General features: G+C 42.1%; 1 protein-coding gene and 2 long non-coding RNA genes across 4 annotated transcripts; 1 reads left to right on the top strand and 2 right to left on the bottom strand.

Moving 5' to 3' along the window:
• Positions 1-42,686: 42,686 nt before the first annotated feature.
• LOC139310933 (uncharacterized) lies at positions 42,687-68,137 on the bottom strand. The gene is made up of 4 exons (XR_011599906.1): positions 68,006-68,137; positions 67,305-67,467; positions 47,848-47,990; positions 42,687-43,249 (listed from the first exon to the last, which is right to left on the bottom strand). It is a non-coding gene; the product is annotated as an uncharacterized lncRNA (long non-coding RNA).
• On the bottom strand, positions 68,135-77,452 carry LOC139310934 (uncharacterized). The gene is made up of 3 exons (XR_011599907.1): positions 77,345-77,452; positions 68,908-68,961; positions 68,135-68,200 (listed from the first exon to the last, which is right to left on the bottom strand). It is a non-coding gene; the product is annotated as an uncharacterized lncRNA (long non-coding RNA).
• A 453-nt stretch (positions 77,453-77,905) lies between these two features.
• On the top strand, positions 77,906-142,177 carry S1PR2 (sphingosine-1-phosphate receptor 2). Of its 2 annotated transcripts, XM_070935214.1 has the most exons (4): positions 77,906-77,969; positions 118,554-118,674; positions 135,263-135,379; positions 140,819-142,177. In XM_070935214.1, the coding sequence occupies exon 4, from the start codon at positions 140,934-140,936 to the stop codon at positions 141,981-141,983; it is 1,050 nt and encodes a 349-aa protein (XP_070791315.1). In that variant the 5' UTR covers positions 77,906-77,969; positions 118,554-118,674; positions 135,263-135,379; positions 140,819-140,933; the 3' UTR covers positions 141,984-142,177. The 2 variants fall into 2 exon arrangements, with proteins under 2 accessions (XP_070791315.1, XP_070791317.1); XM_070935216.1 differs by lacking the exon at positions 77,906-77,969 and having other exon boundaries at positions 118,643-118,670.
• The last annotated feature ends 2,002 nt before the right edge of the window (positions 142,178-144,179 follow it).

Genomic DNA, 144,179 nt, shown 5'->3' with positions numbered 1-144,179 from the left:
TAAAAATAAAAACACAAACATACATCCTTTACATTCCATATAATTGAACTTTCTTAAGGCACAGGGAGCTATAAAGCTCTTCCAAAGAGGGGAGAGGGCAACCAATGATCCTCTGGGCAATGACGTTGACCCTCTGGAGTGCTGTCCTATCTGCCACTGTGCAATTGGTAAACCATACACAGATGCAGTAAGTTAAAATACTCTCACCATATTCTCACCATATTCATGTTCACCATATTCTTAATGTAACTTTAAAACAATTTTGTCATGTCCATCTTTTTATTTATGACTGTGTTCCTATATATTTCTAATATGCTGCTTCAATGCATTATGTAGGGACACAGTGGCTCAGCAGCTAAGACACTGAGCTTGTTGATCGAAAGGTCGACAGTTCAGCGGTTCGAATCCCTAGTGCCGCAAAATGGAATGAGCTCCTGTTACTTGTCCCAGCTTCTGCCAACCTAGCAGTTCGAAAGCATGTAAAAAATGCAAGTAGAAAAATAGGGACTACCTTTGGTGGGAAGCATTCCGTGTGCCTTTTTTTTTTTTTTTTGCTTTAATTTATATGCCGCCCTTCTCCGGAGACTCAGGGCGGCTTACAATGCATTAAGCAATAGCCTTCATACTTTTTATATTTATACAAAGTCAGTTTATTGCCCCCACAATCTGGGTCCTCATTTTACCTACCTTAGAAAGGATGGAAGGCTGAGTCAACCCTGAGCCTGGTGAGATTTGAACTTGCAGTAATTGCAAGCAGCAGATGTTAATAACAGTGCTTTAGCCCTCTGTACTACAGGCTCTTGTCTGGTGTTTAGTCATGCTGGCCACATGACCACGGAGACGTCTTTGGACAGCACCGGCTCTTCAGTTTTGAAACAGAGATAAGCACCACCCCTAGAGTCGGGAACGACTAGCACATGGGTGTGAGGGGAACCTTTACCTTTATGCTTTATGTACATTGTAGTATGTATGGGGATACTGCAGCCTTTTCAGAAGAAAAACTGAAGGAGGGAATGTTTCTTTTCATTAATCTATTTTACATAGACACATTATTCTTTAGTGGATAAAAAAAGTCAACCTGCATAGGAAGGGCAGCAATTGACATAGGATTAGTTAGCCAAAAGCAGTCCTTGTTATAGCTGCCACCTGTGAATCAAGTGACAGCTGAGGATCAAGCAGCAACTCTCTGACTGCAACTATATTAAGCATATTTCAGTTACTGTTTCCATTTCAGAATGGCAGGATATTATGCCATCAATTTTAGGAACCTGGCTTGAGATAGCTCTAGGGATTGGAGACTATGGAGGGCTCAGGTTGCCCATTTCTATTGTAGAAAATTACTATAAAGGTCTGGGAACAGCGTAGTGATTAATGCATCAGACTAGAAACTGGGACATGGTGAGTCTTGCCAGCAAGGTGACCTTGGCTCAGACCTTTTCTCACAGTCTTAGGAAGCAAGCAATGGCAAACCATTTCCAAAATTTTGCCAAGAAAACTGCATGGATTTGTCCAAGCAGTTGTCAGGAGTCAAAAACTGACTGAAAGGCACAATAAAAAAAGGGGGGGGGAGTTTTAGGAAGTCCAGCCATATCCCATTACCAATCAATCTTCTGATGTAAGCATCTCCTATCTAGATACCCCATTGTTCAAATGCTGAAATTGGAAATACAGCTTTGCTGAGATTAATTCTAGTTTGTCTTGAGAAGAAGATATTGGATCTCTTGAGATCCCAACCACGGTGTTTCTGGATGAGGTATGTACTGATCTTTAGAGCAGTGGCAGTGACCTAAGCCAGGACATTGGTACCTTCAATAAAGCACAAGTTGACTTTAGAATCAAGAGCAATTGATGACACAGAAGCATAAGTGGGAGTAGGGAATCAAGATGTGGCTGTGACTGAAGCTCTGTCCTTTTTCAACATGTGTTATGAAGCACGTTTTAAAAAGGATGGGGCTTTTTTTTTAATAATAATTTTTATTAAAGTTTTTTTTTTAAAAAAAAGAATTTTTTTTCTTTTCAACAATTTTGCATCAGTAAACATTTTTATTAGGAATACTTCCAGGGACCTATGATAAAAAAATGCAATATTTAATTATACATATTACAACAGCGGCAAGAATAATATACACACAAAATTGGAAAAATAATAGTATACCAACAGAAGAAAATTTGATTAGAAAAGTTTTGGAGTGTGCAGAGATGGACAAACTTACAAAAGAAATACAAGAAAAGGAAGAAACTGAATATTATATGGTAAGGGAGAAATGGTATGAATGGTTAGAGGAGCGGGATAAAAGGCAAGGAAAGAGTAAATGAGGAAGATATAAGAGTTGAAATGCAGTAACATACGAATGGAACAGACACAGAATGTATGATCGCTATTGAGTACACTGTTATCTTTATGTATCAATATATGAACTATATGTATAAATGGCAAATTGAAGTAAGGGAGAAAAATGGATATGTAAGAAATGTTTACTGATGCGAAATTGTTGAAAAGAAAAGGATGGGGCTTTAATTGTGCAGCAATAACTGCCATCTTGACTTTTTTACCCATTCACAGACTCCCCGAAGGGCATTTAAGTGTCAGCTCTGGTGAATTGTACAAACTTAAGGAAACCTCTCATTTTTCAATTACATTAATCTTTTGGGGAGCACTAGCTACTTTTTCTATTATATGCTTATTATAAGATTTGTTAATAATCCCAATCAATTAAGATTATGGAAAGTGAAGAACGAAACAAAAATAAACTATTTCCTGTGACAATATCAATTATTTGAAAATATAATTTTCAGCCTGCTTACTGTCCACCTAAAGTCAATGCCCAGAATCATCTAGAGCAGGGGTGTCAAACTCACGTCATAATGGCGATGTATTGGGACTTTTCTGCGGGCTGGGAGTTTGACAGCCTTGATCTAGAGGTAAAGTTATGCTGGAAAAGTACAGTCTTTTTAACAGCCTTGTGAAATGCATTGCCTGTAATATCCACTTTGTTCTAAGCCAGGGGTGTCAAACTCAAGGCCCGTGGGCTGGATTCGGCCCATGATGCTGTCGGATCTGGCCCGGGGGACTGTCCTGGTCTACACAATGCAAAGAGGAAAGATTAGGCCAGTGTGGCTTCAGCCCAGTCTACCCAATGTGAAGAGGAAAGATTGGGTCAGCCTCTCTTCGGTCTGGTCTACCCATTGTGAAGAGGAAAGTTTGGGCCAGCATGGCTTTGGCCCAGTCTACCCAATGAGAAGAGGAAACATGCAGCAGTTTGGGGGGTGAAGTCAAGCTGGCCACGCCCAACCAGTTGGCCACTCCCACCCAGCCCCTGGAGGTCAACCACAACCCTGATTTGGCAACTCTGCTCTAAGCCAACTGAGAATTTAAGTGTCAAATACCTCTTCCATTTTCCACCCATTTTTATAAATAACTGTAGCTCTGTTATTTGTCACTGCTGTTGCCAGAGCAACAAAAGGAACATGAGGTCAAAAGCTGGTTGTATCTCAATATGATGCCTCATGGATCTGACCATGTAGACCCGTGGCTCTGGCTATGAAAACACAGTATCAGAACAGTATTAATAGCCATAATATCCTCCTCAAATCAGGAGGCTGTCTTCCTTCCTGCCGCTGGTGCTGAATACCTCCCCTTGCATATTCAAATTACGAGAATTCTCAAATCCAAACCTGAGTGGTGGGAAGAAGCTTGGAGTAATGTAGGCACTATGAGCCAACATAGTTCTTGTTTTCAAACTATTAAAAAGTTTATTAACACACATGTAAATAAAACATAGTTCAAGTTTCATTTATTGAAAACGTTCTTCTTTTTCTGCAGGAAAAAGGAGTTCTTGTTATGGGCTTTAATTGCAGGAAAAGGGAGTTCTTATTTGTTCTCCAGTTCCTTGGCAGACATCATTGGAAATCATGACCTTCCGCTTTCCAGGAAAATGGTTTTATTAAAATCAAGTGACTCAAAGGGATCATAAATATTCGCTCACAACTGGATTCTGCCTGAATTCAGATGGATGAAAAACATCATGTAGATGCAGCTCACGGTTCACCAAGAAGCTTCCCTGTGAAAGATTTGGAGCAGCTTTCAGGTTTTTTTAAAAAATGGGAAATTATTTACAAATACAGTAAAAAAAGAAATAACTTACAAAAAAGCCACACAATGAAGGCCTGTAAAAGAAAGCATACCAGATGATTTTCCAGCAGTTTGTGTGTGAGAGAGAAGAAACATTTTCTTTTCTTATACATTAGTATCCTAGGCGCAGCCTTCATGGGAATGCTTAACTTGCCTAGGCAGCTGAGTCAATGTGCAGAGGCGTAGAAAAGGGCTTGCTGACAAATCAGATTGTGTTTGTTCTTCTCTTCCCCGTGATGCTAAATAGAGCTCTGACCTTATGATCCTGATACTTTATAATCTAAACAGGAGACAACTTTTGTTTAATAGAACTTTGAAAGCATCATAAAACATAAAGCTTCCTTGCACATTTCTTTTGTCTCAGTGTCACCCAAAAAAAAATATACAGAACCTGCCAGCAAATTTTTTAGTAGTGATAAGTACACAGAATAATTTTTCCATACAGCCTCTTAAATTTCAAATGGCCAGTATAGTCATAATCTGAAGTTGCTGTCCTCTGGTTCCAGATGGACCCTCAGGAAGTGCTGGATTTGTTGGAGTCGCCCCCTCCGAGATTATAGAAAGTATTAGTCTTCTCACCAGAAGCCTCTGGAGGTACTTCACTTTGGTGTAAGTAGAAGGCCAAACAAAGCACTTCAGGAGAGAGGATGGGAATTTGCTAGATTCAAAATCCCTCCATCTTAAACCATTTTCTCACCAGAAGGAGGGTTTTATGCTAAGCGCTGGATTTGTTATAAAGAATTCCCTTTGACCGACAAGGAAGAGAAGAGAGGAGTAAAAAAATGTATCATCCAGAATTAGCATCGACAAGCCTTTGGATTTCTCAACAGCATTGACATTTGGCTCCCAAACAGTATACTTAGGGTTATTCAGACTAGCAACGATCTCAGTTTGTTTATTTTTAAGTAGTTTTTGTCTAATAATAACTAATTTTTAAAGAGGTTTTCATAAATTGTGCTCACTTTATTATCAAATTCCTGTGAGACAGATTTTATAAACACAATTATAGAAGAAAACTCTCATGATTATGCATTCTTTTAGGCCACAGAAGTATGCCTCAATGCTAGAAAGTATTTCCATTGTGCAGTAATTCTGTCCCAACCTTCATAACACCCCTGCCTATTTTCTTACCCATGGATTTCACCCATCCCATGAGGTGGATGGACTGCAAAAAGATTAATGCCACTAGCATTTTATGAATACATGCCCTTAAATTCAAAGGACTTTGCCTTTGAGCAGACCTACATTTATTTAAATAATTTCTGTCCTGCCCTTCCAATTTTCCAAACAGTTCTCAAGGCAGCATATAGCATTCAAAATACCATAAATTATTTAGAGCAGTTTTCACACACTTGGCAATTTTAAGCTGTGTGGACTTCAACTTCCAGAATTCCAGAGCCAGCCAAAACTGATAGGAAACCACAAAAGCAAAAAACAGCATAAGTTATCTATTTTTGCAAAGACTTCATGTGTGCAAATTTTGTTGACCGGCAGACAAAAGTACCTCTTACACAAGTATATCATCCAACCACAGTTTGTAGATGGTAAGCAATTATGCAGCAGATAAGTGTCTTATACACAAGCAGAAGTTCAGTGACCCACCTTAAAAAAACCAGCAGAGGGCAGTACAGATATAATAAAGTATTGAGTAAGCCATTTCCTAGAAGGCAATAGTAAAATAGGAAAGAAAATGAGCAGTGCTGTACAAATAGATGAGTTTCCTGTTGCCTAATACTCTATGTAGTTACTCATAACCTCATAACAGGAGAACAAGACTTGATCCAATTTCACCCCATACAATAATCCTGAACCATCTAAAATGTGAGAGGGAACACTATACCCTCAGTAATTGATATCTTTACATCTTTGCAAAATAAGGCTTTAAAATAGAAATAATGATTGAGACACACTCAAATTAGAAGTTCCTGAAGAATTACAAATTGAAGCTAATCATCTAAATGCATCTTGGCTGGAAAGAAATCAGCTACACACCCCTGACTGATTGCTTCAAAGGCCAAATACACAGAGGAGGTTTCCATCAACCAGCTGACTGGAAGGCAAGTTTCACCTTTGCAGCAAGCTTCTTAGTTAAAAATTCCAAATAACATCCACGTGATTTCCTCTTCCTCAGTCATCTATCTTGTCTTTTGACCTTAACTGGATGTCTCTTTATCATACAATGGTTTGTGCAAGAAAATATAAGTCAGGAGAAGACAAAAAAAAAAGGGGGGGGGGAGGGAATCCCAGTTCTATTATCATCATTATTAAATGACAGAACTGTTGCAATGCAATCCTATGTGCCCTATTTGAGGGTAAACATCACTATTAAGTATTCAGGATTAAAAACCTTTGACATGCTGAAAAGATTATATATGGAGCAAATCAGAAAAGCTATTAGAGAATCTGAGAAATGCAGGCCAGCTGAAACCTCTTGCGTCTTCTGCCACCCCACAACAATGAAGTAAGGTGGGGGAATTGGTCAAGAAAGTCAAGGACAAGAAAGAAACAAAAATCAAAAGAAAACAATTGGCACATTCGGGAAGAATTCAGCAGAGTCACACATCACTGATTATTACATCTATCTCATTCCAAAACTTGGGCCAAAAAGGCTTGTCATGATTTGAGGAGTTCCTTGTCCCACACATACCTTCTCTGCTCTCATTAGAAACCTTTGCCAAAGGTCTTTTGTATTTATTTATTTATTTATTTATTTATTTATTTATTTATTTATTTATTTATTTATTTATTTAATTTGTATACCGCCCTTCTCCCAGAGGGGACTCAGGGTGGTGAACAGCCAAAATTAAAAAACATACAAATACAAAAGTTAAGATAATTAAAAAAGAATTAAATCATTAGTTTCCCAATTTAAAACCCCCAAATCCATAAAATTTAAAATCCCAATTAAAAACCATTTAGGCTAGGCCGGCTTGGTGGAATAAAAACGTCTTCAGGGCTTTACGGAAGGTACGGAGGTCTGGGATCAATTGTATTCCAGGAGGCAGCTCATTCCACAGGGCGGGTGCCCCCACAGAGAAGGCTCTCCCCCTGGGGGCCGCCAGCCGACATTGCCTGACCGACGGCACCCTGAGGAGGCCCTCTCTGTGCGAGCGAATTGGCCGGTGGGAGGTTATCAGTAGCAGCAGGTGGTCTCGCAAATATCCTGGCCCTAAGCCATGGAGCACTTTAAAGATGAGAACCAACACCTTAAAGCACACCCGGAAGACCACCGGGAGCCAATGCAGCTCGCGCAGGAGAGGTGTTACGTGGGAGCGCCACGTCGCTCCCATAATCACCCGCGCGGCCGCATTCTGCACCAGCTGGAGCCTCCGGGTGCTCCTCAAGGGGAGCCCCATGTAGAGAGCATTGCAGTAGTCCAGGCGTGACGTGACCAGGGCATGAGTGACCGTGCACAAGGAGTCCCGCGCAACTGGCGTATCAGGCGATAAAAAGCCCCCCTGGCCACGGCCGTCATATGCTCTTCTAAAGACAGCCGTGTGTCCAGGAGGACACCCAAGTTGTGAGCCCCCTCTGTAGGAGTCAGTGACTCGCCCCCAGTAGTCAGCGATGGCACCAGCTGGCTATATCGGGACGCCGGTATCCACAGCCACTCAGTCTTGGAAGGGTTGAGTCGAAGCCTGTTCCTCCTCATCCAGACCCGCACGGCCTCCAGACACTGGGACATCACTTCGAGGGCATCATTGGGGTGGTCTGGGGTGGAGATGTACAGCTGAGTGTCATCAGCGTACAGATGGCATCGCACCCCAAAACCACGGATGATGTCACCCAGCGGCTTCACATAAATGTTGAACAGGAGTGGCGAGAGGACCGACCCTTGCGGCACCCCGCAAGCAAGGCACCTCGAGGTTGACCTCTGCCCCCCTGCCAACACAGACTGCGACCGGTCAGAGAGATAGGAGGAGAACCACCGCAACACGGTGCCTCCCACCCCCAATCCCTCCAGCCGGCGCAGCATGATACCATGGTCGATGGTATCAAAAGCCGCTGAGAGGTCTAACAGGACCAGAACAGAGGAACAACCCCTGTCCTGAGCCCTCCAGAGATCATCCACCAATGCGACCAATGCCGTCTCCGTGCTGTACCCAGGCCTGAAGCCGGACTGGCATGGATCTAAATAGACGGTTTCATCCAGGTACTGTGGGAGCTGTTGCGCAACCACACTCTCCACAACCTTCGCAACAAAGCAAAGGTTGGAGACCGGACGGTAGTTTGCCAAAACAGCCAGGTCCAGAGAAGGCTTCTTGAGGAGGGGCCTCACCACCGCCTCTTTCAAGGCAGGAGGCAAGAAACCCTCTCTCAAAGAAGCATTTATAATCCTCTGGAGCCAGCCTCGTGTTACCTCCCAGGTGGCCAGTACCAGCCAGGAGGGGCACGGGTCCAATAAACATGTAGTTGCGTTTAACCTCCCCAGGATCCTGTCCACGTCCTCAGGAGTCACAGGGTCGAACTCGTCCCAGATAACATTCTCAAGACCAGCCTCAGTCACCCCGCCAGGATCTACCCAGTCAGAGTCCAAGCCTTCCCGAATCTGAGCGATTTTATCGTGCAGATACTGTGCAAAATCCTCAGCCTGCCCTTGCAAGGGGTCTTCCCGCGCTCCCTGATGTAGGAGGGAGCGAGTCACCCTAACAAGGCGGCTGGGCGGTTATCTGCCGATGCAATAAGAGCGGAAAAGTGGTTACACTTTGCCGCTTTTATCGCCACTAGATAGGTCTTAATATGAGACCTAACTAGTGTTCGGTCGGAGTCGGAGCAACTAGCCTTCCAACCACTCTCTAGGCGTCTTTTCCAGTGCTTCATCTCCCTCAGCTCCTCGGAGAACCAAGGGGTCGGGCAGGTTCAGCGTCGGGTCAGAGGCCGCAAAGGCACGACTCGGTCCAGAGCACTGGCGGCCATCCTATCCCAGGCAGCCACCAGGTCTTCAGCCGAGTCGTGAGCCAGAGTTTCAGGAACTGGCCCAAGCTCCCTCTGGAACCTATCAGGATCCATCAGGCGCCTGGGGCGGAACCACCTGGTCGGTTCCGCCTCCCTGCAGTGGGGTGCAGCGGTCAAAAAGTCCAGCCTCAGGAGAGAATGGTCCGACCATGACAGGGATTCAGTAACTATATCCCCTATATCCAGACCACTTTTGTAAGCCCTGCACTCAGGAAGGGAGGACCTACCAGCAAGGGAGGCAAAGAAGCTTTTACAAAACAGTTTTGAATTCTTAAAAAAAAGTAAAGTACAGGTTATCCTCAATTTATAGAGCCAAAATTTATGTTGCTAAGTGAGACATTTGTTAAGTGAGTTTTGTCCCACTTTACGACCTTTCTTGCCTTAGTTGTTAAGTGAATCACTGCAGTTGATAAGTTAGTAACCCAGTTGTTAAGTGAATCTGGCTTCCCCATTGACTTTGCATGTTAGAAGGTCACAAAAGGTGATCCCGTGAACCCTGGACACTGCAGCCTTCATAAATATGAGTCCGTTGCCAAGCTTCTGAATTTTGATCATGACCGTGGAGATGCTTCAACTACCATGAAAAATGGTTATAAATCACTTCTTTCAGTGTCATTTGTCACTAAATGAACTGTTGTTAAGTCGAGGACTATCTGTACTATTTCTGTTAATTATGTCAATATGACATAATATAGATTTATAATATAATAATATAATATAATATAATATAATAATATAATATAATATAATATAATAATAATATAATATAATATAATATAATATAATATAATATAATATAATATAATATAATATAATATAATATAATATAATATAATATAATATAATATAATATAATATAATATAATATAATATAATATAATATAATATAATATAATATAATATAATATAATATAGATTTTAGCTCAGGGATATCCTGGTCAGCGGGAGGGAGGTGTTTCAGAAAAAAACCCAAAACCATATGATTGAAGCCCTGCCTCCTTTTAGAACCATCTTAGCCAGCATCTTGGCTTTTTTGAAACCTCTGCCCCATAGATACCTGTCTTTTATTTATTTATACTTTCAGTTAAATTCCCTCCAGGGTGGGTTATAAAACAAAACCTATTTGGGAACATATCTGAAAGCAATATAAATAAGAAGAATGGAATAAATAGAATAAGGAACGGCATTAATTCTAACATTTCTTCCCGCTCCATATTTCTACCAGTTTTATATGCCAAAGGCAAAACTCCTAGACTGGCCCTGAATATATCTGTTTTATTCCAGCATGGATATTCTTGCTTCCCTGTTTATTTACTTATTTACATAAGAGTTATAAAATGCTTGAGCCACAACCATTTGGCATTTTAAACTATAAAGAGTTAGTACAACAGGTGAATGGGTTGTTGCAAAATATAATGTAGGAAACCAACATACAGAATTTCTTGCAAAATTAGACATTTAATCTGAATTATCTGCTGACGAGGTTTTAAAAATATTAGCACTGGCAAATGATTAAAGGTTTTCAAGTGGATTAATCAGGCCATTTATCTGCTGACTTGAAGTAAATTTCCTCTCCAGGGTAGTAAGGCCAGCTCAAAAGAGGAGTCAGAACCTGAGTTTTACTTTGAAGTGCTTACAATGTTAGCCAAGAAGGAACAAAAGATTCTGATCTTTTCCAAGCGTCTGTATATGATAAGGCGGAGAAGCTGCTCCCTACTTCCCAGTTGCTGCTAACAGGCCTCTTTCCTCTTTTCATTTTCAGCTTAATGGAGACATGGAGAGTCTGAGAAAAGGTTAATTGGGTGTCTCTTACAGGTTTTTTTTTTCTGCTGCTGTTGAGAAGCTGACAAGACATGAGAAAGCACAAGATGCTAATTTTAGTCCTGTTTGTTTTGGAGGATAGTTTCTTCCGGTGTGCCAGACCTCTTTGGAAACTGCACATTTAGCTTTTCAAACCCCTGCGTGCTGCTTAAAGGAACAACTGTAAGTACCTTTGCAAAGCCATTCTGTAGCCATCTGCAACCCGTGGCATCATCTCACCACGTGCTTCTTCTCAGCTGAACTGCTCAACTGACTTAGCTTTACACAGCTTCAGATCACAGCTCCATTCAAACCGCATAATGCCATTATGTGGTTGGTTGTGGCTCAGTGTGTTGTGTGAACCTAGCCATTTGTGGCTTTGTCTACAACTGTAATAAACTCTGGATTAGTGCCATGCATGGACCAAGTTAAAAAAGCCAAAGCAAACAAGCAAACCACAGTATGACAGTATAGGATGTGAATTTAGCCACTGTCATTTCTTCAATCAATGACAAAGCAAACCATGATTTTAATGTAATGTGTGAATAGGGTCCATCAAACCCATCACTGGACTCTGCCTTTCTTTAGACTTTCGACAGGCAAAGGGTTTTCTTGTCATTTTTCCACCAGATCCTTTTTGAACCAGAAATCCAGGAATTGAACTTAGAATTTTCCACATCAGCCTTTCTCAACTGGGTGCCCTCTCAGTATGGGTGGATGGATCTTCAACTTCCTGAATGATACATAGGTGAGCTTTAAAAAGCAAAGCAGAGAGTCATCCCAATTAATACTTGGGAGACCACCAAAACCCCAGGATTGAAGGTAGGCTAAGAAGTTGAAAATATCCTGGAAAAAAATAACAAACAACTTTTCCATTAATGGCAAAAAAAATAAATAAATAACATGGCCATGTTTACAAAGATCCCAGAAGTTGAGCTCAACTTAAAACAAACAAAAATAAAAAATAAACTCACAATCTGCAGTGCCTCTTGCATCTTTTGATTGTTGCTTAAATGAAATCCCACTGCTGAAAAATTAGCGCTCTGGGACTGCAAAAATGGGCCTGGCATTTATGCACAGTCTACATCTTATTGGCTGGCTATTCCTGGATCATGTAGCATAGTGTTTGACCCAGCCAGTTTGGTTAGCAGCAAGCCATGCTTAAATTGCATCTTAATACAAGGCATAACCACCAGTGTTTTCTAAGTGTTTTCAGTTGCCTTAAGTATGACTTCCTGCCAAAGCACTAACGTTGCTTGTGGTGAACAAGCTGGCTTTTCAGAAAACTTTCAACCAGGAATCAAAGAAACCAGAACCCATTTTGAGACAAGCAGAGCAGACCCGTATGTGAAATCTGTAACTTTTTTTTTTACTCATACATATTAGAGCAGAGGCTATTTTGCTAATTATTTTGTGACAGTGGTCTCATTTTATATTTTTTGAGAACATGTTGTGGACGCCTTTGTGAAATGGTTGCAGTGATGGCCTCTCCTAAAATATCCTAAAATGGCAGCCAAAAGAACATTAGCAGTGCCCTGTTGAATCGGGCCATCTAGTTCAGCAGTGTGTTCTCACAGTGACCAACCAACTGCACAGGGAATCCCACTAATCTCCCAGCAGATGGCCTTCAAGCTGCCAGCAAGTTTAATAGCTACTGATCCCTGTGATTTCCGTGAATTAATCCAATCCAGTTTTGAAGCCAGCTAGTCTAGTATCCAGTACACATCTCCTAGTAGTGAATTCCAAAGTGAAAGAGTGAGCAGGTTTGGTGTGCCAGTGAAGGTGCTGGCCTACAAAGCAGGAGATTGGGAGTTCTAGTCCCCACTTAGGCATGAAAACCAGCTAGGTGGCTTTGGGCCAGTCATTCTTTTTCAGCCCAATTCACCTCACAGGGTTATTGTTATGGGGGACATAGGAAGCAGGATTATTTGGTATGTTTGTCAACTTGAAGTCCCATAATACATAAAAGGCAGGACAAAATTTTAATAATAATAAAAATAACTCCAATGAGCCATTACCTTGACATGGTTGTATGCCTTGCATGGTCTGAGGAGGATGAGAGCCATGTCAGATGTTCAACCATATTGAATAGGTCAGGTGTCATTAGAAGAGCCAGACAAGTGTCTCCCATAAAAAATTACAGAAACTCATACTGAATTGGCCATTGTTCGGGTCAAAAAGGGCTATGCTAGGTTTTGGTGTTCCTGGACATCTGGTGACAAATGAGCTACAGAACTCGGGACTGTTAACTGAGCAACCAGGGCCAGCAGCTGCAGGATTATTGGAAGAAAAGTAGTTTGCCCATCACAAAAATATAAAGACTGAAAAAAAAAGAAATAATGATCTGTTATTACAAATCTGAGAATACCTGAAAAGAATGCACCAGTTCTGCAAAGAACAACATCCAGAATTGGAAATAACAGAACAGAGGTTAGCAGATTAATATCAATTTATAATATGTCAATTTATAATATGAAATAAAGTATTCACAGAAGCAGAATTGAAAAAATGCAAAGGTCTAGCCAGGGCAAAGAAATCAAAACCTTGTGAAAAGTAACTCTGCCTGTAGAGGCAAACCAAAGGGAATCAGCATTAGAGGAAATGAGCATGGTTGTTTTTATTCCCATACCAAGTACCCTCTCCTCTGCCTTCTCCTCAGAAAGAATAAAGCTCTTTAACTAAAAAACAAAAGGAGTCAAAACAAAGAATAACTGACCATCCAGAAAAGCACAAAAACAACAGAACAAATTGAATTGAAGTTTGTTCCAAAGAAACAACTAGTAGAAGTACTAAAAGATGCCAATAGTGTAATATCAAATATAAGCAGTCACTTGCAGCAAGAAACAAACCAATTAATGTACAGCACAGCTGCAATTAAAACTGAATACCTGGGATGCAAAATCAAGAAAAAAAGGCAAACAGTGCACCACCAAAATAGCCCACTACCACTGGAGGGATCCATACCAAGCTGCCCTGCAATATACATGGTCTGATCTGCGAACATTGCTTGGCTGTAGGGACCGATAGCAGCGGGTCCCTTGTAGTACTGATGATTCTCTTCACTAACGCAGCCATAGCAGCAGAAGCAGCGGAACAAGCCCTCCTTCGGCAGCTGCCAAGCCAACAAAGCCAATGCTTCACTGATCCTGAACTTTTACCCATATCCCAAACTCAGCCCTGCCCCGCCTCCCTTGGCGATGCCGCCCCCTCAGCCAACAGAACCAAAAAGCGCTGCACCAAAATAGCAGATACGGTTGGAAAATAAGATCAGCAAACTAAGATCAGATGTAAGCAATCCAGAACAGATTGAAAAAAAAGTTGGAGAATGAGAATATTGATCTAGATTCTAGAAATATTAAGGAAACATTGGAAATAATAGAGCAGCAAGCAACAACTACTGTATAGTCAAAAATACTAGCATATATGAAACTCAAATTGCACATAATAGGCAGAATCTCCATTAGCAGTCAAATCAGATATTTCTACTGATCCATCAATGGACAGACTGCAATGAACTAGTCAACAACTGACAAAGGAGAAACAGTGCAGTTCTAGGCAAAGCTATGGGATGACCAAAAGAAAGAAGAGAGAGAGAGGGAGGGAGAGGGAGAGAAGAGGAGAGGAGAGGAGAGGAGAGAAAAGGAAAAGAAAAGAAAAAAGAAAAGAAAAAAAGAAAAGAAAAGAAAAGAGAAAAAAGAAAAGAAAAGAAGAAAAAAAGAAAAGAAAAAGAAAAGAAAAGAAAAAAGAAAAGAGAAAAGAGAAGAAAAGAAGAGAAAAAAAGAAGAGGAGAGGAGAGGAGAGGAGAGAGAGAGAGAGAGAAAGCTGAAATGAAATAAGTTGAAATAATATCTGAAATGGTGAAGAAAAGGGTAAGAATGATCAATGGTCAGCACCAGTTGAAGATGAACTGCATGCTTTTGGGTTGAACATTTGATTGCTCTACACCCACTTGTCACCAAGCAGTTTAACAACACACTGCAAGGGGGTAAAATTGAAGATTGGGTAATCTGGTAAAACCTACCTTATAATGAAAGATCCAACAAAAGGGATAGCCGCAGAAAACTACAAGTCGATTACCTGGTTACCAACAGTTTTCAAATTGCTAGCTGGTGTAACTAATGCAGTTGAACAGCATCTAGTTGAAAACAAGGTCTTGCCACTTCAGCAGAAAGGAAACTGACCAAACAGCAGAGGAACAAAAGATCACCTCCTAATTGACAAGATGATTTGGAAAACTGCAAGAGAAGGAAGACCCAACTTGAATGTAGCCTGGACTGATTACAACAAGCCATTTGTCTCCCTGCCACATGACTGGATAATTAAGTGCCTAGAAATAACAGGAGTCAGTAGAAACATCAGAAGCTTTGTGCAAAGATCAATGGCACTATGAAAGACAGAGTTGCTGGTCAATGGTGATAGACTGGGAGAAGTTAATATCAAGAGATGAATCTTTCAAGGAGATTCGCCATCACTATGGTTTATCACTGCATTGATTCCTCTGTCATCTACACTGAATAAGTCAGATCAATGTCATCAAATATTAATAAAAATCTGCCAAACTATCTCATCTTCTTTATCTGGTCAATCTGAAGCTATATGGAAAAACTCCATCTGAAATAGAATTGCTGCTATTGCAGTGGAGTTTGGACTGGACAAATGTGCCACCCTTACCATCAATAGGGGGAAAATAGTGAAAAATAAATGACTCAAATTGTCCTAGAGAAGTAACACCAAGATTCAGGTTGAAGAAAATCACTACAAATATCAGTTCAAGCTGACAACATCAAGCACGCTGAAGTCAAGAAGAAGATTAGAAGTGACTGCATCATGAGAGTGAAGAAGATTTTAAAGTCCAAACTTAGTGAATGAAATACCATCAAGGCAATTAGTACCTTGGTAATTCCAGTCATTGGATATACAGCTAGAATAGTGGACTGCACTCGAGCAAAATTAAAAACCCTGGAGAGGAAGACCAGAAAAATAATGACAATGAATTATGACCTTCATCCATTCAGGGATGTTGATAGATTCTACTTACCAACAAAAATAGATGGGTGTGGAATGTTGGAAGTACTGTACACCGGATAGTTGAAGAAGGAAAACGAGCATTGGAAGAATATCTGAAAGACAGTGAAGAAGATACACTGAAGCTACTATGCCTATGGACACCACAGAGACCAAGCTGGTCTGCAAGAAAGACCAAATAGAGAACAGAAAAGAGACATGGCAAGGCAAAGTGTTACATGGCCATTGCATTAAAAAAAATAGCAGGCAAAGCAGATAACAAGATCAGGAAAGTTGATGAAAGAGACAGAGGGCTAATTCTGGATGCACAAGACCAAGCCTTAAAAATAAATTCATACAAAACTAGAATTGAGGAGGAGATTCTGAAACAGCAACAGACAGCAGATGCCATCTCTGCAAAGAAGCTGAAGAAACAATTAGCTGCTGCAGGAAGATCATATAGACTGACTACAAACAGTGACATGACAAAGTAGTAATAATGTTGCATTGGACTATCTTAAATGAATATTACTGTTTTTCCTATGGCCAACACCATTATTTTTATGTTTTTACAGACACAGTCAAAATATCTGCTGACATGTCAAACTATCCAGTAATATCCAGTTAAAAGAGCCTCGGTGGTGCAGCGGACTAGAGTCCTGTTAAGTGCTAGCACTTAGCTGCCAGCTGCCTGCAATTAGTGCAAGTTCGAATCTCACCAGGCTCAAGGTTGACTCAGCCTTCCATCCTTTCGAGGTAGGTAAATTGAGGATCCGGATTGTGGGGGCAATAAGCCAACTTTGTATAGAACAACACTGCTTGGGGGGGGTCGAAAGCCCTAATAAGCAGGTATATACAAAAAAGTATGCAGGCTATTGCTATAATGCATTGTAAGCCGCCCTGAGTCTACAGAGAAGGGCGGCATATAAATTGGACTAATAAATAATAAATAAATAATAAAATGCTTGAAAACTGCAAACATTATTGTGGAAATCACTCTGCATATGTTTGCTGTTTTCTTTTAGATGTTGGGGGATGGAGACAGGGGGCTTGGTGTGGAAAACAGATTCCAAGATTCAAGACTCAGGCTATAGACCTGAAAAAAGGGAGTTGTAAAATAATTTATATTTGTTATACTTTTTAAAGGAGGAAACCATTCCCAATAAGATGAAGTTAACTGAGATGTTCTCAAAGTTTGTAAATAAATTTAGTCGTTAATGTCTGTACTCAAATTAGATATTTTAATTTGAAATTCCTTGATGTTTTGGTCCCTGCTGTAAATTTACCGTATATTAAAAACCAGCACCAAGAAAATGTCCATTTATGACATCAGATATTTCATTACCTGTACTATGTGTCCGTGTTGCATTTTGTCCTCTGACCTCTTGCATAATTATTAGATTGTCCACCCAACTAAACCAAGATGGCATTGAATTGGCTACACCACAAAAGCCAGTCACACATGAATGGCACAAGAATGTCTCTTCAGAGTATACTACAGTGACCATGTGTCCTTTAGTTACTATATAGTAAAGGATAGTCCTTTATTTCAGAAGCTGCCCTTTAGATTTGCTAAATGGAGCCACTCAATGGACAGTCTTTCTCATATTCATATAAAAAATGTGGAAATGTAATTGTCTTTATAAACAAAATTTACATATGCTGTTTGATTTTGAATATTTTATTATTATATACATTTACAAAAAGGTAACATTTTTCTTGGTTTTGCTCCTGAATTTTGCATTGTAAAGCAAAATAATGAACGCAAAGAACTCTTTATCCTATAAACCTCTTTCAAATTTGCCCCTTTTTCAGGTTCGTCTTGTATTTTTTCCAAGAAAATATGAAGACTGTATTTCAGAAGGACAAGTTACTATCTAAAACCTCTTTACTGTAAAACCCTATTATGTGGTTATACAAGATAAATTCCCCGGAGTTCAGCTATGCTTATTTCTATACATTTGGACTCTTGATTTCAAGACTATCGCAATGAAGTTAAAGAAGCCGTATTCTGAAATGCTGAATAAACCAACATGGCTGCAGTTTCTCCTTAAATCAAGTTCAGATGGGATCCTTTGTTGCTGTGTGGACTATGTCACATCAGCAAGCCTCAGCATGATTGTGGATCCTTACTGAGGAAAGGACATTGCTCAGGATATGTACAGAAGCATGCAGGTAATCCTTGACTTACAGCCATTCACTTAGTGACCATTCGAAGTCACAACAGCACTAAAAAAGTGACTTACAACCATTCTTCACACGACCGTCGCAGCATCCCTACAATCACATGATTAAAATGCAGGCGGTTAGAAACTGACATGTATTTATGATGATTGCAGCATCCTGGGGTCACATGATCGCCATTTGCAATCTTCCCAACCAGCTTCCAACAAGCAAAGTCAAAGGGTCAAGCTAGATTCACTTAACAACTGCAGTGATTCATTTAACAAGCATGGCAAAAAAGATTGTAAAATTGGACACAACTCACTTACCAACCACCTTGCTTAGCAGTGGAAATCCCGCAACCAATTGTGGTCGTAAGTTGAGGATTAGTGTACATTCTTTAATTTAGTGCTTTCTGGTCAAGAGCACTCTCCGTATTTGTGATACATGTACAATCTTCTCCCCAAGATCATTGAGCTTGGGAAAGCCAAGTGTAACTTCCCCCACCCCCAGCTCTTGTCTTGCTCATTACTTGACTGATGGCTCTTAAAATAGTCTTACCTCAAGCAGCCATTTAGCTGCTTGTGTGGCAGTGCCAGTTTTGGTTCATGCTGCGGATGTTTCAATCCCACAAATGTCCCACAAATGTTGCTAGTTGTGAGCTGAGCAAAGCTCAGCCGAAATGCAGCCCGGAAATGCAAGCTCCACCACAGCATCTAGGGGTTCAAGAGGTTATGACAATAAAATGAAATCATGCGTCTCTAGTGCTTTCGTTGGCTCAGTAGAGGAGTCTGCGACCTCCCTGCCCGGCCTCCAGTTCAGATAAACATCTCAAACCTTCCCATTCCTTCCAAAGGCAGTTTGTTTACAGTCACTTCCAGGCCCTTCCAATACGCTTCTACAGGTTTTTTTTTCTAGACTGAAACTGACATTCCTAAGTGCTTTTCTAGATGACTTCCGGAAGTCTCAGTTACATTTTCCAGTAGTTCTGCCTCCCCACCCTTTGGGATCCATTGCAGTGGCTGAAAAGAAGGAAGGTACAGTGAGCAAACACAAAGAGCAGATACAGCAATGAATTCTGGAACCTTTGAAATAGGATGTCAAATTATTACAGAGGGGAGGAAAAGAGACTGATTTGGAAATGTTTCTACTCTTGACAATGATGAAAAGCATACAATGTAGGCAAAGTTACAAGCTAAATGATTATTTATAATTCATCTTGAGTATGTAAATTATCTTGCTAATATCTGGAACAGACCTTATTGAATAGTTTATTATTTCCCAATCGCAGTAGGGAGAGGAGAGAATCGCAGCTGAGAGAAGAGGGAAGCCTTCGTATCAGAAGCTTCCCAGTTATTATGTAAATTCTTTTGTTTGTTTCTTTTCAACCACTTCTATAAAAATGTGTTTCCTAAATATCATGTCACTGTTTTACAAATAATTTTCTAAAATCCAAAGACTAAAATACAGTTTCCCTCCTGTTTTCTCTACATTTCCAGCACCATAACAACATTTATTTTCCCAGAGGAAAACTGATGTGGCTACTGTATTCAGTACCTCTCCAGCTCCTTAAAATATTGCATATTTATTTATACAAAATATTGCATAGATTGCTACTGGAAAATGAAAGACAATGCCAGAGACAGCCTTTCAGTCCTCTTTAGGAGCAATAACTCTGTAGCTGCTATTTCCCATTTCTTAGCTATTAATAGAGAAATCTTCCATCCTTTTGTTGCAAAAAATAATGACTTTTTACCTGCTAACAGCAATAGGACTTTTAACAGCAAACTGCAATATGCTGCTGAGAGTATTATTTAATAGTTAGTAGGTTTCTGATCTCCTTTCTATTCTGCCATGAATAAATATCATATCGGATTCCTGCATGGCATAGGAAGTTGAAGATCTCAAAGATCCCTTGTCTATGGAGATTCTCAGTCATTCAGGTCATGGTTGTCCCAAAGCTACTTTTTCAAGAGGCAACTGGACTTTCTGGTTTGTCTTTGAAGATGTTTTGCTTCCCATCCTAAAAGCTTTTTCAGTTCTGCTTTCGCTTCTTAGATGAAAAACCAGAAAGTCCAGTTGCCTCTTGAAGGAAACTTTGGGTCAAAGATTCCTTCCATCCTTTAGATTCGATTCTATGAATCTAGGAATTATGACATAACATAAAGTCGTAAGAGTTATTACTTTCCCCGTGCCATTTTATGAGCAACAACTATTCAATGTAACCATTTCTGTTGTGCAGTTGCAGCACCACAACAGATATTGAGTGATACTATTACAGAGATAAGGGGGAGGTAAAATCAAGAGGGTAAACATGATTGCATGATCAAATCCTTGCCCTCTTTTTATAGGGATTATATGCACAATGCACTTCTAAAATAGATGGGCCTCAATTGCACAATAATAGCTGCCATTTTTGCTTTTTGGCATACATCACAGCTGGTGCCAATATACATTTGGAAAGTTTATTTTTTTAAAACATGTTTTAAGGGTCAGAACTGCCATAAATGTTTCAGGGAGACAGGTGATATTTTGTGCAAATAGAAGTTTAGGGGGAAATGTTGCTTGAAATATCTGTTTGCAATCCTGACAGGCTACAGTTTGGGAATCATTTGTTGAGGAATTGATTTTGTTCTGCCAAGTTACTGTGACATTAACACATTAGCCAAAACTGTTGTACGATGGCATTGTTACTAGGCAAACAGAAAGGAAAGGTCAAGTTGGAGCAAAAAAAAAAATGCTGAAGTTTTAGGACTTTTACAAGGCTATGCCCCTTTCTGAAGGACTGGAGGGAAGGAAAAGGCAGGATAATCACCAGTACTGATGATGCTACCACGTTTGGACATCTGCAAGAAACATCTGCAAGAAAACAAGCAACCTCATAGAGCACCAAAGACCCCACATTTCAACCCTGAGCTACAAATATTCTCCTTTACAGCTGTTTCTAGTGTGGAGCTGTGAAGTGCAGAAATCAGGAAACCCAGGCAGTTCAAATTAATATAAGGGTTTATTTCAAGTTTAAGATTCTCTACAAGAATCTGAACTACTACCAGTCAAAGCAAATTGGCAGTAGATAAGAATTCAAGGTGGGCTGGACTTAGAGCTCTTGTGGGCACGAAGGGACTTGAGACTGATGACACATTTGATCCCTTCCTCGGGCTCAGCCTGGTCATCTCCTACTTTAATATGGCATTTCAAATGTGAGATAATGTATATTTCACTCCTCTAAATTTTTACTCTTTCGCATTTTATATTTGAAAATAGCAGACTTTTTGTGTTCTTCATCCAAGACCAATCACCAGCCAAAGGGGACATGGCATCATTTAAGAAACATTCCTCAAGGTGATTTTTTCCTATGTTCATTTATGCTGCCCTACCTAGCCTGTCCATTGTTGTTTTGTGAAGCAAAGTGAAACTGTGAGTATAATATAACTACAGCAATTTCCTTGAAAATCAAAAAACTAATCAAGGAAAAAAATCAGATTTTGCTTGGAATAAAATAGCTGCAACAGAACGATATAGTAGTATGCTGAGGTCTTAAGGTAGAAAGGAAGTTAGAGTATCATTGTACATTATATATATATAGAATGTACATTATATATATAGAAGCTAGAATGAAACATAGGAACAATTAACAATGAGACAGGCAGCATATAAATAAAATAATAAAATATAAGAAATAAAATAAAATGATTTACCTGGGAAGATTCTAGAAAACAGGGGAAATTCCTTGTAAATAACAGTTGATTGCAGAATTCCCCAAGTTTAGAAGTCCACTGAAGATACCTTCCAAATCCAAGTAGATTAAGAAGAATTAAGAGCAAGGCATTAGTCCTAAAGCATTAGTTGACATCTCAAATCATAGTAATTTGTTTCAATCACAATTTATTGACTAAGGCACAATTGTCTGGTTCACATATAGCATGAAAAACAAACCTCAACAACTGAATTCAAAGTGAAGATCCAGATATTTTTTAGGCTTTTGCTGATTTTATTTATTTTCTGTTTCACTCTTTCCTGGATTGAAGTTTGAAATGTTCCTACTGAATTTTCAACCTTGATTTTAAATTAAGATATCAGTTGTATGTATATATGTTCATTTGTTCATTTAAAACATTTATTCAGTACAGTGTGCTGATAGTGGGTCACAATAGAATTGAAAAGGATTGGTAAGAAATATACTAAACTGTACATGTCGTATAAAATATCACAGATAAGCTAAGAAATAAAATAAACAATGGAACAGTGTATTTAAAAAAATATAAAGGGAAAAGCAATAAAATAGAAATTAAAAGCAGCAATAGAATACCATAGAGTTCCTTTTAATTCTTTTTGTGAGGGTTTTGATTGAGAAAAGGTTGTAAAATGTATTTTAAAGGAACCATAAATTTGGGTCAAGGAAAGTCAGAGCTCTCTTTCAAAGGGGCATTCGAACTAGAATCATAAAGTATGTGGGCAAACGCTCACATGTTTTAACCTGAATCTAGTGAATTCCTATTTCAAATGCTACAGACGCTTACTCTTTTTCCACCCCTTCCCTAAGAACAACTCATTGTGGTCTGTTCTAAGTTTGTTAACCTGGGACTAAGCCAGTTCCACTCTATTTAACACAGTAGCCTTCCCATAAACCATTCTGGGCCTTTCTGCCAGCATGAGATCATTGTCTTAGAGAAGAGAGGGCGGCTGAGGAGGGAGGCGGGATAGGACCTTTGCAAACAGCTGGGACCACTTCACGTCTGAGTTTGTTGACTTCACCGCTCGGCAAACACAAGATAAATCCCTCAAGTGCAAATGTGCCTGAACTATGCCAGAGACAAATGGATTCCATGTGAGCTGAGTAATGCTGGGGAGAGGAGGGGGGGACAGTCAGAGGAGAGGGAAGGAGAACAAGACTGGGAATGCAGACAGAGCAAGTGCTAAGGAATCTGTGTTCCCTCCACCTCAAACAATTGTTGCTCAAAAACACCAAATGTCACCACTAGTCCTGTCTAAGGAAAAACTTTTGAGGGGGGGATACAAACTCCTCTGGGCATTGTTCTGGCCCTTTCAGAACTCCTGCTTCAATTTACTGGAGCCTCCCACCCACGCATGAGGCCCTCTTGTTGAATGCCAGAAGATTTCTGGCTTCTAAGAGGCAGGGGCAGAAGTCAGAGGAAGAAGGGTTTTGGAAGCAGAGAACCAATCCAGAGCTTCACCCTGCTCCTGACACTTTTTTCTCGTATTGGGGCTACAATTTCCGGCCACTAATCGGTTCCTTGTGCCTCTTCCATCATCCACTGTTGCCCGGGGGCCTCAGTGGATCCAGTTCTGGTGCTTAAAACTGACAAAAGGGAGGAGTTTTGCACTCAGCAGGGTATGGACTGGTGGCCACCGACTTCCAATGGAATACTGCAGAGAACTTGTTTTCTTGTATTTATTTATTTATTTATTTATTAAATTTGATTTATATGCTGCCCTTCTCCGGAGACTCAGGGTGGCTTACAATGCGTTAAGCAATAGCCTTCATACTTTTTGTATATTTATACAAAGTCATCTTATTGCCCCCACAAACTGGGTCCTCATTTAACCTACCTTAGAAAGGATGGAAGGCTGAGTCAACCTTGAGCCTGGTAAGATTCGAACCTGCAGTAATTGCAGGCAGCTGTGTTAATAACAGGGTGCTTTAGACCACTGTACTACCAAGGCTCATTTATTACGTATAATTTATATGCCATCCAGTTCCCAACTCTTTGGGTCGTTTATAGCAATAGGGTTAAAAATATAAGCAATTAAATCGGGATGAAATGTAAAATTTGTTACTACCACTTCTGTGGGCGTGGCTTGGGGGGGCAATGTGACTGGGTGGGCATGGCCAACTTTTTTTAAAAAAACTTTTAAAAGCATTTTTTCTAATGCTTTGAAAAGCCTCTGACGATCAGGTAACTCAGCTGGGATCGTCAGATAGGGTTTTTTAAAAATGCTTTGAAAAGCCTCTCTGATGATCAGGCAACACAGCTGGGATCGTCAGAGACTTTTCAAAGCATTTTTTTAACCAACTCTTTGGCCAAGAGGTTGCAGAAAAAAATGCTTTGAAAAGCCTCTGACGATCCCAGCTGAGCCACGCAATCATCAGAGGCTTTTTTTTTTAACTTTTAAAAGCATTTTTTCGTCGGAAGAGGTTGTAGAAAAAATGCTTTTAAAAGTTAAAAAAAAAGCCTCTAATGATCGTGCGGCTCAGCTGGGCGTGGTGGGGGTGGGGGGGGCGCAGGGATTTTTGCTACCAGTTCTCCGAACCACCTGCCGCCATCGCTACTGGATCGGGCGATCCGGTCTGAACCTGGAGCATTTCACCCCTGAATTAAATGGTCAAAATATATTAAAGCAATTAATGCAGGATAGATCTCTCACTAATTATTAACAACAGCTATGAACTGGAAGTTGAGATTCTTCTTGTTATTTCTGTAGTGGTTATAATTTTTACAGGGACTGGTTGCTAGCCTGATGCCCAACCCTCCTTTTTTCTCATCTGGGCTTGGGACCAACAATGGCGGAGTGATGGCAATTAGAAGGTTTAAAACAATAAGGCAACTGGCTTAGAAGAGATAACCGCAGAGATTTTAAAACCTGACAGCCAGGCTGTGGTGAAAGAGCTGACAACATTGTTTAATAAATGTTGGCAAAATGGTGTAGTTCCAGAGGACTGGCAAAGTGGGGCTATTGTTAAAATCCCCATGAAAGGCAACGTCTCGGAATGCACCAATTGGCAGGGCATTACCTTCCTCTCAGTGCCTGAAAAATCCTTTTGCATAATTCTCCTTAGGCAACTGCAAAGTGCGATACACCAATATCTGAGAGAAGAACAAGCCGGATTTTGCTGTGGAAGTTCCTGCTGCGAACAAATCTTTACCTTATGAAATGTCATAGAACAGTGCACTGAGTATCAACATCTGCTGGTGACTGATTTTATTGATTTTAAGAAAGCATTTGACAGTGTCCCCAAGAATCTTCTCTGGCAGATCCTGCATTTATATGGTGTACAGACAGTCTTTATTATTATCTTTATGGACTTATATCTATAATCAAGCAGCTGCGCTAAGACCGAAAATGGTCATACGGACATCCTCAAAATTATTAATGGAGTTAGACAAGGCTGTATTCTATCGCCACTCATGTTCCTCGTGGCCCTCAACTATGTTATGTGATGAACATCACACACTGCGAAACACATTCATTTTTTTGACCAAGGCCATCTTGGTGACCTGGATTTTGCAGATGATATTGCCTTACTTGAGGAAGATGAGATGAAACTACACAAGTGACAACTGCCCTAGATGAAGAAGCAACCAAAATGGGCTTCAGAATAAGTGCCAAAAAAATTAAAGATCAGGTATATGAGCTCCAGGGCATAGATACAAGGAATCATAATTGGATCACAGTGACTTGAGGAAGTAAAAAGGTTCGGTATAGTACCCTATTTGGGTACTGTAATCACCCAAAATGGAGATTCAGAGATGGATGTCAAGTGTCACATTGGAAAAGCAACAGCTGTTTTCCAGAGGATGAATAAAATCATCTTTGTTGTCTATATCACTGAAACTTAAATTCCATTTTCCCAAAGTTGCTTTTCAAAAGGCAACTGGACTTTTTTCCAGTTTTTGTTTTTTCCTTGAAGCCATTTCATTTCTCATCCAAGAATCTTCTTCAGTTCCTGTTGCCTTTTGAAAAACACCTTGGGACAACCATGACCTGGATGACTGAGAATCTCCACAGACATCTAAAGTCCATTTGCTCATCTTTATAGTGATCCCAACAGCCATTTATGACAAGTGAAACTGGAAGGGTCAATGAGAATTAACAAGAGACTTGATGTCTTCTAACTGAAATGCCTTCGCTGAATCCTAGATTCGCTGTTTTGACCATATTACTAACAAAAAAGTGCTCTAAAAGAGTTTCTCCTGCAAATTACATAACATTTCACATGCAGATTGTTAGATCAGGCGCAGGAACAGAAGACGTGACCAGCTCGATACATGTAACAACTTTATTTACAATGTAACAAGTAAAAGAAGACTGCTGGCGCGCTGCCGGAGCTCTCCTTATATTCGCTCCCGGCAGACGCACCGCCCCTAGACAGGGATTCAAATCTCCCGCCCGATGGCTGGCAGCCAATCAGGGCGGATGTCCTTATAAGGACATAACACTCCTCCCCCCTTAGTCTGAACTGTCAATCTCGTTCACAAAAGTCACGTAGTCCCGCAGGTACGTAGGACGCCTCGGCACCCTAGCTGACCTGCGCAGTCTCACTTGTTCTCCGTCTCCGACCTGGATGGACGGGGCTCTGTCGTCTCCCGGCTCCCTCTCCGGAACCGGGCTTGGTTCGGCTGTCGAGTGAGCGGGGTCACCCCCAGCGCCTCCGGCCGGACCGCAGACCTTGGATGGCTGGTTCTGGTGGTCTTCTTCCTGGCCTGTGGATCTGTCGCCTCGCCTCGGTGGCTCGGTTCCGACCCGGGAAGAGCGTCTGAGTCTCGGTAAGTCCATCGGTTGCTCCTCCCTGGTCTCCCGGGCGCTGCGGTTCGGTTGCGGTTCGGCCTGGTGCTGGGTGGGTGGTGGTTCTGTTTGGTGCCCTCTGGACCGGCCCGCCGGCTGCGGGTGGTGCTGGCCTGTGTTGCGTTGTCCGACCTCGCAGGGGTGGCGTTGGTCTGCTAGGTCGGGCTGGCGTTGGTCTACCCCGTCTGGTCGGTGGTGGTCGACCTGGTCGGGCTGTTGTTGCAGCACTACCTCTGCGGGGCGGCGGAGGTCTCCCCTGCCGGGGTGGTGCAGGTCTACCTGGCCGGGTTGTTGTCGGCTTTCCCTTCCCCCTAGTCCCTGGTCTACCGTCGGGTGGTGCCTGGGGTCATCCGGGTCAGGGTGTCGTTTGTTGGCTGTCTTCCGTGATGGGCGGGGGTCCCCCACGTCGGTGAGCCGTGTGCCACCCTCGCCTGTGGGTCGTGGGGTGCCCATCTTGGCTGGGTCCCGGTCTACTCGCCTGGAACTGCAGTCTCCCTGGCTGGGCTGGCATAGGCTGCTGTAACTGGTGGGGTGCGCTGCTCCTCCTCTGGGCAGGTCCCGGTCTACCTGCGGGCTGGGTTGGTGGTCCCTGGCCTTGCCGTGCCCGGTGCCCACCTGGCTGGGTTGGTGTTGCCATCCCCCGTGGGGCTGGCCCCGGTCTACCTCGCTGGGCTGCCGATGTGACAGCATCTGGTAGTGGGCTGGGCCAACCTTGTCGGGGTGGTGCTGCTCTGCCTCGCAGGGGTGTGGTAGGCCTACCTCGTCAGGGTGTTGTAGGCCTACCTCGTCGGGGTGTTGTAGGCCTACCTGGTCTGGGTGTGGCAGGCCTACCTCGCCGGGGTGTTGGAGGCCTACCTCATCGGGGTGTTGTAGGCCTCCCTCGTCAGGCTGGTTTTCATGTGCCCCCCCCACCTTTTTCGGAGTTGGTCGATGTGGCGTCTCGTGAACTGTCCATCTTCCAACTCGACGATGTAGGATTTGGGGCCGGTTGTGCTGGCAATTTTCCCTTTCAGCCATTTAGGAGAGCCGCTAAAGTTTAGCGCGAAGATTGAATCTCCGTTGCTGAAGGCGCGAAGCGGGCGGCTGGCGGTTGCGGTCACTTCCGGGCTGTATTGGGGGTGCAGCCGGTCCAAGGGTGACCTCAATCTTCTGCCCATCAACAGTTCGGCCGGGCTCTTGTGGGTGGTGGCGTGTGGCGTGATGTGCTGTGTGAGGAGGAAATTGTCTATGCGCTCTTGCCAGTCCCCCGGGCCCATCTTGGTGAGGGCCTCTTTGGTCAGTCGGACCATGCGTTCGGCTTGTCCGTTTCCGGCCGGCCTGTAAGGGGCGGACAGGGCGTGGCGGATGCCCAGTCCTGCCAGGAAGGACTCCATGGCCAGGGATGTGAGCTGGGGGCCGTTGTCTGAGACCAGCACATCCGGTAGACCATGTGTGGCAAACAGGCGGCGCAGGGCTCGGATCGTAGCGTCTGTTGTGGTAGATGCCATGGGCACCACCTCGAGCCATTTGGAGAAGGCATCTACCACGATGAGGAGGTGTCGCCCTTGCATCGGACCCGCGAAGTCAATGTGTATCCTCGACCAGGGGTTGCTGGGGGTCTCCCACTTCGCGACTTCGGATTGCGGTGGCGCTGGGCGGACTTCTTGGCACGGGTCACATCTGGAGACCCATTGTTCAATGTCTCTGTCCATGGAGGGCCACCAGACATAACTCCGTGCCAGGGCCTTCATGCGGACGATGCCCGGATGCCCCTTGTGTAAGGTTTCTAGTGTCCGCCGTTGCAGAGTGCTTGGAATCAGCACCCTGTCTCCCCATAGCAGACAGCCTTTGATGGTGGACAGCTCCTCCTGTTTCCTGGCGAACGGGCTGAACCTTTCCTCTGGCTTTTCCGCTGGCCACCCTCTGAGGATCCATGACTTCACTTGGCGGAGTGTGGGGTCCTTTTGGGTGTGGACGGCCACATCTGCGGATGACACCGGGCAGCTGGCGTCGTCATCAATGTGAAGTAGGTGGAGCGTGGGGGCTGGGTCCTCGACCGGCTTCTTCGACGGGCATCTGCTGAGGGCGTCAGCGTTCCCTATGGCTGTGCCTGGCTGGTGCACGAGCCTATAGGAGTAGCCAGCTAGGAAGATGGCCCATCTCGTCATTCTTGGGGACATGAAGGTCGGGGTTGGTTGGTCGCCTGCGAGGAGTCCCAGGAGAGGCTTGTGGTCTGTGACTATGGTGAAGCGTCTTCCGTAGAGGTATTCGTGGAAGCGCTTCACTCCGGCCACGATGGCCAGGGCTTCTTTGTCCAGCTGGCTATAGTTCCGTTCTGCGCCGGACATAGTCTTTGAGAAGTACGCGATTGGGGCTTCCGAGCCATTGGGCAGTTCGTGGCTGAGGACTGCCCCCACCCCGTAGGGCGACGCGTCGCAGGTCAGTCTGATGGGGAGCGTCTCGCTGTATTGGATGAGGACGCTTTTGGACGTCAATAGTCCCTTGATGGCCCGGAATGCTGCTTCCTCTTCCTGGCCCCACTTCCAGGAAGCCGATTTCCCCAGCAGGCGGTGGAGTGGCTCAGCAACTGTGGCTTTCTGTTTTAAGAAAATGGCGTAGAAGTTGAGCAACCCAAGGAAAGCCTGAAGCTCCGTTTTGTTTTTTGGGCTTGGAGCTTCATGGATTGCTTCCACTTTTGATTTGGTGGGGTGTATGCCTGTGCTATCAATGAGGAAGCCCAGGAACTCGACTTCCTGTACTCCTATGATGCACTTGTCCCGCCTGACCCTCAAACCCTTGGCCTTGAACCGCTGCAGGACAAGCCTGAGCCTTTCAAGGAGGTGGGGTCTCGAGTCACCGGAGATGAGTACATCATCGAAGTAAGGCACCACCCCTGGAACGCCTTGGAGAAGGCGTTCCATCATGGATTGGAAGATGCCAGGGGCAGCGCTGACTCCAAATTGGAGGCGGTTACATTTAAATGCCCCTCTGTGCGTGACAATCGTTTGGGCCTCCGCCGTTTTGTCATCCACTGGCAGTTGCTGGTAAGCCTGGGCCAGGTCCAGTTTCGCGAAAATTGATCCAGATCCCAGGGAATGCAGCAGATGTTGCACCACTGGGACTGGGTATGCGCTCTGTGCCAACGCCTTGTTGATGGTGCAACGGTAGTCAGCACAGATGCGCACAGACCCATCATGCTTCAGTGGGGTCACAATGGGGGTCTCCCATGAGGCATGATCGATCGGTTCCAGTACGCCCTGGGCGATCAGCTTATCCAGCTGTTCATCTACTTTAGGCCGCAGGGCAAATGGAACTCGGCGGGGCTTGAGCCTGATTGGGGTGATTCCCTTGTCCAGATTAAAAGAGATTGGCCTCCCCACAAATTTCCCCAGCTTACCATCGAAGACTTCTTTGAACTCTTCGATGATGGAGTCGAGTTCGTCCCTGCGGATCTCGTGGATGCCCTGGAGTGAAAGTCCTAGAGGCTTGAACCACTCCACGCCCAACAGGTTCGGTCGGCTGTGCTGCACAATGGTGATGGGTAGCTTTCCATCGAAGTCGTTGTACTTCACATGGATGGTTGCTCTGCCTAGGATTTCAATGGGGTTTCCGTTAAAGTCCACAAGTTTGTCTTTCGGGGCTTTCAGCTGGGTCCTTTTGTATGCCGGTTTCAGCTGTTGTAGGTGCTGCCAGTCCATGATGGAGAAGGCGGATCCGGAGTCTACCTCCATCTTGCACGGAGACCCCTCTGCTAGCAGCATCACGTGGAACTTGGTGGTCCCCTCGTCGCTTGTGTGAGCAATGGTGGTGGTCTGGTGCACCGTTCTGTTTCGGGGATATTCCTCCTCCCCGCGCCGGGACTGGTTTGAGGACCGTTTGGATGTCCTCTGATTATCTTTGCGATTTTCCCGGAATCGCGGTCTGGGCGGCTCCGGGGCTGGGTCTGTGGCTCTGCAGGCCTCGGCGATGTGGCCCCTCTTCAGGCATCGGCGGCAGGTCGCGTCCCTCCATCTGCAGGTTGCTCTGGGGTGGTCGCCTCTGCAGCTGCCGCATCGCTCTCCACGGTCGCCATGCTGTGGTGTTTCCCGCCTGGGAGGGCGGGACACCTTGTGGACGGCCATTTCCTCATCAGACTCGGATTGAGTGGTTGCCTCGTCTGATGAGGTTGGGCCCGACTTGTGGATCTTATGGATCCCTCTTGCTTTTACCATTGCGGCGGCTGCTTGTTCGGACGTCTCCGCCGCTGTTGCCTCGTCGAGGACGTCTTTAAGCGGAATCCTCTTCCTGCTGAGGAATTTCTTTTGCAGCCCCACATCTCGCATTCCAAAAACAATGCGGTCCCGGATGGCGTTGTCCACATTATCGAACTCACAGTTGGCAGCGAGTTGGCGGAGCGCTGCCACGAATTCTTTGATGGATTCACCTTCCCGCTGGTTTCTTTGCTGGAAGGTGAACCTGTTTGCGATGGGGGTGCCTGTAGGTGCATAGTGCTCCTGTAAGACGTCCTGCAGGTCGTTCCAGGACATCTCCTCGATGTCCCTAGGTGCCACGAGGTCCATCGCCATCTCTAGGACGTCCGATCCGCAATGAGCCAGGAAGAGGGCTCTTTTCCTCTCATCATCGAGGTTCTGGTATCCATTGCCTCGCAGGAACTGCCGGAATCGGACCATGTATGACCTCCACTTCTCCCGGGATGGGTCGAACGGGTTCAGCGCGGTCATCGGGGCTTGCGGGGTAGCCATTCTGGAAGTCGCTGTGGTGAAGTGACTTCAGCTCTTGGGCGATCGTGCCGTGAGTCTTTCTCAGGTTCTCTTCTCTAGTCCTTCGTCGCCAGTGTTAGATCAGGCGCAGGAACAGAAGACGTGACCAGCTCGATACATGTAACAACTTTATTTACAATGTAACAAGTAAAAGAAGACTGCTGGCGCGCTGCCGGAGCTCTCCTTATATTCGCTCCCGGCAGACGCACCGCCCCTAGACAGGGATTCAAATCTCCCGCCCGATGGCTGGCAGCCAATCAGGGCGGATGTCCTTATAAGGACATAACACAGATGACTCCAACTTGCAAGTCATATTCTCTGTATGGAGAACAGAATCCCCAAGAGGGCAATGAGATGGACTCCCCTGATGCCAAATGACTAAGAGGACATCCTCAAAATACATGGCAAAGAACATTAATGGAAGACCTCCATGGATCCAGGAGAGGATCTAACACTAATGCTAATGTACTGGAAGCTTCCAATTCATGGCAATGCATCTTTATGTAGCATTGTCCTGAGAAATAAGGGAGGAAATGACAAAAGCAGCATGATATCGTATATGTACAGAAAAGAAGCAGAGCTTGCAGCTTGACAGTGTAACACTGCTTTCCTTATTTTGACAAAGGTTTATGATCCCCCAGTGGTCTTTATCTGCCTACAAGATAGAGAGAAACCATCAATTTGATCCCTTGTTCTTGAATGCAGCCAAGAATCTGGCCATCTGCGTTGGGAAAGAAAACATCTGATTAACAGATTTTTCCTTCTTCAGCAAGACCATTCTAATTTTCATAAGAAAATAAAGATTAAGTATGCCAGTTTCTGGTGAAAGTAACCAATTGCCCTTGTTTAGCTTATCCCTCCCTAGTTAGGGTATCTTCTTGATGTGTTGTCTTTGGTGCTCTCTGACCTTGGTCATTTTCTTGCAGATATTTCATTATCCAACTAGGTAACATAATCAGCACTGAACATGGACATCAACTCTCACAATGTCCAAGCCAGCATTGCAGAGAATAATGAGAAATGAAAACCACACATTTAGAGGTCATCTTGGTTAGGAAAGATAGATCTAATTATCACTAAAATTGTCCCCCTTTGTGTACAATGTGCATAAAAGGATGTGTATAATAATTTGAAACAGTCAAGTAAGATGAGTGGGTATTTCCAGCAACATCATGTCTTCCCAGTATCTTTGCTAATTTTCCTTCTGTTCAGTCACAAAGCATAAGTTGAATTTGGTGCATGACCTTTTTTTTTTCTAGAGCCCAGACATTGTATAGCATAAGCCAAGTTGAGAGATTTGACTGGCGCCACTCAAGAAGAACAGCAGCAGCCTGCATTTGCTGTCAGTCATTCGGTTTCACAAAATCCTTCATAGCTGCTTTCCAAATGGAACAGCCTCCCTCTTTCTAATAGCATGTTTGATTTTTTTTTTTCTGGAGCCAACTGCTGTCTCTAGTTGGGTGACCTCAACTAGGCTTTAGCTAAAGTAGTTGTGAAATAATTTACCCAAAATGATAGAAGTGGGAAATGCATCCAAGGCTCAGGATAGACTGAAGTTTTCCTGTAGGATCCAATCTGGATCAGTCACCGGGGCCAGAGTTTAATGTTCCGAGCTTTCGGACTCGTGCTGGAGCCCATCCTCAGGGAACTCTCTCTCACCAGAAAATTTGCCTTCATTCGCAAGGTTTTCCTATTCAGAAGCAATACAAAGCCATTACGACCAGTTCAGCAGGAAACAATGAAATCATCTCTTGGGGAAAAAGTATTTCAGTGACACAATCCAGGTATTTGTTGTGTTAATAACTCAGGGGAAAAAAAACCACAAGGGACCTTCTCTAATCACAAGCTGCAGAAATGCATAGGCTGAACTCTGAAAAAAACCTTCCTTGCACAATCGGCCACTTTGAATTGAGAAATGGCTACAAATAAATATCACTGGTTGGCTACGTTTTGTAGTCACTAACACACTTTCTCCCCATTAACTGTGTTTGTGTTTTTACAAGGAGGGTGGGTAGAGATTGAATACGTGGACAAGTAACAGGTTTATTTTAACATATTTAAGATAAAAGGCACAATCACCACTGCATTTATTTTTAATAATAATATTCCGCTTTCCTCTATCCAGAAATCTCAGTAGTTGACTAAGAGGGGTGTTTATCATGGCCACATTAGCATGATGTCTTCAATCTTCAAACTAATTGGAAAATAGGGTGACATTAATTGTAGAGTCCCAATGACAAGCACTGTTCTGAAATAGAACTAAGAACAGTAGAAAGTAGAGTCATATAAAGTAGAACTTGTACAGTAATGCATTATGTTAGGTTAAACCCATAATTGCATGAGTGGCAAAAACCAGCTTTTCCCCACCTTGGCCTAGCACTCTCTTCCAGGAGCTCTGCTCCTGTTTTCCTGTACAGATTCAGTGGTCTTTCCAACAACTGCTAGATACCTGTATAGCAAACAACAATTAAATGTCTGCATATAAGATGCCCATATAAGAACTGATAAGAGCTTTAGAATGTTCTGGGTAAGTATAACATGAGCAAATCTCTCCACAGAGGTCAAATGTCCAGGCTCTTTTTCAGTCCAAGTCAGAACAGCTATGTAGAACACTACCACCACATCACCAGAGTGGAGGGGATGAGTCCAAAGCATACTCAAGTGGCCAATAGAACAACATAATTACTAATATCATCAGTGAAATGTTTTAGATCATTTGTAAGACAAGAATAGTAGATCATTTATGTCAGGAGAAGAGGGAAAACACTACTTTAAAAATAGAGAAGATAAAGATGGGTTTAATTTTTTTTTTTTTAATTTGATTTATATGCCGCCCTTCTCCAGAGACTCAGGGCGGCTTACAATGCGTTAAGCAATAGCCTTCATACTTTTGTATATTTATACAAAGTCAGCTTATTGCCCCCTAATTGCCTTCGAGATGAACTGGGGATGAAACAATGACAACATCATGAGATGTTGTCCTTTAAAACAGTTAGGATTTTCATTCTGGCCTCTCTAGAGGAAAAATATGTATAAAACAACAACCTGCTTAGTCTGAGCTTCAGATCTAAATGAAAGTAGCAAAATAAATAGGTGAACCAGCATTCCCATCTTTATAAATGTTGTCTCTCATGGAGGATTTCACACTTCCAGTTCTTCAGTGATGCTCATTGATCTCCTGCACCTCCATCCCAATCCCTTCTCTGAATTCTTGGGACTATGCTTGTGGGTGTTTTGCACACTTCCTATATCTCATTTTAAAATGTTTACATGGGAATTCAGGAATTTAAAGGAAATGCTGTCTAGTTTTTGACTTTTGTTTTTAGAGTAAGCTGAACATTTTTTTAGTGCATAGATTGAGACGTATAGTCTACCTTAAATCAATCTTTGTGTGTATGTGTATTGGTGGTGTGGTTAAGGCAATAGGCTAGAAGCTGGAAGGCTGTGAGTTTTAATCCTTAGTCACAAAGCAAATTAGGTGACCTTGGGCACTTGCTCTTTCTCAGCCCTAGAAAGAAAGTAATGGCAAGTCACTTCTGAAAATGCTGCCAAGAACAGCATTCACCCACACACATTCCTTCATGCTCACGTGACAGCTATAAATGTAATGGAAAAGGAACATGGGAAGGATTGTTGGAAGAGATCTGGAAGTCATCTGTACCTGCTATAGGCAATGCACTAATGGACTCACCAGGAAAGTAACTTGACTCCTAGAGATTTAACTTTCAGAAAACCAAGGCAAGGGGCTTAAACTCTGAACAATGAAACCTGGAGCTACTCTCGACAACTTTTGTTTCTCAGCCTAGCCCAAACAATCCTCACATTAAAGATAAAAAGAAGCACAATAGCAAGAAAGTGGTTTGTTTACCCAGCATGGATTCCAGGGAACATAGACCATCCTAATTAAACAAAGAAAGCTGGAGCCAATTGCAAGCAGAAACCTTTTTCAAACTGCAGGATTAAATGGCAATAGTGGAATAGGTATTGTAAAGGGAACCTTTGCTTGACAAGATTTTTGCTGAAGAAATGGCTGCTAAAGAGAAGCTGAACAGAGATGGAGGGAAATCTCAGTGAAGACCTTTTGCAAAGCTGGGAGGGGGGGGAGTCTAGTCTCTGTGGATCTCCTTGGTCTCCAGACTGTGTGTGTATAGTCTGCATACATTCACTCTATAGGTCTTGGATGAAAGCCCAGCCTTCATCTGTCGGTGCCTTTTGCAAACTCAGACCCTTCCCCCTTAATTTTGAAATGGGAGCCTCCGACTGTCGTCATTTCTCCCTGCAGCTGAGTGGGCAGAAATGGCAGCATCAAGGTAGCTGTTTCCAATTAGTGTTCTTCCCTCCAGCGTAGAAAGAAATCAAGGAAATATGATCTACCGATTCTTCCAGCCAAAAACTTGGAGAAAGGTGGGGGCTGCTTCCCTTCCTTAAGAAGGAAGAGTTAAATTTTGACCACCTAGATCAGTGGTCCCCAACCTTTTTATCGCCGCAGCCCGCTGAGCGCGCGCAGGGGTGGGGGCACGGCCCAGGAGCTTTTGCGCACGGCCCATTGCGCACGGCCCAGGAGCCTTTGCGCTGCAGCGTTCATGTCCCCCGGCCGCTGCGCGGCCCGGTGCCAGGTACTCCACGGCCCGGCACCGGTCCGCGGACCGGGGGTTGGGGACCACTGACCTAGATGACTCAAGCCAAACAAGCAAAATGCGCCTAATCTATGGGTTCTACCATCTTAGAGATCTGACTTCAGTGATAATCTAGGTTAGTGTTTCTCAACTTTGGCAACTTTTAAGATGAATGTACTTACTCCAGCAGCCATGTTGAGAAATACTGATCTAAGCTCTCAAGTCCAGGAAGTATTTGATTGCACCAGCGTGCATACCGTCCCTGTCCTAATATTCCTTTTTACTTACTCTTTTCATGTATTCAAATTATGTTTATACTTTTACCTGTTATCTTATATATGCTTGACAAATAAACTTATGATTATGATTATGATTCTACTGAATTCTAATTTTATGAAGTGAGATTTTACTCCCAATTCCTGTGAACACTGTTACTCATAAGGCTCCAGCTGAATTTTGGTTGACTTGGGTTGGATCCATATAGCACGATGAATCACAGAAACCAAACCACATTTTAATTGAGCAAATGATGAAGCCAACCATTTATGGTTCAGTATTGTGTGAACCTAGGAATTATAGAAGCCAAACACAGCTTTAGTTCTGAAACCAACTTGGGGGAACCAAAGCTCTCCACAGTGATATAACTCCTCATGGAATGGGTTGTGCGCATACTTTTGCTTGCTCTTTTCTGCATTTTTTTTCTGGTATGTTTGTGATGTAGTGGCCAAAATAGTACTTTCATCAGAGTTGTATCCAAAAAAATACAACAACAGCAGCTGATTTTGATTATTTCCTAATAAGGTTCCATTGCATCTTTCATGCTAGTCACCCATGAGTCATTTTCAAACCTCCAGTGTTTTTATCTCCCAAATGTCCCTTTGAAATTGGCTGTAACTCTTCTCCCAGAGCCATTCTGAGTATTCAGGCTGAACCAATCAGTGGGCTTCTCATTTATGGGGGAGTAAAAAATATCATCACCTTCCACCTACCACCACTATGCATCACCCTCCATATCCTCATGTAGCTGTTTGCTAGTCACTGTGAAGAAGAAAATGACCGCTTTTTGTTAAGCTACTCAAAAAAGCACATGACAGCTAAGAGTTTGGCTTCTCTACCTTTTCAGTGTGAAGATGGGGAGGGGGCGTTAAGCGAATTGTAGTAGGGTTGGTAAGCAGGCAGAGGTGTCTACTGTGGATGGGTTGAAAAAGTAAAGACAGTGCCGCCACTGGTCAAGGAAAGTCTAATTCTGGAACCAGAGTCTGGGATGAAATGCTCCCGGTTCAGACCAGCTTGGGCGAGTAGGTAGCAATGGCGGCAGGCAGTTCAGAGAACTGATAACAAAAATCCCTGCCCCCGCCCCCCATGCCCAGCTGAGCCCCGCGATCATCAGAGCCTTTTTTCCTTTTAAATGGCTCTGACCAGCCAAGCAATGATCATCCCAGCTGAGTTGCCTGCTAATCAGGCAACTCAGCTTGGATCGCCAGAGCCATGTAAAAGAAAAAAAGTTTCTTTTTTTCTCCCCCTCCCTCTTCCCAGCCTCCAGCTTGCTTACCTTAGCTGCTGATCGCATGACGATCGCAATCCATGCATCAACAAGCAACTGAATCTCCCTGCCTGCAATCAAGCTCATTGGTGAGCAGCTCTTTCTGCCTGCCTGCTTTCCTGCCTAGACTTGTGGACTTCAACTCCCAGCAAAGATGGCTAAGGAATTATGGGAGTTGAAGTCCACAAGTGTTAAAGTTGCCAAGGTTGGAGACCCCTGTTCTATGGGGTAAGTTTTTTTCCCCTTTGGGAGCTTTAAAAAAAGTTAATTGGGGTTTTTTTTAGTTGTTCTTTTTTTAGACCTAGCCATTTAAAGTTTAGGAAGTTTTAAATTTAGCTGCTTTTATATAAAAATAAAAATAAAATAATATTTGTGCAGCTTTCTGAGATTTTGTGTGTTTCTGTAGTGTTTCACTCTAACTACACAAACACACAAAATCTTACAAAGCTGCATGTGGAATTTTGTGTGTGTAAAGTGTGAAAGTTGGTTTTTTGGGCTTTTTGTGGCTGTGTGAGGTTCCTGCTTGTTGCAGGGGCCATTTTGGGTGTAGCACAGCTGCTTTTACATTGTGGATGAGCCTGTTGTGTTGTGTGTGTGTAAAGTGCGAAAGTTGTTTTTTTTGTGGCTGTGTGAGGTTCCTGCTTGTTGCGGGGCCATTTTGAGTCTAGCACAGCTGCTTTTACATTGTGGGTGAGCCAGTTGTGTTGTGTTTTGTAGGTTAAAAAAGGGCAAAAAAGTGACATTGACTTGGCCACGTCCACCCAGTCACCTTACCACCAAGCCCTGCCCACTAATTAAGCCACACCCACAGAACTGGTAGCAAACAGTTTTAGATTTCACCCCTGAGTTACCAGACATCTATGCTGATTCAGAAAATTTTGCAAATGGATGTCAAACTGAAACCTGAAGTTTTTCTTTTAGGGATAGCAGATAAACAGGTCGAAAGAAAACATGGGACTTGATTTTTATAAATAACATCAGTCACAAGGGTGCTTTATGGCTAGAGATATGAAAAGAGGAATATATATTTATAATGGAAGAATGGAGTTAGCCGAGATGGAGGAATTGACCGCTTCGCTTAGAGACAGTAATTGGACTAAATGTCTTGAGACTTGGCGACCATTATTTTATTTCTTAAGAACAAAGATTAACTTTTGATTTGGGGATTTTTTTCAGTGCCATTGTGAATGGATGTAAGTCAAGGACTGTAAAATGTAGTCAATTGGGAAAGTGAGTGCCAATATCATACTGTCTAATATCATTGTACCTGTGGGATTTCTCCCTTGGTCTCAATTAAATGTCACCTAATGATAGAAGAGTCTGCAGCAGGATTCTATCGGCCCTAGCCTCTTCTCTTTGCATGCAAAGAATATAAAGGAGGGGGTGAATGAAGTGAATGAAAGTTTTACCATTTATATTGTCCTCCCATGGGTCTGAAAAGCCTCCTTGGGTATGCAATTGCTTTTCCTTAGGGGAAGCAGTGCTGTGGCCTATGTACTGAGGCAGATCAACTCCTGTGCCCTTCACTCCAGCCACATCAAGTCTGGATGTTTTCAATTTGCTTCCCCTTGGAGGTTGTGCCAAAGGTTGATTTATGTTTCTTGGAATCAGCCAGGACATGGATTCCTGGGAGAGAACATTTCTCTAGCCAAAAGAGGAGGATGGAGGAAGCTGGGGGAACCTTCCTCTGATAAGCTTGACCCATATGATATGGATGCTGATGGATTTAGCGTGTTCAGAATAATTTCCTTTGTGTCGGTAGGAGGGCCCATAAGAGAGAAGAAAGTAAGGAGTTTGTTGATTTTTAAATGATTTTTTTAAAAAAATCTAACTGACATGGTTTGCAAAGGAGAACAAATTCATTTTAAAAATACGGCTTAAAAGAAAGCAACCTTTAAAGAGCAGGGTGTTCCTCTGTAGAGGAAAGCCAAACTCCTGCACTGTTTTAGTTTTTAAAGAACCAAATACCTGACTTAAAGCATCCCAGAAAGGTTATTGTCTAACCTCCACTGGGATACTTCTCAGAGTAGCTGGTTTTACACTAAGACATGTTTTCCCACTTATCTACCATTGTCCATTCCTGTTCCCAGAAGGCACTACGCTGCTTCCCAAGATGGCCTCCAAGAGGGAATTTCCAAAGCAGCTTGTGCATGCAAAACAATTGCTCCTGATCCCCTTGATGGGGAGGGCAGGAGACTTTTGGCTGACTCCATTCCGGTTTTGATGGTATTAATCTAAAGGCAAAAGCTAGTGAGGAGGGAATATCATTTCTCAGACTGGACAGAACTGTTATGTAAATAGGGAGCAGCTGTGTCCAAGACTCCAGGCTTGGAAAAGAACAGGCAAAAGTTGATGGAAGGAAAAGGCCTACAATTTAAACCCTGGAACAGATTTATAAATAGGGCTTGATTTGTATATTTGGCAATCAACAGATCTATGGGGTATGTACATTTTTCCACTGCAATAAAGAAACTTACTAGTCATGTTAACACTGTAAAACTTCACACTGTAAAACTGTTAGGAAGTTCCTGAAGGAGTGGGAAAGGGCATTTTAACTCAGTTGAGAGGAAGAGCCATACAACTGTATCACTCATATGTTGAGGTTGAAATGTGGGCCAGGGGAGAAAGTTGTAGAGAGGTATTTATTTGCAATACAAGTGGGCATTTTTTGCTAAAGTAAAATTGATTTTCATCCTAAATCTAACAGCTGCTTTAACTTCCCTTCAAGAAATAAAGATTTAAGGCAGCCGTTACCATCATGGAGCTTTTCAGATGCATTGGGGTTGGAGTGCAACTCCTGTAATTTTTCACCAGTATAGCCAACCATTTGGGAAACATGGGAGAGATTGTCAGATTGATGTAGTGGACAAACATTTGGGAGAAAGTAAATGTAAGGAGAGAAAGGTTTAGGTGGCAGTGGACAATTATTTAACTTTTTTTTTCATTTTTGTATTATTTTGATTTGTATTGAGCAACCTACATTCTTTTCACATATAGTAGAGGAAAATATAAGGAGGTATATTTATATATACATATACTTATGATTGTGGGTTCTGGTATAAATGCAGGGATAGAAAACTGAATAGAGCAGGAATCCCAAATGTGTCTCCATTTCTCTTGCCATCCCTCTGCACCCAGCAGAGTCTTTCTTTCTCCATAATGGCTTTTTCTGGGAAGTGCAATGTGGAAGAATCTTGATGGGTGGTAACTGGTAGCACAGGGAATATTTTACACCCCCCCCATGGTTTACCCTCCGCAAACATAAGAAAATTCCTTCCCAGTATGAAACTGTTGTTACCATCTGCCAAATATTGAACTTGGTTGAACTGCTTATAGCTGCTTTATTGGATAAACCATAATTAGCTTCTCCACACAATATGCTAAGCTATGAACCATAGTTTTCAGATCATAGTGCCTTCATGACTACAACATGTTACGCTACAAATAAACAGTACACTTTATATCTTAATGCAGGGGTGAAATTCAGCAGGTTCTGACAGGTTCTGGAGAACCGGTAGCGGAAATTTTGAGTACACCTCTGGTTGGCCCCAGAGTGGAGTGGGAATGGAGATTTTGCAATATCCTTCCCCCAGGAGTGGGGAGGGAATGGAGATTTTGCAGTATCCTTCCCCTGCCACGCCCACAGAACCGGTAGTTAAAAAAATTGAATTCCACCACTATCTTAATAGTGAATCCAGTTAAGACCTTATTGGCAACTGATAAAACAATTTCTTTGGATGTTCATTTATTTATATTTTTAAAAATTGTGTCTCACTGGTATCTCGGCCAGGTGAAAGAACATGCCTCATTTTCTCTTTTCCAGATTTATTTTCAAATGATTTAGAAGAGACAAAGGCAGCTGCAACCAATTGAGTTAAGACAGCACATTGTGAATGAATCACATGTTCCCTGAAATTGGGGTTACGGAGACCTTTCGTTTGGCAGACATGAATTAAGAGAAGATACCATTTTTAGCATAGGGGTCTCTCCAGAACTGGTCTTCCTGATGCACCCTCCACTTTTTATTCCCTTCCTAGTTAACAGCTGCCTTTGCAATGAGCTTATCCACCTCAAAGAAACACATACAGATTGGACCCCAGCTCTGTAACTTCTCATCTGCCTCCTGAGTCACTATTACATTTTAGATAATTGTGACTCTGCTTCATTCCCAGTTTGTTATTCTTCCAAGCCTATAATACTACCCTGTCTCAATTGGATAATTAGTGGCATGTCAGTGGCTGCACCAGGATAAATGTTTCATGCAGCTGCCGGTAATATCTTTCTCTGCCAGGTGTCTTTGCCAATGGACTTCCATTAGTGCACAATTAATAACTTCCTTTTATTTAGGGAGCAACCTCTGGATTGGCACAGGCATGAATGTGGTTTCCTAGCTGTGGTCATTAGCCCAACCAAAGCCCAGCATTGCAGCCCATGGATTAGTGGATCTTGAAAGATGGTAGTTAGCAAGAGAGAAGCAAACAGGCTGGGTGATCCAGAAGCTCGGTTAAACTTCATGCTGGGAGCACCCAAGGCTTCCATGAAAGAACTAGAAACCAGTTTCCTGTGTGAAAGAGTTGAGGCAGGAGAGATGGTTAAGAGGCTCAATGACACCAGTCTGAAAGTGGCAGGGCAATTTTTCTGCTGTTCTATAGCATCCTTCTCTACGTGTGTGAGCCCAGAATTTCTGTTCAATTCCAATACATCAGGAAGGCATCATGTTGGAGAAGCCTGCTTTAACCAAGGCATTGAGATTACAAGAAAGGGCACTGTAGCTAAACACTTCTGGTGGTCTGAAGTATTTTTAAAGGAAGCCTGGGAAAACTATGGGCTCTCTTTTATTCCAAATTCTCATTCTGGACAGCGACCACAATTCAGAGGTGCTGTGGATGGTAGATTTCCTGCCTTGGACCACGTGGCCTTCCAGCTCTGATATTCTAATGGCTGGGACACAGGAAAGGAGAAGCTTTTTGGAGTCCAGAAAGGACACATTCAGAGGATGTTTTCCCTGTCCCAGCTTTCTCAGTGTAGTCCAGTGGCAGAGTTAACTCACCTTGAAGCAAGCAACTTCTTCAAAAGTCTCTGGGTAGGTCTCTCTGAGAGGTTTTCAAGCCAAAGGGAATGGGTTAGCTTTGCCCTGGTAAGACATTAAACTCGCTGAAAATTACCATGAAACTCTCCCAACATAAATTTACAGAATATGTCTTTACTAGGGGTTGTTAAACAACAATAAACCAATAAATTCTCAATAAATGTATCACATAAAGTAGAGACCATGAAGGAACTCTTCAATCAACCACAGAAAAATGTGCAGAACTGTATTTTATGTTAGATAATTATTACATGTTCAGCAAGCATTTCAGATGAGCACTTAAGAAGGGTCCTTTGCCCAGGAGGGCATTCAGTGGGCTGCGGTAGAAAGACATAACAAGAACAAATCAAAAGTTGCAACAGGTTCCCACTCACACTTTCAGGATAATTACTTTGAACAAAGAGGCAACATGGCATCTGAAAAATAGCAGCTGTGTTCCTGCAAACTTAGGTTACATACTGTATGTATGTAATTGTTGTGGCCCGCCAGATTCGGACAGTGAGGAGGTTGGGGAGGAACGTGGACCAGTCCTGGAGTCTGGGGAAGGCTCGGACGATGGCTCTGAGTTGGAGGTAGAGACGGGGCCAAGGCCATCTGGTTGTTCTTTGCTGCCTCCGGAGTCTGACATCAGCGAGACAGAAGAAGAGTGTGAGCCTGTTCCCAATGTGCGCATGTGCAGAGCTGCCAGGAGACAGGAACAATGAAGAAAACAGGGTCGACTTGGGAGTAAGGCTTGGAATGATTGGCCCCTCCCTTAAGACATAAAAGAGAAGCGAACGGGATGTGAACTTTTGCGGGAAACAATTAGTTCATCTGGCCAATTCAAGATTTGAAACTTCTGTTTGTAACTCTGTGCCAAGTTTGGCCTTGCCCTACGTCTGGAAATTAGCTCTTTGGCAGTGTTACACATGAGATAGGTGGGTATTAATAACCTTCCTCTGAAAGACTGTTTATCAAGTCTTGCAGACTGTAAATGAAAGTAATTTACAGCCATATGAAGTAAAGAGGTTTGCCGGGGCTATGTACGGTTTAATTTCTAAGGAAGCCTAGATCAGAACAGTAATATCTAAATGAAACAGGAAGATGCACCTCTGCTGAACCATTATGATAACACAAACTAGCAACTGTTGCAGACCCAACAAGCCTAGACCTTTTTTAATGTATATGGGGGGAAATTATAATATTATAGTTCAGAGATGTGTCTTTCATAAAAATTTACTTTTCTGCTTCATCCAAGATGCAATCCAAGATTGAGCAGAGAAATAGTCTACAGAAGTTCTGTCTAAACAAATTTCTGTTCAGTTTCAGGTATTTCTGCCTGCAGCTTGGTGATCAGCACAATAGGATTTCAGGATTGTTCCAGATTTTGGATGGAGAAGTATTTTCTCAGGCAACCTGGCATACAGGTTGATCATCTCAACTCAAGAGTTTTTTCATACTTCTGGACATCTTACTAAAAAAAAGTAGTTTCCTCTAAAGCAAGTTGAACATCTCTGTATGCATGCATAGATGTCATCATCCAGGGAAGTATACCTTCTATGATAATGTTTTTCAACCTTGGCAACTTTAAGATGGGTGAACTTCAACTCCCAGAATTCCTCAGACAACAAAGCTGGGAGCCGAATTCCACCCATGTTAAAATTGCCAAGGTTGAGAAACACTGTTCTATGATATCTGTATTGCTTGGAAAGAGGACCATCAGCCAACTCTGTTTCAGGTACACCTGGTTTAGAGGTAGCCCACAAAAGTATTTTCCAATAATCCATGTTAGTAAACTCCTGCCGAAATGTTGTCGTCTTCTGTTGTGGTCATCCAATCACTTCTGACTGTTTGTGACACTCCGGACACTGGTTCTGCAGCTATATTTATTTGTTTAAATTTATTTATTTGTTTAAATTTCTATACCGCCCTTCTCCAATATAGGACTCAGGGCGGTGAACAGCCAAAGTAAAAACAAGACATACATACAAAACATACAAAATCTAAAAAACTGATTAAAATAATTAAATATCTTGGCCATAATTAAAACTGTTCCAATTTAAAATCAATTTAAAATTTGACTCAAGCCAGCCCAGCTAGTTGAAATAAATGGGTTTTCAGGGCCCGACGAAAAATCCGGAGGTCTGTTATTGTACGTAACTCTGGGGGGAGGTTGTTCCAGAGGGTGGGCGCCACCACAGAGAAGGCTCTCCCCCTGGGGGTCGCCAGCCGACATTGTCTGGCGGACGGCACCCTGAGGAGGCCTACTCTGTGTGAGCGTACTGGCCGGTGGGAGGCTATTGGTGGCAGAAGGCGGTCTCGTAAATACCCCGGCCCTAAGCCATGGAGCGCTTTAAAGGTGGTCACCAACACCTTGAAGCGCACCCGGAAGACCACCGGGAGCCAGTGCAGCTCGCGCAGGAGAGGTGTCACATGGGAGCGCCTCGTCGCCCCCATAATCCCCCGCGCGGCCGCGTTCTGGACCAGCTGGAGCCTCCGGGTGCACCCCAGGGGGAGCCCCATGTAGAGAGCGTTGCAGTAGTCCAGGCGGGAAGTGACGAGTGCCTGAGTGACTGTGCGTAAGGAGTCCCGATCTAGAAAGGGGCGCAACTGGCGTATCAGGCGAACCTGATAGAAAGCCCCCCTGGCCACGGCCGCCAAATGGTCTTCTAGAGACAGCCGTGCGTCCAGGAGGACGCCCAAGTTACGAGCCCTCTCCGTGGGGGCGAGTGATTCACCCCCAATAGCCAGCGATGGCATCAGCTGGCTATATCGGGACGCCGGAAGCCATAGCCACTCGGTCTTGGAGGGGTTGAGTCGGAGCCTGTTTCTCCCCATCCAGGCCCGCACGGCCTCCAGGCACTGGGACATCACTTCAAGGGCATCATTGGGGTGGCCTGGGGTGGAGATGTACAGCTGGGTGTCATCAGCGTACTGATGGAACTCCACCCCGAAGCCACGGATGATCTCACCCAGCGGCTTTACATAAATGTTGAACAGAAGGGGCGAGAGGACCGACCCTTGTGGCACCCCACAAGCAAGGTGCCTCGGGGTCGACCGCTGCCCCCCTGTCAACACAGATTGCGACCGGTCAGAGAGGTAGGAGGAGAACCACCGCAAAACGGTGCCTCCCACCCCCAACCCCGCCAACCGGTGCAACATGATACCATGGTCGATGGTATCAAAAGCCGCTGAGAGGTCTAACAGGACCAGGATAGAGGAGCAACCCCTATCCCGGGCCCTCCAGAGATCATCCACCAATGCGACCAATGCCGTTTCCGTGCTGTGCCCAGGCCGGAAGCCGGACTGGAGCGGGTCTAGATAGACAGCTTCATCCAGGTACCGGGGAAGCTGTTGCGCCACCACACTCTCAACAACCTTCGCAACAAAGCGAAGGTTGGAGACTGGACGATAGTTAGCCAAAACAGCCGGATCCAGAGAGGGCTTCTTGAGGAGGGGCCTCACAACCGCTTCTTTCAAAGCGGCCGGCAGGACCCCCTCACTCAAAGAAGCGTTAACAATCTTCTGGAGCCAGCCTCGTGTCACCTCCCGGGAAGCCAGTACCAACCAGGAGGGACACGGGTCCAATAAACATGTGGTCGCGTTCAGCCGTCCCAGGACCCTGTCCATGTCCTCGGGAGCCACAGGATCGAACTCCCCCCAGATAACGCTCTCAAGACCTGCCTCAGTCGTCCCGTCCGGACATACCCAGTCAGAGGCCAGCCCTTCCCGAATCTGAGCGATTTTGTCATACAGATACTGCACAAAATCCTCAGCTCGACCCTGCAAGGGGTCATCCCGCACTTCCAGATGGAGGAGGGAGCGGGTCACCCTAAACAGGGCGGCCGGGCGATTATCTGATGACGCGATAAGAGCGGCAAAATAGCTAGTTTTCGCCGCTTTTATCGCCACTAGGTAGGTCTTAATATGAGACCTCACCAGTGTTCGGTCAGATTCGGAGCGGCTGGTCCTCCAACTACTCTCCAGGCGTCTTTTCCGGTGCTTCATCTCCCTAAGCTCCTCAGAGAACCAAGGAGCCAGGTGAGTTCGGTGCCGGGTCAGAGGCCGCAAAGGCACGACTCGGTCCAAGGCCCCGGCAGCCGCGCTATCCCAGGCGGCCACCAGGTCCTCAGCCGAGTCATGAGCCAGAATCTCAGGAAATGGCCCAAGCTCCATCTGGAACCTATCAGGGTCCATCAGGCGCCTGGGGCGGAACCACCTGGTCGGTCCCGCCTCCCTGCGGCGGGGTGCAGCGGTTAGAAAGTCCAGTCGAAGGAGCGAGTGGTTGGTCCATGACAAGGGTTCGATGGCTATATCCCCTATATCAAGGCCACTCAACCACTGACCAGAGACAAAAACTAAGTCCAGAGTGTGTCCCCCTGTGTGAGTGGGGTCATGAATTAACTGAGTAAGGTCCATGGCCGTCATGGAAGCCATGAACTCTCGAGCCACTTCAGACGTTTCACCGACAGATGGCAGGTTGAAATCCCCCATGATGACAAGTCTGGGGGTGTCCACCGCCACCTCGGCTATAACGTTAAGCAGCTCGGGCAGGGCCGTTGCCACGTGGCAGGGAGCCAGGTACGTGACCAACAAGCCCATCTGTACTCCACGACCCCACTTCACAAAGAGGGACTCACATCCGGCTATCTGTGGAACAGTGGTCTCCCTTGGATCCAGACCTTCCTTTATAATAACCGCCACCCCCCCCGCCCCTGCCCTGAGCCCTCGGCTGATGAAATGCACGGAAGCCTGGTGGGCATATATCCACGAGGGGGACTATAATGTTTGATTGTTCATTTTCTAAGTGGTTGTCTACTATCAGCAAGTGGGACACTTTCAGTACCAAGCAGCACTTTTTAAGACAAAAAATATTAAAAAGCAGAACATGCCCAATCTCCCAAGATACCATTTCCTCATGCCCCCTCCTCCCCCATTCATTCCTAGCAGTACAAAAGCAGTACAAAAGCAGTACAAAAGATTTATTTTATTCCATTCTCTTTTAAAGGTAACATGCATCTACCTAAGCAGCTGTCTGAGGCTCCTGAACTAGCCAGTCCTATCAACCGAACATATACGTGGATCAGTATATTTAAATTTGCAGCTCTATACCCTAGAAGCAGGCAATCCGTTGGCCACCTGATGGTTGGGATCAGCTCTTATAACTCCTAGCCAACATGGCTAATGGCAAGAGACTGTGATTGAAAGGTATCAGGTTGCCACCAGAAACATATAGTAGCAAGTATTACATTACAGCTATCATGGATTCCATTCCTAATCATGGATGCCAAAATACAAACCATATTGTGATATAGTTGCATAAACTTCTCCCTTTCATGTTTCCATTGTATGTCATGCAAATACATAAAGAGTGGAGTTTGAGTTATAAGGTCACCGCTCAAATCTATTTGGTTTGCCCCTTCATGCTCCCTAGGATGGTCACCTGCAAAGAGGAACATTATACATTTGAGAAAGGGGGAAAAAAGGTCTTGCTTTTTCTGTGGCATTTGGCCAGATCCATAAACCCTGAAGCCTTATTTGTGTTAAAAAAAATTAAAATCATAGAACAATAATTAAACATCAAAAGGGGGAAAATCCTAAAATGGCCATTTAATATTGGATTATTATAAGCATCTGGGAGGGGCTCTCAAGGAACTAGCCAGACCCACAATTGCATGATCCCCTGTGCCCTGATTTGCAGAAGACCAAGAGAGTTTACCTTGGTTGTGAATTCTGCCATTATAATTTGCAAACTTTGAGTATGATTTAGCACATTAAATAAACTATGGTTAAACATGAATCAATATGATAGATGAACCAATCTGGTTGTGAGCTAAATAGAGAAATCTTGCCTTGGAGTAACAGCACCTCTCAAGTGGAATTCACTTTGCTGATTTGGTCCTTTAAAAAATGCGGGAGAGCTGGGAATAAATTTCCTATTGTCTTACTTAATTGCATTCTATAATTTCAACTGCGTAAGTATTTGGGAGACATTTACATTTTATATTCCATCAGATTCAGAAGAAGATTAACAGAGCTGGATCAGCCCCCTTTAAATCTGAGAACCTGCTATGGCTGTAATTGTTTCAAATGTACAATGTGTTGTTCAGTTAGCATCTGAAACAGCCCAGCCCCAGGATGAAAGGCTGCAGGCTTCTAACTCCTCTCCCAGAAAACCTCTAGGTCTAAAAAAATCTGCCTCCACCCTTCTGTGTAATTGCTCAGTAGTTACAACTTGTATTGCCTATCTTCCAGGAAAAATCCTATTTGGCAAGCTCCCAAACCCTGTTCTATGTGGTAGATAGGGTTCCTAGGCCTTATGGTAATTAAAAGGTAAAAATGGAAACAACAAAATAATATACCCACCTATCCTTGCAATATAAAGTGAAATATGTTATTACAGTATTGGTCTCAGTCTTTCACCCTGTAGGAATTAAACCAATCTCACAAGACATAAACAAAATCAAATTTTATTGAATGAAAACAAACTTTAAACAATATGATATATGAAGTCAATCTTTACAAATTCATCCCATACTCTCAGCAGGCTACAAAATGGTACTGATCTGATCTAAACTGTTTTGTTTGATATAGTTACCTTGGGAGGAAAAGAGTGTTTTTCAGTTATACATTAATACCCAAGAAAGTAATAAAGAGAACAGTAAAACTTGAATTTGGTTTCAAATTGTGTAAAATGCCTTACTTGTGCAGATAAATAAGAATAGAAAAGGTAAGTCTTCTGAAAACAGAGAGATAAAACGAATTAAAACTAAACATAATGTCCAACTAGAGAAGTTATCTATTCTTAGGAGAACCACATGGGTCATCAAAATAGTCAAAATAGCCCCATGTGATAGAAACCTCATCTCCTTTTACACGTCACACATGTCAAAAGGGAGGGCAGCCTTCAGACAGGCAGTAGTGATTACTGTAATCTTGTCTTCTTTTGATGTTTCCTGAAAATACATACCTCTGACTATTCCTTAGAGTAACCTGAATGCCAGAGCAACATCCAAACTGCTTCTCAGTCTGGGAGATATTAAATTGGTAAAGGCCCTTCTTGAAAAAAAATATGTATTCAAACTCAGAGGCTATGGGGCATTTCGAATAGCAGGGAGAAAGCAGTACAATATTTTTGAATACTGGCTGACTCACATAAGTGCTAGAGAAAGAAGGCATGTTAGACAGGTATTTGCATGTATTTTATTGCCAGGAACAACATATTTGTGGATTCCACTAATTGTACCTGTTTGTAGTGTTACCATATGTGACACTACATATCTGTACAGGAGCAATATGTACACATTGGCCAAGTTCAGAGTTTTACAGCTTTGTACTTGCACACTGGAAATCACTTTATGCTTTCTTTCTCCTAGTTGCCTGTCTCGTCCTTTTAGTTGCTAACCCTTTGCTAGATCTGATGGCATCATTTGAGGGGTTTCTCTCATTCCCCCTCTCCCTCACACTCCTCCCAGCAAATTCTGTCACCCTGTCCAGTCATAGAGAGAGCCAGTTTGGTCTAGTGGTTATGACACCAAGCCAGAAAGCAGGAGACAGTGAGTTCTAGTTCCTCCTTAGCTATGAAAGTCAGCTGGGTGACTTTGGGCCCAACATTCTCTCTCAACCCATCTCACTCACAGGTTTGTTGTTATGGGGAAAATAGAAGGAGAAAGACATCTTGGATATGTTTGTAAAAATAATAAAGGCAAGATACAAATGAAGAAATGAATACAGTTTGGGGTAATTTGATCCAAAATGCCAAATTCCAAACAAGCACTCCTTGGCAGGCTACTGGTAGAAAATGTTGCTGACCTGCAGTGGCTGCCAGATTTCTAACCTTCATGCAGCTGAATGATAGAAACTGCTTAGTGTCATAATCAACATTTGTTTTAGGTAATGCAGGAAAACTGCAGTCATCATAAAACCAGCCAAGGTGAAGTGTATCTTCTTAAGGGAAAATAGCATAAGGAGAGCAAGTTAGAGAACATATTGTCCTCCTTTGGAGTGGTGAAGATGTCATGGGACAAGAAGACAACACGTGCTAATTAATCCCAAGGAAGAAAACATTCCAATTTAATTGCAGCAGCAACAAAGGAAAAAGGTCAATTAATCCAAACAGTAAGTTCAAGTTGTGATAACACTACTGTACTCCCTAGTTGCATTATTGACCACAAGGAAATGATGAAATAATTACTACAATCTCTTCTTTTTATTGCTCTGAAGGTTGGAAACTAAAGCAGGGGGAGATTTTGACCGGAAAACCAGCCAGCAGAATGAATGAATCACCTTTTTCCCACCACTCCAATCCCTGCACTAAAATCAGGTTGTTTGGCCTGGATAAACTTAGGCCTGCTTACCATTCTTATATTTATTAGCCTAACTGTTGCCTTCTCAGCCGGTTTTGTTTCACTTAGTACTTGGTTAGCAATAAGTGTCCCCATCTCCCTCCTTCATTTTAATATATATGGGGAGAAATACATTGCTCAAAAAAATAAAGGGAACACAAGCAGAAGACATCCGAGATCTGAATGAATGAAATAGCCTTATTAAATACTTTGTTCGTTACATACAGTAGTTTTGTGTTCCCTTTAGTTGTTTGAGCAGTGTATAAACTACTGTATGTAAAGAATAAAGTATTTAATAAGGCTATTTCATTCATTCAGATCTCGGATGTCTTCTGCTTGTGTTCCCTTTATTTTTTTGAGCAGTATATATTTACACTGTGAGTCAGGAGCTAGGTGTTTTCAAGAGAAATCAAGCTTCTCAAGAACACACAGTGGTCAGGAGTATTTACAAAACTTGCACTCAAAAATTGTAGCAAATAGGACAAACACACAATGCACACTTATACACATACTGGTATGTGGGAGTGCTTCCAATATTTATTGAAGAGAGATGTAGCATTTCAACTATTCTATTTCTAAGTCACCTTTGTCTCATATATTAAAATAAAAATCCACACTAGGGGTTACATCCCAGCACCCCAACGACCAGATTTTGTGGACATAGTGCTTTAAGGAGAGCAATACTTAAAAAACTTTAGGTGAATTAATGCCAGACTGAATAGATGGAAAAGGATACTCTGTGTGTGGATCATATCTACATAAGTTCAGAAGTTGATTATCCTACCTTACTTGAGCAATATGGTTACAGTGACAAAAAGTCCATGTTCACCTAACATAAAACAAAATTATCACAGCTCCTCCTTTCAATTCTGGATACAATTCTTCTTTCCTGCTGTAATGTCCTGCCCCTCTTTGCTGCTGGGAATAGTCTAGAACTCTGAAAAACAAATTTTTACTGCTAGATAAACGGTGGCAGGAAAGCAGTGTTTGTGAGCTAAGGCAAGGGTTTGGTGGGAAAGTGTATCAAATTATCTAGCCGATGCTTAGGAAAAATTATGCCTTTCAGGTCTTGCTATTCAGTACAAACACAAAAGGCCTTTTGTGTGTGAACCAGTGTACCTAACAACTAAATTCCAATCACTAACAATGGGGGAGGGGAGAGGGAAACTACCTGCTTAGCCAGAAACACCCCCGATCCATGACTTCAAGGAAAGAGGAAATTTCCAGGAATGGTCCATGCTGGCCCTTTTCCTTTCCTACCAACCCTTCCCTTGGGAGGTTTTCCTCCTGGCCCTCCCCAGACTGTAATTGCTGCTGCAGAAAATTTTAGAGACTGCCTCCTAAATTGGAGGTGGTGGGGAGGGCATTTCTCCAGGATCAAGGCAAGGGCCATGCTTGGCTGTTGAGCACTGTGCCTTAATAGGTCCAGACTTCAAAATGAATTGGGTTTGGCAGAGAGAAAAAGAAAAAGCTGTTCCACTTAAAACTCCATCACACAAGTTTCTGTTGTGCAATTTGTCTTCATCAACAACTCATCTGCAAATCGTCCCGGTCCAAACCTAATTTGTGGAGTCCTGTAGTGATGGGGGAGTGAGTGGCAAAGCAACAGGTGAAGATGGCCACTGGCCGCTTAGTCGTAAAACTTCATGTGGGTGATCCTTGGACCAGTTGTCCTTCATCCCAGTACCTAGGGTACCATTGTTCACCCTCACGAGTCAGGGGGTTAAAAAAGGTACCCTAAACATTGCCTGCCTCACAACAATATCTGGCTAGTTAACCACAGGCAGCAGATCGTCTCCTTGGCAGTCAAGAATCAAGAAAACAAAATCAAAGAAAACTCATTTTGGAACCTGGAACATCTGGACTTTGCTGGATAGAGACAAGGTATCATAGCCTAAAAGACGAACAGTCTCCTGCCTTCCTCCCACCGTCCGGTGCGCTTGCACAGAGCGGGTCTCCTCAGGGTGCCGTCAGCCAGACAGTGTCGGCTGGCGGCCCCCAGGGGGAGGGCTTTCTCTGTTGGAGCGCTGGCCCTCTGGAATGAGCTGCTCACCGGCCTCAGGATAGCCCCGGACCTCCTCTCCTTCCACCGCGAATTAAAGACGTGGCTTTTTCGCCATATGGGCTGAATCCGTAGGGGGATTCTAAATATTTCATAATTTTAATTAATTTTAAATTGATTTTAACTGTTTATGTAATTCTCTGTCATTTCTGTAAGCCGCCCTCCCTGAGTCCTACGGGAGAAGAGCGGCATATAAATTACATAAATAAATAAATAGCAGCCAAACTTCGGGCAGACGAGAGTTCATTACAGGAAGCAAAACAGTGGTTATATGTTATTTTGGAAAAGGAAACCACAGACTGACAACAGGACTCACGGAGAGGATTTTGCAATAAAAACTGCCTGCGGAAGAACATTTCTATTTTACCCACTAGAATAAATGAATTCCTAATGAAGTTCCACTTTCTGCTCAGCATGTCCCGTTATATCACCGCTGCCTACGCATCAACTCTCATGAGTCCAGATGAAGATATGGAAGGCTGTACATACAATGACCTAAACCAGATTATTTGAACAACCCACAGCCAGCAACAAACTCGTGATTCTGAGTGATTTCAATGCTAGTGTGGGGACAGCCAGTAACAACTGGAACAGAGTCCTTGGGAGACATGATGTTGGAAAACTAAATGGTAATGACCTGCTACTTCTGAGCAAATACACTGAACACAATCTATGCATCACTGACACAATGTTCTGACTTCCAAGCAAGTGTAAAACTACCTCTTTGCATTCCAGATCCAAACATTGGCACCTATTTGACTATGACAGAGTATGTAAAGACATCACTATCACTCGTGCCATGCAGGGTGCTGAGTGTCGAGACCTGGCTGGGACTCGCCATCTCTGGGGGGCTGCGGGAGTCGAAGCATCAGCAATACCCACCTGGATGCCTGGGACGGCGGAGGGAGATCCGAGTGGCGAACAGCTGTGTCCAACGCTGAGCAGCATGCAGCCTTGATGAGATCGGCACAGCTTCCAAATCCTAAAGTTGTTGGCGCCGGCCAGTGACGTTCACGGAGCGCCGACATTGATGAGCGGGAGAAGCGAAGCCCGCTGAACAGCTGATGGGATGTGTGTGGGAGGCATACCGGATGATGGTTTAAGATCCGGGAAGGGAATAAATAGCACTGCATGGCGATTGCGCGCAGCGCTGACTTTAACCCCGTGATCTGGCTTGTTCTGTTCTTCTGGCTGTGCTGCTGCTTAGACCTTTAGTAAACCTTTGCAACCCAACATTGCTTGCTTATTGGTCCTTTTTGACGCCACACGAACCGGACGAGAGACGAGGCCGAGACTTAGTACTGAACAGATCATAGGCTGGTCCAATTGTTCCTCAATCTAAACACATTCCCTTTATATTATAAACAACCAAGGACGGTTAGAAAATAATTTAACATTGGCAGACTACAGGACCCAGACCAAGTTCAATACTTCCAAGACATAGTTAATGAAAAACTCTCAGGCAATTTACCACTTGTAGGATCCTGTTCTGTAAAGTGGACGCAGTCTAAAGATGCCATTATGCAGACTTGTGTATTTGTACTGAAAACCTGGGCACATCAAAATTGGGCTTGATGGAAACCACAAGACCATTTCAGCAGCCCTCCAGGCCAAGAAGTAGGCCTTATGCAGATTGACAGAACGCTCCATCATCTGTCTCAAAGTAAGACAACTTTAAGCAGCTGCAGTCCAAAGCACAGATGGAACTGTGAGGAATGCAGGATGAATGGTGACAGGTAGGTTGAGTAGGTGGAACACTATGTACACATGCATGCTGTCAGGAAGTTCTTCTGTGCCATAAAATCTGTGTATGGTCCTTATGGTAAGGGGAATGCTGCCCTTTACTGTTACCTATGGGTCAAGCTTGATCAAAGACTAGGAAGGACTGAAAAATTGCTGGACTGAACACTTTCCCAACTTATTCAATCGGCCATCCATAGCTGATCATGGATTTGATGTCTTACAGCAAATTCCTTAGCTTGTATGCACTAAACATGCCTTCCTCTAGTAATGAGATCAAGAAAGTGATCTTGCAGATGAGGTCAAATTAAGCAACAGGGCAGGATGCGATTCCTGCTAAGATCTACAAAGCACCAGTCCAAACACCTTGCAGACATTTCAAGACATCTTGGAAGACATTTAGTCCACAGAGGAGAGACAGCTTGTTAGATCAGGTGCAGGAAATGAAGACGTGACCAGCTCGATACATTTAGTAACTTTATTAGCTACAAAAAAGACAAGACAAGACTGGCCACGCGCTGCCGGAGCTCTCCTTATATTCGCTCTGGCAGTCGCACCGCCCCCTGACAGGGATTCAAACTTTCCCGCCCGATGGCTGGCAGCCAATCCGGGCGGATGTCCTTATAAGGACATAACACTCCTCCCCTCTTAGTCCGGGAACTGTCAATTCTCATCAATGAAAGTCACGTAATCACGCAGGTACGTAGGACGCCTCGGCACCCTAGTTGACCTGCGCAGTCTCACTTCTTCCTCGTCCCCGACCTGGACGGACGGGGCTCCTGTGTCTCCTGGTTCCCTCCCCGGAACCGTGCTCGGTTCGGCTGGCGAGTGTGCGGGGTCACCCTCAGCGCCTCCAGCCGGACCGCAGACCTTGGATGGCTGGTTCTGGTGGTCTTCCTCCTGGCCTGTGGATCTATCGTCTCGTCGCGGTTGCTCGGTTCCGACCCGGGAAGAGCGTCTGAGTCTCGGTAAGTCCCAGGCTGTCACTTGCTCCTCCCCGGTCTCCCGGGCGCTGCGGTTCGGCTGCGGTTCGGCTTGTTGTCGTCTGGGGGGTGGTTCGGATCGGTGCCCTCGGGTCCGGTCTGCCAGCTGTGGGTGGTGTTAGCTCGTGTCGTGTTGTCTGACCTCGCAGGGGTGGCGCAGGTCCCCTTGGTCGGGCTGGCATTGGCCTACCCCGTCGGGTCGGCGGTGGTCAACCTGGTCGGGATGTTGTTGAGGGGCTACCTCTGCGGATCGGCGGAGGTCTCCCCTGCCGGGGTGGTGCAGGTCTCCCTGGTCGGGTTGTTGTCGGCTTTCCCTTCGCCCTAGTCCCTGGTCTACTGCCGGTTGGTGACTGGGGTCATCTGGGTCGGGTTGTTGTTGCCGGGCTGTCTTCTGTGTTGGGCGGGGGTCCTCCTCACCGGGGAGTCATGTGCCACCCTCACCCATGGGTAGTGGGGTGCCCATCTTGGCTGGGTCCCGGTCTACTCGCCTGGAGCGGAGGTCTCCCTGGCCGGGCTGGCGTCGGCTGCCTTCACTGGCGGGGTGCGATGCTTCCCCTCTGGGCAGGTCCCGGTCTACTCGGGGGCTGGGTTGGTAGTCCCTTGCCCTGTCATGCCGGGTGCCCACCTCGCTGGGTTGGTGTTGCCATCCCCCATGCGGCTGGCCCCGGTCTACCTTGCTGGACTGTCGACGTGACAGTGCCTGGTAGTGTGTTTGGCCGGCCTCGTCGGGATGGCGGTGGTCTGCCTCGCAGGGGTGTGGTAGGTCTACTTTGTCGGGGTGTTGTAGGCCTACCTCGCCAGGGTGTTGTAGGCCTACCTCGCCTGGGTGTTGTAGGCCTACCTCGCCGGGGTGTTGTAGGCCTACCTCATCGGGGTGTTGTAGGCCTCCCTCGTCAGGCTGGTTTTCGTGCGCTCCCCCCCACCTTTTCCGGAGCTGGTCGATGTGACATCAACAGACCTGTCCATCTTCCAGCTCCACGGTGTAGGACTTTGGGCCAGTTGTGCTGTCTATCTTCCCCTTCAGCCACTTAGGAGAGCCGTTGAAATTCAGCGCGAAAACTGAATCTCCCTTGCTGAAGGCGCGAAGCGGGCGGCTGGCTGTTGCGGTCACTTCTGGGCTGTATTGGGGGTGCAGCCGGTCCAAGGGTGACCTCAACCTTCTGCCCATCAGCAGTTCGGCCGGGCTCTTGTGGGTGGTGGCATGCGGCGTGATGTGCTGGGTGAAGAGGAAGTTGTCTATCCGTTCCTGCCAGTCTCCCGTGCCCATCTTGGTGAGTGCCTCCTTGGTGAGTCTCACCATCCGTTCCGTTTGTCCGTTCCCAGCCGGCCTGTATGGGGCAGACAGGGCATGGCGGATGCCCAGTCCTGCCAGGAATGATTCCATGGCCAGGGATGTGAGTTGGGGGCCATTGTCGAAGACCAGCACATCCGGTAGGCCATGGGTGGCGAAGAGGCGGCGCAGGGCCCGGATCGTTGCTTCTGTTGTGGTAGATGCCATGGATATCACCTCGAGCCACTTGGAGAAGGCATCTACCACGATGAGGAGGTGTCGCCCTTGCATCGGACCCGCGAAGTCGATGTGGATCCGTGACCAGGGGTTGCGGGGGGTCTCCCACTTTGCTGTCTCGGTTTGTGGCGGCGCTGGGCGTACTTCTTGGCATGGGTCACATCTGGAGACCCACTCTTCAATGTCTCTGTCCAGTGAGGGCCACCAGACGTAACTCCGTGCCAGGGCCTTCATGCGGACGATGCCCGGATGCCCTTTATGTAAAGTTTCTAGCGTCCGCCGTTGCAGAGTGCTTGGGATCAGCACCCTGTCTCCCCATAGCAAACAGCCCTTCATGGTGGACAGCTCCTTCTGCTTCCTGGCGAACGGGCTGAACCTCTGCTCCGTCTTCTCAGATGGCCACCCCCTGAGGATCCAGGACTTCACTTGGCGGAGTGTGGGGTCCTTTTGGGTGTGGACGGCCACATCTGCGGATGAGACTGGATAGCTGGCGTCGTCATCTATGTGGAATAGGTGGAGCGTGGGGGCTGGGTCTTCTACAGGATCCTTCAATGGGCATCTGCTCAGCGCGTCGGCGTTTCCTATGGCTGTGCCTGGCTGGTGCACGAGCCTGTAGGAGTAGCCAGCTAGGAAGATGGCCCATCTCGTCATTCGCAGGGACATGAAGGTCGGGGTGGGTTGGTCGCTTGCGAGGAGCCCCAGGAGTGGCTTGTGATCGGTGACTATGATGAAACTCCTCCCGTAGAGATACTCATGGAATCGTTTCACTCCTGCAACGATGGCCAGGGCTTCTTTGTCCAGCTGACTGTAGTTGCGTTCCGCACCGGACATGGTTTTAGAGAAATATGCAATTGGGGCTTCAGCGCCGTTGGGCAGTTCGTGGCTGAGGACTGCCCCCATCCCGTATGGCGACGCATCGCAAGTCAGCTTGATGGGGAGCGTCTCGTTGTACTGGATGAGGACGCTTTTGGAAGTTAACAGTCCTTTTATGGCTCGGAATGCTGCTTCCTCTTCTTGGCCCCACTTCCAGGAAGCCGCTTTCCCCAGCAGGCGGTGGAGTGGCTCAGCAACTGTGGCTTTCTGTTTGAGAAAGATGGCATAGAAGTTAAGCAACCCAAGGAATGCCTGAAGTTCCGTTTTGTTTTTTGGGCTTGGAGCTTCATGGATTGCTTTCACTTTTGATTTGGTGGGGTGGATGCCAGTACTATCTATGAGATAGCCCAGGAACTCGACTTCCTGTACTCCTAGGATGCACTTATCACGCCTGACCCTCAAGCCCTTGGCCTTGAATCGCTGCAGGACAAGCCTGAGCCTTTCAAGGAGTTGTGCTTGTGAGTCTCCGGAGATTAGCACATCGTCAAAGTAAGGCACCACCCCTGGAACGCCTTGGAGAAGGCGTTCCATCATAGATTGGAAAATGCCGGGGGCAGCGCTGACTCCAAATTGGAGGCGGTTGCATTTGAATGCCCCCCTGTGCGTGACAATTGTTTGTGCCTCCACCGTTTTTTCATCCACTGGCAGTTGCTGGTAAGCCTGGGCCAGGTCCAGTTTCGCAAAAATTGAGCCAGATCCCAGGGAATGCAGCAGATGTTGCACTACTGGGACTGGGTATGCGCTCTGTGCCAACGCCTTGTTGATGGTACAACGGTAGTCGGCGCAGATGCGCACAGACCCATCATGCTTCAGTGGGGTCACAATGGGGGTCTCCCATGAAGCATGATCGATCGGTTCCAGGACACCCTGGGCGATCAGCTTATCCAGCTGCTCGTCTACTTTCGGCCGCAGGGCAAACGGAACCTGGCGGGGCTTAAGCCTAATTGGGGTGATTCCCTTGTCCAGATTAAAGGAGATTGGCCTTCCCACAAATTTCCCCAGTTTACCATCGAAGACTTGTTTGAACTCTTCGATGAGGTTGTCGAGTTCATCCCTGTGAATTTGGTGGATGCCTTCGATGGATAGCCCCAGCGGCTTAAACCACTCCACTCCTAACAGGTTTGGTCGGCTGTTCTCCACGACTGTGATGGGAAGCTCGCCTTGGAAATCCTTGAATTTGATGTGGATGGTGGTTCTGCCCAGGACTCCGATGGGGTTTCCGCTGAAGTCCACGAGCCTCGACTTCGGGGGTTTCAGCTGGGTCTTTTTGCAGGATGGCTTAAGATGCTTCAGATGCTGCCAGTCCATGATGGAGTAGGCGGACCCGGAGTCTACTTCCATCTTGCATGGTGACCCCTCTGCCAATAGTGTCACGTGGAACTTGGTGGCACCCTCGTCGTTCGTGTGGGCGATGGTGGTCTGGTGCACTGCTCTGTTGTGGGGATATTCCTCCTCTCCACGCCGGAACTGGTTCGAGGACCGTTTGGATGTCCTCTGGGTTTCTCTGCGGTTCTCGCGGAATCTTGGCCTGGGTGGTTCCGGGGCTGGATCTGCTGCTCTGCAGGCCTCGGCGATGTGTCCCCTCTTCAGACAGCGGCAGCAGGTTGCGTCTCTCCATCTGCAGGTTGCCCTGGGGTGGTTGCCTTTGCAACTGCCGCAACGTTCCCCCCGGTCGCCATGCTGAGGGTTTTCCCGCCTGGGAGGGCGGGAAACCTTGTGGACTGCCATTTCCTCATCAGACTCTGATGGTGTGGTCGAGTCATCTGATGAGTTCAGGCCGGACTTGTGGATCTTGTGGATCCCTCTTGCCTTCACCATCGCGGCAGCTGCTTTTTCGGATGTTTCGGCAGCTGTGGCTTCTTCGAGGACTTCCTTGAGTGGGATCCTCTTTCGGCTCAGGAACTTCTTCTGAAGACCCACATCCCGCATTCCGAAAACAACGCGGTCCCGGATGGCATTATCCACGTTGTCGAATTCGCAATTGGCAGCGATTTGGCGGCGCGCTGCCACAAATTCTTTGATGGATTCACCTTCCCGTTGGTTTCTCTGTTGGAAGGTGAACCTGTTGGCGATCGGGGTGCCTGTGGGTGCATAGTGCTCCTGTAGGACTTCCTGCAGGTCATTCCAGGACATCTCCTCAATGTCCCTGGGCGCCATGAGGTCAATTGCCATTTCTAGGACATCGGACCCGCAGTGAGCCAGGAAGAGGGCTCTTTTTCGCTCATCGTCGAGGTTCTGGTATCCATTCCCTTGCAGGAATTGCCAGAATCTGACCATGTACGACCTCCATTTCTCTCGTGCCGGGTCGAATGGGTTCAGCGAGGCAATCGGAGCTTGCGGGTTTGCCATTCTGAAGGTCGCTGCGGTTGAGTGACTTCAGCTCGGTTGGCGATCGTGCCACGAGTCTTGCTCAGGTTCTCTTCTCTAGTCCTTCATCGCCAGTGTTAGATCAGGCGCAGGAAATGAAGACGTGACCAGCTCGATACATTTAGTAACTTTATTAGCTACAAAAAAGACAAGACAAGACTGGCCGCGCGCTGCCGGAGCTCTCCTTATATTTGCTCCGGCAGTCGCACCGCCCCGACAGGGATTCAAACTTTCCCGCCAGATGGCTGGCAGCCAATCCGGGCGGATGTCCTTATAAGGACATAACACAGCTGATGATCTATGATCCCCTCATTGTGGGTCTCTATAAAAACAAGAGAAGCAAATCAGACTGTGGAAACTTCAGAGGTATCTCACTGCTGTCCAGGGCAAGCAGGATCTTTGCCCCCGTTCTCCTAAACAGATTTGGCACTGTCTCAGAAAGAAACCTCCAAGAGTGGTGTGGCTTTCAGCTAGAACAGAGTACTGCAAACATGATATTTGCCATGTGGCAAGTCCAGAAGTGCATTGAGCAGAATACACCTCTGTATTCTGTCTTCATTGACCTGACAAAGGCGTTTGATTGTAAACAGGAAGCCCTTCTGGATCATCCTGAGATGCTATGAATGCCCAAAGAAATGTGTGAAGTTGATTCAGCTACTCCAGAATAGAATGATAGGAAGGTTCTTTACAACAGTGATACATCAGGTACATTTGCCATTTCCAATAGGGTAAAACAGGGTTGTGGGTTGTGTGCTCGCTCCAGTCCTATTAGACTTGCCCTGACTGTGCTAGACTCCATGCTTCCAAACTGGGAGTGCAGAGTCACTTCCATATCCACAGAGGAACTGCACATCTTTTCTGAACCCAAAGGACTAATATATATGAGATGGGGAAAGTAATATAGAAAAATTAAATGCACAAATTGGTGGAAAGAAACTTGTAGTATGTGGTCTGTGGCAAAGAACGCATACTACAAAATAAGTTTATTTTGGTCAAAATAAACCAAAATATTTATGTACGAGAGTGTGCTACACCATTTCAGCAACCTCCAGGCCAAGAAGTAGATTATATACATATACAAAAACTGACTACATCAGGACACATTATATAGATATGAAAACTGACTACATTAGGAGAAATATAAAAATAAGTTGAATACAGTTGTAATGGTATATTTAGGAAATATATGTGGTAAACTAGAAGAGATCAGACTGAATTAATGTGGTTAAATACAAAAGCCAGTGACAATTTCAAAAGAAATACATAGAGGTGGTTTGGTTTGGAAAGAAGAGAAATGAGGGGGAGCATATTAATAAATGTCACCTCTTCATAAATGAGCTAGATGAGGGGATTGAAGGAGAGCTCATCAAATTTGCCGATGAGGCCGAGCTGGGGGGAATTGCAAACACTTTGGAAGAGAGACTTAAGATTCAGAAGGATCTTGACAGACTTGAGCATTGGGCTTTATCCAAATCGATGCAGTTCAGTGGTGAGAAAAGTAAGGTCCTGCACTTAGGCAGGAAAAACCAGATGCACAGATACAGGATGGGCATTATCTGGCTCAACAGTAGTACCTGTGAGAGGGAGCTAGGTGTCCTGGTGGAGCACAGCTTTAGTATGAGTCAGCAGTGTGCTCACTGCCAAAAAAGCTAATGCAGTCCTAGGATGGATGAACAGATCATGAAAAGTGGTAGTACTACTCTATATTGCACCAGTGAGGCCTCATTTGGAATACTGCTAACAATTCCAAGCACCATGATACAAAAAAGATGCTGAGGCTCTAGAAAGAGTTTAGAGAAAAGCAAAAGATGACAAGGGGATCTTGATTTGGAGGCTTAAATTGATGAACAGCTAAAGGAACTAAGTATGTTTAGCTTAATGAAGATAATTCATTCATTAGATAAAACATGATACAGTCTTCCAATACTTGAAGGGCCTCACAAGGAAGAGGGCATTGATTACCCTCCATAGCACCTGAGGGCAGAACAAGAAACAAGGAGTGGTAGTTCATCAGAGGGAGATCCAACCTTGAAATGAGGAATTTCCTAACAGTAAGAACAATGGACAAAAAACAAGGGATGCGGTGGCTCAGTGGTTAAGACACTGAGCTTGTCGATTGAAAGGTCAGCAGTTCAGCGGTTCGAATCCCTAGTGCTGCGTAACGGGGTGAGCTCCCATTACTTATCCCAGCTTCTGTCAACCTAGCAGTTTGAAAGCATGTAAAAAATGCAAGTAGAAAAATAGGGACCACCTTTGGTGGGAAGGTAACAGCATTCCATGTGCCTTTGGTGTTTAGTCATGCCGGCCACACGACCACGGAGATGTCTTCGGACAGCTCTTTGGCTATGAAATGGAGATGAGAACCACCCCCTAGAGTCAGGAATGACTAGCACATATGTGTGAGGAGAACCTTTCCCTTTCCCTTTAAGAACAATTAACCAATAGAACAGCTTGCCTTGGAGTTGTGGGTGTCCCATCAGTGGAGGTTTGCAAGAAAAGACTGGACATCCATTTGTTTGGGATTGTATAAGGACTCCAGCCTTGGGCTGGGGATTGAACTAAACGATCTCCAAGGTTTCTTCCAGTCCTGTGATTCTATGATTTTATGGAAAAATAACATGTGCAGGAAGAGTGAATGGCTGAGAGGAAGGGGAAAATCAAGAAAGTCATGATTGGATGGTGCTGTTGAGATCCTCAAAACAAGAGAAGTGAGAAGTTTAAAGGAAAAAAAAAACAATGTATGACATGATGGATGGAAATAGTGGAAACAAGGATAGAGAATGAGAATAGAACAAAGCAAGGATAGAAATGTATGGAAATATGTAGGGGTCATTTTCAGTTCATAGAGTGAGATCGAGATGTCACAATAACCACTTTTAGAGGACAGGACCTCATGATGCTGTCTTTGATTCATCTCCAGTCCATTGTACAGGCAGCAAAAAGTGTTCCTTAGATGTTTTGGTTTTAAAACAGTGTTTTCTGTTTTCACCTGACATAAATGTTGACATACAAGCATTGTATGGCCCTTCAGTCTTGGTCAGATGTCTGTCATCTGCTGAGCTCTTATTGGCCAGCAGAGGTTGCTATGGGCCTGCTCCTCCCCTTCAGTCATTGGCCGTTGCCTACAATGGCTTTTGGTGTGAACTGCAAGAGAAACCAGAGTCCCAGTTTCCACAGAGACACATTAACATACACTTTGCAAAGAACCATTCAAGCATTACATGGGCTCCTTAGAGACATTGGAAAACTCTACTATCAAATCCACAATTACAGAACCAGTTCCAAATAGTTTTATATATGGATTTTAGTTTTGTAGATATCTATTGTGGGATCCAGTTTGGTGTAATGGTTAAGACACTAGGCTAGCAAACAGGAGACTATGGGCTCTAGCCCCACTTTGGCACAAAACCAGCTGGGTGACCTTGGGCCAGTCATTCTTTCTCAGCCCTAGGAAGGAAGCAATGGCAGACTTCTTTTGAAAAACCTTGCCTAGAAAACCACTGGGACTTGTCCAGTCATTAAGAGTAAAAACTGATTCAGAGGTACAAAAATAGCAAGACGTCTATTGCATTTCTCCTAATAATTGCTAGCGCAGTACTTTCTAATTTTTATTTTTAATATTCATTTCTTCACATCAATATCCCAGAAGATTTTCTTTCTGTGCTGAAGTGGGAAGCATTCTAGATTTTCCATGGAATTATAGAGAGACAGTAAACTCTCGATTTAATGAATCTCAGGTTAGTGCATTTCAACTAAACTAAGTTTGAGACATGGACTGAAATCTGGACAGTAGGGTTTTATGTCAGCTGACTTTCCAATAATTTTTGCCATGGGAGAACAGCAGTTTCAGGATATCATTGTGGGACTGCCCTTAGTTTGCATGCTGGACTTAACCTCTCTTGCTTGGGTGACTAGAGAAGATAATTAATATTGTGTCACTAAAAAGAAGTCACTAATCAATTCTGATCTGAAGGACAGATGTGGTTATCTAGCAGACTGATTCAAACCAAAAATGAAATCACATGGAAAATCATTGTACTGAAGTAATTTTCTTAAAATAAGTGCTTTTTTGAGTTACAATACTAGGAATAGAATAGGAAAATGAGTCAAGATTATCCAGGATTTCTTAGCCTTTGTTCAGTTTCTTTTTACAGAAAATGCAGATGACTTCATTACAGACAGCTGCATTACTTTCTTGTTTGTTTAAACCTGATTTGGTAATAATTTTGCAATAAAATACAATGCAATGCCAGCTGCCTGACTGGATAGGCAAAACATCAATACAATTTTAAAAGTTGTTTCATCATTATTTCCTTTCTTTAAACTTTTTTGGGTTTTGCTTTCTGCTTTGCATTTGTGGAATTAATGACAGATAGCCTGTTAACATGAGTTCCTGTTCCCCCAATGATAGGGGATCATTTGCTGGTTCCTTTTTATCTGTTTTTTGTTTTGTTTTGTTTCGTGAGTGCCTGTTTGTTTTGTTTGATTCTATAAAAAGCACAACAGCTGGAAAGAAAGAACATGATGAAATGAAATATTTGATTTAAACCTTGCCCTTTTCAGAAGAACAGGAATAATTTTTCAGCTGTACTAAATGAGAAAAAAATAAAATGGCTTAGAGGAAGCTGCTTATTAAAACTAACATTGTTTACATGTAAGTATTGGGACCACGAGGAGCAGATAATACAATCATTCCATGTGCAAAAATCACCAATGAAAAATCCACTTCCACCTCACTGACTAAAAAGAAATCAACTTTGGCATGAAAGGAATAAATTCTTCAGAATACGCAGAGAATGAAAAATTATTTTTTTTTTCCTTCCAGGGATGAGCATGCATTTAAGAAAGAGACAGCTATGAGAAGAATAACATTTCCATTTTGGTCTTATCTAAACTATCTAAACACATGTTGGTTTTGTGAAGCTCTACACTAGGACGAAGAGAGCAATCTTCCATGAATTACTGTTAGTGAAAAACAAGAGCCCCTTGTTGTATATTTGTTGAGAAGAAGAATAAGTGATCATAGGAAAGCAGTTCTAGCTTAACTATGGGGTGATGAATTACAGAATTAGAGTTGTTACAAGCTCAGCAGAGCCACACCAAGAGGCTTAATCACAGTATCTGGACATTCAAATTTATTTTTTTCTTGTTGTAGCTTTTTATGAAATATCTCTTTTTGTAATATCTCAAACTTCACATTCTCATCTAGTTTTACAAATACCAGGAGTCTCTTTCCGGGAAGAACTTTTTTTTACCACTCTCTGTATTCTGAACAACAGAGTTCAGTGATTTACATGACATCTTCTTACTGATCCTGTGTAGCTCAGCTCTAGCTCTAGTCTCTGCAGATACAGTATGATGTGAATGTGTATTATGTTCCTTGGCCTTAGACTAAGGAGCCTAAGTAGAAAGTTGGTTGCTTACGACTGACTAACCAGTATTTCAATTCCTTCCACATGATGGGTTTTACAAAGCCTTTACACCACAACTGTCAGATCTGCAGAGCTCCAGATGGCCACACCGTGGTAGTAAAGAGAGATTGGATAACTTGGCATCATCTGGTGGCTATTTTGAATCTTGCAGCTTAGTTCTGGAACTCTATTCCAGTGTTTCTCAACCTTGGTAGCTTGAAGATGGGTGGACTTCAACTCCCAGAATCCCCCAGCCAGCAGCGCTGGCTGGGGGATTCTGGGAGTTGAAGTCCACCCATCTTCAAGCTTCCAAGGTTGAGAAACACTGCTCTATTCTATATCTTTGCTCATCCAGTACTGTATCCAGTACAGTGCCAACCTGTTTGCTTGTAGAACCAAGACACTTATTCCAATAATACTGACTTGGTCTTAACACAGTGGATTTCGAACTGAAAACATTTTGCTTCTCAGATCTCTCAAAACCAGACAAAGGGTCACCGCTTACTCTTCAGAGATTCTTAAAAATCTCACCTTCCATTTTGCACAGGTCTTTCCCTGAAATGAAAGAGCTCTTCTCCGTAGTCTCACTACTCTTCACCTTACTAAACTCTTACAGATAAGGAGTCTACCTTTGAATGTCAATTGCTGGGTGAAAAATATTGGGAGAGCTGCTCTTTCTGGACTTGTGGAAGCCTTAGCTTGTTATGGCAAGAGATTCTGGGCATTTCAGCTCTGGTGGGGCAGCCTCTTGGAGCAGCAAACGATGTGCTCTGACCCTATTTTTTCATGCATGCACAGTGTAGGGTTTTTTTTCTTTCTATGTGGACCATGCAAAAGAGAGGCCTCTTTCTCTTTGCCCCACATACACCCTTATTGAACTCCTACAAACAGTTTCCCTGAGGCAGACACAGGCACACTAGGAGCCTATTGTTCTCCTACAGACATTTACGCATGGCTCCGTCAATGATGCTGGGGTAGGGCTCTTTCTTCCTGGATGCATCCCATCATCATAATCAAGCAGGCACCTCAAGAGAAGTGACCAGCTGCAGGTCTTTATCCAAGAATGAGTTGATTGTCCCTGGAGAATCTTCACAGGCGAAGGCAGAGAGCCAGGGCAATTAGAAATCCAAAACTCCCTTTACTCTAGAAAGATAATCCTACATTTAGCCTCAGTTCTTTATCTGTAAAATGGAACATAATCAGGTCTGTGTTCTCCAATTTTTTTCCATTAGCTAAGATCAGTTCTGCAGCAAGAAAAGCTTATTTGTGCAATGAAGATAAATTGTATAATTTAAGTGTAACTCTGGTCCTGCTGCTCATGGAAGACCACAACCAAACACACTGTAGGATACTAAAGGTCCCCCTGCTTGCCCTCAAAGATATTATATTATCCATGCACTTTCAAGTCTCTTTGGATCACTGGGAATAGAGTTCTCCTCCCTCTTTTGGAATACTTATACTGTACTCACTTTGGCTGTGTTGATGTTGCCTCTGTGAATGCCAAAGATATTCTGATGTGACATCTGAAAAAAGAGCTATAAAGTTCCTGCTAGGATTGATCCAGTTTATCAGAAACTGAGCATTTGCTGACTTTGGGGGATTTCACATCTTTGGGCAAAGTTTCTCTCCATCCTGCAAAACACCAAGAACAAAAGGCAGCCACCACATTTTTCAAGCAGCCTGAGCAGATAGAAAACGGCCTTGTGTATTCAAATCCTCACATTGTCTTTTTCTATCCCAGCCAAGCTCTGAAAACCAATTTGGCAAGAGCTGAAAGCAATTCCTTTAAACTGGGAAAAAAGCTGGCTAAGGTGGCCTAAGATTGACCAGTGCTCGGGAGACATCAGCTTCTCAATAATTAGCCAATAAATGCCAATATCCATGAAAAGACTGGCAGCTTGATTGGCAGACACAAAAAGAATTAGGTGGTACTAAGACCAAGAGAGCCAGGTTCAGGTCCATCTTGGCCATTGAAACACAAGTGGGGTTTTGAAACATTCACTCTTTCTGAGCCCATCTTACTTTTATAGGATTGTTTATTGGAATGAGAAACTGAAGGAAGGCATGCATTGGATGCCCTTTGAACTTCAAGAATTTGATTTGCTACCAAGATCCCACATGCAAAGCTGAACTATGAGACTTTTTCAGTCGTATAATAGTTTATTCTAACCTCTGTCTGGAGTCTTCTCTCCATTATCTTGGGTTGAGTAAGTCAGTCCAACCTGTTCCAAGGAAAGCACTTTTGAACTTAGTGTCAAGGCACCTCTTGATCTCAGACTAGGATTTTGTTCAGTTTATAGTTGGAAAGAATATGACCCAATCTTGACAAGCCAGACACCTATCCAAGTCCGCATGCCATTCCTTACTAAAAAATGAAATTAAAAAAAAAATCAAAACATATCTACATAGAATAAGTTGCATTTCACAAGGCACATTTGGTGAAGATGTTCAAAAATAGAGTAAATGTGGATGTAAGCATGAATTTTCATGCAGTCAATTATGATTGTGCTACCTCATTGCTCTGACAATGAAATGTTCCAAACAGCGAGCAGTGTAGCAATTCGTTCACATTCATCTAAGAATGAGGTGCAGCCCCTGATGCGGTTTTGCTGGGGGTGCAGGAAGCGTCTTGACATGACATCATTTTTCTGAAGCAACGTGACTGCCACTCTACCTTGCGGCTATTATTACTTGATTCCTGTGTGGGTGAACAGGCTGATACCACAAAGATTGGGGGTTTCCCAAACATAAGGAGACGAGAAACTACTTGTTCCATGATGTTTGATGTCTGCAGCCTTGACCGTGCCATGGGGCTAGCAAGAACCTGCAATGCTCATGGCGGAGTGGGAATCAAGAGAGTAGGCTGTAACCAGCGCTATCTGTTCAGAGTTGACTCACCACTCACGTATTTACCCATCCTGTGAATATGTTTTTAAGAAAAAGGTCACACTGTGAGTGAGGTAGGACAGTCCCCAAATCAAAATTCTGAAAGGGAAATCAGGGTTTTACATTTTGTCACCATCATCGTCCCAGTCTAGACTACATGACCTTATGCTTGCTATTGGTACTCACTGATACAAGGAAATTTGAACTGTGTTTATCTATTCAATCAATGACCAGCAACATCTAGGAATAAAAAGAGAGATAAAAGACAGCAAGTACAATCAGGATCAAGAGATAGAAGTGGACGCAATCATATACAGTACAGTACTTACCTGGCAGGGGAGATGCCATGATCACTGATACAAGGAAGAAAACCTGAATTGCTCCTACCTTTTGTTTGATAGCTGAATGACACAGGGGAAAATGATGAGTGACTCTTCTCCAAGCAAAGCTATTTTGCTACCACTGATAATCCATTAAACATATGTATAATAATAATTTCTCTCTAACTGGAAGTGTCCTTCTAAAAATCCCTGAAAAAAAAAGGACTTCCTTTAAGTTCTTTGCAGATTTTATCAGCATTGCTGGAGGTGGTGGAATGATCTGAAAAGGGTGGGGGGGAGGCTGGGTAGAATCGTGAGAGAGTTGCTGCTGTAATTGGGCCTTTAGTCACAGAAGCTTGCTCAATCCTGTAAAGTTTTAAAAACATGAAAAGGACAAATGAAGTGTACAAGATGCCAAAAACATCTGGTACAGCATCTTCAGGATTTTTGGTATTATTTTCATTTCCTTTGCATTTTCACATTTATTTTTAGCATTTTATTTAAAAACATTTCTCAATCACCCTGCCACTACTCCTACATAATCTACCTAAGTAGCTATATTTATTATCATAGAAAAAAGAGAGTGGAATGGGGGGAGAGTATCCTGAGATAGCGAGCAATGCCAGGAGTCTGGCCCTGGTTGCTATTTCTGTCCAATAATTCTCCTGGCATAGTGTGGACTCATATCATGATGCAAACTGTAAATACAGTTCTCAAAAGTCTCTATGCATGGAAAAATGCCATGCTGATAGATCAATATAGAAATACATCCCATCCATAAATTCCTTAATTTATTAAGAAATTATAAACTAGCTATAGAACCAGGCTTTGATCTGGCCCTGCTTTGCCCAGAGACTGTGATGTGATCTGTCTCCCTTCGTTTGACCTTTCCACAGTATGAATCTTCAGCCCAGAGCTGATGTCAGAACTTGGCATGTCTGAGTGAATACCAGGGTCCATCTAATTGAGGACATTCCAGCTGCCACTGCAGATATCATCAGGGATAATCCGTAGCACAAGAACAACCCTGGAAATGCCATTCAGGAATCTGGACCAGAAGAAGGTAAGAAGAGTTATGCTAAGTCAAACCAACAGCATATAGAGTCTAGTCTGCCATTGTATCATAAGAACAGCCTGACAGATCCCTCCAGGAAGCCCAAAAGCAGAGCATGAATACTGTGGCAACCTCCTACAGATATATTCTTCCATGGGTTTCGTAACATTAAACTATAGGGACAATATAGGTTCATATGTTGACTCTGAGTTGGACTGGGTGAGCTTCCAGAGGACTTTTCTCCACTACAGCTTAAAACTGTGGGATTTCCTTGGTAAACCAGTTGGAAATTAAGCCAGCCTGAGCCACTTTGGTTACTATGATGGCCTGATGTTCTGCAAGTCTAGGGTGGGTGGATATGTCTGCTTTTTTATCTCTCCTGGACTAGTTAAAGAAGGGAAGGAAAGATACATGTATCATAGTTTAACCATTTTTCCTATCTCTTGGGCTGAAAGAGGAAAGTAGCTGAATTAAAAAAAAAACACTTGGTTCAAATAAAGACAAATCCATCCTTTTATTGTACTGCTTTTTTAAAATGCTTTTTTTCAATGTAGTGGCTAAAACAACAACAGCTATGCCCAGCTTTTCACCACTGTTGAACTTGTAAAGAAAATGGCCATGGGTGGCGATGAGCAGTGATTGGAAAGGAGGAGGACATTCCTGCCAGAGCCCATAGTAACCAAGTTGAGCGGTTGCCTAAAATGAGCCACAAAGCAGACAAATCAGAAAACACCTCCTGAGCCAGCCCAAGTCAGGAAATATCATTTCTGAATCTGATGCACCCTAGAAAAGAGGGTGATACAGAGGACATCGTATTTCTTATCCTCAAGAAACAGTCAATAGCCTGAAAAGTTACGCTGTTCTACAGGTTCAGCAGGAGAACCTGAATTTGTATGAATTTGTACATAACTGTAGTGCACCTAGAAACTGTCTTATAGGCTCAATATCTAATTACATAGACAGTACTGAGAGGGGAACATATAAAACAGTGTGGAATATATAAAGTTTAAAAGTGTTTACATGGGACTCAGATTTCATTTATTGGTATATCACAGAATTTGATTCTGTGCTGATACTGTCTTACTATAAAAGGAAAGATTATTGTCTTGAAAAGAAATTAAAGAGATTTAATAAAAACTAAATAATTTTTTTAAAAAACAATAAAGCCCTTTCCATAAGCTGATCTACACTTCATGCTACACCAGTTTTATAAAGCCTCCATTTCCCATAAAACCACTGTTTTGTTTATTTTCTCAACTTCTCTTTGATGCCGACCTCAGCAGCGTCAGTGCCCTGAAATTGGTCTTCTAAGTGCAGCTGGTTACCAGCTGTTCCTCTTGTGTTTTAAAAATTTCCTACACTAATGGCAATGGGGATGTTTCTCAGAATGATGTGCTGTACCTCAGGTTGATTATGAAACATGGAACTTCAGGGAATTGGGGTGTTTTTTTTTAAAAAAAGTCCTTCCCCTCCATGAGTTCCTTTTAAAAGAATCAATGGGGCAGAATCACAAGGGAAAAACCCAGATGTCTAACATCATGTTGTTGGTTTTTTTGACAGGGGCAGTCTAGTAGTATGATAAAATAAATACATGCAAATAAATAAAAAAGTTAAAAAAAATATTCAACAGACATTTCTTACTGAGTTGGTGATGCAGCTCCAGAGATGACAGGGTCTATATTAGGCATGGTCTACTGAATATCCCATGCCGGCCAATTTCAAAGATTTTATTTTTAAACACAGTGACTCATTTGGAATTTGAAGGTTCACGTTATATTTTTAAAATATAGCTCTTGTAATAAGAGCAAATAAAACTGCACTTTCTAAAGTATTATTTAATTCTCTAGTCTTCTACCCAAAGCTCTTTATCTGTGAACACCATGTTAGAAATTATAGCTCCATAACCTGAAGCTTCGGGACCTAACCTTTTCTCCACCTTCCTTCTGCTCCTGCCAATTTTTTAAAATTAATTTTAAAAAGGGATAAAGTTAAAAAATGAGCCAATCATGAAAAAATGGTGGACAGAGATTAAGAAAAATATATAATTCTAGATGTCCCTTTATCTTGCCATGCCCAAACATGGCCCACAAACTTGATAAAGAATTTTAAAAGACCATTTGTGTGTATCCCAGAATAAACTACAACCATCATTTCCTAAACATCCTAAACATTGTTCTCTTGCATCAAGGATGTCTAACTTGATTTCATTGAGGGCCACATCAGGGTTGTGTTTGACCTTGAGGGGCTGGGGTGGGCGTGGCTAGGGTGGGTGTGGCCAGCTCGACATCACTTGTGTTGGGGGTGCTTGTGGTGGCCTGAGCATTCTGCCATGAAAATGAGTTCCTGAGCTCCATTTTCAGCTGCGACAGCCTCCTGCAACCCTCTGCTAGTGAAAACGGAGCTCGGGAGGGCCTTGCACGGAGCTCAAGAGCTCCGTTTTTGCTGGCAGAGGCACTGCAGGCTGGTCCTTTGTTGTTTCCAGGGCAGCCCCGTGGGCCAGATCTAAACACCCCATGGGACGGATCCAGTCCGCGGGCCTTGAGTTTGACACCCTTGCCTTACATTTTCCTTCTCACAAGAAGCAAGACTACAGTAAGTGTCAATATGTATTGTGGGAAGGAGGCATGTGTGAGATGTGTTGCTTTTGATAATATAAGAATTAGGATATTCTTCTTCTTGAGTCAGAAGCTTAGGCTGGAAACTCCATTTGCTGCTGCACTTGAGAAAAGAGTGTTATTGAGCTACTCTGTGATATTTCAGTGACAAAAATAAAACCAGATGTGATCTTCAGCAACATTTGTCTCGCTTGGCTGCCTTGTCTGAGGGACTGGTTGGCAATGAATTTCTAAAATGATGTATGGCATTTCCATCTTTCCTGGCTAACAAAGTAACCATCCGCTGCCCTAATAACTCGAATCTGGGTGCAATTTTTCTCCCTAATCGAAAATGTGTAGATAGGATTATTCAGCAGTGAAAAGGACTAGTTCCACCTGTTAAATTAAACCATGGAACTGAAAATGGATTCTAATCAGTGGTGAAATCCTCCGCGGTATGCCACCGGTTTGCTGCCCATACATGCATGGTGTATGCCAAATGCACGCTGCGTGCATGCATGTGCAGTGCGCACCAAATACACGCTGCATGCGCATGCAGTGCATGCCAAATTCGCTGCATGCGGATGTGTGGTGCATGCCAAATACACACTGCATGCATGTGCATGCGCAGTGAGCACCAAACATATGCTGTGCACACATGCGCAGTGCGTGCCATACTCGCACTTCATGTAGAAAAAGGATGCTTAACAAGATAAGTAGAACAGCAGGGGGGAACAGCTGTCCAAGCTATTTAGATTCACTAGAAAGCAGGATTTCCTGCTTTCTAGTTAATATAAATTGTGCGACACAGCTGATCGTCGGAACCGATAGCTTTTTTTTTACTACTGGTTCGCCAAACCGGTAGTTTTTATTACTACCGGTTCGCCCGAATCAGTGCGAACTGGTAGGATTTCAACACTGATTCTAATGCAATGTTAGGATTAACTCTAATTAAAAAGGAAAAAGCTTCCCCCTTTTTTTCCTCTTTTGGAGGGAAGAAATAGTCTGATTTTTGGAGGATGGGTTTTAGAAGAAAGGAGGGGACAAATGGCATGTAATATCTGTATTACAGAATTAATTCTCTGGACTTTTAATGGCTTTGATATACTTGTTTTGTTTTGTTTTTTAATTTGATTTATATGCCGCCCTTCTCCGGAGTCTCAGGGCGGCTTACAATGCGTTAAGCAATAGCCTTCATACTTTTGTATATTTATACAAAGTCAGCTTATTGCCCCCACAAACTGGGTTTTCAATTTATCTACCTTAGAAAGGATGGAAGGCTGAGTCAACCTTGAGCCTGGTGAGATTCGAACTTACAGTAATTGCAGACAGCTGTTGTTAATCACAATGCTATCAGTCTGCTGAGCCACCAGGCCCTGGTTGTTGCAAAAGGATGCATACATTTTCTCTTTAAAAATTCATGCACTGAACAGCCAGTCAGGCTGTTTTTAAGTGGCCTCACTTAGAAATGTTTAGATATCTTATCCAGCTAAGGTTTTCTAAAAGGGGAAACAAGTATCTTCCTACTGGTATGAAAATTACATACAGCCCAAGTGCCTGCAGGACTGTCTTCTCTGACCTCATCAACTCATCCAAGGGATCTCCCCATTCCCCCAGAGAAAATTGTGAGTGGTGCACCATGTTCATGAAGTGTGGGGAACTGAGCTAGGAGATTCTTTCTAATAATGCCCCCATACTTTGGGGCAGCCTCTCCTTGGAAGCTAGACTAGCTCCTTCTAGAGTTCCCCCCTGGAGTCTGGTTAAAAAGCAACTCTTCCAGAAGACATTTAGGTACTAAATGTAGTCCTTGATTTACAATCCCAATTGGGACTAGAATTTCCATTGGTTCCCTTGTACATCACTTTTTGCAGTGCTATTGCAACTTCAAACAATTGCTAAATGAATGGCTATAAATCAAGGATTACCTGTAAAGGGTTCTCATCAATTGTGGGTTTGCTTTCTGATGTGTTGTTTTATATATGTCTATATTAGGGTTGCCAGGTCTGCTTCCAAAAAATAGCGGACAAGTGGGGGGGAGGGGGGTTACGTAGTAAAAAAAAAAAATTACAATTAAATTATATATTTTCTTACAAACATTTTAACACATATTAAAATAATCACATCAAAACTTTACTTAAAATTCAAAACATCAAATATATTATAATAATATGTAAAATATTAAATTACATTTTACTTTGCTGTCGTGTGTATTTTTTATTTGACTGTGCAGCTTTGATCAATTCTTTGTGTTTAAGGAATAATTCTTTAATTTCAGTACAACATTGAGAAATATTAAAAAATATACAAAGTTCACTTCGAACTGATACAAGCAGTCGGTTACGTTCGTCAGTCCACAAATTTCCCATGACGCTGAAAATTCGTTCAACGTTTGCTTTTGATACCGGAATTGATGCACAATACTGGAACAGTTTCAGTAAACTCGGAGCCGGCTCTTTCTTGAAAAAGTACGTCCACTTATCAAGGGATGAATCGCCCTGCAGATGAACATAAACTTCTTCTAAGGCAGAAATTTCATCAAAGAGAGTGTTGGGTGGAAGTTCTTCTCGCCATGGTGATAATAACCAGATGTTCGTCATTTCTTTTAAAGTTGAAGGATTATTGCGATCAATTAGATTGAAACAACTAAGCATCTCATATACTGAATCGGTGAAATTATACCACTTTTCTAGGTACGCAATGGCTCTTTGATACACGTTGATGGCTTCTTTCTTGAACTTTTGCACGGCATTCTCAGGCAAATGTTTTTTACGTAAGGCAAATAAAACTTTCATTCCAAAAAACTGCTCATCGTATTTTTTTTGCAAAGAATCACACAGCTTACACATGATAATGTGAAGATCACATGCAAGAATTTTCTTGCTTTCCAGCTTCAGTAGGGTGTCTTGCATTATTGACATGAAGTGCGTGAAATATAAATACAATTCTGAAATTGTTGGTTCATCGTCCTTTGCAAGTTCATTTTCCTGATCCGAAATAAGGTTCCAGATAACCTTTTGGCACTCATCAGATCCAAGAGAAATAAAATACGATTTTAGAGGTATCCAGTTTAAAAGAAGTCTTTCGACCGCTTTAAACAAACTTAACCAACGTGTTGGAACATGGCGCAAAACCTCATGGAATTCTGACTCGCAAAACTCAAAAAATGATTTCAACTCTTCTCGTTTCTTCGCAGAATTCGAAAATTCGGCAAAAACCTTCAGCACTACATTTTCAATATCAAAAGATAACTGCTTTAATTCATTTTTTGCGCTGTTGTGTAAAATGTGATTATTGCAATGAGCAGTCAATCTTTGTCTCATTCTAACTTATGAAAAAAAAAGACAAAACGCGATTCTCCTATCCTTATTCTCTTAGACTGTACAGCTTTAGATTACGTACCATTTCACCATAAAGCTTTTGAATAAAAAAAATGTCCACTATTTTGTGAAAAAAAATAGTGAACATAATGTGAAAAAAGTGGACTGTCTGCTCAAATAGTGGACACCTGGCAACCCATTATTTGTATTGCAAGCTTTTATTGTTATTAGCTGCTGGAAGTCTTGGGAGATTCAGTAGCATACAAAACTAATAAATAAATAAGCACATCTCCCTAGCAAGGAGCTATGATTAATGAAGTCTCTTAAAAAGCTCTGCTCATCTGATATCAAACCCACAGAAAATACCAAAACGTTGAATTGTAGGCTGCCCAGAGACATAGATTGAGAAATTGAACAAGCAAACAAACTAATCAAAGGCGGCGGTGGGGGCGGGGTTTGCTGGAAGTACGTAGAGCGCGCAGCAGCAAAGAGAAGGGCAATATCCAGCTTTTTCCAAGGAATTATGCCACGATTAATCCTGGAATCCAGAATCTAGACCATTAGAGCAAAGTTCTTTGCAATGTTCCAACGATGGGGAAGGCAAAACAATGAAAAGCATTTCGAGTGTGGTGGTTTGGAGCACCGTCCGGACCAAGCCTCGCTAAAATCATGAAGTCAGAATCGCCTGTCCGCAAAACAACACGCTACTCATCCCTCCCTCAAGTTTTCATGAAGTGGAATCTCCCAATTGCTCACCAAACTTCGGGTTTGCTGAGATTTGGCTTTGTTTTCCCCCCACCTTCGGAACAAATCCGCTCTAACTGGCATTTCGTTTGATTCTGTTTAAGGTTTACCCACATTAAAAGACTCGCAAGAATTCCGTTTATTGTTCCACTCACATTTTTTGCACGGAAAACAAGCTTTCAGCATTCTGCCAGCACAATACAAGTAACTGCTGGGCTGCGCGGCTGTAATTTTGTAGCCTATTATTGCCCAATAAACTGAGGAGCGGTATGTTGGTCTAAGAGCCTGTTGCGATCCAGTTAATATAAGCGAGTAGTTGCCGCCAGTAGTTGTTCTCCCATCCCACTCCCGCCCTTTTGATCGCTCTCATTATCGTAAATTTCAATCAAGCATTTTTTTTAAATGAACAAGGAGCGACCCGACTCTCATTAACGCCCCTCCCCCTTCCGTATTTAATCCCGAAAAATTGTTTTTGCTAGGCTGAACTAAGATCCAAGGAGTTTCCTCCAGTAAGTTCGAGCCTTGCCGCTACCTGCAACTCGCCCGGTGACTTCGGCCCTCCTCTGTCCAAATTGAGAGTTAATCGCGACCTACCTTGGAGGGTCGTTGTGTTGATTGCTAGCGCTTGGATTCCCCACCCCCGCACCCCGAGCGTCTATTGCGACGGCTAAGCACTGTTGAGCTAGCCAGAGAGGGCACCTTTTGTAGTCGGGGACTTGTGTGGGGATAGCGTTATTCTGTGTTGATATTTTAATCCTTAGGGCGTTTTACACTTTATTGATAAGCGGCCTTCGGGCGATACGAATCTGCCACCCACGCCCCTCCTCACGCCCCCTTAGCCTATTGCGGATCTGCTCCGTCGGCTGCTGCCTCCCGCGGGGTGGGAACAGAAGAGGGAAGAGCCCATGAATCCCGTCCTGTCCCGGCTCGCTGCGAGCCAAGGCAGCGACAGGGGCGGGCAGTCGAAGAAAGGGGCGCACCCCCTGCCGGAGGAAGCGCCGCTGAGCCCGCCGGGCGCCGCGCCTCCTTTCCGCTGCATCCAAGGCACAGCTGGATCGCATCGACGAGTGGGCGGGAGGTCGGGCAGGCGGGCGATGGAGGCTGCTCGTCAGCCCCTCTGCTCGACCCGGCTGCCGACGTAGCTCGGGCTTCGATAGCCGGCTGAGAGGAGACCTCGCCGCCGTCGCCGCCGCTTTCTGGCGCCTGCCGGAGCCTGGAGGTGAGTCCGGCGGCTGCGTTGGTCGCTTGCCGTCCCGCCAAGCGCGGGGTGGCTTCTTCCCTCTGCGTCCTCCGACTCCCTCTTTTGTGGAAGTCCAGGCATCCCTCGCTCCTCCTGGCCAGAGAGAATCGCCTCTTTCTCTCCCTCCCCAACCCCCCTTCCCCGCTTGCAACTTTTGTCCTCGGCTCCGGGATGCGGCCTCCGGAGTCTAGCCTTTGCCAGGTTGTCCTCGCTTCCTGCTGCCCCTTTCGCAGACCCTTCGCTGGTTTGGTTTTGTTTTTTTCTGTAGGGAAAAAAAAATTACCGAGCTTTTCTTCCCTCTCTCCCTCCCCCCTCCCGCCCGGACAGCGGAGCCGTCGCGCCCGCCCTTCGGACCGCTTCTGCTCTTTCAAATGTCCCCTCCATCCTTTCTTCTCATTTTAAGGCGCCCCCTCCTGAGCGGACGCTCCCGTGTACACAACACACCCCCAGAAAAAGCGGGAGAGGAGAAATCTCTGCGATTGTCCCGATGAATGGGCTAATTTAGCTGTTATTAACCCACGGTGTTAACGCCTTTGGTTCTTGGGTGTTATATTTGCGTCGACTGGGCTTGGTCACTGCTCTTGTTGCTGAAGGTTCAGGCAGTCCTGTGTTGGAGCTGGGCTTCTCTCTCCCAGCTGCAGGGTTTGAGTACTGTATATACCCTATGCATGCGGCTGCTTTTATTTTTCTGTAGAAGAGACAGTGGCTCTTGTGAAAAAGAAGTGCACTCTTCTTTCTTTTCTTTTCCAAATGTCCTGTTGCATCCAGGCAGCCTTATAGACATGATCCAGTTGCAAGGGCTTTCCAAGCACAAGTGGCAGACAATAGATGAAAATATCTGAGAAAGCAAACCTTGAGGAGGGCTGCGCGTGGTAGCAAGTGAGCCAAGACAAGTATGGATGGTTTTAACTCAGATGGTTTTTCAAGTGGTTAGATACATTCCTGGAGGTCAGGTCAGTCAGGGGCTGCTAGTCTTCAAGATTCCCTGTAATCTCTGAATTGAGGGCACATGTTTCCAAAGACCAATGGCAGAAAAGTAGCAGGAGGGGACTCTTTTCCTCTTGCTTGGGAGCACACAGAACCATCGAGTTTTCCACTGTGAGAAACAAAGTTGAATTAATAGGCTTTGGCCTGTTCCAGATCCTGTTCTTGAGTGCAGGGAGGCAGGATAATTAGGCAGAATCCTGGGGATGTTACCACCGGGGTGTGGCCTTTCTATGTGAGTTGCCAAAATAACTTGGCTGTGGGCATGCTTTGGCTTGGTCGGATGCATTTGCCCTTCTCAGGCTGCAAAAATATTCTTTTATAAGCTTGAACAAATAGAATTTTCTTTTCTAAAATCGTCTCTCAGGTGAGGTAGGGAGTGTTTGGGAAGGAGGGTTGTGAGGATGTGCTCTGAATAGAGCTTGGTTTTTAAAAAGATAAACTTTTAAGTTAATTTGAAGCACTTGTTCTTTAACAGAGACCCTGGTTAAGGGCTGTCTGTGGCTCGAGGCATATGGGCCTGTTGGAAAGATCTGTCTCTTTCAATTAAAATCTATTTTTGATCTTCTTGAGAAGAGAACCTAGACTGAAGATGGGGACCTGGCAGTTGTTTAGTGTAACAGTGTACAATGTGAAGGGAAGTTAAAAGAAGCCAGTAGGACCTGTGATGGCGGCCTATGTGGATTTAGATCTTTGCATGAGTGGCTGGGAAGTACCCCCCCCTTTTTTTTTTTTTTGACATTCAGCCTTTTAATTTTCAGCCTATCCACATTTGACTTTTTCAGGGATTTCAATCAGCTATATGGTTGCCTCAGATTGTAGAATTTGGGCTAGGCATCAAATCAGAGATGTACTATTAGCACGATTTAAATCACTAGTAAAAAGGCTAGATTTAAATTAACTTGATTTAAATCATAATTTTTAAAGAGCAACTGTCATCTCTGTCTTGCAGTGGCTCCTCCTCTGACCCACTGTTGACTTACCAACAGTCCCAATATTGCAGAATATACAGCCCCATGCTACATAACTAAGCTTCATTTCATGCTGAATAAACTAAATTATTAATGTATCTTAAATAGAAAACTATCTTTAGATATATTTTTACTCCAAAAGCATTTTATTAAAATAAATTTGATAAAAATTTAAAAAATCTGATTTAAATTTTTAAAAAATCATCAATTTTTATCCACCCTGAATATTAGGCACCAAAAAGAAGCCATGACATTTCCCTTGATAGTCATACTTTCTTCAGTGACCCAAACCATTGTTTAGGAAAGAGTTGTTCCTTAGGATATCCAGAGTTATGTCCAGTTTTTGGTTCTAGGCTCATAAAAATAACCTCATAAGATTAGGCCTAAGGTTCACTGGGTCCAGTGGAGTCAGCCCTGCCATAGGAAAGTAAACCAATGTCCTTCAGTTGGCACTGGGTAGGTCTGGAAATGGGTGAAGGTAGCAACTGGAGTCTGAATGGTGGCAAGAGTTCAAAAAGATTTGATTCCATGGTGAGGAGCATTGGCTAGCCAGATGCCTCTGGAACAGGGGTCCCCAATAGCTTGCGTGCGCGCATGCTCTTCTGCGCAGAAGCTTCTGTGAACACGCAGAAGCATTTTGATGATGTCGGGGGTCAGTGGGCAGAGCCTCCCACCAGTTTTACTACTGGTTCTATAGAACAGACGGCCGTGACCGGGAGGATTTTTCATCACGTTTGCCAGTTGCGTCCCTTTCTGGATCGGGACTCCCTACACACAGTCACTCATGCCCTCGTCACTTCCCGCCTGGACTATTGTAACACTCTACATGGGGCTCCCCTTGAGGAGCACCAGGAGGCTCCAACTGGCGCAGAGTGCAGCCGCGCGGGTGGTTATGGGACCAACATGGCGCTCCCATGTGACACCTCTCCTGCGCGAGCTGCACTGGGTCCCGGTGGTTTTCCGGGTGCGCTTCAAGGTTTTGGTCACCACCTTTAGAGCGCTCCATGGCTTAGGACCTGGTTATTTACGGGACCGCCTACTACCACAAACTGCCTCCCACCGGCTGGTACGCTCTCATAGAGGGACTCCTCCGGGTGCCGTCAGCCAAACAAAGTCGACTGGCGGCCCCTAGGGGGAGGGCCTTCTCTGGGGGCACCTACTGTCTGGAATGAGCTCCCCCCGGAGATACGAAGAATCCCAGACCTGCGCACCTTCCACCGCGCTGTGAAGACCTTTTTATTCCACCAGGCGGGCTTGGCCTAATCCTTTCTCTCTTTTTTAATATGTAAATTTTAATCTGCTTTAAATTATTGGGGTGTTTTAATTTGTCAGGGCCAAAACTATTTAATTCGATTTTATCTGGTTTTTTAAATTTTTTGTATCTATGTATTTTATTGTTTGGCTGTTCACCGCCCTGAGTCCTTTGGGAGTAGGGCGGTATACAAATCAAATAAATAATAAATAAATAAATAATAACAGGTGCGAACCGGGGGCAACCCAGCACTGGTCCCCAACGCCCAGTCCGTGAACTGGCCCTGGGCCGCAGCATGCCAGCAACCGGGCTGAGCAAACAAGTGAAGCCCCATTCTGGGGGATGCATGCAGTACATGGAACCATGCCCCCCTTCAGTCCACTAAAAAAGTGGTCTCCACGGAACCGATCCCTAGTGCCCAAAAGGTTGGGGGCCACTGCTCTGGAAGACTGAGAATGTGGAAATCACACCTTATGGTTTAATGATCCAGCAATCCTGTTTTTGATGTTAGCAGAACAGAGGTTTTGCCCTTTTCAGTAGCAGCCCCATCACAGAAAATTTCCAATAGAAAATTCATGTATTGTTCTCCCCCTTACCAATGAACTTTCAGAATTTGTGGATGAATTTGAAGCAGGTCTGAGGGAATGAGATTATCAAGGTTTTGTTTTTTTTAAAATAAAGGTAATCCTCAACTTAAAACAGTTCATTTAGTGACGATTCAAAGTTACACCAGCACTGGAAAATGTGACCATTTTTCATACTTATGACCATTGTGCCATCCCCATGATCACATGATCAAAATTCAGATGCTTGGCAACGGGTTCATATATGTGACGGTTGCAGTGTCCCAGGGTCATGTGATCACCTTTTGTGATCTCACAAGCAAAGTCATTGGGGAAGCCAGATTCACTTAACAACAGTGTTAACTAACTTAACAACTGCAGTGATTCACTTAACAACTGTGGCAAAAAGGTCGTAAAATGAGACAAAATTCACTTTACAGATTCTCACTTAATAACATAGGTTTTAGGCTTAATTGTTGTCATAAGTTGAGGACTATCTGTAGTATGCGTTTTATTGTTTTTAGATAGCATGCTTTGGTTTGTTTTATACATAGTATTTTATACTTTCATTTTGTTATAATGACATTTAAATCACTAAGATGGCTGCAAAACTCTTTATACATAATATTTGTCCTATTTCTTTATAAAACTGTCCACATGCATTTTGGCTATTCTACTTCCTCTAGTGCTTTTTATGCATATACTACCCAGGAACAAAAGACAGATATTGCAGAGACCAAGTCTCTAACTCTTTCCCCTCTGGCCAATTTCTGCTCAAAACAACCCTTTCCTTCCCCCCCACCCCACCCCACTTGTCACATCACTGCAAAAGAGACTTGAGAAAAAAGATACTTGCAGCTGGGTGTCATGTGTAACATGAGTTGACGGCCATCACAACATCCTGAAGCAATGAATTCTTTCAGCCAATTGTGTGTTGTATGGAGCAAAATTTCCTTTTGTTTGCCTTGTCACTTTAGCCAGTCAGTTGAACTCTTTGATCTCAAACTTGTGTCATGTTACCAAGAATCATTTTCCTTGTTCCCATTTCTGTCTCTAGTCCCCAATTCTGTGACATTTGTCCACAGCCTAAGCTTTACTCATATTCATTCAAATAGAGATGGGTCATCTTGGAGCTTTGTTCTGTCTCCCTGTCTCTAATGGAATAGAACCATCAGTGGCTGCTAATCTTGATAATGGCATACCATTCTTAAATCAACAAAGAAAGAGGCTTTTGCTCTCCCTAAGTTTGTAGGTTTCCAGGATGCATTTAGTTGCCCAGTGTGGCTAGACTTGCGGTGGAAAGAGTGCATGACTGAAGACTGTTCTTAGCAGCATGAAAAACCTTTGCTTTGTATAATTCTTTGCCAGTGCACTTTTAAATATTGTAGGAAGAAAACATTCACCTTTCTTTCAGTCGTGATGGAGTGGTCTATCAGGAATACCCCAAACCACTATTTTTGTTAAATAACATAAAACTCAGCAAGCATGTGATCATTTTGCAGGAATCTCAGCATTTGGGAGGGAGCTGGTTAACTGCAACTTGGTCAAGGATTTGTCGTCTTTTGCTTCGGAAAGGCCAGGTGATTCTGCATTCTTGGAAAAGTCTGTTTAATCTAGATGAGTTGTTGGGAAACATCTCTACAAAGAAAGCCTCTAGAGAGATAACAACAATTTGCATCGGCCCCAATCTAGACCTGGATCTTTGTTTCAGAAACTCTTGAGCTGCTTTCCCATCCCAGGCTGCTCTTCGCTTGCTATTTTGCCAGCTAGGGTTCCCCTTCTTCATTTGCTTATGTGCAAATTAATTGGGGGTTCTTTGAAAAGTACCTATGAATCATCCTTCCCCCAATTTTGCCTTTCATAAACTCCCACTCTAGGAGATCAGTTCCCTGCTCTTTGAGTAATTCGCTTTCCCAAAGCCTCTTGCCAAATCTCAAGCCAGCAACAAAAACCATCTGTTGTAATCTGTGGCCAGCACAACTGCGGTTCCTCGGACTTCTGGCCTCGAATGTCCTAGAGTTGTCAGGGAGTTCTGGTTTTGATTAAGCCAGGCAGGCAGCAGTTGTTATCCTGTCCTATGCTGCACATGACCCCAAGATGAGTAAATTAAGAGCTGGATGGCAAGATTTAGCATTGAAAAAGCAGACCGGGAAGATATAGCTATTCTCCACCCACTCATGCTATTTAAGAATTGAAGAAATTCTCTTCAGCTAGGATGACATAATCCATTATAAGACATCTCTCTGCCCCACCCTGTAACTCCTACAGATAGTGTTAAGTTCCATAGAACAGGAAGTGCTTCATGGTAATTGGCTTCTGAACAAAGATCCCTTCTTGGTTCCTTGTGCCAAGGAACAGAGGTCAATAAGGGTGGGTGGACAAGAAGGGTCCATGCTCTCTGTAAAATATTCAGATAGCAGAAAACAGAAGTGGGTTAATGCAGAAACCAATACCCAGCAGGTTTCTGGCATTTGCCTCTGGTGTTCCAGATAGGAAGCAGATGCTGGCCCTTAAATGGAATAAATAGGCCATAGCTTCAACTTCAAGTAGAAGCATGCTTCCTGATTTGGGATTGGAATAGCAGCTAATGGTACATATGAAGAATAACTATTACCTCTTCTTGGAGATAAAATATATCTTAATATTATTATGCTTCAAGGTCAAAACCTGTCTTCTTCTTTGTTTATTTTCAAGCTGCATCTTACACTGTCTGGGCTGGAGAAGACTACCGGCTACCAATGATGGCAGCTCCTTTCTGCCCTTATTTAGTGATGGAGTGTGTATACACTGCTCTTACTCATGTGAGGGAACAGGTTGGAACATCTTAGGAAAGGTGGAAAGCAGCTAGGTATATTCCACTCAGGCAAGATGCCACTTTTGATTTGGAAGTGGAGAGGAACAAGGTTCAGAGGATGTGTCTTGGATACAATTAAAGGAAAATTGTGGGAAAATGTTTTGGGTTTTTTTAGATAACTCATTGAATGAAGACTGCAGCACTCTTGTCAGTACAGATCAGTGAACCCCTTTCCTTATTTTTACAGGCATACCAAGTAGATGAGTTCATTTAGCAGTTTATAATAGTAATGTGCAGTTTCAGATCTGAAGGGAGAAAGATGTTTCAGAATATAAATGTAAGCACATGTGGCAATTTTTGGCAATTCCTTGAACGAAACATAGTTTTTCTTTGCAGCTGTGTGGGATATTCTGAAAGACCTTTTCCCTTTTGGTTTGAACTGCACTGCAGAAGTTAGATATTCTTTCTCTCCCCCTCCCTTTTCTCTCTCTCTCTCTCCCTCCCCTCCCCTCCCTCCCTCCCTCCCTCCCTGTCTCCATCTCTCTGTCTCTCACAAGCAGACATCAGAGGTTTGGTGAGCAGAGAGGATTCATCTTGTACTTTCATATGAATCCTACTCCAGCTCTCTGCGTGACTGCCTGAATCAATATTTTGCACCTGTTTCTGGTTTGTACAGATCTGACATCTCTGGTTCAAATGTAACAACAATCATAAAATACAACAAAATTGGATTAGTATAAACTATAGCAGTGGTTTTCTAAGTTACTATTTTCTAGGAAATCTCTTCAGGGGAAATGAGCATGTAAAATGGATCTTCTTTAGCTGTGCATTGCAAATTAAGAACAGTAAGAAGTACTGTATTGTCGACACAGTGGTACAATTTTTCAATATAGTAAGAAAACACTAGATGTCTTAGTAACATAGTTTTATAAGATCAGCAAAGGTGGACACAGTTAAGTGAGGAACTGTCATCTCTTGGAAAAAACATGAGATATTTCTAGTGGGCAATAGTGAGTATTCATTTAAGTTCAAAAGGTTAAAAAGAACAAAGAACAACAAAAGTAAGAAAAGGAATAGTGAAAATAAACTAAAATTTTGGGAAACTATGTCAAGGAGAACATAGAACATGAATGAGTTATCTAAAAACTCAGGAAAGTAGATTTATGGTTAAAGATTAATTTTATGGTTAAATAGTAAACTTTCAACTAATGGGACGGAGTAAGTAAAAAGGAGCAGGTCTCTCCTTCTTTGAGCTTATCAAGAGAATGTTGAATAATGTCAGGAATGCTAGATAGCAGATACCACATTTTGGAGTAGAGGTATCTATCCAAAGCAATGTACCTAAAGAGCCCTTACATTATCCAATTTTGTTACAAAACTGTTAAGAACAATGGACAATATCCCCTGTGGAGAAGTGGAAGATCTCCTTTATTCCTTAGATAAGTTGAAGAGAGATCTGGCTCCAGTTATGGATTCTTTTCAGGAAAAAGGGTAAGAAAGTTCTTGTTGGTGGGTTGCATCTGGCCCATCACATAATTTCCTCCATGCTCCTGTGTGATTTCACACAGCTGGACCTTCAAAACTTGCTCTCACTAAGGAGCAGAGGAATGGAAGAGCAGGAGTGGGATGGGGGGGGAATAAGGGCCACTAGGAGGAGAGAGACCACAACTGTCCTGAAGAAGGGGAGGGGGAATGAAAACAAGAAAGGTGCAAAAATTGTTCTGCTGCCTTACAATGAGTATCAGAAGTGAGTAGGGTAGAGAGGGGGAAGCCACAGAAAGTAAAGGATGAAATGAATTCTCCTGTGATCTGCTTTCCATAAAGGTGCAGTAGATACAAGCGGAAATGTGGAGAAAAGAGCCTTAAGAAGGGAGAATAGCCACGTTAGTTTCTGTTGACTTTTAGAGGGAATAGGCAGCTAAGGAAGAAGAATTCAGGAGAGACAAATGCTGTCCCTTGCATTTTGTCCCATGCAACAGAAAGGCAAAGAAGACTAAACAAAACCTCATTTATGCATGCATTGTTTTCCCCCTGCATCTTACTTTACAGTAAAAAAACAATCATTCTATCGAACATCTTTCAAAAATGTAGTGTTTGCTTTCTGACCTGTAATACAGGTCATACAAAATCCACCCTTGATTTGTCTCTGAACTAACCACATGATGAGATGGAAGAAGAGTGTTGAGCGCTTTATTGTACAATTGCCCTGTTTTTTCAGAGAACTTTAATAAGGACCCAGATGATGTTATATGCCCTTTAGAATCCTTTTATGCCTTCTCACCATTTCTCTCTCTCTCTTTTTTTTCCTTATCAGTAAAATATGTTAAGAAAGTAGGGATGGAATTTCTGCTTAAGATCCCTCTGTTTGGAAATACTCACACAGTGATACAGAGACATTTTAAATGCTGTGTGTTAAGATTTGGCTCCCATCCTGGATTGATTTCACCTTCCCCTTTCAACATAACCTACATTGCATGATATCAGAAGACTAGTCCCCACTTATTTCAATTAATAAATATTTGGAAGTAAATAATTGATCAGATGGTAAACAGCTTCTGGATCACTTGGAAAAATTATCTGAATTCTGAATTGACTTCTTTTTTTTTAGTAATGGTGTAAGGGAATGACATAATGTCCTTTGTAAAACTATGCTATATCCCTTATGTCCTAAATAGAAACTTCACTGGGTATTGATATATTGATAAGGACAGTTCTGATGTCTCTTTACTAGTTGAAGATCCATCTTGGTGATGTTATGAATAGACAAGCCTCTTGATCTTGTTAGACTTGATAGCAGATTTTGATATCATCCATCAGTCTTTCTGGACCAACTGTGAGGTTCAGGAGTAGGAGTTCAGTTAGTGATTTCCTCCTTCCTAACTAGTTTCTTTCAGTTCATTGGGAAAGAGAAGTCAACCCAAGTTACTCCAATTTAAAGTTCCTCAGAATATCTGCATGAAGGCCATTCATAGGCCAGGGAATCATCAGTAGGTTAATGATATCCAGCTCTACATATCAGCCCTTATCCAGACATTTGTTGCAGTGGATGTCCTGTCCTGATTTCTGGAGATCTTTAGGGTCTGGATGGGAAGTAACGTGTTGAACCTTAGTAAGAGAATTCAAGGCCTTTTAGCAGGTTCATGCTCCCTCCTTCAAAACTGGTATGAAGGAATATAGAGATAACCTTGATAAAGGAATGCAAGAATAATTAAAGGGAACTGACAGGCAACTCAGTCCTGTGAAAGGAGAAGTCATAAGAAAAACTCAAAACAACCCCACCTTGAATCTATTTGGTAAAAGAGATATCAGGTTCTATTATTATTCCATATAACAATAAAGTAGTATTCCTGGAATCCTTGTTTTGTTTACTTCTGAACTGGAAGGACTGACAACAGATTTGCAGTCTGGAAATCCTCCTGGACTTCTGCTGGAACAGCAGATGGAAACATGGCCATGAGAGTCTTTGCAGAATTACATTTAATGTATCAGTGTGCCATTTCCTGAATCAGGATGCATTGCTTATAGCTGATCATGCCCGCATCACTTCACAGTTGGTCTACTGCAGTTCAGTTCACACCAGATGGGGTGTCATTGAGACCATCTAGATGCTAAACCTAATCTGCGATGCAGCTGCCAGGATAATTAGAAGCTGCACTGTCTCAGCACAAGAAGCATTTTACCGGAAAGAAACAGTTAATTACTGGGATTTATTGGAAAAGAAACATGGAGAATATGAGATTAAATCAAAAGAGCAACTAGCTGTAGACACTTAGTTTTCAATAGTTTTTGTATGCACTAAAGTTTAGAACGATTTAGGAGAGATAAAGCATCTGGAACTGAGCAGCAGAAGGCAGAATTTGAGCTACATACAAATGATGAACATTAAGTTGTCAAAATGTATAAGCTTTTATTGAAATTTGAAACAGAAAAACAAGTGAAAGATTGATAAAATGTGTTAAGAACTTTGCATGATTATATTGATGGAACAATGGCAAAATAAGTGGTTAAAAGGACTGAACTTTAATTTATATTATAACTTAAAAAAGATTTTTTATAAATGATATACTTTTGGTATATGACTCAAGAAAAATTGTCTAGAATGTGTAAAGTTGCTTCAAATTTATATTGAAAATGTGGATGACACAAAGGATGATTTTTATTATGACTGGTGGATTTGTAAAAAAGCCAGAAATTGGGAGGGAGGGAGGGAGGGAGGGAGAAGGATGGAAGGAAGGAAGGATTGATTTCCTATTTCAATAGCCAGATCACATCAAACTCAGAGTTAATTCCAGCTGCTATGTGATGTGTGATATATATTTGGCTTCTCACCAACTCCTTCAGTTGCTCTTAGGCCTAGTCTAGGAGGCTTTAAGACAAACTGGACCTCATTTGCAAACAGTACTTTGTTAAGATCTAATTAATGTACCAAAAGGCCAAGAAAATATTTTTTTGACTTTTTCAGGTGTTGGGTTTTTTTTTTTTTTTTGAAACAACATTTTTTGGAAGAAGAAGAACGTAAAACTTTAAAATCTCTTCTTCTTTTTTAACCATTTGTTTTTAGAGACGTTCAAGAAACCAGAAATGCAAGAGATTTGGCATATAAGGAAAATTACTGGGTTTCAGCTGACTGTCGCTGTTGTGACATTACATCTCTCCACCCCATCTAAGCTTTTACAGATATATTAGGCTTGTGTGATTAGGGTGCAGAGACTCAGTCCCCTGTGGTGACTTTCATCTCATGTCAGATTAGTAATGTGAGGTGATAAAAGTGGGAGGAAAGGCCTCATAATTCTTGTGAAGGCTGCTGTATTGCCTGTCATGTCATCACTTGATATTTCAGATTAATGATGACATAGTGCATCCAGGCCCTGGGATACAGCATTCCCCTCTCTAAAGCCAAATAAATATAAAATAAAGTAGCGAGGGGAATTGACTGGGGGAAGGGTTGATTATACTACAGGATTTTGAGGTGGTTTCCTACTTTGCGTTCTCTGTTTGCAGAGAAATAGCCCTAGGAGCACAATTTCGTGGAGAAGTAGTGAGAATCTTCTGTGACAACCTTTCCAGTATATCAGTGACACTAATGCAGCAATGAAAATGGAAGAGAACTATTTTTAAACTGTCTGGCGAAAATCTAGGTTCCACAATTGTTACGTGGGCTAATTTTAAACAGGATTTTTGATCTGAAGTGAAAAATACAAATTGGAGCATTTTCTAAGAGTGCAAAGCTCTCACATTATTACAATAACCTACCAATGAGTGCCAGGGACTGAGAGGTGGATTGTGTTAGTTGCCTTGGTGGTCTCTCCTTCCTCATGTAAACTCATGTCTGAGTTGATGTCTTCATGATATAAAGGCACTCAAGGATGAAACCAGGTTCCTCTAAAAACAAGAATAAAACATTGAGAAATGTATTCTGAAAGCAGATGTTTACTTTAAATCAAGAAAAGAATTCTTGAAAAGTTTCTGCTAGCATCGATTATATCACCACCAGCATCTTCTCTTTCAAATTCCAGAAGCCAATATTGTTTAATTGTTCTGAGTTTGTTATACTAGTTGATAGGTAAAGAGAGGGAGGAAGAGAAGGAGGGAGGGATTTAAACATGCTTGCTGAGTTTTATGCACATGAGGCCACCTGATATAGAATGTTTGGCCTTTTTTCCCAAAAAAAACCAAACGTGATTTATCATTAATATAACTTGGTATATAAATATTAATTATATTGTATTGTATAGGAAAAAGAACAGAAGAATGAATTGTTAAAACACTGCATTTTCCCCCTAACCCCTCTCAATTATTAATCCGATCCTTATATAACGATATTTCAAGTGGAATCATTATAATTAAGATTATATAAATCAATTATTAAATATCAATATATTAATTTACCTTCAACCAAATCAGTATGAAAATTTGGGAAAAAATAATACAAAAAACAAAGATGACAACACCTTCAATAACAATAACTAAAACAGGGAAAAAATTAACAACAAATCAAACACCTACACAATCTTCGCCAGCACAACAAAAAACCATAGATACGATGCTAACTACAGACAAAGAAAAAGCTTCCACCGCACTCAATATACAGAATATACAGTCTATACTAGCCATGATTCAGGAGGGGATGAACAAGACCCAAGAAACAATAGCGAATAATCATGAAGAAACAAAAAAGAATCACGAGGAATTGAAATCAGAAGTAGGACAAATAAATGATAATATAAAAAAAATGGACGACAAGATTGAGAGAACTCAACAAAACATAGTTAAAAATGAAGAACGAATTCAAAACATGCAAGCAAAAATGGTCTTAACTGAGAAAAAGATGGATAATATCGAACAAAACCAAATGGAGCTAAATAGAGAACTGGAAGAGTCGATTACCCACTTAGAATTAGAAAAGGCATCATTCTTTTTACGGTTTCAAAATATTGCAGAAACAAAAGAAGATTTAAGGGACCTGATGACGGATATATTAGCAGAGATTACCCAGAAGGAAAAAAATGAAATTAGGGAAATTGATGAAATTTATAGAGTTCATACGAACAACGCTTGTAGGAACAAATTACCTAAAGAAATACATGTTAGATTTGCACGTAAAACTGTAAAAGAAGAGATCTACACATTAATGAGAGAGGGAAAACCTTGCTATAAAGGAAAGGAAATAATAACCCTTAAACAAGTCCCAAGAAGAATAAGAAACACAGAAAACACAGAAAAAACTACAATTTCTTGACAACACTACTGAATCAACATAAAATAATGTTCCGCTGGCTGGTGCCAGAGGGAATTCTAATATCCTGGGACGATCAAAAATATAAAATCGACACGATAGAGAAGGCACAAGAATTTTTTGATACTCACTTTATAATAGAAGAAGAACAGGAAACTAGACGTGATTCGGAAAACACAAACCAGGAACACTCCACGGAGGAAACAAAAAAAGAAAAGGAAGAGAAGGAGTCTAGGGAAAGGGAGAAGATGGAGAGAGAAGGGGCCAGGGGAAAAACACAAATGGTAACAAGAAACACAAGTAGACTTAGACTAACAAAAAGAAAGTAAGGAAAATGGGACGAGAATTGAAATTAATTTCAATCAATATAAACGGCCTTAATCTACCAACCAAAAGAACACAGACTTTCAAAAAACTACAAAAATTAGACATAGACATTATCAATTTACAAGAAGTACATATCAAAAAACAATATCAACAGTTACTAGAAAACAGAAGACTAGGAACATTATTCACCTCATTATCAGATCAAAAAAAAAGAGGCATTGCAGTATACATTAAAAGCCATATTCAGGCAAAACAAATCTACACAGATGGAGAAGGCAGGATATTAATGATAGACATTAAGATGGAGGCCCGAAACATGTTACTGATATCAATATATGCTCCAAACGGGAACCAAAAAGAATACTTTAAAAAAATACACAATAAAATTAAAGAATTAGATTACGAACATATATGTATAATAGGGGACTATAATGCGATCGTTGATATGGATTATGATTACCAAAGTAATAAAAAAAATAAATCTAGGAAAAAGACACTACCCGACACCTTTAAGGATATGATTCAAGAGTTACAATTGAAAGATGCCTGGAGAGAACTGAATAAAACCAAAAAACAGTATACATATTACTCAAATCCCCACCAGTCCTGGTCCAGACTAGACATGGCCTGGATGACTGCAGAACTAAGAGAAAACATAAAAGAAATTGAAATTACACCGAATGTATGGGCAGATCACAGCCCTATAACAATAGTCTGGAAAGGCCAGCAAAAAAGAGGAAGATGGATGATGGACAGAGATCATCAAAGATAAAGAATACATAGAGATGATAAAGAAAGAGATGGAAATATTCTTTCAAATAAACAAGAGGGAACAAACATCATTGCAAGTCCTATGGGACACTACAAAAGCATATATAAGAGGACTAACAATTTCATTCAAGGCGAAGAAAAATAGAGAGAAACAGCAAAGAAGAAACAATTTATTGATTGATCTTGGAAAACAGGAAGCAGAATTACAGAACAGACCCGACAGGAAAGAGATCAAGGAAAAAATAAATCTTATTAAACATGAAATAAATCTAATAACAACAACAGAAATAGCTAGGAAAATCAAAATGGCAAAACAAAACCAATTTGAATTCGCAAATAAAACAGGACGTTGGTTGGCTTATAAGCTAAAGAAAGAAAAGGAAAAAGGAATTAGAAAAAATGGGAACCGGCGATAAATTTTTAAATATGATCAAAACAATATACTCCGACCAAACCGCAAAAATATGAATAAACGGAGAGACAACAGACCAATTTAAAATATCCAAGGGAGTGAGACAAGGATGTCCCCTCTCTCCTATATTATATATATTAGCATTGGAACCACTATTGAATGAAATTAGGAATGACAATGAAATAAAAGGATTAAGAACAAAAAACCAGGAGTATAAATTACAAGCATTCGCGGACGACGTAGTATTTATTTTAGAACGACCAAAACAATCAGGATTGAAATTACTAAGGAAGATAGAACAATATAGCGAAGTGGCAGGATTGAAAATTAATAGACAAAAAACAAAATTATTAACTAAAAATTTGACAAAAATCCAGGAGAAAGAATTGGAAGAGACGTTAGAAATACAAACAACAACAAAAATAAAATACCTAGGAATTTGGCTCACCAATAAGGTATCATCCCTTAAAGAAGACAATTATAATAAATTGGCCAAACAAATTCAAAAGGACTTAGAGGCATGGAGTAAATTGAGACTATCACTATTAGGCAAAATTGCTTCAATCAAAATGACAATTTTACCGAAATTATTATACCTATTTAGAACAATACTGATAAATCCAGGAAAATCATATTTTAAAGACCTTGATAAAATGACATTAAAGTATATATGGCAAGGAAAAAGAGCCAGGATTAAACTGAAACACCTGCAGGACACTAGAGAAAGGGGTGGCCTGGGACTACCAGATTGGCAAACTTACTACACTGCAACAGCATCAACTTGGATTAAAGATTGGATGACACTCGAAGATAAACGAACGTTAGCATTAGAAGGATTTGACCTGTCGAAAGGCTGGCACGCATTTTTATGGGAGGAAAAACCCAGGCAACATGAACACTTCAGGAGACATTATATCAGAGGAGCATTGGCAAAAATTTGGACCAAAATAAGGAGAAAACACTACGACAAAATCCCAAGAAGGCTATCAACCATGGAGGCCCAAATTTATCCGAACACAATGGATATAGACAAGATGAAAACCTATGATGAATTGTTGAACACAGAGGGAGAAATGAAAACAAGAGAGGAATTGAGACAGCAGGGCACGGACATTGACTGGTGGCCGTATTTACAGATAAAATCAAGATATAAAATCAACATGAAAAAATTTGGAATCCAAAAAGAAAGAAATGAATTAGATAAAATTATAATGCAATCAGACGATAAATTAATAACTAAAATATATAATTATCTATTAAAATACAAATTGGAAGAAGAAGTGGTGAAGGAAAATATGATTATTTGGGCTAAAAATTTTGGATATAATATTAACCTAGAAAATTGGGAGAAAATGTGGAAAGTAAATACTAAGCTGACAATGTCCGTGCCCTACAAAGAAAATACATACAAGATGTTTTATAGGTGGCATCTCCCCCCTGCACGTCTGGCAAGGATGTTCCCCAATACTAATCAGAACTGTTGGAAGTGTAAAACACAGAAGGGGACCTACTACCACATGTGGTCATGCCCAAAGGTCAAAAAATTTTGGAAAACAATTCAAAATCAGCTGGAAGAAATCACCACTCAAAAAGTGCCCCTCAGACCGGAAACATATCTATTAGGAATACTGACAAAGGACTATAAAAAAGAGACACAATACTTGATAATACACATCCTGACCGCAGCTAGAATCACTTTCGCACAAATGTGGAAACTGGAGGATACGCCATCAGAGGAAAAAATAATACAAAAAACAATGGAATGTGCGGAAATGGACAAACTTACCAAAGAAATAGAGGGAAAAGAAGATTCAGATTATTACTTAATTTGGCAAAAATGGTACAACTGATTAGATAAAAAGAACACAAAATAAGGGAATACCACCCAATGATACAAAAATAAGGAAATAAAATGAAATATCGTTATATAAACATTGATACATGATGAAGGATAAATATACACAGATATATAGATATATAAATTACCGAAGTAGCTCTATTTTCAAAGTTCAAGCTGTATGACTTGATTTTACTGTATAGTTAGTTTATGTATAGTTTGTTTAAATGTCTACGTCTGTATATGTCTGTTTGTTTATTATTATTAATAATAATAATAATAAAAAAGAATGTTTGGCCTTTTTTCCCAACTGTATATGCTGGGGAGTATATCTAATAGAAATGGCAAAATCGGGGTTGTGGTAGAACAATCTCCTTTTACAATACCATGTTTGTCTTTAAGTAGAAAGACATTTTCCATTATGGTGTTTATGGAAGTTTGAAGAATGGCATAGCCCTAGCCCATAAAGAATCCATCTCCACCTCCCTTCTTCCAGCATATACTCTTCTCAGTTGCCTGTAAAAATGCACTAAGAGTCCATATAAAGGGCCTGAAGAAGATGGTACAGAACAGCCTTTATATTGACAGCAAACCCACTGCTGTCTAGATCAATAACTGCTGAATCAAACAGAGGATTTGCAATTTTCATACAACAAAAAAGTAAACTAGCAGCTTCCAAAAGTGTGAAATCTAAACATTAAGGCATAGGGTTTATATCTGGCTGCAGTCAAATCCCTTAAATAAATAATCTTTCGTTACCAAAAGCTTAATGCATTTGGAATTTAGTTTTCCGATCTTGAGATTTAGCTGGATCCAAAATATGGAATGGAGTAAAACATATTCTCTTTGAATTTTCCCAAAATGGATTTATCCAAACCTTGTAGCATTGACTTGCTATTTGCAGAGAGCTTCACTCATTACAGATTTTGAAGAAGGATCTTGTTGAAAAATCTTTTTCTTATCTGTGTTGTCTTGTGGGGTAAGCAGGCTGTTCAGCATATTCCAGTATTGCAGGAATTCTTGAGGTGCTCTGTGTTTTCTTAAGAATTTGGGATTTTCATAATCAAAACCAAATCCGTTCAACAATACATTGCACCTTTTCTCTCTGTCTCTGGCATGCCTTCCATATCTCTCTCTGGTATTGCTAAGATGTTGCCTACATGGTTTCAGCTTGGGTTCATCTTTCCATTGGGCCAACTATTATATGATGGGATAATACACTGTCTTTGGAATAGAAGAAAAGTTTTTGCATTCTTTCCATCAAACAAACCTACCAAAGGTCATCTCTAGACTCTATGGGTTGTTACAGTTGGAGGTAGTATATATATCCTGTATTCCAGGAGGACACATGCTTTGGACATTGGATTGGGAAAGTGTCTTGTAATATTTGCCTGTGTCCTTCTTCCTTCCAATCTACCTCATTTCCATTGAAAGTTATCTTTCCTGAGCCTGTGGAAGTACCACTATCTATGGAAGACATAGGCCAGTATCTGGGCAATCCCATTCTAGTACATATAAACCAATACACAATCCAGTTGAATTAATGTTGTAAATTACAGTTGATGAAGATGCACTACCTTTGGGCTGTTGTAGTGTAACGTTTTTCAAAGAGCCCCAAGGCAAGGTAAATAAGTGAGTATTATGGGATGAGAGTTTTACTAGTGAACACTTCTCTTCATGCAAGAGAAAATGTGGAACTATTACAGTAGTAAGGAAGGACAAGAGTAACTACCACCCTCCATGTCACATAGATCAGCCTGATAATCCAAGGTGCTGTAGTGCACTAAATACTTCTAGGATGATTGCTCAGTACATTTTTGGATTTCAGTCTTGCAAATTTTAGCATCTCAATGTGACTCCCATCTCCTTCATGTTAGATGGAGACGTGCAGAAAGCTACTCTTATTGGGGAATCCATCAGGAGCTAAGAATTCCTTCTCAAATCCTGTTTTGACGGCATCATGAGCTTGGATCTGTGTGCCTCTGATTTTTAATAAGTCGTCTTCTTATCCTAGTTAATATATATAATATTATACTGGGAAATTGTTTGTTATATGTACTCCCTACAAAATGTCATGTTTGAATCCTCTTATGTCCAGTTGATAATAATATCCCCATAATATATATCCTGTGTGGCATTTTCTCTTACACTGACCACCAGGAGACAGTAGGTAGTCAGTTTCATTCTTACTAGAAATTTTTAGAAGTAGAGGCCAATCTTATTCTATGGGGTTTAAAACCTCTACCACGAACTGTACTTGTGAAACTTGATATTTTAGATTATTATATAAAATGCATTAGCTTTAGGAGCTACTAGATTCTGGTGAAGGACAATCACTTGGAATCATGTTTTACACAATGGAAACTGGATGAGAGATGTTACTGGCTTAAAAGCTTCTGTATACTTTTATGACTGAGCTTTGATGGGGAACATGTGACTTCAAAAAAAAAGGAATCCCATTCCAATGTCCTGCAGGTTTCATTGTCAACTGGCTCTTCAGATGCTGCAGGTCCACCAGTTTTTAGACTATCTCACTAGGATTCACTTCCTCTTCTGCTATGGACCTGTGAATAAAAAGTCAAGAAGAGAAAGAAAGTGTGTGTGTATATATCTCTGTGTTTTTAGGTGACAAAAGACTCCAATCCTGCTGAGTGAGATTTCTACTGGTGGTATGATAAGAGGCTTCAGCTCTTTGCTTCTCCCATGATGTGAGAACTGAGGTTGCATTAAACTAATTTATTCTATTTGTACAATGCTTTTCTTGCATAAGATGATGCACATCTCATCTTGTGTTGAGTTATAGTGTATGAAGGCTGGCATTTATTTTCAGCCAAGCTATCTGGAGCATACAAGCATGCAGAGAGGGTTACTGCATTCCTTTGCAACACCAGTCTACCACTTCTGCTCTTCTTGTAATTGTCCCTTGTGCTTAAATATGCAAAGTCATATGAAGTTCCCTGTTGGTCTTGCCCTCTGGTGTGCAGGGTTGTATACGCAATTAACGGCTGGCTGCTTGTACCGTTGGAGCAAAGAGAGCCTTCTCTGCTGTGGCACTCAGACTTCACTCATCTTTTAGTTGGGCCGTGTGCTTGCTTGTTTGCTAGACTGGTGTATTCAAGTTACTTCTCTTGCTCTCAAATTGTGATCCACATCTACTTTGGCTTGGTGCTCAGGTATTTTTGAAAACACTTGCCTACTCTTTCTCTCTTAAACTTCCTTTCAACTTTGTTGAGTCTAACGTTCTTCCAAACATCTTAACTTTGCTTGCTTTTTCTGACAGAGTGTGGCAAGATTGCTTTCTCTGGCTTGAAATGCTCTTTTCCTGGGTTTTTTAGTAGTTGATTCTCCACTCCAAAACAAGTCTTCCTTCTTGCTGCTGCTGCTGTGACTCAACAGCCTGAAGCCATAGGCTGGGACGTGCCTGAATATGATTTTTGGGCTGGCTATGCTGGTACATCTTGGCATTCTGTGTTAGTGCAGTTATTTTACCCGGTCACGTTGCTTGTGACCAGCTGGTTTCTTCGCTGAGTAAGCCACTTTCCGGGTAGGACAAAACCAAGGATGGGAGACCTGTCTGAAGAGCCGTCTATCAAAGTAAGGTTGGAAACATTTGAAGATTTGAAGGGGAGAGGGAGGGGTGTCTTCGCTCCTAGAACTGCTGCAGTCTTGTGAGCCAAAGTTGTAAAACGCCTACTTTTAGATGGATCAGAAAGCACTGATTCTCTTCCTCAATACAGTTGTCTGTAATTTTTTAAAGTGCTTATAAATAAGTTGCAAGTAGCCATTTGTGTGATGAATGGTCACTTTGAGGATCATTACCACCACTCTTTGCAGGTGCAACTCTCAGTAAGGTGAGGATTATGTACAGTCCGCACCATATTGGTTTTCCTTTTATAAGCACAAGCAGTGTCAATAAGTGACTAGTACCCATAGCCTGTTGGTATGTACAAGAAAGTGTTTTATATAATTCAGCTGACTGAAGCCTGTAGAAGAAGTGTATGGTGCATTGGTTGATTTGATATTACATGCATAGGAATAGGTGACTTGCATATGATTGACCCCCTCAACCCAGATAGTTCAGAGGAACCTTTGCAACATTGCTTTACCAGAGAAGAGAGGCTACTTCTTTTGCTATAGTACAGCCAACCCCATGTTGCTCTCCCATGTCCTTGGGTTTGGCATTCTTTCTACTTGAGATCCACCAGGATGCCAGGGGCTGAACAGAGGTGCCTTCTGCTGGCGATGAATGCCGTGCCCTGTGTGTGTCTTTAAATAAAATTAGTCAGCCTCCATAATTTCATACAATGGAATGTATACATGTCCCTCTTCAAAACTATTAGGATATTTGGCAACTCTGAAGCTGCCTAATTTTATTTTTTTAGAATCATAGTTGGAAGGGGCAGTGTAGGCCTATGAAGTTGAATGTTTTGTGTCCTGCATTGTGGAATGAGACTAGCCTTGTCCTTCTGGGTTGCAGCCATGCGGCATATGAGGAGTGCTAATTTATCCTATGTCAAATGTCTTTTCTCAAGAGTAAACTTTCTCTGTACCTTCAATCTCTTTCTATAGTTCTCTGATCAATTTAGTTGATCTTCTTTGAACCTATTCTAATGTCTGTGAACACTTCTTAAAGCATGATACACAAAATTAGCAACAATAATTGAGATGTCTGGCCAAAGGAGAATAGAATGGAATAATTGTTCCTCATGATTTGGAAATGATACTTCTTTTAAGGCAGCCTAAAGTATCATTCACTGTCATTGTAGCCAAATCACACTGTTAGGTCCTACATAGTTTGTAGTCACTTACTTATCTTTTTTGCAAACAATATTAACCTTTTGGTCACATAATTTCCTAAGTGAATAATTTCACACTTCCTCCTGTTAAATTTCACTCAGTTACTTTCATTCCATTTAACCAGACTATCAGAATATTATTAGTATTATGTGTGAGCAATCTAGTTGTCTCAAAGGTGCTTTTTCAAAAGGCAACTGGACTATGTATTTTTTTTCCCTTGAGGAAACAGAAGACGTTTCACTTCCCATCCAAGAAGCTTCTTTTTTTCACTTCACGCCTTCTTTTTCCTCAAGAGAAAAAAAACCCATAGTCCAGTTGCCTTTTGAAAAAGCACCTTTGAGACAATCATGACCTTGGTGACTGAGAATCTCCATAGATATAATCTACAGTTAGACTCACAGTCTAAGACTGGTGAAAACTTACTATGGTTCACTGCACAGTCAGCCACATGTTTAGACTGGATTTGGCATTTTTATCCACCTATCGAATCCTTCCCAAGGACCTACGATAGTGAGATGTGGTTTGATAGTATTAAACATATTGTAAGCTGTTCCAAGTAAAACTGCCTTTTGCAATTGATTGAAAGTAATTTTGTCAATGCTAGTTGGTGTTCAAGTGGTACTCTAGATGATTTGGGATTGCACCCAAAGTGCCTATTACTCTTATTATTTTGCCTTTTGGAGCATTAGCTGTCCAAGCTATGTTGTATCATCTGCAAATTTGACAAGCATTTCCTCCACCTCTTCATCTAAATCATCAGGAAAATGATTGAATAGTAGAGGAGTAATTGTTGTGGCACTCCGTTCAATTCCTGTTTTCAATTTTATATAGAACTGTTAATCTGCAGATTTTGAATTCTTTTAATGTTTTTAAATTGATTTTTTTTAAAAAAAGAGATAAGTAAGCTGCCATTCTGCAAAAGATTGGCCTCAAGCATAATTTGTACTTCTGTAATGTTTTTGGGACCCATCTAGAGCCCATTTCATTTTTCGTTCCTAAAAAATGAAATAAAATCCAGGGTTTCGTCTGCCTTCTGGTGTCACATTCACCCTAGAACCATTTTGTGAGTGCCCATATAATTCTCACAGACTTCCATATATGATCAAGAATCTCAAAGGTGGGTTCCCTGCTTTAAGGTCAAAGTTGGGGAAATCTTATCTGATCTTCCAGATTTTGAACAACCTTAGAAGCCTTCTTATTTTCTTTAAGCATCCATGAAACATTTGTATACTGTTCAGATTAGATTTGATTCTAAGGACACTAACTAGCATCCTGTGTGCTGCATGAAAATGTAGATTGCTTCTAAATTAAATAATTGGTAATTTTGGATATGGGACCGTGCACAAAAGAATTTTAACCGATCGACACACTGTCTGTGATTGTATTTGAATGATGGTGGTTTTTTGTTTTGTTTTTGTTTTAAATAAATAATTTTTTTCAAAAAAAGAAAAGAAAATGTAGATTGCTTCTCAGGGCTCTTGTATTGGCTGACACAGGACCTCGCCATCTGACATAAGATCACCCTTGTCCTCTTTAATATTTGCAATTGCAACTATAGACCGGAACAAGTTCGTTTACTTTAATGTTTAGCAAGTCATGCTACAGTTAATCTCAATTATTTTGATAGCTTTACTTTCAGTTCTCTGCTGTGTTCCCAATAATTGCTTCTTTTATTGCATTTTTTTCATAGAACTATTTTGTTACTTATGTCCTGTCTAAATTACAGACCTGAAGCTTGCACAGAATACTCTGAACATGATTATTATTATTATTATTATTATTATTTATTAAATTTCTATACCGCCCTTCTCCAAATAGGACTCAGGGCGGTGCACAGCCAAGATAAAAACAAAGATAAATACAAAATTTAAGAACAATATTAAAATAATTAAATGTTTTGGCCGAAATTAAGATAACCCAATTTAAAATCAATTTAAAATTTAACTCAGGCCAGCCCAGCTTGTTGAAATAAATAGGTTTTCAGGGCCCGACGAAAAATCCGGAGGTCTGTTATTATACGTAACTCTGGGGGAAGGTTGTTCCAGAGGGTGGGCGCCGCCACAGAGAAGGCTCTCCCCCTGGGGGTCGCCAGCCGACATTGTCTGGCGGACGGCACCCTGAGGAGGCCCACTCTGTGCGAGCGTACTGGCCGGTGGGAGGCTATTGGTGGCAGAAGGCGGTCTCGTAAGTACCCTGGCCCTAAGCCATGGAGCGCTTTAAAGGTGGTCACCAACACCTTGAAGCGCACCCGGAAGACCACTGGGAGCCAGTGCAGCTCGCGCAGGAGAGGTGTCACATGGGAGCGCCTTGTCGCCCCCATAATCCCCCGCGCGGCCGCGTTCTGGACCAGCTGGAGCCTCCGGGTGCACCCCAGGGGGAGCCCCATGTAGAGAGCGTTGCAGTAGTCCAGGCGGGAAATGACTAGTGCCTGAGTGACTGTGCGTAGAGAGTCCCGATCTAGAAAGGGGCGCAGCTGGCGTATCAGGCGAACCTGATAAAAAGCCCCCCTGGCCACGGCCGTCAAATGATCTTCTAAAGACAGCCGTGCGTCCAGGAGGACGCCCAAGTTGCGAGCCCTCTCCGTGGGGGCGAGTGATTCGCCCCCAATAGCCAGCGATGGCGTCAGCTGGCTATATCGGGACGCTGGAAGCCACAGCCACTCGGTCTTGGAGGGGTTGAGTCGGAGCCTGTTTCTCCCCATCCAGGCCCGCACGGCCTCCAGGCACTGGGACATCACTTCAAGGGCATCGTTGGGGTGGCCTGGGGTGGAGATGTACAGCTGGGTGTCATCAGCGTACTGATGGAACTCCACCCCAAAGCCACGGATGATCTCACCCAGCGGCTTTACATAAATGTTGAACAGAAGGGGCGAGAGGACCGACCCTTGTGGCACCCCACAAGCAAGGTGCCTCGGGGTCGACCGCTGCCCCCCCGTCAACACAGATTGCGACCGGTCAGAGAGGTAGGAGGAGAACCACCGCAGAACGGTGCCCCCCACCCCCAACCCCGCTGATAAAATTGGGCTTTGGTTGTGCTAATGGAATGCCAAATGCATCCAAACTGACGGGTACAGTCCATACTACTAACTGGGAATGCTGCACTTTGCATGGGTTTAACCAAGGTGGGTATCTTAGCTGACACTTACAAAAGTATTGTAAAAGCCTTGATTGGCCAAAGCGATGTTGGGTGGCAATTATAAATATGGGCTGATCCGTCCACAGATTGTGACTTGGAATGTAGGAGGAGTAAAGGGGAAAGAGCACAAACCAACAAATGAAAGGAGAGAAAGAAAAATATTGTGTTTCTGTGAAATTAAGAGAATGGGGAGGAGCAGTCTTCTTAACTGTTCAGCCCTTAGAAAAGGCATAATTCTTTAAAGGGCAGCCAACAAGTGAAGAGAGAACCTATGCTAGATTTTGGCCTGGTTCACATCTGAATGCTGCCTCTCATTAGTCTGATCTTGTAGGGTAGAATTGATGAATACATGCAGAGAAGTGAATGTTATTCGTAGAAAAATTAATTTCCAACATAATGAATAAAAAGCAGACATAGCCTTCCGTAAGAGGAAACCTCTTGGAATAAAACAAGCATGATTATGTGATAGAGTTCCACAGAAATGCATAAAATTACAATAATGGAAAATATGAAAAAGGATGCTTGATGGAATGATTAACTAAAAGAGACTGTTAGTAAGAAAAATGCATATACAAAAATGACTAATGCAGTGACAGAGAAAAAAGATATTTGTAAAGCATAGACAGAAAAAAGATAGTTGTGAAGAATGTACTCAGTGGCAGCAGAGAACTATTAATATAAAGGGACAGAGAAAATGCGGAGTGCTTTTAATTAAAATAAAAAATAGTTTAGTAAATACTCCAGGTGAAGAGGTCTAACCAAGGAGCCCGAATCAGTGTGAGTGGAATTAAAATGATGAGATGATGCAGGATGTACTGTAACTCAAATGAGGGAATTTTTGAAGGAGTATTTTAGAGATTTGTGTGGGAATGACTTGTCAAAGAATGGTTTTAAACAAACACTATACATGTTAGTGTTCAATGAAAAAATAGCGAGAATGTTGAGAAACGATAAGGCTACAGGTGCAGCTGGTGTAACTGGAGAAATGTTTAAATATGGATGTGGTTTGCTAACTTGAGTGGCATGACTTGTGCAACACGTGTAAAGACTGAAGCTGTATCTGATGCAAAAGTGAAGAAAAACCCCCATAAGACAGATTTAGTATGTTGATTGTATTTAATATGGTAATTGATTTAGTGTGTTAATAGGAGCCCTATGGCACAGTGGTTAGAATGCAGTATTGCAGGCAAAAATCTGCCAACTGCCAGCAGTTCAATCCTGACCTGCTCAAGGTTGACTCAGTGTTCCATCCTTCCGAGGTTGGTAAAATGAAGACCCAGATTGTTAACGACAGTGTGCTGACTCTATAAACCACTTCGAGAGGGCTGTAAAGCACTATGAAGTGGCATATAAGTCTAAGGGCTATTGCTATTGCAATTAATTGTGTCTGGAGAGGCATTTGGCAGTTTTCTGATTAAAAAGGTACAAGAGGAGAAAGTGAGCAAAACTTGGGGCATGCAGGATGAAAAACTGTGCAGGTAATATTTACTGTTTTATCAAGTCACTGCCGAGTGTAAGGAAGAAAGTTTATTGCATAGATGTTGGTTTAGGAAACCATGTGATCCGATGAATAGAACTGAATGATGGAATATTTTGTATGCATTTAGAGTGGAGGATAAGTTGCTGAATTGAGAGAATATACAATAAAATTCATATAGAAATAAATAAATGAAATGATTGTCCAGTGGTTCACACTGAGCAGGCAATGCAATGATTTGGCTGAGAAGAGGGGAAGGCCAAGTGGCTGGATAGAGTTAATAAGACTGTTTATGTTGAAAGGGAGTAGCTAGAAAGGCATATATCAATAAAAATATTGCTATATTTTTAAATTCTGTTTTTATTATAAGGTCAATTTAAAAAAAGGTAGCTAGCCAACTTCCACAAATAGGGATGCCATAATAGCAAAAGATAACTGCTCTGGACATTAATTTGGCAGATATGGATTTAAGTAGATTCTACTGGGGAAGTCATTTCCCCAGGGACTGAATCAAATGTCATGCATACCTGGACTGAGTGTAAGTTAAGTATTCATATAACCATGCTTATTTATATAATTATGGATTCCAATCAGCTATTATCGGTACATCTGTATTTTCAATTCATCACTGGTTCAGAAGAATCCAGCAGAGAGGAATAAAAAAAAAATGTGCAATTTAAAACAAAGCAAAATAATGTCTTTACCTACTGTACTGTATGTAATCTTATCATAAACTTTAATCTTCTATTATATTAATAGGGCAATTCTTTGGGATTCTACAGAAATCTAACATTACATTTCCACCAGCCTCTTAAGGACAGTTTCACCCAAGGTGGGACTTGCTTCCAAAGAAGAAACTCAAGCTAACCAAACTAGTCTTGGATGATCTGATATGCAATCTTCCAAGCCATTTCTACCTCCTTAGCATTTAGAAAGTTGAGCGATAGGAAAATCAGCCTGGCATGTAATTAGGTGAATTTTCCTCTGGGCATGTCCCTTGATACAGTAATGGGTCTGCTAAGTGGGAATCTAGATCTGTTGCAGCACTTTTCCCTACTTATATCAATGGGCCATTGCATTTCATGGGACTAAAGGTCATATAAATTTAATAAATAAATAATTGAACCTTTATGATCAGATATATTTTCCCCAAGTTTTCCACCGCCCCTGCCCTCATACCAAATGTTTTCAGGTGCTGGTAAGATTAGTGTTACAATCTATCTTTGGATACTCAGACATTTGTTGTGCAGAGGATGGGGGGGCGGGGGGGGGGAAATCATTCCAGCAGGTTTTGTAATGGAAAAAGTGATCGTGTACAGTATTCAGACATGTTGCCAACCATTTTCAATGCAATCCTTCTAGTAATTTGTCACTGCATTGAAAGTCTTTTCTGAGTCCTTTTTACCCTGTAACTCTGACCTCTGTAGGCACCATGAGTGAGTCTCCAACATTCTTTTTTAGTCACTGCTGTTTTAACAGCTTGAGTTCTGCTTGGCATCTAACAAAACCCATTTTTCTGTGCCCATAACTGTAATGTTCATTTATTAGATTTTTATTTCACCTTTTTTTTAATCAACTCAGGTTGGCATACATACCTAAATGTTCCAGCTTCCCACAACAACCTTGTGAGGTGGCTTGCATTGATAAAGAGTGACTATCCCAAAATCACCCAGCTGCCTTTCATGCCTAAGGAAACACTGGAACTCATGATCTCTTGGTTTCTAGTCTAGCATCTTAGCCACTACACCAAACTGGCTCTAGATCAGGGGTGAAAGGCTCCCGGATCGGACCGGATCGCCCAATCCAGTAGCGATCTTGGCCAGTGGTTCGGCGATCCGGTAGCAATGGCAGAGCATAGCTCCGCCCACCCGGCCAGGTGTCATTACTTCCTGGTTGTAATCAGGAAGTAATGTGTTTTTTACACATTCGTTTCACACACCTGTGAGCGAAACGAGCGCGCATGGCATGTGTGTATCCTTCTGTGTGTGTTCATGGGCCATATTGGTTCTTTCAATGCAATGGATTTTTGCAGTAAAGGTATCATCCAACTTTTAATACAAAACAGGAATGAAATTAAACTACAGCAGCTGAAAGATAGTGAAATTAGAAGATCTAGTCCTGGGACTTTTGAATGAGCAAAAGGTTTGGAATCCAAGGAAAATCAAGGCTATTCTGATCTTGGCCATGATTTGTTCTGCTTGTTTTTTAAAATTTTAAGAATTTTATACTGCTTTGCTACATAGAGCTGTAAGCAGTGTATAAAACAGCAGTAATAGCAATGAAGTAACTTAGTTTGAAATGAAATACTTAATTCAATGAAACAGTGAATTCTCACAGTACTGTCTAATGTCTTATGTATAGAGAACTTAGGTTGAATGGCTGCAATAGTAGTATTATCCTCCTCTTCCTTACTACCCCCTATTATTGGGATGATGATGATTACTCTGTTGCTTTACATGTACACTGAGAGCTTCTGCACAGGAGACAAATTCCTTGTGTATCTAATCACACTTGCTAAATAAAGTTTTCTAATTCTAAATTCTAGTTTGGATAAAGGCAAGGTACAGAAAAGCTTTTGTGAACAGCTTCAGTTATTCAATCTCCGAAGATCTTCTGGAAAAAGCCAAGTCCAGCCCTTTTTAAGAGCTTCCAGTGCAGGCTGGCACACAGGAATAGAGCTGCCACCCAGCATGCCAATCCCTTTATCTCCTTCCACTGTAGTTCATGACAGAAGGAAACTCTCCACAAGCTTTCTCTAGCCACCTGGTTTAGTGAAGAAAAACATACCTGGGATAAGGTAAAGGTAAAGGTTCCCCTCGCATAAATGTGCTAGTCGTTCCCGACTCTAGGGGGTGGTGCTCATCTCTGTTTCAAAGCCGAAGAACCAGCGCTGTACGAAGACATCTCTGTGATCATGTGGCCAGCATGACTAAATGCCAAAGGCACAAGGAGCACTGTTAACTTCCCACAAAAGTGGTCCCTATTTTTCTACTTGCATTTTTTACGTGCTTTCGAACTGCTAGATTGGCAGAAGCTGGAACAAGTAACGGGAGCTCACCCCATTATGCGGCACTAGGGATTCGAACCACTGAACTGCCAACCTTATACCTGGGATAGGTAGACTCAAAAATACCAAACCAGGTAAGGTTTCTTTGTTCCTGTAACCAGTGGAGAAGCAAACTATCTACCCCACCAGTAAACTTTGTTCCCAGCTCCTTTGCTCCATATATTGTCCTTTGGGAGCCAACATTGGACTCCCATGGCTTTTTGCCATTACCAAATTGAAATATTATCTCCCCATCCTCAATACTGAAGAAAATTATACTGGCATAAAAATGTGCTATCCCCATCATGGATCCCTACTCTAATTAAAATTTCTAAAGACACCCTGTAAGGCAGTGGTCCCCAACCTTTTTATCGCCGCGGCCCGCTGAGCGCGCGCAGGGGTGGGGGCACGGCCCAGGAGCTTTTGCGCACGGCCCATTGCGCACGGCCCAGGAGCCTTTGCGCTGCAGCGTTTATGTCCCCCGGCCGCTGCGCGGCCCGGTGCCAGGTACTCCACGGCCCGGCACCGGTCCGCGGACCGGGGGTTGGGGACCACTGCTGTAAGGTATACTGATCATGTGTCCATTATTATAAAGAACAGTCTTTAGTTCAGATAGCTTCCTTTAGTTTTATTTGTCCTTTATTTTAGTCATTTAACTTTTACCTTACAAATGGTACCACTAAGTGCATAGTCATTCACGTTCATCTGAAAACTAAGAATTTGAATTTTATGCTGTTTAATTGTAGATGGTTTTATTAGAATATGCAGTTTGGTAAAGGTTTTCTTGGTTTGGGCTCTTGAATTTTCCTCTGTAAAGGAAAGTTATACATATAATCAATTGAAAGAAAAAACAAGAAAACATGGTCACCATACTGTAAGGTTATGAAAACAGAGCCTAATAAGAGCATAAATGCTACTTTAACTTCAGAACACCTTAGGACAGTTTAAGGCTGGTTGGCTCAATGGCCAAGGATGAGATGAAGGCAACTTAATGGTGACACAGCAGAAGAAAAAATAATGCCGACACACTATAGTTGGGCTCAACAAAGAAGGGGCCAAGTCTCTAAGTCTAGGTCATTGTTTTATTCTGGACAGTTCAGCTGTTCTGAATTTCTTGTTGCTAAATATAGATGACACTTTCAGTTTTACTTCTGTACATAAGTCGTAACATGCATTTTATATCCTCTTTCAACCCCTTATTTCTATAGCAGTTTTACTGCTAAGTTTTTGCTTCCAAGAGGGCTGTCTTTACTCTCAAGTATACTGTCTTAATTTGTTTTAGTTATTTATTTATATACCAAATTTAGAAACTTCCCATCTCCCTCACAGAGTGATTCTCTTAATGCCTTTGCAAGAGGTTTTACACTGTTGAATTGCTCATGTCAAATAGAATAGAATAACAGAGTTGGATAGGGATGTCATCCCTATCAATTGCATTGTAGGCACTTCCTCTGCAGTATGCATAGTTGCTTTTTCAATGAGTTGGGCAGCATATAAATTTAATAAATATCCATTCTTTGTGCCATGGTTAAATAATGTCTCTAAGTTTATTGGAATGTTTATTCATGCTACTATCGGTAGGAGAATAGTCCCTTTTGAATGAGATCCCTCAAAGATCTGTGCCCTACCTTTGGATAATGTGCTAGAGGACTTTAAAAACTTGCCTGTTCTGCCAGATCTTGAGGTAGACCTTGGAGCTCTGTAGGTTATGTTGTCGTAAGAAGGACTGGGTTTGGCTGGACATGTGGGTTTTTCATGTTATTATGTCTTTATTATTTCTATTGGATATGAAGCACCTAGAGTTATTTTGGAGTCAGATGGCAGAAGGAAGGGAAGGGAAGGGAAAGGAAGGGAAGGATCTTCACTGTGTAGAACATTCCTTTGAAAGGTAAAGGTTCCCCTCGCACACACTGTATGTACTAGTTGTTCCCGACTGTAAGAGGTGGTGCTCATCTCCGTTTCAAAGCCGAAGAGCCAGCGCTGTCCAAAGATGTCTCCATGGTCATGTGGCCGGCATGACTAAACACCAAAGGCACACGGAACGCTGTTACCTTCCCACCAAAGTTGGTCCCCATTTTTCTACTTGCAATTTTTATGTGCTTTTGAACTGCTAGGTTGGCAGAAGCTGGGACAAGTAACGGGAGCTCACCCCCATTACGCGGCACTAGGGATTCAAACCGCTGAACTGCTGACCTTTCGATCGACAAGCTCAGCATCTTAGCCACTGAGCCACCGCATCCCTTAACATTCCTTTACCTGGATTCTAATTATATGGCAAAGCTCTATGGTATAGTGTAGAAGTGATTTCTTGCATTTGTGGAAGGTTGCCCAGAAGGATCTGAATTAATGGGTTCTGTATGTTGATCTCTACTTTTCTCATACAAATCTAATCATGTACGGAGCGAAATAAATGAACTGGAGTTCTCTTTGTAACCTTGCTTAGATTCTGTCATATTTTATCTTATACTGTATTGTAATAATCAATCTGTATAACCTTCAAACTCACAGGTTTGTGTTTTCTCCTTCACTCCCAGTAAAACAGTTTGCTTTTCATATGTAACCCTTTTTCTGAGTATATAAATTTATTCAGTGTATTAGTTGCTTCCTTTGCTTCTTCAAAGTCTTTCTTTCATTTGTGGCGCAAGACATCTCATATTCATGCCTTTCCAAAAACAGCAGTTTTGGCAGCCTTTGCTTCAAACACAAAATTTCCTGGAGGCTTTTTGTTAGTTGTTTTTTTTTATTTTGATATTTTAGTTTCAGGATCTGCTGTACTTGATGCTGCAGATTTTAAACTGATGCTCCCTTAATAGACTGATATTTGCACAAGCAAATTCTACTTCAGTTATACAGCTGTTGATTAACTGAATTCAAAATTGCTTTATTTTTCCAAAGCTGCCTTTAACTAACAGAATAGAGTTGGAAGGGACCTTGGAAGTTTTCTAGTCCAACACCCTGCTCAGACAAATGATTATAGAGCATTCTAATTTCTACTGTTGTGTTCTATTTTTATTTTATTTTTCATTTTCCAATAGATTGGGCTAGAGACACTATTATTCTTAAATACTATCTATATGAGAGTTTTTTCCTTTTGCAATCCTTCAGTTTTTGGCAGCTTTAAGAGCCAAAGAAGCATAGCAGTTATGAAAATGAACTATGGATTTGGCGATTAGTTCATCTATAGCAGCATTTCTTAAACATTTTGCTCTCGGGCCTCCTTCCCAAATTTAATAATTGTGGAGGACTCCAAAAGAATGTTTATTTGTGTGGATTGTACAGTATTTATCAATATTTACTGTATTAAAAATTAAAGTTGATGCATTTGTAGAATATGTATTGAACCATGTAAAAATGACATTAAACCCATTAGATATTAATATAAATATAATGTTTTTCATGACAACATTTTAATGACTACATTTTAATGACTACATTTAGAGAAAGCAATGAAGAGTGACATTCTTTTAAACGTTTGCAAATCTGTTCAATATCTGGCAAATAATTCTGATTTTGCAGACCACTCAGAGGGTCTTGGGGGGAATCCCAGGGGTCCTCAGACCACACTTTAAGAAACCTACAGTATAGTGTAACCTACAGTATAGCCACAATGTAGATAACCCATCTCTCCCTCTCTGTTTCCCAGCCTACAATAATCTCAGAATCCTTGAGGTTAATGTCAAGAGAACATGCCTTTCTTACGTTGAAGGCGGAGTAAACCCAGCAACATCCATGGGAAATGTGGATCAAAAAAGTGAAGAGGTGGGCACAGCAATGCAATCAAAGTCCTGTGCCATCTTCACTTTTGACCCTCTGTGGGTACCACTGCGTAGACCTATTCAATGACCTGTTTCCTATATGTAAATATTTACTGCTGTTCAACTGGCATCTGATAATTATTTGATGCTTTTACACTTCTTCCGTCAGCAAAAGCAAAACTTTAACAAAAAGGCTGAATAAAAACAGGAAATGAGGTCTAGTGCAGAGGTTTGGGACCTGTTATTTAAAAAAAAGATGACAAAATCTCTGATTAAGAAACAAAGCTCCAGTGCTGTAATAGAAAATTGGCTTCATCTGAGTGATTTTCCCCCTTAGTCTTTCATCAAATTGCCTATCAAATTTTTGGGAAAACCTAGGGTTCCATGGAGTACAATTTGAAAACCCTAGTCTTGTGTTAGCCCTCATTGTAATTGTTCTAGTATTTCAGTTGTAATAAGCAGGATTTTTTCATGATATCTTAAGTAATTAACAATTTAAAAGTTCTATTCTAAAAAATTGTTTTAAAAAATCTATTTATTAATATAAATAAAAAAGAGCAACATATTCAAAATCCATATAGGCAGTGTGTTGTCTGGTTACAGTTCTATTCTGAAGCAGGGTAAACTTGGGTGAGTGACTTCTTAGAGAACTATTGCACATTTGAAAGGAACACAAGTATCACTGCCTTTAAAAAAAAAACCCTCTTCTTAAAATAAGCAGACATTTTGTAAATAAAGACTGTTGTTGTCATATCAGAAATTGAAAATCTTTTTAATTTTTTTAAATCCCCAAAGATGAATCACTCCTCAAAGTAAAACAAATGCATCAACTAATCCTATCCTAGCTAAAGTCTGTGAAAAGGAATAAATGTTGACATGTTTATTATGGCATCATCACACAAATAATGCATCTTACAGGCTTGTATGGAATATCAGTCTGCCAGTACATGTCAATTGAATGATGAAGTCATGAACTACAGTATTAATATAGCAATAGTACTTAGATTTATATACTGCTTTACAGTGCTTTACAGCCCTTTGTAAGTGGTTTACAGTGTCAGCATATCTCCCTCAACAATCTGGGTCCTCATTTTACCCACCTCGGAAGGATGGAAGGCTGAGACAACCTTGAGCCTGGTGAGATTCTATCTGCTAAACTGCTGTCAGCTGGTGATCAGCAGAAGTAGCCTGCAGTACTGCACTCTAACCTCTGCGCCACCACGGCTCTTTTAATATGTACATGAAATACATATATTTCATACACACACACACATGAGAGATGTGTGTACATTGTTCTACAATATACACAGAGATATGATTTTCATGTCTGCAATATAGCAATTTACCTGGACATGTTTTACAGGAAGCTTCTGCTATAAGAAAATTCTTGAACACAGGATTGACTTTCTGTAGTATGGACTGTTTAATTCAATTTCTACAACCACCTATATCAGTCAATGACTCTGGGCAGCTTACAATTCAAAAACTATATTACAATTCAAAATATTACAAACATTTTAAAACAGTAAAAACACTAAAAAAACCCAGATTAAATATATATAGCAGCCGAGATACAGTTAGCAATACAGCCAAGAAACGGGGCTCAAAACACATTCAGCAGCCCAGTCATGGGAGCCCACCTAGGTTTGTAGGGCCTTATGAAAGGCTAAGAGGGGTGGGGCCATTCTGATCTCCAAAGGGAGGATGTTCCATAGAGCAGGGGCCACTGTAGAAAAGGCTCACCTTCCGGTCTCCGCCAGCTGAAGGGATCTACAGCATGCCCATTCTGCTTGATCTAGTTGGACAGGTAGAGAGATTTGGAAAAAGACAATTCCTCAGGTGTCCTGGGTAACATTTATTGCTAAGTCTGATGTGGAAATTGAGAATGGTGCCAATAATCGCATCACTTATAGAAGGGTGGCCTGTGATATATAGCTTCCTCAAACCTCATTAACCATCGATCAAGTCACCAATATTGCCCTAATATCTGAACTCAAATGTAGAGTTAGTCTTTGATTTACTGCTACAACTCATCCCAAAATTTCTGTTGCTAAGCAAGGCAGTTGTTAAGTAAGTTTTGCCCCATTTTACAGTCTTTGTTTGCCGTAGTTCTTAAGCAGATCACTACAGAATCATGCATTCATTAAGCAAATCTAGCTTCCCCCACTGACTTTGCATTTCAGAAGTTGGCTGGGAAGGTTTCAAATGGTGATCACATCGCCCCAGGACAGTGCAACTGTCATAAAAACATGCAGTTGTCAAGTGCCCAAATTTTGATCACATGACCATGAGGATGCTGCAATAATGGTAAATGTAAAAAATGGTCGCAAGCCACTTTTTTCAGTGCCATTGTACCTTCAAACAGTCACTAAACGAATGACTGTAAGTCAAGGACTACCTGTAAAATGAAATATGAGGCAAACTCATTTTTCAATAACTTTGAAGCCTTTGCGTTAATCCGTGTCTGCTTATACAGTAGAACCTCTGATTACGAACGCTTCTGACCACGACCAAATCGGGTTCCGACCAAAAAATTCACAATTTTTTTTTTTTTTTTTTTTTCACAAATAAAATATACAATCCTGCCACCATGGTATAATATGATTACATTGTCCATAAGTATAAAATCATTCCTTTATACATACATATTTGCCACCATATATATATACATCATCATATATCTATTCTATCCCACCTTTTCTGGACCCAATCGTACCATACTTTCCAACTGTTATAAAATTCTGAATCTTTTTTACCATTGATCAATCTAGTTAATCTATCTGATTCCGCACACTCATTAATTTTATATATTATTTTCAAATCTATCGGTAAGTATTGATTTTTCCACTCCTGCGCATACGCTAATCTTGCTGCAGTGATAATGTGAATCAACAAGAACCATATATCTGATTTAATATTCAAAGGTTTTGCCCCCAATAGGAAAATCTCAGGTCTTAGTTCCAAATTAATCTGTGTAATTTCCAAAATCCATTGCCGTATTTTTTTCCAATATTTAACCGCCTGCGGGCAGGTCCACCATTGGTGAAAATAGGTTCCATTGCTGTAACCGCACTTCCAACAGCAGGCAGATGTCCCGGGAAACATTTTAGCTAATCTCGCCGGGGGGAGATGCCACCGGTAGACCATTTTATATATGTTTTCTTTATATGAGGAGGCCATGGTTAATTTCATATTTTTCAACCAAATCTGTTCCCATTGCTGGAAGTCAAGGGAATATCCAAAAAATTCACAATTTTTTTTAATCTGGTCACGAACACATACTCAGGTGGCGATCAAACATGGCCGCAGCCAATTTCCTCTTCCGCACCATTTTTTTGTAAGCGCCAAACAACAGACCTCATGTGGCCGCTGCATTAATTTTGCATTAATTTTGGTTAGGTTCAGGTCATGACCAAATCAAGTTGCGACCAAAGTTATGGAACGAATTATGGTCGTGACCAGGGGTTCTACTGTTTATCAGTGAAAGGCTTTGTGAAAGAATATGGATAGGAAAGGAAAGTACTGTACCACTTTCTGTTTTATTCCATCCCCTCACCTACATATTGGAGACATTAGAGCTGTGAAATAGTAGCAGTCTCTACTTCAGAAAAGTTAAACTAACATATAGGTAGTCCTCAATTTATGATCATTCATTTAACAACCATTTGAAGTTACAACAGGACTGGAAAAAAGTGATTTACAACTAGTCCTCACACTTATGACTGTCACAGCATCCTAGCGGTTTCATAATCAAAATTTGGGCACTTGGCAATCCGCACATATTTACAATGGTTGCAGCATCCTTGGGTCACATGATGGCCATTTGTGATCTTCCCAGGGGGCTTCCATCAAACAAAGCCAATGTGGGAAGACGGATTTGCTTAACAACAGTGGTTCACTTATCAACCATGGCAAAAAAGGTCAGGCATGAGTCACTTAACAATGGCATCACTTAGCAATGGAAGTTCCAGTTCTAATTGTCATAAATTGAGGACTACCTGGACCTAAAGTCTGTATTTATTTGTTGAAAATCTGGCCACTTACATGTAAGTGCCATGCTAAGAAATCGCCTTTTCTCCTGAAGTTGTCAAGTAAGTACCGTGGAGAAAGAAAGAATTTGGTAACCAGATGCTCCAGATCTGTCCGGTTAGGAAATGAATCTATCATTTAGAAATCTGGGTACCCAGAAATCAAATAGAGTTCAGACACATAGAGCTTTGGGATCATCACTCACTATTCTGCAGAAGGGACTTTTTCTTGCCTTGTGTGCCCAATAGGTAGATAATACTGATCAGTTTGGAAACAAATTCAGTAGACTTGCCCACTTCCACAATTCTGTGGCTGTACTATCAAACTCCTTCTGGAGGTCAAATTCCCACAAAATGTCATTATCCAATGCTCAATGCAGTGTTGACCTACCAAATGAGAACTTTCAAAAGGCTTTATCTACCCCCTTTTTCTCCCACCAGGGCTCCTCTATCTATGGGCCACATATTGTTGTGGTCTGCCGGCGGCCTGCGGAGCTGGCAGCAGAGTCGGACAGTGAGGAGGCTGGGGAGGAAATAGGCCAGTCCTGGAGTCTGGGGAAGGCTCAGACGAGAGCTCTGCATCGGAGGTAGAGATGGGGTCAGGGCCATCTGGGAGTTATGTGCGGACTCCAGAGCCTCCAGAGTTGGACATCAGCGAGGCAGAAGAACAGGGGGAGCCTGTTCCCAGTGCGCGCATACGCAGAGCTGCCAGAAGGCAAGTGTTGTGGTCCACCAGCAGCCTGCGGAGCTGGCAGCGGAGTCAGACAGTGATGAGGCTGAAGAAGAACATCGGCCAGTCCTGGAGGCTGGGGAAGGCCCGGATGAGGGCTCTGCGTCAGAGGCAGAGATGGGGCCAGGGCCATCGGGGAGTGAGGTTCAGATTCTAGAGCCTCCAGAGTCTGATTGGGGTGAGGCAGAGGAACAGGAGGAGCCTGTTCCTAATGCATACATGAGAAGAGCTGCCAGAAGACAAGAGCAGCTCAAGCAAAGAGGACAACTTGGGAGTAAGGCCAAGAGATGATTGGCCCCTACCATAAGGCTTAAAACAGACCAGCAACGGCGTTTGGGCTTTGCTGGAAAACAATGTTGGTAGCTTTGTCTTCTTCTTAGTCTACGTCTTGTATTTATTTTTGTATCTGTGACTTCTGAACATTTGCCAAGAAAGGCCTTTGGCAGTTTGCCTAATTGGATCAAGGTTTGCGATAGGACTGAGGAATTTGTGTTGAGAGGAATTTGCTTTAATTTAGTTGAACGACACTGGGAATGAAGTAATTCTCAGCTGTTCGAATAAAGTTTGTTTGTTTTTTCACTGACTGATTTTCCTACTACTTACTTGGATCACAAGTACCTGGGTCACAACAGCAAGAACAGTTAAAATGAAAGGGACGACTCGGGATTAAGGTTTGGAGATGATTGGCCCCTCCCATAAGACATAAAGGAGGAGCAAAGGGACATGAGTCCTTTGCAGGGAGCAACTGTTTTTCGTGCTGGCCGGTTTCAAGACTGCAGCTCTATGTTGACTCTGTTCCGTGTGGCTTTGCAAAGTTAATTGCCAATTAGGTCTTGGCAGCCTGTTAAGGAAGATAAAGGTGGGTGTTTATCAGCCTTATCAGAAGAACTGTGGCAGACTTCTGTCGGACTCTTTACAATTATTTGGGACTCCTCTGTGAATGAACAGATTGGAAATGAACAGGCTCTAAATGAGCAGAATTCACAGCCGTTGAAATAAAAAGAGGGTTTTTGGGACTCATTCATTGTATGCTTTTATTGTATCAGGAAGCCTAGGTCAGAACACATATAGAGAATCCATAATTATTGACTCTTGAAATCTATAACTGTTACCACCTTCCCAACTACTGGAATGGCTGCAGAAGGCACATGTTTTTAATAGCTTGGATGTTAGGGATCTTACAATCTAATCTACATTAAAGACAAGCAACAAGACTTAACTGCATTTGATTCTTATTATGGGAAATGCAAATATATAGTACAGTAATTCTGTTTAGATTGGCATGCAGCCTGTTAGCCTTCTTAAGGTTTTTGAATTACATTTTTATGAATTTTGGCAATTGTTGTATTGTGCATTTGGACAACTTGCTCATTTTATACCAAAGGTTTTGTCCTCTGTACTGAGAATATTTGGAGTGTTGCAGTTATGACTTGCTGTCCAGTTTCAACTCAAAAAATGTGCCTTTCATTTAAGGCATGGTTTGGACTATTTGGACCATTGCATTTTCTTGAAATAAATTGGATTAGGTCCAGCTAGTGTTGAATTTATTTTGTTTTCTTTGAACCCTGCAGTATCAGGGATGTAAAGTATATTTTAAGCTTTTCCTATTTTTGAAAATTCGTTCTTAATCTTGATTCAATTCGCTAAGAAAGTGTTTCACTTACATTTAGCATATTTCTTCTTGCACACTTGTTATGCCTTTACTGCTCTACCTCCTCTGCTTCTTTGCAGACCACAGTGCTGCTGCAGATATCCCAGGGTTACCTATCTATGAGCAACAGATTTTGTCTAACTTCCTTTGTTGTATTGAGATTCTACCTGATCTCTCCCTCAATCACACTGAAAAACAGAGAGTATGAATGCATCTTTAAACAGTACCTTCTTTGCTATGTACAGAAAGATAGTTGGCTCAATCTTTTAACTCTTGTTCAGTTTGCTTATAACAATAACTCAGTTCATACATCTACTTAGATGTCATTTGTTTAGCCATCTATAATTACCGCCTACTCCTGCTGGAAATACTTTCAGGCCTTCTCCCATTCCAGAGACCTCATTTTCTCCAAGTTATTTATGAAGGATCAATTGGACCATGCAAAGGCCTGTTAACTATCATCAATATCACCCCTTTCCATTGATGATGGAGACTAGATTTCTTCCCTTAGACTGTCTAAAGAGATGGGTGCCAATCCTGTGGCATTTTGTTGGCAGCTTCTAGGCCTGGAATGCGTCTCCATACCCCATCTTGGTATATGAGGTACATATTGGATTACAGTATTAGATCAATGAACCAGAAAGCTGTCAGGAACAACTACCCCAGCCAGATGCATTTGAGGAGGTCATCCTGGAAAAGGTTACTTGTAGTACCCTGTTTTTGTGAAGTGCTGAGAGCTAAGATCAGAAAGCAGAGGCTCTCCATCATGGTGCCTATGCTATAGAACAGCCTCCCTCTTAAAATGATAAGACTGGCCTCCTATTCAATGCCCTTCTGGAAGCTTTTAAAGACAGATTTCCTGGAGGGCCTTTGGCTACCTATTTTTTTATGATTAGGTTTTATAATGATTGTCTTGGATGTATTGGGCACTGTGTTTTTATTATTTTTTAATCATTGTGGAAATTTTACTATAGCATGCCACATATATGTATATTGGCCTGATGTATGACCTACCCCATTCATGTCTGTGAAGCTTCAACTATAAGCAGGATCCTGAATACAAGGCTGAGTGTCGGGACTTACTGTGATACTTGATGTAAACTCTGACAAAAAGGGAATCTGGGCTTTTGTTTACCTTCTACTAAAGCTTTAAATGAATTATAGATCTGGTCTGCTTTGTGCACTTTTAGTGAATTGCCACCAAAATATGTGTGGCTCTATTCAGCTACTACAGCAAAGAAAAAGAATAATCCTACCATTGAATCAAGGTATTCCCTACTTGTGGGTGTCTCCATAGGCACAACGGGCTTGTTCTTTTGGACCTCAATCCTGATGAGTACCTGCGTCTGCAATGCACCGCTTCTAGGAGACGACAAACATGGGTGTGGAGAATGGAGCTGCCTCCTGCTCAAAAGTATGTAAGTAATAGCTTCTCGCTGCATCAGTCTGCAGTTCCAAGGGCTTAGATAAGGGCATTGGAAATATTTGGAAAATGTGGTTCCAATAAAGCCGTTGCCATGTGGCATTCATTCCTGGAGACAAGGTGCTTATGTTAGGCTCTTTCTCTTTATGTGCTATGGAAACAGCAGATGATCCCCTGCCAAAACTTCAAAGGAAGGAGCATGGAAAATAGCCGCACACACCCACTTACCTATTTTGCTAGTATGAAGGAGTGAACAAAGCATACTTATTTTCCTGAAGCATTTTTGCTGTTTCAGTCAAACGGGGGATAACTTTTAGTGAGCTGAAGATCATTTACACTCCTTTGGGCAGGCATTCTTCCTCAGTGTACGATGACACTTTGGCAAGTTGTCAGAGCTTGGAAACCTGCGAAATGGTGGTGAAGTGGTGGCCAATGGTGAAAGAATATGCATCTATATACCCCTCAAAAGGTAATGCCTCCCCCACACCAACTTCAGGGTTTTTAAATTGCCAAAGGCTGGTGATAAAAGAACTTTCTTGCAGCTCTTTGTTTTTTATTTGTTTCTTAGAGCCTTAGTGTCTTCTGTTCTTCCTAATACAGTATTTTTTCCAATGCTCCCTGTTTTATATTGTATTTTTTCTGATGCTCCCTGTTTCAGGAATGCATTTTAACATTCAGTTTCTTCCCTCCTCCTCCTCATTTTGTTACTCACTTTTTTTACACTTGATTTTAAAAATGTTAATTCATCATCATATGTACCCAAATGATGTGTGCATATAAAATTGCCATTACATTTTGTTGTAAAAAGTATCTAGAAAGCCATAATGGTCTATTTTTAGTAGAAGACATTGCTGTTTTTGCACAGCAAAATTCATATTCATATTAGTGAAAAAGTAAGGAGAGAATGGCTGATCCTATTGGCTATTCAGGGTGCAAAATGCATCTTATGGGCCTCAAATAACTCAGCTCTACCTCTTGCAACCCCAAGAACAGGTTCCCTAAAATGATCTCGGCTCCAAATGTTGGTCCATTTAAAGTATGGTGACTTGATGGAGGTTAAAATGCAAAATAAGTCTTTCAGAGGCTTAAGACTTTAATTTCTTCCTTTTATCCCCCTCCCTGCCCCAAATCAAACTAACTTTGGATTCCATCCCTGAGTACTTTAGTGAAGCCTTTGACATTCCATGCAAAGCCCAAGAACACCTCAAACTGACATACTGTACAGTACACCTCAAGCTAAATACAATCCAGAAAGGTGTGTTATTTTATCAGATGCTACTATTAAGCTTCTTCATCTTCTCTTCCCACTTCTATCCACACATCTTATCCTTCTGTATAGCTTTATCACTCCCAGTTGGGTTTCTGTTCCTGTTTTTAATCTGATTTAGAGAGGAGGTGGTGATCTAATTTGTATCAACCCCAATGCCCCGCAGGAGGCATGGTATATGTATGTGCAGATGTCTACATGTGTAGTTGGGCATGGTCTAATCTGGAATGGAAAAAGTGTTTGGGGTGAAGACAAGGAAATAACGGGGCTTCTTTCTCTGTATATATAATCAGTTTCCAGATAGAATGGGCTTGAGTCTTGGGAGGGTTTGAACAAGATCTCCTTTGTATTCTCATCTCTGAAGCAACTATAGAGGAACAGCTTTCTATGCGAAAGTCAGAAAGTCTCATCTGAAGCAGAACTAAACTAGATAAAAGCACTGAGCAAGAGATAAATAGGATAATATCGGTAAGAAATGGTGATTCAAAACTTAACATCCTTAAGTTGCAATTTAGTGGCTGTGCCACTCCACTTTTGTAGCTCTTGATATTTGGTTGTTTTCTTCTCTCTATGATGGTCTGTGACTGTTAACTCATTAGCATCTTTGGATGATAAGGCTTATTTATCCATGAGTGAAACTTGAGAACCTATTACTTTTGGCTAGACTTTATAGAAAATACAGTAGGTATGGCAGGAACAAGAAGAATTTATTCATTTTCCATTGTTCAGTGATCAAGTTCTTACTCAGGCCTTTTGTGACTCACATTGCATAGATGTTTATAAAGAAATGATAAGGTGCATTGCGTGATCTGACAACTCCTTCCTTTAAAAACCTGCCAGTCATAAACTCATTCAGTTACTTTAGAAAAACACATTGTGTCAGCTTCAGTCTACACCCCAACACCCACTCCTGTACCCTCTAGCCTGCAAAACAGCAATAATATTGACCGGTTCCAGTGTATTATGGTAACTCCTGAAAATATGAGTAAATTGGAAAAAGCTGCAAGCACTTGAACACTTTCACTCAGGAAAGCCTTTCTCTTGTTCCTAAACAAACTCTAGGTTGTTTTTAAAAAAGCAAACAGAGAGGAAAGCAGTTGGGTTTAGTTCTTGGCATTTTTTTAAAAAAAAAATCTGACATACGATTGCCTGATTTGGATGTTTTATTCTAAACTTCAAAAGCATATACTGGGGAAGGAGGAGTCATTGACTCACCCATTCAAAACCCTTCCCTATGTTGTTTTTCACCCAGTTAACACTTATTGATAATTTTGGCATCCAGCTTGTGGAAGAATGAGCTAAAATGGTTGGAAGAATATGACCTGGAAAAGTGACAGTGAAGGGAAGTATTCACCACCCTTAATCAATTTTTTCCTGGCCCCCTTTTTTGCTCATATGGCTCCTTTGAAGCGAACTTAAAGTCATGAGCCCTGGGTTTGCCTTGTGATGCTTGGCTCATTTACTTATTTTCCTTTCTTGTTTCCTGAGTAAAAGGAAGAATCAGTAGGCATGCTGAACTCATAAGGCTCCAGTTCTAAACAATGGAGTGCTTTGTAGACCAGTCTTGCACTCTTTTCAAACAAAACCTCTCATTCACAAGACAATTCTGCCTAAAGAACTCTGGAAGAGCTAATATCCTTCATGGCTTTATCGGAGCCAGCATGCGCCTGTTGAAAGGAGAGCATTCTTTATGAGCAGAGTGCCATTCAGCCTGGAGGGACTCAACAGTCCTCTCCCCCCATGGAGCAGCAACATGTTTTCATAAAGCCGCCTTTTTCCAGTAAGACATCTTTGTTTTCTAGTTAATGTGGCGGCTGGCTGACTTCCGCAAGCCAAATGTATGGGCAACGTGGAGCAAGAAACTGAGGTGCACGTGAAAAGAAAAATGCCAAAATGATTTCTGGCAGCTGGCAGATAATGAGGAGCCTTTGGCCTCTGCTGAGTGGCTGGCTAACTCGTGTGGTCACTTCAGGATGGACAGACTGGGACGGAACAGGCAATGGCCTATTCCCATAGTTAGGTTGCTTAAAACTTGAGTTAATTTGAAGCTTAAAATTTAAAGTCCTCTCCTTCACTGAACATCAAATCAAATCTTTATCATGGTCATAGGCCAGCATATCAAAATATAATACTAATTAAATGATGAACAACAGGCAATTGGTGGCCCTTTTATGACACTTGCAATGAGTAACCTCCTAATGGTGAGGCTGGCTGAACTGTTCCTCATATGTCCTCTCTAGGAAAGAGCAAGGTTAGAGAGACCTTGTCCGTCTTTCTTGCCTTGGAAGAGTGAACTCAAGGCCAGAACTTACATGAGTGAAGCCCATGGACATTCCTTCCCCTGTAGCCCCTATTGAAATGAAGTTGTGAAATGTGCCATTGCATGCTAGAAGCCAAGAGCAACTTTGTTATGAAATGTTTCACGCAGAACAATACTTCACTTACCTGAAAATAATATTTTGTTTCTCTGATAATTTATCTGTATAAAAGGAGAAGATTGTCTTTAGACGTACTGGCTATAGTAATAGAGGCTGGTGATGTTTTTTTCTGCCTTCTCTTCCTGGTTTTGGGGGCTGGAGTCTTAAATTCAGGATTGCCTTCTTTTGGGTTAGATTCTGATTTGAAGACGAGATGTTGACTGATGGTCCGAAATTGTAAGAAGCAAGAAGGCACACTGGGAGTTCCCTTCAGCCTCCCTTGACCTTCTTGGGAATTCCATTGGGACTCCTGGCCTTCTGCCAATTTTATGGGATGGGCAGCCAGTGTCCAAGCCTCACCAGCTTCTGCAACTCAGATCTTGCTTTTCATTGACGCCTGCTCTGCATCACAGTAAAGTAATATAGAGCAGGCATTGCTAACTTAAGTACAAAATACTGAACTCCTAAATTCAAGCATTTCTTGTGTTTATTTAGCACAGGACAGACTGGCGCTGCCCAAGGGTAGGAAAGTTTCCAATTCTAAATGCACCCTTTAAATCAGATTTGAATCTGTTCTACAGAGATAATTCTAGAGGCTACAAGACTGCCTTGCTATGTATCTCAGGGTAGCTAGCACAGTGACTCCTGTGAGCTGCTTGAGGAAATTTACTCAGGTTCTGAAAGGTTGCATGTGATTTTCATTGGCCATTTATGCCAGAATAATAGCCTCTGAATATCAGATGTTTATGAAAAGCTATTTTCTGAATTCTGAGTGTTTCATATATATAATTAAAAACCTGTTTGGGTTCAGTTGTGGGTTTTCTTTTTTAAATCCTGAAAATCTGGATTCTGTGACCGTCCTATATGATGCAGCCTGAGAACATTTATGTGATTCCTGTTTTACTACTCTGGCCCTTTGTAGCTATCCCTCTGGCTTTGGAGATTTCAGTAGGCATTGCCCACTCAATTGGAATATATCTTCAGCCATAGGAGGTACAAACTGGTTTCTCCTGTAGTTGCTATTATATAAAAACTGAGTTTCTTGATAAGATGGATTTTTGCCTATTGCTATATTCTTGCTCATTTTTCTTATTTCCACAAAGTCACAGAACTCGGGTTCCTACAAGACACAGCTCAATATTATTTCTCTCTCTCTCTCTCTCTCTCCCTCCCTCCCTCCCTCCCTCCCTCTCTCTTTTTCGCTCTCTTATATATATTGAACCAACAAAAGTGCAGTCTTCAAAATAAAAGCAATGTAGTTATACTAGTACACATATCATAAACCTATTTACATTTGATTTCTAATATCCGATTGACCTCACATAGGCCAAACAGGGACAACCAAAGAGCAGGATGTGGCCTGGACATTGTAAAATGCCCAGGTCTGTCCTATAGCCACCTTACCATCCTCTTCAGTCACTCTGAGGGCATCTTTTGCTGCTCCCTCAGAGAATGGCCGGATGATAACTCCCCAACCTTTTCCTCTTTATCATGAAAAGCAAACAGAGTAAGGAAGAAGTTAAATCAAATGCCCCTGGGCACTGCTTTTGCTACGCTCATTGTCCAGGGATGTCAGCAGAGAGGTATGGAAGCTTCAGTGCATTGGTTGGCTCAGTGGGGAGATGGAGTGCAGCTGCAAGAATATTTGCATGGTAGCACAATGTTTCTTCAAAGAATAGAAATAGCAAGGCTACTGGCTACATGGAAGAACTTGCAACTCACTTGCTCTTGCTCCTTTAAACTAGACCTAAGTATTTTATTTTATCAATGCATAAAATCCAAATGCAAAGCCTATTCTTACCCACATAAACTCAGTTTGGTTAAAATAAACAATTAAAAATATTGTCAACTTCTTTAAAAATTCTACCAGACATAAATACTCAAATTATACTGTGTATAATCTGTTGATTTGAAGATGTTTCTCCCTTCCAGGGTTGCAAGCCTGCTCCATGCACTGAGCTGAAGCATGCAAAGTAAACTAGTTGCCCCTGGAGATTCTCAGAAACTGAGTGAGGAGGTTCCCAAAATTATGAAATTGAGTGTTTGTGGAAGTATTTGCGTGCATGCGTGGGTGTATATATGTGCAGGCACAAGTCTCTGCTAGTGTTCTGCCCAGCTCCGGATTCCTGAGGATATTGACACACACCAACAGTCCTTATCAAATTTATTTAGTAGCAAGAATAAACCAAAGTACGGCAAAGGTTGGCAACCAGCCCAGAAAACAAGATACGATAAGACTTTTCCAAAAATGCTCTGATGAAAATTACAAATTGTTTCTAGCAAGAAATTTACTAACGGCATGTGACTTAAATAGGTTAAGGGAGTGGCCAATTATCCTCAAGCCTTACTCTCGAGGAGACCTCCTCCTCCTGAGTAGCCACTCCTGCCTTTTGGCAGCTCTGCGTGCTCGAGCATTGAGGAGAGACTCCTCCACTTCGCTATCTCCACTTGAAGGAGCCTCTGGAGGTTCTGAAGGCCCTGGCTGAGTCTCTGCCTCTGGCACCACATCCTCTTCAGCCTCCTCGCTGTCCGACACGAGCGCAGGCTGCTGGCACGACACCACACCAGCCTCCTCCTCGTCAGGATCAGCCATGATCCGCGCAGGCCGCTGGTGGGCCACAACAGCTAGAACAGAGTAGTATTTTCTCTTTGGGTAGATGAAGATAAGCCAAGCAAGCTCTTGGCAGCTGTAAGAAATGGCAGAATTGGAGTCAGTTGGATCTATAAACAAAGCAAAGCTGGAAGCACTTTGGATGGCTATCCAAATATGGAACACCTATGGCTCTTCTGTTTTTCTGATGTTAGAGAACCTCGGGACATCAATGTTGTGTCATACTAACCCAAATTTGGAGAAAGCTACTTTTCTGTGGCCAACAATAATACTTTCCAGTTCACAAAGCAAGGATATTTCTATGAATTGGGCAAGAGTTGTCTGAAAGGTGCTTTTTTTTCAAAAGACAAGGAAAAACAGCCCAGTTGCCTTTTGAAAAAGCAACTTTGAGAGAGCTATGACCTGGATGATTAAGAATCACCACAGACATTTGGTCAAGAGTTGGTTTCTCTTCCCTCTCTCTCTCTTTAGGGAATTGATGTTGCAGGGAATCCTGTGGCTGAAATATAAAAAGGTGATAATATGTTATTTATAGAGTTAATGCTTACAGATTTATTTTGAAGACGTGGGTTTATCCACACAATTAGGGGTAAAATCCAGCAGGTTCTGGAGAACTGGTAGTAGAAATTTTGAGTAGTTCGGAGAACCGGCAAATACCACCTCTGGCTGGTCCCAGAGTGGGGTGGGAATGGAGACTTTGCAGTATCCTTCCCCTGCCACGCCCACCAAGCCATACCATGCCCACCAAGCCATGCCCACAGAAAAAAAAAATTAATTTCACCACTGCACACAGCCCATTTGCCCCATAGCTTGAATAGGCCAACAACCAATTTTGGAGGGCGAGAAGAACAATGTTGCTCTGTACTCAACCAATGAGTTTAATACAATGAGTGCAATCAGTTAAATCTATGGTTAACATGGCCTCTAATATTTTCTAGAGGTACCTTTGCCAACCATGCTTTAATAGAACTGCACTGAAAGAGTTGCCTTCTAAGTTTCCTAGTTGAAAACCCAGCAGAAATGTCTGTGCGTTATAATTATTTTTCTTGTCCTTTGTTTTTTCCCTGTGTTTTTTAAATAGAGTAGCTCGAGAAGTCATGAGAGGCCAACAAGGCTGTATGGAAAAAAATATATTTTAAAGCTGATCATTGTATTTTCGTGTTATATAAATTCACTTCTGTACAATATATATAAATTCAATTTAATTTTGCATTATTAACTATACGTACACAGTGTGTGTGCGCACATACAAACACTTCTGCATGCATTTACACACAAACATAAAAGTATACATCTCCAGGAAGACTCATAATTGCACAGAGAACACCTCAGTTGGGACACTGTCCAGTGGGAGGATGTGATTGTCTATTGTCCAGACTGAGTCCCTTGCAAGTTATTGCTAAAGTCTAGAAAAGACTTTCTAGAAATGTCTTAAGCCATTTTAGAATCAATCTGACAAGAGCAGGACAGAAGCAGCTTAAGAGTGCAGTGTGGATAAGCCCTGTGATTGACTTAACCTAACAACACTTTAATCTGAAGTTTTAAAGCTGGTCCCTTGGGAGAGAAATATGCAATACTAAGACTATACAACAATCTGTCAAAACCAATAGACCAACATGATCAGAAGTCATTTCTTCTCTCTCATTCTTGTAACTGCTGGTAGAACGAAGTCCCAGCTATGACATCATAGCTGTGGAGAGTTACTGGCTGAGATGTGCACCATCTAAGGAAATGGGGGGGGCAGGTGGGAATAGATTTTTATACATAGTAAACGTAATAATTGCATACACTGCTCTTCATACACCCTTTAATGTATTCCTTTCTTCTATCCTCTCATACAATGGCCTTCACCTTACTGATAATATATTGTATATAATCAGCTGCATTAGGCTAAGGTCAAATCAAGTACTGTACTGATGTTCTCCGCTACAAAGTTGATAGCAAAAGATGTCGGATAGGCAATCAAGTTAAAGTATAATCAGTGCAGAATCTAATCAATGTTTACAATCTGAAAAAAGAGGGAGGGAACTGAAACATTTGAGTTTTTATACAGTGGAATTTTATCAGGCTATGTTGTGCACCTGCCAAAATCATCTTGTTGATGCAAAAGTTCACTGAAAAGGGGGGAAGTTCATCCGTACCTAAAATTAGAAGTGAACTGTATGTTTTTACCCCCTCCCCATTAATCACCATCACATTGTAAAATGTTGATTTCATTGTCTTATGCGTTGATCACATGCCTCTGGTTAAATTGGTCCTTCAATTTTCAGTTTCTTGCACAGTATGTCCCAATACTTACTTGCGTTTATTACTAAATTATGCCGTGGGAGGGAAAAAGGGAAGGAGTTGCAGTACTCGTTTGGGAGGAAAGGTGAATTTCCTGATCTGGCCAATAAAAGCTATAACCAGCTGGCTTCATCTGAATTGCTAATTTTTTTTCCCTAAATTGAGTCCAATGATACATTTTGATTAATTGCAATAAATGCACGTCCATCACAGAGCCACCATTTATGTCTTAATACATCGCTGTATGTATCCTAAAATTAAAAATCTCGGGCCTTTTATACATGGCACACATATTGCATTATGCCATCAGTTATTTATTAAACAAGCCCTAGAATCCTCTGAACTATAAACCATGATTAATAAACTACAGAACCTGGGTTCCACATAGCATACTAATTCAAAACAAAATCACATTTCTGCTTAGCACATTTTGTGTATCCTCTGTGTGTGTTTTTCTGCATATGCATTAGTATGCCTGTACATAGATTTAAAAAGTCACTGAAGTTTAAAAAGACATTTTAAGTCCAAGCAGTTCACTTGCAGTTTTATTATTCTCTGGCACAGTAAATTGGGGCACTTGAAATTTGATTACTTTAAGGCAGTAATGGAAAACCTGTAGCTTTCCAGATGTAACATAAATACATTTCAAAAACAGTGTGGTATAGTGAATAAGAGGTTGGACTAGGACAGGGGTCTCCAACCTTGGCAACTTTAAGCCTGGAGGACTTCAACTCTTAAAGGCTTAAAGTTACCAAGGTTGGAGACCCCTGGATTAGGAGCAGGGAAACTTGGCTGAAGTCTGCCCTCAGCTGTGGGAGCTCCCTGGGTGACTTTGGGTAATTTACTCCTTGCAATCCTACCTTCCTCAAAGAATTGTGGGGAGTGGGGAGGGAGAAGAAGAAAAGGTGGGATGCAAATAAAATAAATAATACTACAAACCCCAGCATCCCTCACTTTTGCTCACTTTTGCTCAAGTTCTATAAATCTGGCATATGTTTTCAAATTGAAGAATGATTCTGACAAATATTTTGGGAGTAATTGGAATATCATTTATTAGTAATATTTCTGAATAAGATTTTATTTTATAAGAAATTAAAATTAGATAATTTATCATGGTGAAGTATTTAGCATAATAACACATTGTTTCCTATGATATATAATCGTATTAAAACTTTAAAAATTGGGAGAAATTTATTAGCAATATTTCTCACAATTGGCAATGCTGGCTAAGGGTAATAGCAAAGTATTTAAAATATTTGAACTTAAAAAATTGTCAAACATGGTAAAAAAAAGAAAAGAGAAAATACTTTTCAAGATACTTTACTTTCATTATATTTAGGATCAGAGTTCTTGTTTAAGTAATTTAATCATTCTTGAGCCAGAATTCTGAAGTTTAGAGATGTTTTGCACAGTGGAAAATATATATATATATACTTGTATTTAAAATAATATATGATGTGGATGTATTTACTATTATGCTCTACTTTTAAAAAGTGCTCTAATTAATTATTTGGTCATGGTTTTCCATATGTCCACCAATCAGTCCACTCTAAAACTGTATTATATAAAATGCTCAAAAAAACAGCTATAATTCAGTCTTTTCACTTTGCCAGAGGAATATTAGCATACTTCAGTGCTCTTCCTGCTTCAGTTTTTGAGGGCCGTTACAAAAAAAAAACCCTGTGAGCTAAATCTCTGTCTTTGTGGTCAATCAACTCAGGTCCTGCTATATTGTACCATCTATAAAGACTTAGTGACCAGCCTTATAATTCCTTATCTGGTAAAACACCGTGGAAATTCTGATTTTTTTTGTGTGTGTGTGTGTATAGTTGTTAGCAGATGAGTATGATTCAGTTTCTTTGAACATAGCTAACATTTGTTATACTGCCTATAAAATTAGGCAGACTTTGATTAACCACTGAATAATCCACTACCATTTGTAATGTTTTATCTTGTTTTTTTACTTTATTTTTAATATGTATTTGTTAGTTCGTATTCTTTATCAATTTGAAGCTTCAGCCAAATGTCTTTTTTAATTACTAAGATTTGGAGAGAAGCCATTCTTATGTTCACAAATTTTCTTGATAACTGTCAGTCAGAAAACTTGCTAAATTTGATGGAACCTGACTACAAGATCAAGTTCCATGATAGTAACCTTTATATCTATAGAAATTTCTAGATATAGGGATTTTTTTTTAATGAATCGAATTGTTATAGCACTACTGTTGATGAGGGATCCTTGGTGCTCTCTGAGCTTGGTTGTTTTCTTGCAAACATTTCATTCCCCATACTAGGGTACTGTGCACTGATGATGTTACCAAATTTGGGTAATGAAATATCTGCAAGAAAACAACCAAGCTCAGAGTGCATCTAGGGCCCCTCATTTTAACCCTGAGCTACAAATATTCTCCTCTATATGTAACACTGTTCATGTAATGCCCATCAAATTCAGTGGGATTTAGGCACAAGATTGGGATTAATGCAAGATAACTTCTTCCAAAGGATAAAGATGATTAGAGTATGGTAGGGAGCAATACATCTGGCATTTATAGAAAAACAATTTTTAATAGAATTAAAGCTGGCTTTTCCCATACATCAACAACATACATTTAAATAACACTAGAGTAGATGTGTCAAACATGCGGCCTGTGGGTTGCATCCAGCCTGCAATAGGCTGCAGAGATGGCCCGCAGTGCCATCCCAAAGACGCCGAGGGACCGGACCAGTGGTAGGTTTCAAATTCTTTTATTACTGGTTCTGTGGGTATGGCTCAGTGGGCATGGCATGGCTTGGTGGGTGTGGCAGGGGAAGGATACTGTAAAATCCCCATTTCCTCCCCATCAGCTGGGACTTGGGAGGCAGAGAATTGATGGGGGCAGGGCCAGTCAGAATTTTTACTACCGGTTCTGCGAACTACTCAAAATTTCCGCTACCAGTTCTCCAGAACTGGTCAGAAACTGCTGAAACCCACCTCTGGACCGGACCCTGCCACCCCAGGACTGGTCATGCCTACCCAGTCAGCCATGATGGCCACGCCACACACACACCCAGCTCCCCAAGGGCAAACAAACTCTTGATGCAGCACGTGACGGGATCCTGATTTAGAGCAGGGGTGAAATCCAGCAGGTTCTGACAGGTTCTGGAGAACCAATAGCAGAAATTTTGAGTAGTTTGGAGAACCGGCAAATACATCCTCTGGCTGGCCCCAGAGTGGGGTGGGAATAGAGATTTTGCAATATCCTTCCCCCAGGAATGGGGTGGGAATGGAGATTTTGCAGTATCTTTCCCCTGGAGTGGGGTGGAAATGCAGATTTTGCAATATCCTTCCCCTGCCACACCCACCAAGCTACACCACGCCCACCAAGCCATGCCCACAGAACCGGTAGTAAAAAAAATTGAATTTCACCACTGATTTAGAATCTATAAAAAAGGGTTACCAAAAAGTAGGTGGTCTTGCAATCATGACTGAAAACACTTACATTGTTAATTCACAAACTCAAACAAATACACAGATACTAATTTCCACTTGACTCTGGGATAGTATATAGATTTATTCCCTAACAGTTTTGCTGAGTTCAGCATGTCTTTGATTGCAATCACCTATTTATTTCAGCTCAGATTGTGATGGTATAAAAGAACCTGGGGAATTTGCTGTGCACTTGAGCTCTTGAAAAGAGCTTTGCTGACTGTTTCCAGCTGAGGAAGAGGACTTCCTGCCTTGTTTTTCAGCACAAAAGGCTTGGCTCGGCCTCCTATTGAATATCCAGGCTCTTTAGACCTCTGTTCACATCTGACCTGGCTTTTGTGATCATTCCTATTGCCACTTTTGAACAATGATAATAGGACACCCTAGGCCAGAGGTGTCAAACTCGATTTCATTGAGGGCTACATCAGGGTTGTGGTTGACCTTGGGGGCCAGGGTTGGCATGGCCAGCTCAGGCATGGCCAGCTTGACATCACTCATCAAGGCTCCGTTTTTGGCAATGACAGCCTCCTGCAGCCCTCTGCCAGTGAAAATGGAGCTCGGGGAGGCCATGCATGGCCCTCCCAGGCTCCATTTTCATTGGCAGAAGGCTGCAAGAGGTTGTCACAGCCAAAAATGGAGCCCAGGCGGGCAGCGTGCAACCTCCCCAAGCTCCATTTTCATTGGCAGAGGGCTGCAGGAGACTGTCACAACCGAAAATGGAGCGTGTGGCCCTCCCAAGCTCCATTTTTGCTGTCAGAGGCACTGCAGGCCAACCCTTCACTGTTTCCAGAGTGGGCCCGCGGGCTGGATCTAAGCACCCCACAGGCCGGATCTGGCCCCCAGGGGCCTTGTGTTTGACATCCTGCCCTAGGTTGTCTCAAAGCTTTGTTCTGGATTTGAGCTCAGAGGATTGGATGAGGGTGCCTCTTGAAGTCATCTAGAAACTTTCCCTTCCCTTGAAGAGGAGGGAAGAAGGAGAAATGTTCATGCCCTTTGTGGCTCATTTGCTCTTCTATTATGAAGATGTTTTCATGTCCCTGTTCAGTGTGAAAAGAATAAATGAAACACTTTTTGAGTGTTTTTTTTTTCTTTTGTAAGATGGACATTCTAAATTTGAAGTGAGACAAAAAAATGGCTGGTTACTTTCATTCCCCTTTTTCCGGAGGTGGGTTTCAGCAGGTTCTGACCAGTTATGGAGAACTGGTAGTGGAAATTTTGTGTAGTTCGGAGAACTGGTAGTAAAAATTCTGACTGGCCCCGCCCCCATCTATTCTCTGCCTCCCAAGTCCCAGCTGATCGGGAGGAAATGGGGATTTTGCAGTAACCTTCCCCTGGAGTGGGGTGGGAATGGAGATTTTACAGTATCCTTCTGCCATGTCCACCAAGCCATGCCACGCCCACCAAGCAACAGCCACAGAACCAGTATTAAAAAATTTGAAACCCACCACTGCCTTGTTCCTATGTTTACCATAAGTGGGGACATGTTGGACGTAAATAAAATCCAAGCATTCCAGAAATCCAAGCAGATAGTAGAAAGCTGTTTTGCAAAAGTGGGACTCTCAACTGATTTTTTTTGACATTTTCAACTGAAAAGCATGAAAAATATTATCCTTCCTGTCTAACATACTTATTTCAGACTTTATTGAGCCTGTCAGCCTCAACATAATACCCTCCGTATGGTTGGATTATAATTCTTAAAACCCACAGTTATTGCTTTACCAGCTTGCTGGCTGTGGATGAGGAATATTACAGAGCAACACATTTCCAGTTCACGACATTAAAAAAAATAATAATTTTAATTTTAATGATATTTTTAAAAAAGAAAAAAATGACATTGATTTTCCTAAAAGGAAGTGGAATTAGTAGTAAAATAACAGGAGTGAAAGCTTAAATTACATTTGTTAGGATTTTCCAGACGGAGGAATGAAAAAAAGTGCTCTTTTCTCTTGTCCATGAGCCTGTGCACAATTAGCACAATTATTAAGCTGAGAGAAGAGATAGCAAAACATTTCATATTCAGTACAACAGTACAAATTCAGTACAAAGAGATAGCAAATCATTCCAATTCAGTACAAGTGGAAATGAAAATGTGGGCATTAAACACTTACAAGATGCTTCCTCTCCGATTTCTGTTTTGTGCTCTTTTTTTAGCAGACTCGCATCAGTGCAGACTTTGTTATTTTATGCATTATCAGCCATTTGCTGTCCCAGACTATCAACTACTACTGATTTACATTTTTGAGAACTAGACTGAAAAATGCATGTGCTTCTAGAGAGTTTGTAACTTGGGTAATTATCTACATGAATGGTTGAATTAGTTATGCAAATTCATTATAACTATTTGGCACCATTACCTTGCTGCATGAAGTATAAATCTTTTTTTTTCTTTGCTGGGTTAAAAACTAATATTGTATTAGATAAAATGTACAAATATTCTTGCCTCACAGACAGATTACCACATTAGTGTAGTGAAGTGATTCAGGGAACTTTTCATGTTATTTTTTTAGACAAATGGAACTTGCACAGAGCTTCAACTTCCACATGTGTTTTCTTGCAATGTACAGATTTTGAGGTGGAAAAGGAAGGGTATGTATGGTGCCCATATGTAGCATTGCTTCTTAGTCCCTAAACACACAAAAATAACTTGAAGAGGAACCCACAGTTCTCTTCAAATGTGCTAAGTCTAACCACAGAAAAAAAAACCCAGCAGAAATCCCACAAGTTTTCTTCAGTACTGCAGCTATAACAAAGGTCTTCTCACTGCTATACCATGCAAAAGTGAAATAAAGCAATTTGCTTGTGTAAGCACACACACAGGTCCATGTTTTTACTTGATGTTGCTGTGCATTTGTCTGACTATATGCAAAAAAATAAATCTGGGAAGCAATGGCATCTTTCAGAAACCATGACAATGTCAAAATAATGAGATATGCCATCATGCCATTACTTAATTGGTATTATTACATAATGATGTCATGACACTTGATGCAAATATGTAAGTTGCATTATTTGTATTATGATGTAATGATCATGTTTCACCCTTCCCCAACATGCAAAACACTATAAGATAAAGTAGAACTTTCTGCAAATGGGAAACTGAGCTTTACATAAGCTCTAGTGTTGCAGTGATTTAAAGAAAGGCTACTTTTACTGCATTTTCAAATACGTGAGCCAGAAATACATAATGTTCATATTTTAAGATAGACATGTGAAGTCAGAAATCTGGAGATGCTTTCAAAGTGGATTTTTCTACAGAAATGATGTAATATTTTGAATTATCTTGCATAATATTTCAGGCTTCCACTTTTTCTAATTGATTTTGGCTAGTTTTCTACCAATGGATAAAAGGAAAGAATATTGGAAGGCACTAATTCTGTTCGTTAGATTTTATCTATTCAAAAGTCTTGTTTTCCATTTGCCTTTAGGTGTCACCAGTATATTTTCAAATATGTTTCTGTGCAAATTGCAGTCAAATGGGCTAGAAATTGACTTAAAATGACAGAGAGCTAAGATCTTTCAAATCAAAACAGCAGCAATTTTGTAGAAATCAGAAAGGTACATGTTGTAGGTAAAATTTCCATGAACCAGAGAGACATATTGCTTGGAATACTAAAGCAGCAAAGATCTTCAGTTGTGGGTGATCTTCAGGAAGGATCAAGCACAAATTCAACCTTAGGTTTTTCTGGTCCTCTGAAAAAGCGCTTTCCAAACTTTTCCAGGCCTTGGAACCTGTTGATTAAAAAGAAATTCCCTAATCAAGAGACAAAGCTCTAGTGACAGAAGATTGACCGTCACCGTGAACTTTCTTCTTTCTCCATTAAGTTCTCATGAAAAGTTAAAAGAACTCCTTGTGAAAAACCTTGTTTTAAACCACACTACAGTTCTCTCTGCATTATGGAAATGGAAATGGAGAAAATGGAGAAAAACCATTTTCAAGGGGACGTGGTGGCTCAGTGGCTAAAACACTGAGTTTGTCAATCGAAAGGGCAGCAGTTTAGCGGTTCAAATCCCTAGTGCCGTGTAACAGGGTGAGCTCCCGTTACTTGTCCCAGCTTCTGTCAACCTAGCAATTTGAAAGCACATAAAAAGTACAAGTAGAAAAATAGGGACCACCTTTGGTGGGAAGGTAACAGTGTTCCATGCGCCTTTGCTGTTTAGTCATGCCTACAGACGTCTTCGGACAATGCTGGCTCTTCAGCTTTGAAACAGAGATGAGCACCACCCCCTAGAGTCGGGAACAACTAGCAAGTATGTGCGAGGGGAACCTTTATCTTTTTAAGGATGCAAACCTGGAGTTTTGTACTAATGCCCATCAGCAGCTCAGTTACGGGATCTCATATTTGCTATCAATGGCAATAATCCTAAATAGTCAGAATTGGCAGCTTTATTCAGTGCTTATTGTTTCAGCTTGTTATACAGTATGCCTTTTTTACAGTGAGGTGGCTTAATAGCAAAGTATAAATTTAATGAAGCTGGAAGTAAGTGACATAGAATGACTCATCTGCTAATTCTTCTGCTTTCTGTATATGTCCTCAGAAAAACATAATGCTGACTGTTGCTGAAAGGCTGGGGATCCAAACTAGAGATGAATCCGGGGCTTTCTGAATCAGGCCAGCAAGCTGCCCCCCACACCTTAACTAAGGATCTCCCCAGGTAACTTGCTTTCTTTTCTTTTCTTTTCTTTTCTTTTCTTTTCTTTTCTTTTCTTTTCTTTTCTTTTCTTTTCTTTTCTTTTTTTTGGGTGCCCCTTGAGAAATGTTGAGCGAGGTTCTCTATCTGGAGCCATTTGAAGAACTCACCCACCCACCCAATTTCTCTGCCCACATATTTGGGGACAACTTGGCTCCTGTTGTTCTTGTCGTTATACAGTGAACTGTTTCTATGAATCAGATATGTTCAGCAACTTAGTGAGATGAAGAAACAGAGATCCAGAATGGTCAATGCTTGTAAAGCTGAAAGGAAATGAATTACCAGCTGTGATTAATGTTTCCTATAATAGCTGTGTCAATATTTGGTGCACGTGGTCAAATTCTCATTGCTTCTTGCGTACATCATCTTGCTTAGGAGATGGAACTGCCTGAAAGTACTTGTTTGTGTACCAGTTTGTCCCATAGTCAGTGCTGCCCATCCCAGCAGGCGTCCTCCTTTCCAGAGACCTTGGGAGAGGCTGATGTCTAGTTGCTTTTTAAGTAATTAATAATTTGGAGTGGAAAGTAAGCAGAGGGCTTGCCTAGTTTTTTAAGTTGGAGGGAAGCAATTTCACTTTGTATTCCATACACACTCACACACACACCGTGGGAGTGAGAAGCTGCTCCCAATCCGCCTGGGGTTCAGGCCTCTAACTTTTGGAGACTTATGTTTCAGGGGAAGGTGAGGCTCCCAACCTACTACTTAAGTGAAAGTTGAAAGACAATGTATTTTAATGAGGGGGAAAAAAGGGCAACACTATTACTTGAATATCTGCCTTGTTTCTTTGACAATCATGTTATGTCCTTAAGTAAGCAAAGGCACACCTTAATTGTTATACAGATGTTTGATTAAATGTGGGAATCTCATTATCGTTCTACTGTATATTCTCTAAAAGCAGACTGAAAAGATCAAAGCCATGAGTTGTGGAAACTGGAACTTAAAAGCGAGTGATGTTTGTGGTGCTTCTTTAGCTAGGCCTGCGTTCAGCAGACCTAAGTATTTGAACCTTAGTTCTGCTAAATCTTTCCTGAAGCCTTGGGCCTGATTTATTGAGCCAATGCAATAAATTGTCAGCCACGCAGAGTAGTCAGAAACTTTACAGGCTTTGAGATTCCACACACTTTTGACTAACCAGAGTATCAAGACTCTAGGCCTGATATTAGTCATGCCTGATCTAATTTTTGGTTCCTAATCCATTTCCGTTCAAAAAAGAGACTTTATTGGATCTATGTTATTAGAAAAACAGGAGAAAATGATGCCATAGATCCAAGTTTTAAATGGCTTTTCAAGCTAGCAGCCAAATGTAGAAAATAACTTTCCTTGGAACACCAATTATGTTATTCTTATTTGAACATATGCTATCAGGTGTTTGAGATATTTTTTCCTCCTCCAGTGCTACAGTTTGATAAAAAATAACTCAGTGCAGAGTTTGCATGCATGTTGAAAGTTCCAGATTTGTTTCTTGGGACCTCTGTTGCATACAGAGTTCTGAAAAACAAAGATTGCGGAAAGCCTTCTATCTGGATCTTTGGGGAGTTGCTTCAGTAAGAGTCAATAATAGTGAGTTGGTTGTTCCAGTGTTTTGACTCAGCATGAATTATATTATCTAGAACTTGATCATTAGTGCTCTTTACCCTCATAGATTTTCCAAAAGATGCCAGTGAATCTTTAATTATTGCTATGTTTGGAGTAAACAAACACAGAAGTGGAATGGAAAGGAATGGTCATTGGACAATTTGTGATGAGAAAGTCAGATAGCTACCGAGGCAGTTCTTGCTGGTAATATGACCCAATGGCTAGACAAATCACTGTGGGTATATGTTTCAAAGTAGCTCCTTAGAGAAGAGACTTTTTCGGCCTAAAATGTATTCTTAAAGCTGGTATGGCCTGAAAAACAGATCCCTCTCCCATCCCTCCAATGCATGGAAGGACTTGGTGTCTGAACAAGAGTAAGGAATCATAATTGACGTGCAAATAATCCCACATGAGAAAGGAAGGAGTGATACAGCAGCTTGCTGCCATAGCAGGACACCTCTTCTCCTTCTGCCCTCTAACAAGCAGATGCCAATCTTCCCAAAGAGGCTGGTGTTTTGAACAGGAAGTTTGTACTGCGAATCACACCACAGCCGTGTCCTTAGTTAACCCACATTTCTCTCATAGTTGGCCTAATGTGGAAATAATAACACTGACCTACCTTGCAACACCACTGCAAGGATGATTCCAGAGATAATAGACATGAAGCGTTTAAATAGTGACTGATCAACAGTTCTAACTCCCCTGACTTTCTCACAGCAGATGGCAGCATGTAGCCGACCTTGATTGATCTCAGAAAAGCTACACAATATCAGAAACTGATTAGTTTTTGAATAGACTATGGAGGCTGTAGGCTACATTGGGAAGTTAAAGAAAGAATCCCCAGAAGGTAGTAGTAGTAGCAAATCTCTTGTATATTGTTATCACTGGAGGTTGAATTTGAGTCACAGAAGACTTTATCTTACTTTGACATTTTTCCATATCTCTCAAGCTTTGTTCCGTATTTCTCAAATATCAAGTTGTCTGAGCCTTTTAAACAAATATGTGCAAAGCCCCTTGGATCTGATTTCTCCAATGCTGGTGGAGGAAGATTGGGTATTTCTGGGGAGAGATTTGCATCTAGCCAAGTTCAGGGATTCCCATGGTTATTGGACCATTTGTGCGCAGTGCTTAATGAAGTACCTGTGCTGGCATAGTAACGCCTAGCCAGTATCTGGAATTATAAGCACAATGAACTTTATGACTCAGCCAAAAAAACCCTCAGACCATTATGAAGTGGATGGGACACAAAGGGGTACCTGAAATACAACCTTGGAGGCTTCTGCAAGGGAGGCTGTGCCTGAGCCCTAGATAAGGCAAGAGTGACAGTAGAGTCATGGAGTGGCAGTGAATAAGGATCAACAGAGTGGAACTAGTTTCCTTTCTCTTTTGGCCAAGACAAATGTTTTTAAAGAGCAGTGAGCAATGCTAGCATTTGCATTTTCTATGGCAACCTTCCCCAGATTTATTGGGACTACCACTGTGAGAATACCCATCCAACATGGGTGTCTGGAGCGAAGGCTGATCCAAGAGCTGATGTATTTAAATGTATATACTGTGATACCTGTCCAGAGGGATGTTTCTGTACTGTGGTTCTTTAAAAAAAATGCTTGCTGTTAGAGTGCGAAAGCTCCCAATCATATGTACACATTTCATCCTTAAGTCTTTTGTAGGATTGGTGGGACTTCTTTTCCCCCCAAGGGAGGAAAAAAAACCTATTCAGTGCGTTTTCGGAGACACCGGAAACATATCAGTTCTCAATCCTAGGAACAGAAGTGGTATGCTTGCCTGTTGATCTTTCAGTTGGAATCGCTCAGAATTTGCCATTTTGAGAGAGAGCCTGTCGCAAGGCCTCAACTAAAGAGGTGACAGAGCAGATGGTCAGATTCTGAACATACCTGCTGCCTTGAAATTTAAGGTAGACCAAGAAGTTTTGCCTTCCAATTATTAATGACCGCAGAATTAGAATAGGGCCCATAGAAAGAAAATGATTTTCTTGTGCAGGCCTGAGATCCAGACTCTTGTAAAAATCAATAAAACAAGAAACATACCAACACCATGATCTTGACATTAAAACACTAATCCGTTAAAAGGCCTCTGTGAATGTTTTCTAACTCCAGTGGGGGGTTTCTACCAGTTCGCCCTGATTCGGGCAAACTGGTAGTGGCGGTGGCGGGAGGCTCCGCCCACCCATCCAGACGTCATCACAGACTCTCTGCGCATGCGCAGAAGCGCTGTGCACGAGCAAAGTGAGCACTTGCGAGCACACGCTCACAGCTCCGAACCAGTAGTGAAGGTAAGTGGAACCTACTACTGTCTAACTCCCTCTAAAACTTAACTTGACATTTTCTTCAGCTCCAATAACAAGTTCAACGACAACATGCACCCTTCCTGAAAAAAGTAGAATGAGCTGTCTATGATCAGTATATCTGCTAGGATCTGCAATAAGCACTCTCAGAGGGGGAGGGTGACCTATGGGGAAGGAGATAGCCCCTGTAGTAGCTAGGACCTAAGCAGGAGTGAAATCCTCCCAGTTCGGACCGGATCGCCCGATCCAGTAGCGATGGCAGTGGGTGGTTCGGAGAACCGGTAGCAAAAATCCCTGTGCCCCCCCCCCACCATGCCCAGCTGAGCCGCACAATCATCAGAGGCTTTTTTTTTTAACTTTTAAAAGCATTTTTCCTACAACCTCTTCCGAAGAAAAAATGCTTTTAAAAGTAAAAAAAAAAAAAGCTTCTGATGATCACATGGCTCAGCTGGGATCATCAGAGGCTCTTCAAAGCATTTTTTTCTGCAACCTCTTGGCCAAAGAGGTGGTAAAAAAAATGCTTTGAAAAGTCTCTGGCAACTCCCAGCTGAGTTGCCTGATTGGCAGAGGCTTTTCAAAGCATTAGAAAAAATGCTTTGAAAAGTTAAAAAAAAAAAAAAGTTGGCCACGCTCACCCAGTCACATTAAACCCACCAAGCCACGCCCACAGAACCGGTAGTAACAAATTTCACATTTCACCCCTGGACCTAAGCTTTATACTGTACATCATCCTGGACTTTGCATGAAACAAAATGCTGCTGTCCCTAACAATTCATAGTTTCAAACTATTGCCATTTAGTTCTCTATAAAAAAAATATGGCATACAAAACTGCATGTACTAGGAAGAAATGTACATGAAAATATAGATCTTGATAAAAATAAAATGCACTGTTGAACATTTCTACAGAAGAAAATGTTTTTTCCCCAGACTGCAAATTAGGAAAACTGAATATGCAAAGATACTTATGTAAAATATATACTTTCATTTAGCTTTTTTTTTTAAAGTTACAAACTGATGCAGAAACAGAATAAACTGAATTTCAGGTAAGACAAATGTAAAAGTGTACTGAAATTTTCAGGTTTATGCCTCCCTAAGCTTGTCAGCACAAATCAGCAAAGAACTTAATTATGTGTACTCGAACATGATTAATTTGGTCCAACCATACAGCCATTTCCCATAAAACAAGCAATGTCATGTAAATGAGGCCATTCTTTTGGAGATGTCCATGTTAAGTAGCCAGAATGTAGGAAGCAAGGCTTAGGTTTTTCAGCTGAGGAATCGGCTAGCAACTATCTCAAACATCTCCATTAATTCAAAATATTGCTTTAAAAACAAAAGATGAATTCTGAGCATTGGGGGTGGGGGGGGTGGATTATTTTACAGGGAGATCTCTTCAAATGATGGCCATGTTGATGAAGTGAGATGAGCATATTTAATGCCTCTATTCCCTCACCTGTTGTTCATTGGTTTTTCACCTGCTGTTTTAACAATAGCCTGATTTGTATGTCTTTTTTGTCTCCAGATTTCACCTAGTTGATCCTCAGTTCTTCGGTTCCAAATAAACTCATTTCTGGTGGACTCTTATCCAAATGTCCTCTGAGAGAGACCTCCCCAGGGAGGCACCTCGGTAACCAGCCATGGGAAGCGTCTACACGTACTACTTCAACAAGGACAAAATCTTCCAGCACTACAACTATACTAAGGATAAGCTGGAGAAAGATGAGTCTCCACTGACTCTCATTGCCACTCTCACCATTGTGCTCTGCTGCTTCATTATCCTGGAGAACCTGCTGGTGCTCATATCCGTCTGGAGGAACAAGAAATTCCACTCTGCCATGTTCATCTTCATTGGCAACTTGGCTTTTTCGGACCTCATGGCTGGCTCGGCTTTCATAGCCAACATTGTGCTCTCAGGCCCAGCCACCTTTCGCCTCACTCCAATACAGTGGTTTGTGCGAGAAGGCACTGCTTTTACCACCCTGGCCGCTTCGGTCTTCAGCTTGTTAGCCATTGCGATTGAACGACACGTGGCTATCACCAAGATGAAGGTCTACACTAGTGACAAGAACTGCAGGATGATGATGCTGATTGGGGCCTGCTGGGTCATCTCAGCCACCATTGGGGGGCTACCCATCCTTGGCTGGAACTGCATGTCTGATCTCGAGAAGTGCTCCACTGTTCTGCCCCTTTACTCTAAAAGCTACATTGTCTTTGTGGTTACCATTTTCACTGTCATCCTCTTCTCCATTGTGGTCCTCTATGTCCGGATCTACCGCATCGTCCGCTCCAGCCATGCTGAGATAGCCAGCTCCCAGACAATGGCCTTGCTCAGGACAGTTACCTGTGTCCTGGGGGCCTTCATCATCTGCTGGCTGCCTGCCTTCATCATCCTCCTGATAGACGCTTCATGTGCTAGGAAGTCTTGTCCTATCCTTTACCAGTCAAAGTATTTCTTTGCCTTTGCTACCCTCAATTCAGCCATTAACCCCCTCATTTATACCCTCCGCAGCAAAGACATGAGGAAGGAGTTTCTAAGGGTGCTTTGTTGCTGGGGGATGATGGGGCAGGGAAAGCCAGCAGAGCGTTGCATGATCCCTCTCCGCAGTTCCAGTTCCTTGGAGCGGTGCACTCCAAAACAGGATCTTCCCACTTTATCTTTCATGAAGGAACATTCCACGTTTGTGTGAAAAGGACACCAAGAAAGGAACTGTGGCCCAGCCAGACAATGGCAAAGAATGGTGGGTGGGATTGGACCCAAGAAAGCGGTACAAACCTGATGAATATATTGGTGGTCAAATCAACCTGCCTTGGATTTACATGGTGGTATCCATTTGTTCACTAAGACCTGCACAGTATTATGATTTTATGTTAGGAGTGTGTGTGTGAGACAGAGTGATTGGCTGATGAATGGTTGAGTGACATGAAGTGGGGAGGCCGGGTAGCTGCTGAGCTACCAAGACTCTGATTTGGTACGATTCTCCTCTTTTCTAAAAATTGCCCTTGCCTGTGTATAGACCCACAATTTTTTTTAACCTGCATCTCCGAACCATTCATTCTCCTCTTTGCACAAAACATCCACCTACTCTTCCCTGGAAAGCAATTGGTTGCTTGGATCAGTTAGGCCGTTTGCAAGCTTAGTTGATTTAAACCAATCTTCAATTTGAGGCACACAAGATTACAAGGGCTCCTAATCCCAACCCCTTGAACCCTCTGGGTTACCTGTCTAGAGGTAGTCCTTGACTTACAACCGTTCATTTGGTTGACTTGACTTGCAACCATTCAAAGTTACAACAGCACTGGAAAAAAAGTGATTTACGACCTTTTTTCACACAACCGTTGCAGCATCCCCAGAGTCACAGGATAAAAATTTGGATGCTTGACAACTGACTCGTATTTATGATTGTTGTGATGTACCGGGGTCACGTGATCACCTTCTGATAAGCAAAGTCAATGGGGAAGCCAGATTCACTTAATAACCATGTTACTAACTTAACAACTACAGGTATTCATTTAATATCTGTGGCAAAAAAGGTCATAAAATGGAGCAAAATTCACTTAGCTGTCTTGCTTAGCAACAGAAATTTTGGACTCAATTGCAGTCGTAAATCAAGGACTACCTATAGTGACTGAAGTTGAAGACAATCATATCTTTAGAAGCACAGAGGGTATTTTGATTATACTGCTGCTGAAAATATGAAATATCTGGTTCTTTACTTTCTGAGGGGAATGCAAAGGCTGGTTCCAAAGATGTATGTAAGTATTTTTGGGCACATGTCTAATGTCTATGACATCACAGATGCCAAAATATATGTTCTCTTCATCCTTGCCAAGACACTTTTACCATTTTTTTAAAAACCATCATCTTCCTCTGCTGTAGCCTGAAAGCCAAAAAAGTTTTGAAATTTGTTTTTTTTTTAATGGCAAAGGTTATACATATTGATTAAATAAATGCACAAAAATGCATAATGAGCTTTTGTGGAAAGTGAAGAGAAATAATTGCAAAATTATCATAAACCCTACTAAATTTGTTCTTTCAGTTTTTCATATTTTTTCACTGAACAGAATGCATTTACATTCTCCAGGACAGGATTCACATCTGGCTTTAAAAATGTTTTCAAAAGCAATAACAAAGCATTTCTCCACCTTTCAGTAGCCACCCCTTCCCCTTCCTATCCTGAAGTAGGTTTCCGATTTCCTTCCTTAGCCTTGTCTTTTTGAAGCTACACTGAGATATAATCATACGAGCAATTAAGGGGATATTTTTCTGAAAACATCACATGCACAAGCAATCTGGATCTGTAGGCTTGTGTTCTACACTGCTCCCTTGTAGTAAGTATGAATAGACTTAATGCATATTAAGAAAGAGTGGACTTAAAAAAAACCAATGTTTTAAATGAGAGAGGGAAGATTTCTGTTTTATTCTTTCACTTAAAAGTTACTGAAATAAGACTGGCATTTCCTAGAACACTTGGTGGAAAAAAAAACCCTCATCAATGTATGATCGCTGTTATTTTATGTTTTCAGCATGGATGTCATTATCAGTGATGATGTCATTTTATCCCTGTTATGTTATTAGTCATTAATCCCTTTGATCTTCCTTCAGGAGTCAAAGAAAAAAGTTTTAATATGGACAGATTTTAATCCATCTTGCAGATAGGCAGTTTAGGTACTATTGACATGCCCTGGTTTGGCCAGAGATCCTACAGGCAAATGCCAACTTCTTAATTTATTAAGATGCAGTCCGGAGGAAGTTTGCTTGCAGAAGCATGATTGAAATGAATGGAATTTATACTATTCAAACAGGAGCACTTATCTACTCTAAGCCTTTTTAAAAAGAAAAAATGTGAGGAAGACCAGCTTCTCTCTTTTTATAATGCAATAAA

Source organism: Pituophis catenifer, unplaced genomic scaffold (genome assembly GCF_029215685.1).
Source record: "Pituophis catenifer annectens isolate HBS135680 unplaced genomic scaffold, rPitCat1.0.hap2 SCAF_2, whole genome shotgun sequence".
In the NCBI taxonomy this organism is placed as follows: Eukaryota; Metazoa; Chordata; class Lepidosauria; order Squamata; family Colubridae; genus Pituophis; species Pituophis catenifer.
The sequence above is the reverse complement of the archived record's forward strand: the minus strand, read 5'-3'. Positions and strand labels throughout refer to the sequence as shown.

Excerpts from the sequence above, each read along its gene's own strand:
- S1PR2 (XM_070935214.1), top strand. The coding sequence starts at position 140,934 with ATGGGAAGCGTCTACACGTACTACTTCAACAAGGACAAAATCTTCCAG.